At 40.8% G+C, this 144,179-nt stretch overlaps 1 protein-coding gene across 3 annotated transcripts; it reads right to left on the reverse strand.

The window, feature by feature from the left end:
• Positions 1 to 1,010: 1,010 nt before the first annotated feature.
• Positions 1,011 to 121,177, reverse strand: ETS1 (ETS proto-oncogene 1, transcription factor). Of its 3 annotated transcripts, XM_016139143.2 has the most exons (10): positions 121,117 to 121,177; positions 109,337 to 109,419; positions 96,418 to 96,562; positions 32,945 to 33,064; positions 31,168 to 31,368; positions 28,333 to 28,410; positions 27,131 to 27,379; positions 22,567 to 22,827; positions 5,745 to 5,863; positions 1,011 to 4,801 (listed from the first exon to the last, which is right to left on the reverse strand). In XM_016139143.2, exons 1-10 carry the CDS (start codon positions 121,160 to 121,162, stop codon positions 4,586 to 4,588), a joined length of 1,518 nt encoding a protein of 505 aa, XP_015994629.1. In that variant the 5' UTR covers positions 121,163 to 121,177; the 3' UTR covers positions 1,011 to 4,585. The 3 variants fall into 3 exon arrangements, with proteins under 3 accessions (XP_015994629.1, XP_015994631.1, XP_036077589.1); XM_016139145.2 differs by lacking the exons at positions 96,418 to 96,562; positions 109,337 to 109,419; positions 121,117 to 121,177 and adding an exon at positions 64,780 to 65,251; XM_036221696.1 differs by lacking the exons at positions 22,567 to 22,827; positions 96,418 to 96,562; positions 109,337 to 109,419; positions 121,117 to 121,177 and adding an exon at positions 64,780 to 65,252.
• Positions 121,178 to 144,179: the final 23,002 nt, after the last annotated feature.

Raw genomic sequence — 144,179 nt, forward strand, 5'->3', positions numbered from 1 at the left:
TTCTCTATGTATGTTTATTCGGGGGGAAAATAGCTCAGATGTGGCCTTAGGTTGGCTCAGGAGTTGTGGCTTTGCCCAGGTTCGTAGCTGAAGACTAAAAAAACACAAGGACCTCAAGCCATCCTCCCCAAGTCCCTGAGCAGTGGCAGCTTGACTGGGATGGACCCAGAACCCTCCTCGTGGCCAGCTGGGCTCCCTGACCGCTAGACCACACAGTCAGTGCTTAACATGCACTCAGCAAACCTCAAGCTCTAGGCCCGAAGAAATGGATTTTCCAAAAACAGAGCTCTCTTTGTGAACAATTCAGCAAAAATTCTCTTTCCAGCTGTGACTTGGGATTCATGTTGCAAATGCTGGCGTTAATTAAAAACATCCACTTTCTACAGTTTCAACAACAAGAGAAAAGCACCATGCAAGATGGGTTCCTAAGCTCTCCTCCTCAGAGCACTTATAAATATGATTTTATTTATGACACGGGTTTCTGGGGGATTCTGACAGATATTATCACTTGCAACTTCTAGTCCCAGTGAGAGAATAGAGGTCAAGGAGATGGATGTGACAGGTCTAAATTGGTATAGAGAGAAAATTAATATCAGAAGAAGAAACAAGAATACTGTTCCTGTCCAGAGCATCAGAAAAAAATGTCTGACTTTCTGTGCTAAGATCAGGAACTTTACCAAGTTGAAATCAGATGTTTATCTGTTAAGTCATTAAATAATTTTTCATGTGACTTTTAGTCCTTCAGACATGAAGAAAATGTGGTGTGATAAGGCCAAAGAATTCCACAAGGGATGACACTATACATTCAATAACTGGGATGTGAGGTCATATTTCCCTATATTCCATCTATAGTTCTCACTTTATTGGGAAATCTTTATCTGAAAGTGTCCAGAGCTAGTGAGATCAGCAAGCCAGAGTTACTACCCTTCTTGTGCTTGTCTCTGGTTGGTTAATTTGTCCCACTTTCATACATGAATCAGACAGGAAAGAATCAAGCCAAACCCACATCGTTATGAATGAATTTTTTTGTTTTTAATCTCACACAGTTTAAAATACAATATGAAATCAGGCTACAGTATATAAAAAACTCTCCAGCAAAATGATGTGCCAGCATCAGCTACTAAAATAAACAAACAAAAACTCCCCCATAAGAAATTTTTTTGCATTTAAAAAAAACACATAGACACTTACATCGCTACATCTCTAAGCTACCTCAGTTCTGATTTTTAAAAAGCACCTGCTTTTCCTTTTTTTCATCTTGCTTTTAAATTTTCAGCTTTTTAAAAAATATAAATTATATGAAAATACAAGTTGGAAAATAGTCAAACACAATATAACATCTGTTTTACCCTTATATTTCTCAGCTTAAAAAAAAAGTATTCTTAAAAAAGGTTCAATAACTGAGGCAGTATTCCTGATAGAGATAATTTCATTTTAATATATATATTTTATATATGTATATGTATACATATATTTCTGGTTCCTTGAAATTTCTTTGGAATGTAGTTAAGAGATCAACACATTTATATAGACCCCAACAAAGAAAGCAGCATGCACAGCATGACTAGAAGAATGAAGGCGTAATTTTCACCACAAAGATTAGGCAGGTTAATGCTCTAAAACCCAGAGTGTTCATCTCCAAAGTGAGGAAAAGCACATCTGATCTTGGAATGCTACCTCCAATCCCCATCACCACAAAACCAGGGCTCTGCTGCAGGGAAGTCCACCCTACCCCCCACCAGATGGAGAAGGGAACAAAAGTGACTCTGAACCCTACAGCCAAAACCAATGTGGGTTAAGGCATCTCCAGGAAAATAAGGGTTTCCCCCAGCTAAACCAGATTGGCCCATCCTTCCTCTGAAGCTGACATGTGTTTTTAAAAAGCATAAATGCAACAATTCTGCTGCATTTCCAGTGTATAAACCACCCACCACTCTTCCTGGGATGGTCTCTGGCCTTTGGACAGAAGGAGAAAAAGCATCTGGCCAGATCAACAAAGCTGTCTTAACTAATAAACTATCTATAAATACTGAAAATGGTGGACCTATAGAGAAAGGCATCTGAGTGAACAAGCGGCTGAGGAGCATGAGGAGGCACTTTCTTATACCTTGTCTGCTACAGAAATATTGCAGGAGTTAAGACACACTCACATAAGGGGAGTTTTCAGCATAAATGCAATAGGAAAGATGGATAAGAGTTGAGAAAGTGATTTTATGCCCGGTTGCAAACAGCAAGCCATGACTGATACCCAGCCTTGGTTCTACTTTCACCCATTACTGAAATGTGGAAAGACTTACCTAGATAACCCAGGTATTATCTTAGCTGCAGTTTTGCTTGTCTGAAAACACACACACACACACACACACACACACACACACACACACCCCTTTGCCAGTGCCCAACAAAGATCACAAAATCTAAGAAAAAAGAATGTAGTCCAACAGTTCCGCCTAACACTCCCTGAGCAGCTCTTAAAATATTTCAAGAGCTTCATTAAGGCACCTGCATTTGGAAGAAGATCAAAATATACAACTGGGCTAATTCTGCCTTTGCTTTCCAAGTGGACTCTCCAATATATCAGTATGAGGAAACTCATAAATCACAGAGCTAAGTTCCTGATAATTAGGGTCTGCAAGAAGACCTAGGAGTGAACAATCCACTTTCTTGAAGATATGCTAGAAGGTTGTTAGTACTTCCAGTTTCTCAGCTAGAGCCCAAGAAAGGCGAGCCCTGAGAAGCCCATCTTAAATGTCTTTGCCTCTCTCTCTCTGAAGTCTATAAAGCCGTCCCATTGTTGCCATCCTTTTTGAATTGGGCATCTACATGGTGGGGAGATTCTGACTGAATTAGAAACTTTTCCTCGCTAGTTAAATGTTGGTCCCCCCACCCAAACCCCATTTTCAGATTACCCTTCACAACTGCCTCAGTCAATTAAGCCTGTAGTTACATTATGAGGGAACTGAAAATATATTCAAATCTTATGGCCCGCCTTATTTTCTTCATTCAAGCTCCCTCTCTTCTTTTTCCTTTGCCCTCAAGTCATTCCTCTCTTCTGCAATTATTAACCTTCTCTTACCCTGTGGCCATGATAACAGACCCAAGCACGAGGCTCTAATAGCGGCTGCCTTATTCACTTTGCATGCAGTCTTACCTGACATCCCACTCAACTAGCTTAAGTTCTTCAAAGGAAAGCCTTTCATTTCTCCTCCCAAAGACAGTCAAGCCCCATTTTATGTATATGCTCCCTTAATTTTATTGCTCCTACAACCCAGTGAGTCTAATGGCTTTATCAGACACTCTTCAACTCATGTCATGTCTGCACCCTTGCACTCACCAATCAGAAAGCTGTACATTTCTCTACTGAATAATGGGGGTAGGGGACAATAAATGTGGGATGCTTGGAAAATAAGACACAAAGGAGAAAGTGTAGAGTGTTAGTTAGGAACGACATGCATTCAGGACTTATTTCTTAAGCCCTGAGGGGTAATGCCCATGCACACAGCTTTTATTCCAAGTCATATGTTACAAGTACAGAACCAATAAAGAACCAAGTTAATTTTTCTCCTTCGAGCGCCTTTCCATGGCTTTAACAGTGCTCCTACATTTACTGTGGTCCAAACCAGGGCTGCAAAATACATTCAGTTCAAAGACTTAATGTTTCTTAGCTCAACATTAAGTCAAAATCCCAAAAATTCACTAATGACAAAAAAGTAAAAGGGTGTGATGATAACATTTTTTTTTTAATTATAGATGAAATTCACACACATAGTTCCCTTGTACCCAAGTCAGTATTTTTTCCTTCACATGTAAGCTGCATGAATTTGGGATCCCTGATCTCAGTGACAGCACTTTGCGTTTCCAGTGGGGTCTATATAAACAGTTTTCTTTCACTGTGACAGAATCCTCAGCCAGCAAATAAACACAAACTTGTATGATACCGCAATACTGAGACCACCTTAGAGCTTAAGACGATTTTTAAGAAAAAAAAAAATACTGGCACAAAATTTAATAAAATAAATTTTAACACAAAAAGAGTTTTGGTCCCTCCCCACTGAAGTCCATCTTTGTTTTAAAAGTACAGTAAAAGGTAAATAGTCCTTGGGATTTAGTGCAACCCCCAAACAAAATGTTCTACTCCAATCCCTCTTTTTTGGCCTCCTAGACCTAAAAACAGAAGCAAATGAATTGCCTTTCATCAGTCTTATGACTCCCGATGCCTCAATTTCGTTAATAGGTCCATAACTTGAGACACATTTTTTTTTCATGGATGATTTTTTAAAATGATTGGACACATTAGTTTCTTCCTCCCTTAAGCCAGATTCTTCAAGCTTCTAAGAAGACCCTTTTCTCTCTCCTGAAAATTTGCTCAAGAATTTCTTGTCCCACCCACCCCACCAGTCCTGGCTCTCCTTTTTCCAACCACACATAATTGATTATAGCTGCAGTTCACTTAGCTCCCACCCCTGAATGTAAAAAATGAGTTCTGGAAAATTAAAAATAGAATAACAATTAAAAATTAAGAGTCCAACCGACATGGTTGTTCTTTGAAATGTCTCAGCAGAGTTCTCCAGCCCTTTGGTGTCCATCACTCATCAGCATCGGGCTTGACGTCCAGCATGGCATGGAGTTCCTCGGGCGTGTATCCCAGGAGGCTCTGCAGGTCGCACACAAAGCGGTACACGTAGCGTTTACCCGCTGTCTTGTGGATGATGTTTTTGTCATAATAGTAGCGTAGGCCACGGCTCAGTTTCTCATAATTCATCTTAGGTTTGTTTTTCCTTTTTCCCCATCTCCTGGCCACCTGAAAATAAAAAAATAAAAAAATAAATGGGTAAAATTTTATAAAATAATCCAAATCTACATGCTCACATGCCTGTACCCATTCACAGTGACTCATGATGTTCAAGTAAGCTTGTTAGAGACTCCTGTACATAGAAGGTATTTTTCTGACCTATCTCTTTTGAATTCTAATTTTCAAGGGCTGGGCAACAATAAGATAAAGTGTTGATTCTTGAAGTTGATGAAAACACAGTAACCCTGAACTTCTATGGAGTGGAGTTAAAGTATCTGATATCAAAGAAAAAAAAAAAAGCAATATTATAGACTCTCTTTCCTCTTTATATTATTAAGAGAGTCTCTGCTTTGAAAGCATGAAATCTCATGTGAGTGAGAAGAGGAGAACTGAGCTAAAATCATACCTGCCTTTCCCCAGCAGGAAGCTGCTCTGTTCTGGGGCACGATATCTTCTCATGTCTGCCAGAACAGAAATGTTGTATCTTTTGCCCATTGTTTTATTTTATTTTTTTTTTAATTCTTAAAATTAGGCATGCCGCAAAGTAACCAGTCCATAAACATTTGCTGGATGAGAAGAATAAACTAATTAACAAATTGTACCAATCTTCCAAGGCCTCTTGAATTGCCGGGTCCCTTTCAGAGTCACAGAGCCACCAGGCCAGGAAAATGCTAAGTCAGAGAAGGCAACTCATATTTACTTAGGGCTACTATGTACCTACTATTATGTATATCGCATCAGGTAATCCTAGAAAACAAATGGGCATTGTAGATATTTTCTCTTTTTACTAAATGATGAAACTAAGGCTCAGATAGGCTGAGTAAATTGATGAAGGTTACACAGTAGCAAGTGGTAGAGCTGGGATTTAAATCCTAGAAAATATCACCAGACCCACACACCCCTTTTTCAGAGTTCTCTCTAATCCAGTTCTCTCAAGTCACTCCCTTCTTACCTCATCTGGGTCAGAAAGCTTGAATTCCCAGCCATCTCCTGTCCAGCTGATAAAAGACTGACAGGATTTATCAGTGAGTAATTCCAGAAGAAACTGCCACAACTGGATCGGTCCACTGCCTGGAAACACAAAGCATGATGAATCATTACACCAAATGCTCAGCACTCTGGACAACTAATTCTAGAATACAGCACTCCCTCCTCTCTCCTCTCTCAGTCCACCCAGCCAGGAGACAAGGAAGGCAACGTAGAGTCCAAATGTTGGAAGAGGCGCTATGAGCTCAAACAGGTGAAGAATTTCATACCAAAATAAAAAAGGAAAAGCGCTTAAGACAATCTATCAACTGCCTTATTTTGATTGGCTTAAGGATTAGTCCATTTTCATTGCTAAACAAACTGTAGAAAGAAAACACTGACTCTATCCTCTCAGATATTCTAAGGCAGAATAATCTTTTGTGCCTTTAAAAACTAAGTCATTTTGTCTTAAGAAGTAATAAAAGTATTAACTAAGGAATGTGTTTGTCAGTTCCAGTCAGAAGTCCAAGGTAAAAAGCACTCCTCTATGTAGAGCCTTTGGCCCTTGATTTGCAAGTGAGAAGGTTACTACCCTAGGCTTATGTAACAAGAAATTAGTTGGGTCATAATATTCCTCTCCACCATTCTCCCGTCCTCCAGGCCACTTATAGGTGAGCACCCAAACTGAGAAAAGAAAGCATCATCACTTTGTGAGCAATTAACTTGCCACCCAGGAAATCTTCAGAGGTCAGGTGAGGACTGTCTCAAATTCTTCACGGGTTCAGTGTATTCTAAGTGACGCACGCACGCACACACACACACACACACACACACACACACGCTACTCTCTTGCGTTAGCCATCGACACTGCCAAGATCTTAGTTCTGGAAGGCCTGACGTCCTCTGATAGTAAATTTATGCTAAAAGATATGCTGTATAAGTTTCCTTTTAGGATAACTTTCTTTACAGCAATGACAATACTGCCAGTGATTCCTATCTGACTTACAAGTATGGCCAATGGGTTCAACAGTCTGTCCTATTTGTTACATGTCTGGACTGTGCCTTATAACACCATCTCAGAAGCAATCTGGACAGACCAGACTGGGAAAGATCCAGTTCATGTAGATGAAGGAAGCTGGGATACTCTAACTGGTACTGGAAAATGTGACTTTGTAAGGCTCTAATCCTTAACCTGAGTTTCAAATTTGTCTGATTCAAAGTAAACTGAGATTCAACAGAAAATCTAGCTTTAGGTTGGTTCCCTCTCAATCTAAAAAAAAAAAGAAAATGTCCTCTATAATCTATCAGGATAATCTCTTGTTCTATCTCATACATCTACAGGCATGTTTACACGCATCATGTTGTTTACTCCTAAAATCTACTGCCCATTCCTCTTTATAGACGAAGCACAAGTGGTCTGTTTCCATCCTATTAGTAAGAAAAAAGATGCTCAGGAAAGTCACATGACTTTGCTCCCAGACACAGTTATAAAGCATGGTTCTGGTTCTAGCATCCAGGTCTTCAGACTCCAAGCACAGCATGGAGCAACTTCAACAGATACGTATGAGGAAAGAGCGGCTGGCGTGCATTGTCATCTGACAGCCAAGGAAGCATTCCTTTCCAAGTGCCTCCTAATGATGGTTTCCAGCGCTCTTCCTCTGCACACCCCAAGCTAAATATGAAAAATGAAACATCGCTATCTCATCCTTCTAAGAATATGCCTTGAGCTCTTTAAAACCATTTTGTAAGAAATATCCTAAACATACTCTAGAATAAAATGATTCAGTGAATGTCTACAAAACAAATTAACATTCATAAAACAGCCCTGAATTCTACACTGGTTAAGCCTTATCCTCCTCTGTTTCCACCCCTTGTTTAAAAAAACCACGGGGTATACAATTTAGACACATTTGCAGGTTTCTTGTCAGTTGAATTAAACTCACTAGCTACTACTCTCTGCCTGGGCTCACAGGACTAACCACAACAGTATATGAAGTAACCATCAAGAAGCCATCCAGAGGGGAGGAGTAAGAAAACAAATCTCTATTAGGAAATGCTAGATAATTTCTGGTGGCAAAAAGAAAAAAGAAGAAAGAGAAGAGAAGAGAAAAGAAGAGGAAAAAAAAGGAAAAGGAAAAGCAGCTGCAAGACCCCTTGTGACATAACAGGTCTCCTGATGAAGTGCAAAACGACTATAGACCCAACAGGACCTCTGCGGGGAGACACAGGAAGAAAAATCAACAGCCCCAAAATTACATAAGTGAGTCCTCTTTTGAGTCAGGTCTATTGACTGCAGACCTAGGACAGAGAGAAGAGTTGCTTTAAGACCCCTGGTGAAGCAAAAGGCTCACAAGTGCTGTGTGATTGGTTACACGCCTACTATGCACCAGACACTGTGTTGCTGCTTTACATGTCTCATTCATTCCTCGTAATAACCTATGGGCTAGATGCAATCATGTGTGTTCCTATCATTTTGCAGCAGAGAACACTGGTACACTGCCTGACCTGGGTCCACTGGCCTTGGCCAAGCCCATTCATGTCAGAAGTGGAGTGGCTGAGACTGGAACTGAGGCAGTCTGACCCCGAATTCTTCAGCTCCATACTGACTGCATTGTTCCTACACAAGACGAACCTGGAGGCTGGCATCTGAACTGCCTGCCTGGTCACAGTAATCTGAGAGATAACAGGCTCCGGCTTTTAAAAAATTATCTTTTCTTCACCCTTCTCAGCAGCCATAGGACACTGGATGGTCAGTGGTTCTCCCAACCCTCTGACAGCTAGTGATCTCGGCATCCACCTCCACAGGTGACATTTCTAGCCCAATTAGTCAGGTCCCCTTGTGGTAGCTGTTAGGCTATGTCACTTCATTATTTCTCCCTCCCACTATTTACCTTAAAACTCTTACATTATTTATCTTAAAATCCTTTGGGGAGCATGTGACAAGTAATGTCAAGCTGAGGAAAAGGAAGGTGATGTCGGGCTTCTACACAGCAAGTCCCAGAAAGGCGAGCCCAGGAGCACAGGCTCTTGACTTTGCGACTGGGTGGCCATAATGTAGAGAAGGGGACAACAGTTGGTGTCGCTGGAACCAGCTCAAAGAGGAAGGGATCCCAGACAGAAGAATGGCTGTTGTTTTTCCTGCCAGAGCCATTTCTCAACTTTAAATGTCCAAGTCATAAGTTCCATCTGCCTGGCTCCAGCCCTTCTCTGTATATTTGACCCTTGAGGTCTGCGTATATGGGGGTTCGGGGGCAGGGGCGGGGGGAGGAGGTTGGATTAGTCCATGCACGCAGGTTTTTTTTTTTCCTCATCATGAGTTTACTTTTGTTCATAAAGAACATCAAACTGAAATTCCAGGACTGGGAGCCCAGGTCCTAGAGTGTGGTGCTCTCTAAACTCATCTCTTTGATTTATACCAAAAGGAAGAGAGAGAATAAAGTGGAAAAGCAGTTGCCTAAAGAAACCACAGGAACTGGATGGGAAGGAACGTCTCTGGTCAGCTTCACAATAAGGAAGTCAAAATAGTGGTGATGTCAGTTCAAACCTCCTTCCCTCAATTCTTGAAGAAAAATGCTGTGAGCCCACCTGGAGCTAACAAGCACACAGTGCTCTGCTCTCAGCCTGGGTTTCCTGAAAGTCACTGCTTACCCTTCAGAAAGTCCATGATGTGGTGCCAAACGAAAGGACACTATGATTCCTCCCAAAGAGTCCTTTCTAGTACCTTTGTGCTGACTCTTACACTGCCCTTGGGTTGCAGAAAGCAATAGAAATACGAAGGTCAAGGAATTCGCTCAGCAAGAATACTGGTTCAGGTCTGCCCCAACCCCCAGGGCTGCAGGGCCCCACCTCTTGCCCTTGCCGCAACATATCCTAAAACTGTAAGGCCTCTTCCTCTATTCTCCCTGCACCTCCTCTCACGCCTGGGCCCAGCCCCATCATCCACCCACCCGACCAGACTGTGGTCCCAGTGACCTCTGTCCCAGGGAGCAGAGAATGGTGCTAAGAATAGTGCCAGTCATGGGAAGAGGGAGCTCACATACTAAATGTGACTCACAATGATGTCCCTGTCTAGGGGCCCCAAAGCAGTCAACGGCGGCCTTCACCATGTTGCCCTAGGGTGTCACACATCAGGAATCCGGTGGCATCACTGGGAAACTATGCTTCTCAAGTCAAAGCTCTGAACTACAACAACAGAGGGGTCCCTGTTAGAAGGAAGTCCCTCTCCAAAGGAGTGGAGGGGGAGGGCACCACACACACTCACACCCACCCAGCTCCCTGGGCCTCCGTGCCCCTGCAGCCTGCTCCCTCTCCACCTAGCTCCCTCCCTGGCTGTCGTAGGGGGATTTCCTCTGACTGCTTGGTTATTCTCGGCTTCTGGATAAGAGGAAAATTCTGAAGACAACACTGATGATCCTGATTTGGAGAACTTGATACAACCTCAGAAGAAACATCAGGTGGCTACCTGGAAGATCCCAGGCCAGCAGAGCAAATCCTATTCCCTCCAGAGGGGACCCTCAAGAGACTTCAAAGCCAAGGTTACATTTTTTTTTTCTTTTAAGCCAAAGCTTCAAGTAAATTCCTACTCATTTTGGTTATGTTTTAAGTCCCTTCTCCTTGCTAATAACTGGAAGGCCGGTCAATCCATCTTGATGAAGTGAGCAACTTAAATAAATATATAGCAATGGGTTAGGACAAAACTTTAGTAAGATGCTCTTGATAATAATCTTTTCCATTTGGCAATTTGGCAGTATCTCCCCTCTCATTTTCTAGACTCAGGGTTTGCCTGCCTATGTCAATGAACTCACTGCTGGTGAATTTGAGGTGGGGCTTCAGTTTGTCCTTTTCATTCCAACTGCAAGTTCTCATCAGTCGTTTGTGCCCTAGTGTGAGGCTCACATAGAAGAGCCAGCCTCCATCTGATTGGAGGTCAGCTCAGGGTAGTCACTCTTAACAGGAAGCCTCCCATTGTGGTTTACTTACAAGACCAACCTGGTGGTTTTCTCCGTGTCCATCCCTCATCACTAGAACATATGCTCCGAGGGGCTGTGTTCTTTCAATGCTGGAATCCAAAGCTGAGAACGATGTTCACCAATTAACACCAACCACCAAAAAGCTATTTGCTGTTAAATGACTCCAGTTATCAGCTCCTTGCGAGCATGGACTATTCTTACTGATTTCTATTTTCTCAGCGCCAAGTATTGGGTATCGTATCTGCTCTCTGACAGGTGCTCAATAAACATTTACTGAACTGTATTACTAAAACAATCCTCTTCTGAATAAAGGTGTAAGGGTTTAAAAGCTATCCAAACTGTTTCTTTCTCTTAAAATATGTATGGGACCAAACAGCATGGGGGACTCCCAGGCTATGTTTCATCAACATGTTCCCCAAAATAAAAACGACCACACCTTCTGTCCTTTGGGGATTAATTTACTACTTTGAGAAGCTAATCTCTTTAGCTTGACTCTAAAAGTCAAATCAAATACCTCATTGTGGGTAGGACATCAAATTTATTTTAACCTATGAAACTCTCATGGTTGGTCACCCTTGCAATAGAGCTGACTCTGCCCTAATAGCACACATCTGCCAGGTGGTCCTAAAACAGAGGAACGAGACTGACTGGCCCCTCCCTTCCACCCAGGTGTCTCTACCCACAGCCAAACTATGCTGGCAAAAACAGAACACTAGAATCCAGAAATGACCCATCTGTTCATAAGTATATCTTCCTTTCACACTACTGTAGGAGTTCCCACCTCTAGAGGTAGAGTGGGTAACCCCAGGGTCTAAGCATCACCCCCTTTCTATCAATTCCCTTCTAAGTTATTGTCCACAAAAGATTCCAAAATCTATTTCCATTAAGTCATTTTAAAAAGAAGTTTAATGACGAATCAAAAAAAAACATCCTGATAGTTTCTTGCCCTGTGGGCCAAACTCAACCTGAGGCTGCACAATCTTCTGTCTGCAAATGAAAAATTAAAGAGAATATACTGCTGGATTGTTTGGCAACCAAAGCAATGGGAAAAGATTTTGAGTTTCAAGAGAAAAGGAAGGGTAGGGACTGCTTGACAGGTTAGCTTGGCATTGTGCCTATAGGTGCCTTTTCCTATTTCTTCTGAGCTGTGCCCTTCCTTTGCCTTTACCCCAACCCAATCTCATCTCATCTCTAACATGAGCCATGTATGGCACATTCTATAACAAACCAACAAGGCCTCAGTTTAACGAATCACTGTAAAGTCAACATATTCTACACATATGTTCCTTTATCAATGGCTAGTAACTCGAGGGCAGCAATTGGGGATATAAGCCTAAAAATTCAACTCAGAACTACAGAGAACATTCTAACATGTGCTTGAAAAACACATGAATGTAATGATGGATGACACCTTCATGAATTAGCATTTATTTAAATGCTGAAATAGCCAATATATAAAAATAGAAACAAGTTAGAAAACAGCTCTCCAATTAATAAAACCAGCCTTTGATGTCAAGTCCATGTTGCTGACAGGGAAGACCAAAAGAGAGAAAAAAGTATTAAAAATAATAATAAAGCATGTTAAGCAATGGAGGACTGCTGACAGCAGACAGTATCCTATAAAATCAAAATACTAACATGACTTTGTGGAAGCCCAAAATGGGGAATCATGGGTCCAGGGCTTTGATCCACTGTGATTTCTTCCTGATTTACTGTGTTATCTTAGGTAACTTATTTAACCTCTCTGGGCTTTAGTTTTCCCATCTCTAAAATGTAAATAGCAATCTCTGCTACTTTCTACCTTAAAATAAATTAAGTCCCAATCATGAGGGAAAAAATTATATATATATAGGGTGACCACAGTGGAGAACAATATAAAATACAACAATGAAATTAAAGAGAATGAAACAATAGAAACAATATTTTTGAAAGTAGACTTTTCAAAGATAAAAAAAAGATGGAATTGAAAACAGCAAAAGTACTAAATAAAATTCAATTATTCTTCCAAGAATTAAATTGGCCTTTTATTGACAACTTTGGAAAAAGAGAAAGTAGTAGGCCAAGAAAAAAAAAAAAGATTAAAATATATCAATGTTAAATGCCTTCAATATTGTAGATGAGAATAACCAGTTAAGATTTTTTTAAAGTTAGTAATAACTCTGTGAAGTTCTTGCTCTAATTCAAAGTAGGTAGGCCCAAAAAGAGCAGATGCAAGCTGCTTTGCAAGTGAAAGTATCACAGACATTTATGATTTGGGGAAATCTTCACCACAGACAGATTTAGATCCTCTTTTCCCCAATGTGCTTTTTTTCCCTAATCACTTATGCTCCTCACCAAGGACACTCTACCTAATTATTTTGGAGAGCTGACCTGGAGAGACTTCGGCAGCACTGCCCACAGATGTCAGTCATTTGGCCTAGAAGTAGACCCCATCAGCATTAACTGAAGATGAAGCAGGAAGTCTTGTCCAGCCATCAATTTCTAAGACAGGCTGGGCAGCAAGCCCAGTTGGCTGGCCACAGGCCGGCTAGGCTGCCCCACCTGGGACAGAAGTTAAGTGAGGCTCACTGGGAGTCTGCTTTGGACCTGAGAATATGACAGTTACTTTGGTGTATTGAGAAAAGACCCTTGTTCTTGCTTGGGCTCCTCACACCTGCATGTGTTCAAGTACATGTGTGTGGGGGTGGCTGCAGGAGAAAGGAGACTGTTCTTCTCTTAAAGGGACAGCCTATATTCAAATGCAGCCACCTCTTTCCTCTAAACCCAAGAACTCTGTCTAACCACGTTCAACCTACCACTCAGATGCAGACTTGGACAGCAAGCCAGTGAAGCTCAAGTCAGGAAGTGGGTTCCTTAGAGCTTTTTCCTCCTGATGTCTTCTAGGTAACTGATTCTTTTAAGAAGTCACAAGAAATGGGTTAGGTTTGGATTTGAAGGTACAGGGTGAGAATTTTGTTAGATACCAAGGAAATGCTTTTTCTAACCACTATAAATATCTAAAGAAAATGTCTTCCTAAGTATCTAGGTAACAAGAAAAAAGAAAAATGTTTTCACTGATGAGGTTTAGAAAATAGAACTTGAGAAGTGTGAAGCCAATTCCTTTTCTCAGTAGATTCTTGATGTAATCTCTGGACTTTATTTTATCTGAGGGGTGAAGTTTCCCCCTTCACCTCAAAGATGAGAGAAATGACTTGTTAAGCATCTTACTATTCTTGGAGATATGAACTAGATCCTAATAATCATATGAGCACTGAATTTTGTAAGCATTTATCCACCAAATAATCTCTGACCATCCCTTGAATGTCAGACATTAAAGCCAGATTGAGTTGGATGATAAAATAACAGAAGAAACACTTTTCTGAGCCACCTTAGTGAGAGGAGCTGAAAATGCCCTCATCTATACCTTTAAAGAAGACAGGACTGAGAATCTAGCCTCAAGGAGCCTTCACAAGAAACTGTACCCACCTCAGCTCTGAAAGTCAAACACCTCCACATAAGCTGCACCCTACGAGCACTTTTCCAGCAAAGCAAGTCCCATCCTGGCTTCAGAGTTTAAACTTTCACATTCACTCACCTTAGGAGCACTTTCACTCTTGTTATCTCTCAGGAAGAGGTGAGTCATACATAAGACAATGCAGCCGGTTAGTCATAGTCAACAATATGCTGATCTCTGAAGCCTATCATTGACCACCAAGAGCAACGGGATTGACCATGGTCTTGAGTTCTGCTGTACAACTAGCCAGACAGAAAAACTGTGCTGGCCTGTTTGACAACCCACATTTATGTCAGGTCTATGGCAGCTATGACAACATGCAGCTCAGGTCTCTTGCTGCAGGGAGCATAACTGACTGGATCCACAATTCCCCCCACCAAGGCCATGCTTCCTAGGGGCTGCTCCAGTCAAGGGTTGCGCATGATGGGACCATGAGGCCCTTCTTATGAGATATGGAGCTCCTCCACTGGGCAACCGGCCAGAGGATTCCCCATCAGCCCGGACAAAACTTCCTTGGAATTGAACTGCATTTGGAGGCTCTTCTCACCCAAATCTTCCTTCCCTCTCTCCTTTTACAGGTAACAGACCTGCAGCATGGTCTGGAGGCTCCCCTGCCCTCTCTTGCTCCGTCCCACTTTGTCCTTCACAGATGCCCCATCACAACAAATTTATTGCAAGTCCAATCATGTCTTAACATCTGCTTCTTGGCAGAACTAAACAAATACACTACTAATATCAGATATTTTCCTGTTAATTATCTCACTTTGTGAGAAATTTTGAAAGGAATTTTCTTTGTTGTTGCTGTGTGACTTTGGGCTAGAACTCTTTCCACCTCCTGAACTTTGGTTTCTTCATTTGTACAATGAGAATAACAGAATCTTCCTCATGTGGTTGTTGATGACAGGTTTAAAAAGATATGTGTGTGTGCGCACGTGAGTGTGTGTGTGGGTAATGAAAGAGTCTAGCACACAGCAGAAATTTAACACACACAGAGGTTGAGCTGAAGAGCTAAAGTGACCTACCTGATATTAACTATCTGCTGTGCCCCAAGACACCGACAGCAGTTACTGAGATTCTATAAGTAAAACATATTGTTTCCTGACCTCAAGGAATACAGAATTATTTTAGAAAGACAAGAGGTTTGGAGAATAATATAAAACAGTGGAAACTAGCACATAGAGAACACTTCCTACAGACCAGCACTATTCTGGGTGCTTTCCATACACTAATTTGTTTAATTCTCACAACAATCCTATGAGATAGGAACTACTATTATTACCATTTGCAGATGAGAAAACCAAGGCACAAGATGTTAGCTGGTCCAAACACACAGCCCATCAGTGACAAAGCCAGGACATACTCAAGCTGACTGGCTCCCGAGTCCATGCTCTTAACTCCTACATGATATAGTTAGCCCCTGAAACGTAACCAGTGGTTAGACAGCATGGGGTGACCACTCTCTCATGTGTCTAACCTGGACTGAAGGCATATCCAAGTGACAAACCAGGTGCAGATAAGCTTCCAAACAGCAGGCATCACAGGAGAGTCACTTTAGGGAGAACAGGGAGATCTATAACTTCTTTTCAAGCGAGCCCCTGTACTGAGAAACCACTGCTCATTCTGCCAAAAAGTGGAGGCCATCCAGGAAAGAGAGAGAGGTGCCAAGGGGTGAAAGCAGCAGCAATATCTGGGATACCTGGCAGGGCTATGGGGCATCTTCAAGGTGTATTGCTAAAGCCAGCAAGAACTTGTGTGGATGCCTCTATAGTATCCTGACTAAATTTTGCTCAATGGAAATATTTTATTTCAAAGACAAAAAGGTAGAGCTTCAAACTGGAGACAGAGTGGAGTTCTAGCACAGTCACCACCCAATTCCACGATTTATAATTAGATTTTGTTAAAGAAACAGTAACCACAAAGGTGTGAGCCTCAGAGGCTCCTCTAAAACAGGCTGGGGGGCTGTACTCAGAAAAGACAGGTCAACTTGCGAGATTCCTGTCACCCAAAGTCCAGGCCCCCACTCAGCCTCAAAGAATCGTAAATAGCATCAAGACTTGAGATCCAGTGTGAGGTATAAATGGGCCTCTTCCACCTCAAAGACAGCGTGCAAGGTATTACTTGTGGCCTTCAAAAGCAACAGACAGAAACAGGGAACCTCGGCTTTCCACATTTTTAAAAGATATTTTTTTAAAAAATTAGCAGTGAAGCCAAATACTCTACCATGTGACTTTTTCTACAGGTGGTAGATGATTATGCAAAACTGTCACAAAGTAAATCAGTTAGGCGGCAGAAGCAGTGAAAATGCTACCCAGGCAACAGAAAGGGGCTTTTCTTCACATCCAGCTCAAATCTTCCTGGAAGTTTACCTCCCCCACTGCTTCAAAGTGTTTTCCCATCAGTCTCATTACTGAGCAGCATGTTAACCCATTACTCGAATGGGATCCCCAAGCCGTTTCCATGCCCCACTGTAGGACCTACCATCAAATACAACACAGAGGATCTGAATCTCTTTAGTTCCTGAGATGCTGGCTGGCAGCAAATCCCTGCTTGGGCAGAGGGGGTCTTTCCGGCTTCCTGAAACCTGCTAATTAGCACCAAGGCCTCTGAGCCAGAAAGGAGAAGACACTCTCTGTTACTTTCTCATTTGTGAAGTTCTTTTCCTCTCATCCGTTCAAGTGCTGCCCCAAGGAGCTCTGCATTGAGACTGTGACGGCCTCCTGCAAGCCTTCCAGCCAGCTCTAGCTTGGCCTGGCTGGGAGACCTCAGGGCCCTTATAAAAGGCAGCTGCCGCACAAATCAGGCACCAGAGTCCTACGCTCTTGTCAACAAGCTGTTTCTTCTTGACTTTAGTCGATTCCAACTGTCTTACACAGAGAGCATCTACCTGAAAAGACTATATTCTAGAGCTTGGCTCAGGGAATAAATCTTCAAACTAAAAAGCTCCATACTATTTCTAATAACATACCCACTTGGGTTTAGAATGGTAAAAATCTTCTGTATGAATTCAGACTGCAATACTAATTTGCTTTGGTGACCCCTCCCCGCTTCCTTATCAGCACGTAGGCTCATGCCCAAAGTTTCCACAGTTGTCGTTTGTGCCTGAGTACATCGAGATTATTTTGCAAACCAGCTTTTCTTCAGAAAACTGTGATTTCAGGTAGTGCTGCCAAATCTCAGGTTTTATTCTGAATTGAAGGGCTTTAAAGCACTTCCTTTTGCAGGAAAGTTGTTTATTTTCAAGAACATGTTTTAGCAGTAGTTCTGAGTTTCTGACCCCTAAAATTCAACTAGGAGCCAGAACTAGGAACTCCCAGGTTCTGGCTTTGCAGGGACTTTCTCATTGCGTGACTTTAGACTGGCTATAGTGCCATCTACGAAATGGCAAGAAGATTTAAGGCCTGAGCAATTTGAGAGGGCCTACAGCGGAATGTATGGGGCTTCTTTTTCTACAAGACTAGTACCATTTTTCAGGATTGTTTCACTCCCAAATATCTGAAATTTAAATTCCAGACCACCCCCAATTTAGCCATTAGGAAATTGAGGAACTATTTAGTCACAAGTCTGCAAAGCATTATAAAACGTCATGGCATTACAGTTAATGAATGGCTTTGGGCTTAGCTTTGCTCAGGCTCCAGGATAAAAAAGAGACCCGAACCGACTCACTCACAATTGCAACACAAAGAGCCTGATACACCTGGATATTGACAAGAGCATTCCCACCAGGCCAGCTCAATAACAATCAGAGAAGTGATAGGAATGGAGTCCTTATCTGTGGCAAAGTCTGGCAATCAGAAATGAAGTTGGATAAAGGTGATTTACAGACCAATAACTCTGGACTGAAGCCAAAGGCTAGCCCTGGCCCCTCCTCCATTCCCCTAACTCACATAGGTACAGTGTTAATTAGTGACCAGCAGGAGACAAGGCCCCTAATCTGCTCCAGGGAAGCAACTAGATAACCAATGAGTGTTTTCATTCCTTAATATGGGGAAAGATTTCACATGCAGGTGAGACATCTGGCACTTAAAATTCAATTCCGGAGCTACTTCTGTGCAGGTCGCAATTAGGTGGCCTTGAATAAGTCATTTTTTGTGCCCCAGTATCATTATCTATAAAATGGGGCTGGAGGGACAGAGTAAAAGAGAGGATACTAACAATCTAGGTATTAGTCTCTGCCTACTAAAATTGGAAAACAAAATCAGAGATGCCAATGTTTTTCAAGGATCTGCAAAGCATTTTGCTTAGGTCTATCAAATAAATAGAAAACAGGGCCATTCGTTGTTAAATTGTTTTGTTAATTAGATAGGGTTCATAATGTATCTTCGAACAAGAGAAAATGGAGCTTTCTGATTGTATCAGTTTGATAACGGTAAGCAGTTCACAGTAAGGTAAGAAGGTACATTTTGGCGGAAGCCAACATTGCATTTGATGTATTCTTAACTCAGCTAACAGGCAGGCTTTCAAGCCATGTTATCTGCCCCCACATCTTGACCTAATTTAACAAGTTGCCATGGGAGCCCAGTGAAGGTTGATGCAATTTTCTTATCTTTGGAGGAAGAATGTAACTGTGCAAGAGAATGTGAAAATTCAGTTTCTAACTGATTTCCACACTTACAGTGCAGTAACTAAGACATCATACAAAGAAGTAAAATGTACTTCTTTGAAGGTGACATGGATGAAGACCTAGGCATCTAGTGTAATGGCAGGAAAACAGATTCTGTTACCAGCTCAGAGAATCTATACATACACCCTTCCGTTCGGGCCAAGAATTCGTGATAGAAGGGTACAAGTTCTCCTACCATGTGGCCACACACCCTCTGCAACAATCAAATTTTAAGAGAACAAACAGAAAAGGCGGGGGCAGAACTTGAGACAGAAAATAGGTGTAACTTTTACGAGCAATAAAAAATTTTGCCAACACTTATACAATAACGTCCGCTTTCCAAAGTATTCTTCAAAATTTTAGTTCATCTTTAGTTCATGTCTACATAAAGACAGCGACCCATTTGTAGGAATTCCAGTCACTGCCTGCTCCTCAGGCAGCGGAAGGGGCTGAATGAGTATAAAATGAGAAGGGGCCACAATGAGGGTACAAAGAGCAAGAAACCACCACCTAGAACAGTTTGCAGTGTGAGCAGATGTTCACTAGGCATTAAGCAGAAGAAAAAGTCATCGCAATCTGTGCTACCCCCAACATGCCTAACAAATCCTGACCTTCATTCAGACCACAGCAGTAACAAAATCCAATTCAAGTCTCAAGACAATTACGATATATTGAATTTGACAAGACAGTGAACCCTGAAAAGCAACCAGCACTTATCTGCGCTCGACATGTGCTTGGAAACATTTGCTGAAATAAATGATTGGTTACTGAGCTCTTTTTTCTCCTATGTCTAGCACAGCGTCTAGCACTCATTTGTTTAATTAATTGATTTAGTTCAATTTTCACGGATCTCCTACCACCAAGATAAGGATGAACACTTCTACTTCACTAAAAGTAAAAAAGAGTACAAGGTAAATTTGCCTAAAATCACACAGTATGTTAGAGTTGGGAGGGAGCACTGAGGACTTCTGTTTTCTGGGCTATTGTTCTCACCACCATGTGAGAGAGAAGTAAAAGTTAAATCCACCAACTGAATGGTACATTCTTAAAAATGTTTTAATTCAAATGACTATTTTAGTCTTTGAGACCTGTAATTAATAGTCACCCTCATTTTCTTCTACTCAGGAATATTTTATTCCCAGACAGAGCAGAGGGAGGGGGCGGAGAAGGAGACGGGGGGGGGGGGGCGGGAAGGAGGACAGATGAAAGGAAGGAAGGAAGGAAGGAAGGAAGGAAGGAAGGAAGGAAGGAAGGAAGGAAGGAAGGAAGGACGGACCTATTAAAAACGGTGTATCCAAATAAAGAGGCAAACATAACTCAGACCTCCAGAACATTATATATATAAACTAATACATATGCACACACATATATACTGAAAAGAACTTTTGATGCTTTTATCTGTTTCTGAACTTGGATTGCCAGAGAAGCCACACAGATACCTTTTGGTGTTGGCTATGTTGATGACCATTCATGTCCCTAATTTGTACTTGACGCTCATTCCTAGTCCTTAGAATTTACAATTCATCCCTTTCCTTCTCTCATTAAAACTGAGACACTTGGAAAGATCCCCCAACTCTCAGATAATTCTCATTGAGTTACTAAAATTATCTTAGATAAAATCCATTAAGTCACTTTTGTAGACTATTAGCTCTGTAGGCTTCTCCCATATAGAAAATCAAATTACTAAGATATGCAACACTTTTAGAAGAATTTCTGTTCGAGGTGGAAATCAAGCTTTTGCCATTCCTAGAAACCTTTGCAATGTCATCATGGATCATTAAGAGAACCTCATCCCATGAAGGTTGACCTAAATCATAAGGCTTTCGTTGGCCATAATCCAAACTTAGGATTTAAAGTCAGCTTATTTAATCTCATCATTCACAAAACTGCCCTGACTAGCAAAATTTTCAAAACACATATGAAATAAGAGAGAACGATAAAAACTGTCATGGAAAAAGAATTATGGTTGTGGATATGAATGGTAGTCATAGCGATGATGTGCCAGAGAGAACGAAGAAATATCTTTAATAAGGGGAAATAAAGTTGAAGATTTGGTACTGAAAGTTAGGGTTGAAGTTGTACTTGGCCTTAGCCTTTACACTTGGGCAAGTGGCACAGCATAGTGTTCCCTGCACCCCAAGAACAGAAACAAGCACACCCAGCTGGAGATACCTGCCACCTCCAGAGCCTACAGTCATCTCACAGCCATCTCGGCCTTTCCTTCCTATTCCCAATTAAGCAACACTTCTCCCCTCCATCAGTGTATCCAACTGGAGCCTAGTTCTTAAAATACCTGCAGCTATGCTTATAACTACAGGAGTCAGCACTCTTGCACATCTTGAATGAGTGCTTAATTTACTTTTCTTCATTTCAGATGTCATTATGGAAACGGGAGAACATTCTAATAGTCTGCTCTACAGAGATGGTAAAGCAGCCCCTTCAAAAGTAGCAAGTTCCTATATACTAGTGACGTTCAAGCGGAGACCAAGGAAGATATGGTAGAATGAACAGAGTAGGGGACCTTTAAGTTCTTCCTTTCTGACCCGTGGCTCTGTATACAGACCTTGTCGCTACCTCAAAACACAGACATAATTCCTGAGCAACTGACTATGCATGCTCTGGACTGTACTAGCAGCCATGTGGACTGCAACATAAAAGGCACACTCTACTCCTGTCTTCGAAAAAAGAGTAATTTTTCTAAGCATTTGAGTTGTTCTCAAAGGTTGGCTGCTTTTCCTAGTAAAAACCTGAGACTTCCCTGACACAAGAACAGAGATGTAGCACACTCTTCAGATAAGATAAATACCTCCACAGAAACACAGATTTCGCTGTTTATCTTCACCCACACAGAGGGTCCCCACATGGAGACATTACAATAGCATAGAGGCCTAGACCAAAGATGAGGAATCAAAGCTTAAAATAAGTTCCACTCACAACACAATTTCTACTTGTTAAAAAACACTACAATCTTACAGAAAGGATCTGATAATTAACACGATAATGCTCCCTGGATATGGCTCAGATATACTCTGCAAAGATTTCCAGGGTTAGGCAGCATATGTACTAAAGTTTATTTGGAAATGAATTGTTTTGCTCTATTACCAGACTCCCACTCAAAGCCCTAGCTCTCAGCATACATCTTTCTTCATTCACCACTACTATAATTTTTACTCCTGGAAGAACATCAATAATAAAGCTAAGTGAGGAAAAAGGTTTCCTACATAGACCAGGGTCTGACGGGATCTGAGGATGACTAAGGACACTTTACCAGCTGAACAGCCAGCCTAATGAATACTCCACTACAGAAGAGTCCAGAGTGTAGGCCATTCAGTGATGCTTCGAGAGATGCTACCGCTGATTTTATGTTTAAAAAGACCTCCCAAGAGCAGGTGAGAAAGAGTTGCTTGATGCTCAGCCACTAGGTAGAGTTTCCAGAAATACCAAGCAAATGTAGTTCCCTTCCCCAAAATGTGGGAAAAGTCCAAAATCTAAGCTTTTCCTACCACTCTTGGAAATAATCCTTTGGGACAAAAATGATACTATTTGCTTCCAATAATCAATAGCTATTCACAAACGGAGGGGCTCGAGTGACTGACCAGACCTCTTAGAGTCTACTTCTCTTGATTCACAAAAAGAAAGAGTCAGACCTCAGTCTCTGGGAATGTGTGCACAGGGCCTTCCACTGAGCCCACCCACAGCAACACACACACAGAGGCTACAGAGGTAGGTAGGGGCAGGCGCCTACCTGTGTAGCCAGCCAGGGCAGCAGCAGGAATGACAGGCTTGTCCTTGTTGAGGTCAGCACGGTCACGCACATAGTCCTTGAAGGTGCCCTTGGGCTTGTGGTTGGGCAGGGCAGCTGGATAGTCCTCGGAGTCGAAGCTGTCATAGGAGGGAACACGCTGCAGGCTGTTGAAAGATGACTGGCTGCTCCAGGACTGGGTGAGGCGGTCACAACTATCGTAGCTCTCTATGCTCTCAAAAGAGTCCTGGCCCCCGAGTTTACCTAGAGGTAAAGGGGGAGGTGGGAAGAGGGCAGGGGAGGAGGGGTTGGGAAAAGACAACTGTAAAAACCCTCTTAGTGAGGACAGGTCGCTCATCAGGTCCACAGGAGAGATGGAAGAAGGGAGAGGCCAGTGGGAATGAAAGCTCATGGTTTTCCTCTGGGGAAGAGGGTCTGTGTGTCCCGCAATCTGGGAGCCCACTGAACTGCGCTGTCATGTTCTATGGCTCCTGGGACAGAAATTCAGAGTCAAATGCTGCTCATTCCCGTCAGAGGGACACAGCAATGCCTGGGACCTCAAGAACCCTAGAGCCAGAAACCTAAAAACTAAGACTCAGACTTGTGATTGTGGGATTTCTAGCTGATGTATTAGACCCAATGAATAGATGAAGAAATCAGAGCAGTGTCAGGCTCAATTCCCTATTATGACTTAACCCAATGAGATGATTTCAAAAGGCCCAATTTGGCAAAATATTTTGGTCATAAGAAAAAAAATTCCATTAGACTAAGAGCAGACTGACCTTCCTTGACCTTGGAACTAAAGTGTTATTTTTTAGCATTTTTTTTTCCAAATACTGTTTTAAAATTAAATGCATGTACCATCTCAAATAGAGAACGAAGTTACGAGATGTTTTTTTCCAGGCGATTCAAAAAAAAATCACTCTTCTAAACAGAAATCAATACTGTTTATTCTCTCCAAGTACAATTTTGTTCTTGAAATTTATACTTCATTGGGGAAGTGTGGGCAATATAAAAAAAGGAGTTGATGAAAGAGTTAACGTCCACACCAATGTCAGAAATCCTTTACTCTTTGAGTTGCTTAAGGCATTCGTAACTGACCACAAGATCATGCAAGTTCATTAATTTCCCAAACCAGGTTATAAACAGCTGCTATCATTGCATAATAGCTCTAAGAGAAATTCCATTGGCAAATATGCCATTAAAAAGGAGGCTAACAAACAAAAATTTTGGAGGACATCTAAAGCTGAAAAGGCTCATGGGAATATTTTCTATGCTTTACTTTCAGATACTTTTTAGGTAACCTAAACTAAATCCTGGGGCACTAAATGGCCACCTCAACTCAGCACAAGTCATGAGGCAAAGGATGTGACAAACCTGTAAGTGGAAATATCTATAAATCAACTTTCAACTGTTCAAGGGTAGCTGATCTACTACAAAATTTAAATCCCAGAATAAGATTGGCCAATACTACCAGATACTAGTGTGGTTTGGGTATATTCTCCCCTTTCTTAATAGTGGCTAGAGATTGGTTAAAACAATGAAATTCAAATATTTAATATTGGTATCCAAACCAAAAGTAAATATATAATAATTAGGAAGACATGTTGCTCTCAAATTTTTAAAAATCTCAGATAAAAGGTATTTAGTTAAATATGTGATTTTTGTATAATCTGCTGTTGTAGATTTCCTGAACCCCTTATTCCTCCAATACTGCTTATAACAGAAAGGTAGTTATTTATCTGCTTCTTCTTAGTCCTTCCTCCAAAAGTCCATTCAAAGAAGGGTTATGTCCAGAAGGCAAACTGAAGAGCTTCATAGAGTTATCAGCCCTGCCTACCCAGTCCACTGCCACATTCGCAACTCTTGATTATTATTTAAAAAGTGAAGGAATTGTCCCTTCCAGAAATTCACATTACAAAACTCCAGAAAACAGCCAGAATGCAATAGCCACTTTTTAACACAACAAGACATTTTGTGGCAGCTACTTAAAAGGTATTCGCTCACACCGCGACCCATCTTGATGGTCATTCAATTTCTCTGTGGGACAAACACACCAGAAGCCTAAGAAAGAGAATTTATGTTTTCATGAAGAATACTCCACCGAGTCAACGATATTTAGGCAACATTTGCACTAAAGTCTCTCTGAAATGATTCTATCTCTATCAGCCACTTTTATGTTTGGAGGGCACCGAGACTGGAATTTCCACAAGCAGACCACCGTGCTTCCAAGGTGTCCCAAAGAGCAAGGGCACTAACCTGGGCATAACCACCCTATGGCAGCTTCTCAAACATGAGCCAAATGCAACTCCGTTGGGAGCTGTGGTCTACAGCAGTAAGCTGCTTTCGTTTTACCTCTATTTCACAATCCTGGAGCTGGGAACCTTCATTTACGGGCATTTTCTCCAAAAATGGGTCAAACCCAACTGGATTAGACATTCGGTTGTGCTACTGGGCTCATGCAGGGAAGCATGTACGCACTAAGCTGTCCCCTGTCCAGCTTTCCTGGGAAGTGTCTCAGCAAAGTCCTTCTAAAGCTATCTGACTCCACCAAGCAGACCTCAGAGCACTCGAACAGCGCATGGGGAAGCCCCCCAGCAACTGCCTGAACAGATGAGCACTAAGCAGTTCTCAGAGTCCAAGTAGGTGGGACAGAGAAGCACTCTGTGTACTATAATAAAGTATATGAACACTATTATTATTATTATTATTATTATTACTATTAGTCAGCTAACAGTAATGCTTTCATTCTAGACCAATCATACCACGTCAGAGCCGATCAGCCCTTAAGACATGTCCTGTTTGTAGCACTTCTGAATGCAAACAGCAGTGGTGACAGGACAGCCTGACCTTCAAGTTTGTGTGGTCTGAAGCTTGGTGTGAGAGTAGGAGAATGAGCCCAGAGAGAAACAACTCATGTCCCTTTGTACGGGTCACTATCTGCTCCACAGTTACTAATTTAGGGTTGAAGAGGTGGTGAGAACTAAGACCAAGAACCAAGAGAAGGAGAAGGAGAAGGAACAATTACACAAATGCAAAGCCAGATGCAATTTAAAAACATGTGACAGCAAATCTACCCAAAGTTACAACATGGCTGAGGCCCAAACCCTCAGGCTCAGCCTCATCACACAGATGATCAGAAAGCCCCATGAGAGAGAAAGTTGTTCTAATGCTCTGCCCCGCCTGAGAAAAAAAGATACACATACACACTTGTGTATGTAAATAGACACACATCCAAAAATAAATAAAAAAGAATCAGAAAGGGGAAGGCAAACTGATCCCACCCATCCCCTTCAGTTTGCAACACAAACACCCTGGGGCAAGAAGCAAAAAGATTACAGGTTCTGATTTTGCTAGGGACTTTCCCTATGCAGGGCCCGCTGGTTGTCCAGAGGCCTTCTGGGAGGAAGAGTGAACCTGAACACTCAAAGAAGATGATAAGGTATACAGCCCATGATGCCTATGGGTGACTCTTCAAAGTAAAGATGACTTTGGGCTCCCCTCCAAGAGCCTCAGAGTAAGTAACAGGGTGATCACCAAGCAGAAATCACTAGGAGGCCGGCCACGCCTGATTTCCATGAGCAAAGCCCTCTGAGCCCCTGGATGGGTTTTCTCCTGTTCCCCTTCTTGTTTGTAATTCTTTCCAATTTATCCACTGCAACAGTCATCTTTTAAGACTTCATAGAAATCAGCTAGTGCTTTCTGGATACACAAATCCCTCCTTATGATGGAATGCATTTCTCTCAGAAGCAAAACTATCTAAATACTTTAGTATGTGGACTGCCCCTCTGGGTGTTTACGTCCCGATCTTAAAACTTGGGTATATTTGACCATTGTTGATTTACAAAATCAACCAGCTCTATTTTGAAACATTTACTTCACTGTCAGTGAATATTTTATCATTGTCATAATAGTCATGTCAACAAGAGTACCTTCTTTTAGAAGCCACTGGCTACCTCTTTCCTAGGTCCTCTCACTAAACACACACTTTCACCACACTGCTGATGACTGGTTCCAAATAAACTGTTGGTTAACCCTTCTTGTATCTTCCCAAACCAAAGAAGTCACAGGAGGCTCGAGAGCCTGGACTAAGCAACAGATGTCATTAAGATACCAAGCAAGGCAGGAGGATCTGACCCAAAAATGGCTTGGGGAACATCAGGGCATGTGTGAAACTAAGAGCTTTCCAGGAGAGTCATCTGAATCATTTTTATTAGATTGTGTCCCCCTTAAGCAAAATCCTCTCAAAAAAATCAAGCATACCTTAATAAAACAAACACATTCAACTAGAGTTTTTATTTGGTAAAATGTTTTATCCAAGTACAAAATTTGACTGGTCAACCTGCCAGATTTCAATTCCACCAGGGACTTATGGTCTGTCATCTTGATGGACTTGACTACAACTTCCTGATGGAAAGTTTTTAATATCTATACATTCTAAGATGAAAAGGCTGAAACTCAGGAATATACAGGGCCAGTAGTGAGAGAAAAAAAATGGGACCTGAAAAACTCACAGATACATAATTCCTGGAAACCCAAGAGTTTCTAGAGAAGAAATCTGACCTACCACGACTGGTCCTCCCCATGCACATGTTGTCTGGTGTCACGACTTCTTGTTTGATGGCAAAGTAGTCAGTCTGCAAGGTGTCTGTCTGCAGAGGGTCCCGGAGAATGACTGAGGGGTAGTCATTCTCATACTTGAGGGAGAGGAGCTCCTCTGAGCTGATGGGATGGAGCGTCTGGTAGGACTCTGTGATGAAGCTAGGCTCCGAGAACTCCGAGGGAGGAACACACTGAGCATGCTCGATACCATAGCCTAAAAACAGAGAGTGTGTGCAATTGAAGAAAGGATAGATCTGTACCTAAAACAATTAGTTCTTCACTATTTACAATGGCTCCACAATGTGAAACAAGCTGACTACCTTGAGAGTAAAAGGAAAATATTTTAAGTGAGAAGGGCCTGTTTTTTTTTTAACTTTGCTCCACTACTTAACAGCTACGTCCCTTGACAAGATACCTCCTTTTCTGACTTAATTTCCTCATTTCTAAGATCGGTATGATTACAATATTCCTCAGAGCATTGTGATGAAAATCAAATGAGAATATATATGTAACATTTCTGGCAAACAATAAACTCTTGCTACATAGTAGCTAATATCACTGTTGTAGTTACAATAAAAACTATAATAGAGTGAAAAGATAAAACAAAAACAAATCTGCTTTAAAGTCTTTTTGGAAGCAAGACCATCAGATAAGAAGTGCCCTATACTAACGCTCTTCCTCTGGCCACCTCTCCAGTGTGGTTAAGTGTCACATACTCAAAGAGAGAAGGCTTAATATTCCATAGTAGAATTTGAAGCAGCGTGGCACTTCTTCAGAAAGCATTTCAGAGGAAATGCTGTCATATCCAATAGTAAAAGGGACAGAACAGGGGCAATGACCAGATCTCAAACCCAAACTTCTATGGCCTCTACAGCACACAGGATCCCACAAGATCAAAGCTTATGCAGCAGGATGTAGTTTCTCTGTGACTTTTACGCTGAAGATATCGGACAGAGCTCGCAGGTTAGTAAAATATGTAAATAGGTTGAAACCTTGTGCTTTGTGGGAAAAACAAAATAAATAACAAATAGTCTACATTTAAGAAAATATTGTTTTCCTTAGAATTACCATGATGGAGCCTGAGCTCAACTGGGACAGGGATCCTTTCCTAAGTTCCCATTACAGTGATGAACAAGATAAGAACAGAACAGTGGAAGGTGAACTTACTGATGAAGTAATCCGAGGTATAACGGGATTCTGGGTAGGTAGGGTTGACTCCATTAACTTGATAAGGCTTCACATCCTCTGCAACAGACAGGGTAGGGAATGAAACAGAGAGGTCAACATGCAAGTAATGCTTGGCTTAAATTGGTCTTGGATGCAAGGACCATAATGATCTCAGTCCCTCTTCTAAGAAATCTGCATGTTTGTTAACTGCGTTGTTCTGTGAGTGTACTTTGACTGGGGCCTTGTCTAGAGATGAGATCACAAAAGCATGGCTAAGTTTACTATTTCAGTAGCTGCAAAATGGGATTTAATATCTTGGAAAGAGCGCCAGTGAGTAATCTCTATGGACTGGGGATGCATTCTGCACTCCTGATGCATGGGTGGACCATAATTAACATCAAAGCCTAGAAGACATCTTGGGCAGTTACCAGAATCAGTCCCCAGTGCTCAAACTGATTAGCTCTAAAGCTACTCAGAAATATATTATAATCTTTAGGCAGGTAGATTTGATAGCCTCCATTTTTTCCAACACACGTCTGTTTTTTGTTATGTGGTTTTTCCATTGCCCTCAGATTTCAAGTTCAGGACCAGATAAGAAGCAGAACACTGGTAAGGTAACTATCTATTGGTGAAATAAGATAGGGCTCATGCAAAAACAGAGAAGAGCAACATAACCAAACTGCTACCAGGTGCCAACTTCCCCAGGAATGAGAAAGGAATGCAGATGGAGGTAACTAGAAAGGCTGCCGCTGAACTAAGGTGAGCTTTGTGGATCCTCCAGTTGCCCTGGAATCAGATTGTCTGGCCTCTGACCATTGTATGGAATAGTTTGATTCCATTTCACTGTCAGAATCAGACAAAGAGAGAATGTTGGTTTGGGTTTTTCCTCAGGTATCTGATAGCTTCTTGGGAGCAGAGGCTGCTGGGAAAACAAGTTTATGCCTGTACAGAAAAACAGTTCCCCGCTGAGATAAAATGATTAAACTTTGCTTTAGGAGCTTATCAGATTGAAACACCCCCTGCACCTTTGGCCTTCTACCCCACCCCAAACAGCTATGTTCTTTCCGTGCTGTGTTGCTTTAGTTTAATTACAGAATGAGAGCTGTAGCCTCAATACAAACATCTCGCTCAGCTCTTCAAGGATCTGAAGAGAGATGATCCTCACTGCCTCTCTCAAAAGAACATGGGTGGGATGGCATGACTTTGTTTTCGAAGGTACTCAATCATTTCCCACGTGCCTAAATTCTCTTAAATTGTCCCTTATAGGAAGGTAAGCCAAAGCTGTCTTGGGAACCAGAAACTCCCCTGTGAGTCCATATCATTATACAAAGTACACAGGGAAAGAAGTGAAATTGAAAAGACCTAGGAAATCAGTCGATAATCTAGACTATCTTCACTTTACAGATGGGGACACTCATAGTACTTGGCCCTTTTATCTCACAGAGCTGTTGTGACAATCCAAAGGGAAGATGTATTTTAAAGCACTCTGAAAATAAGAAGATGCAATAAAGATATTAATTATGACTATGTTAAGAAGCAGGCTTAGACACTCCGGAACCCCCAGCCACTCCATGATGATAGAGGGAAACAGTGTATTCGCAGAAGATATTTGGGTTGCACGGTCTGGTAGGATCCACGGCTGTGTTTATAAGCCAATGGTCACATCAGACCTGTTATGAACCTGCCATATCTTTTCCCTCTGTAAACAGGTAGCTCAGATCAACACGTATGAGTGGGTGTTTGTGCAGTTACATGGAGGACATGTCAGTGTTTGGGGAAGGCTGTGCAGCTGCCCCGCAGTCCTTGGCCAGGGCAGCCACAGCAAGAGTCACCTAGTTCTTGAATGTGTTTATTTATTTATTTTCCAGCAGAAGCTGAAGAGAAGGAAGAAAGATAACACTTCTGTGCCCAGAGAAATCTAATTTAGGTCCCTCTTGAGCACTGCAGAGTGCAAAATATCCTTAAACAAAGGAAGGTATTATATGGAATAAAGTGCTAATCCTGAGCTTTGCTCCCTGCCCCCAGTGTCTGCGCCAAGGGTTGGAGCTGGTGACCACAGAGAAAGGGTGGGCCTGGGTCAGAGAGGGCAACGGGCTTCTAGGCTTACAGTCAGCTGGAGGGCACTGCTGACTGCTGGTAACTGCAATTTATTTTAAGAAGAAATTCAGAAAAATAAGCGCAAAAACACCCAAGTTTGCCGCCTGCTGCTGTTTCTATACTCAGCCAGGACTGTGGTACATGAGTCACTTGGTCCAAAAAGGTTGGAAGAGGCTGGTAGGGAAGGCCATGTCATTACAAGGTTGCAACACAGCGTCCTGACATAACCCCAGTTTCTGCTCCAGATGAAAAAGGTATACTACACTACTGCAATTCCAATCCAGCTAGTGAGCTGAGAAGCCTGTCTTATTAATAAGCTCTGAGTAACTAAGCTTTCTAGTGGGAATGGCCAGGTACCACATTGCCATGGATCAAGGGAGTATGCATTAATTGCCAGAAAAAAAAAAATCTTGGAGCTGGCTGGGGGCACTGTTGATAGTACATGAATCTAAGATAAGGACTGGGATCAGAATTTTGCATACCAAGAAGCTTCAGGAATACGATCTTGCTAGAGGTTAAAATCTGAACCTCCAATGCATGAAAGAAAAAGGAAACTAACTTTTATTGACCACCCGTTATATGTCAGGCACTGCATTGGTATGTCCCATTAGACCATGTATGCTGTGAAAGGACACCCACAGATGATTGCATCGACGTCCTATCATTGGGTACATTCCCCTACCCACTCATGGAGCTAACCCACACAGCTCCTGCCTCACTCTATCCCCATACATTTACCTTTCTGCAGGATCTCGAGATGCTCCCACAAGATGTCCCCAACGAAGTCTGGGGCCAGCTCAAGAAAGCAGTCTTTTCCCAGTGCACAGAGAGAGGCTCCGTTCATACAGAACTTCTGGAAGTCCACACCCTTCAGGCTGAACTCATTCACAGCCCACATCACCCAATCCCGAACGTGGGTTTCTGTCCACTGCCGGGGGTCTAAGGGAAGAGATCAAATCAAGATCTGGTAGGTCAGGCTCTAAACTCATACCCAAGCCTCAGGGAGGACGCCGAAGGGTCTCAACTTAGCTGAGGATGTGCTCTGATTTACAGAACTGGCAATCACCAGGCTGTAAAAGCACATCATGGAGCACCTTCCTCTTCCCCACATTCGACCTCCCCACCTTCTCTATCTTGCCAACTAGAAGATCACTACCATCAGCCAAAAAGTAGATGAGTATTCTCTACCCTTCATTTGGACAAAGAGTTCATGAATCTCCTCTCTCACTGCCTTATTTGCATTAGACATTTTTTTAAAGCCTGGGATAAGGAACAAATGACTTCTTTAATAGCAATAATAACAAAGTCGAGTGTGTTCTAGAAGTTGCACTTACCTACCCTTAACTCGCATAATCTACTGGAGACCATTATTCTTAATTATTTTTATCTTAGTTAATTATGGTTGATAATCATCACAGCAATTAGTAATAGTCATTCAAATAGAACTTATTAATAACAACATTACTAGGCTCCTGTATTATACATTTAGAAAAGTATATACATAACAGCAGCTCTCTTCTGACTAGCACCAAAGAAGAAATACTACGTGATCTTTGCGCATGGCCTGAGATTTAACATAACTGCACTAGCCATGACAGTTAGAAAGCTCAGATGATGGCAGGTTGTGGTGCCCACATCACACCTGCTCTCAAGGTTACCCCCTTCAATCTAGCAGGTGACTTTATGAGATGTTGGTCAGAATTCACTTTATCCTTCCTTGTAATCCTAAAAGGATGTTCGGCATTTCTGATGGTGGAGGTTTGTGGTAGAGTTAGTATACTTGGGAAAAGGCGTATAGAAACATTCGTGGTATCCATCTAAGGCTTGGTTCTGACAGGGCTGGAAGATTCTCTGGGCTGGTTTAAAGACAGCATTACTCTTACTCAATAGCATAGTGTTCTTCCTCCTCTCAACTATTCAGGAAATGTTGCTTGGTGAAGGCTTAAGTGTTCTCCAGTCATTTCTCCTTTCTGACAACTCTAGTCCCCTTACATTCCTGAATAAACCCTTTCAGATGAGAACACCCAAGAATAAACACATTTTACCAAAGTACATGCAAAAAAAAAAAAAAAAAAAGAGCAATCAGTAAATTCCAAGAAATGGAGCTTACTAAGTTCATCCAATAGCAGCCCAGAATGACTCGAAAGCTGTGTTTTTTCTAAGTTGTATGTAGTTAGAAATCACCTGAGAAGCTTCAAAGATACTGATATTACTAGCAATTGTGACTAAACTGATGTGGGACATGGTCTGGGCTGGAGAATTTTTTGAAGATCCTGAATGTAATGTGCAAACAGGTTTGAGAACCACTGCCCTCAGACCAAGATGGCAGCGGCGGTCCCGGGGAATGAAGAAGCATTAGCACGTGTCAGTGGTTGTTCTAACAGACATCCACAGTGACCTGTTACTGCTGACTGAAGGGTGGTCAGTGATTACATCTATCTCACACTACAGGTAAGAAAACTAACCCTACCTCAAAGCCTGATCTTATCCTTTCTTTCCCGAGGACAAAACATACCTTTTGGAATTCCCAGTCTTTGCTGCTCTTTCGAGAAACCACTGAAAGTAGCTTTCAATGCTTGAGACATCATTTCCTTGCTACTTGGGGTTAAGAGTGGGACGTCTGCACATTCCATATCTGTGAGGAAAAAACATCATATGAATAATAAAAACTAAATAGGTAATGAGTCATTCTGCAATGTATACAAATATCAAAGCATTATGTTGTATATGCAAAATTAGTATAATATTATATGTCAATTATCTCTCAATATAATAATGAATAAATAATTAGCCAACCATAAAATATAATAGGGCACGAATGGTCTGAAGAAGGTAAGCTGAGAAATAACTGTACTAACATCTTCACCAAGGCAGGTAAAATTTGGGGGGCTTTCCACAGTGTGTTAGTCCCTGTGCAGGGCGGGGGAGGGGAGGAGGGAACAACCTGACTCTTGCCTAGAATGTCCTACATCCCTGACAAATAAAATGTGTTTATTCTTTCTTCATAGCTCTACTAATTCGTCCTTCACATTTACGGAGAGCATTAATGTTATGACATACTTCCAATTACCTATGAAAAGGAAATAACAACATTAATTCATTCAACAAATAATTATTTACCACTTGCTATGTGCAAAGAATTACAGACAGCAGTGAACAAGACAGAAATGACTCCTACCCTCGTGGAGCTGGAGATCAGATTCTGGCAAGATATAGTCATTAAAAACTATGTACACTTAAAATTAAATGTTCAAAAATGTCAATAAGATAAAATGTTAACATCTATCAGGAATTCCTACTGGTCTGGAGAAATCAGCGAAGACTTCGCTTAGAAAAGAGATGTTTGACTTCGGATCTAAAGGTTGCGCAAGAGTTTTAAAAAGAAAAATTGTCTACACCAATGATTCTCCAACTGTGGTTCCCCAGGCCAGCTGCATCAGCATCACCTGGAAATTGCTGGAAATGCAAATTCCCTGGCCCACTCTACAGCCCTCCTGAATCAGGACTTCTGGGGCAGGGGTGAATGTGGATCCCACAAATCTGTGCTTTTAACACAGGATCCAGATGATCCTGATGACCATAAAAGTGAGAGGACCATAACCCTAGATTCAGGGAATGGCATAAATGAAGGTCACGAAATGGCGGGAGGAGGGGAAACTTGGCCTGTTTTAGTATCTAAAAGATCAATACAGCTGGAGCAGTGACAAGAGAACAGTTGTGTGAGATGAGGTTGAAAAGGTAAACAAGGAGTATATTAAAGAAATCATTTTAACTTAAATAGAACAGAAAGTCATTGAGAGTTTTATGCAGAGAAATGACATGACTACATTTTGTTTTAAGATCACCTACGGTAATTCGATTTTTAATTTTTCAAAGAACTGCCCTACTGTTATCCTCAGAATGCTTTCATGATGTCACATTCCCACCAACAGTGCACAAGGTTCACATCCTTGCCAACACTTGTTGCTTTGTTTTTTGGGGAGTGGGGAACAATTTTGGATAGTAGCCAACCTAATGGATGTGAAGTGGTATCACACTGTAGCTTTTACTTGTACTTCCCTAATTATTAATGATGTTGAGCATCTTTCCATGTTCTTATTGGACATTTGTGTATCTTCTTTGGAGGAATGTCTATCCAAGTATTTTGCTCATATGTTAACAGAGTTGTCTGCATTTGTTGTTGGTATTGAGTTTTAGGAGTTCTCTATATACCCCAAAGAGTTAAAAGCAGGGTCTCGAAAGTATATTTGTAAGCTTATGTTCATAGCAGCATTATTCACAATATATAAAATACAGAGGCAACCTAAGTGTCCATCAACAGATGAATAGGTAAGCAAAAATGTAGTATATACATACAATGCGATATTACTCGGCCTTAAAAAAAAAAAGGAACTTCTGACATATATTATAATATGAATGAACCTTCACATTATGCTAAATGAAATAAGCCAGTCACAACAAAACAAATTATATGAGGAAGTTAGCACAGTCAAATTCATAGACACGGAAAGTAGAATGGTAGTTGCCGGGGCCTGGAGGAAGGGAGAGTTGTTTAATTGGAACAAAGTTTCAGTTTTACAAGATGAAAAGCGTTCTGGAGATGGATGCTAGTGGTGGTTGTACATTATGAATGTATTTAATGCCACATAACTGTGAACTGAAAAATGGTTTATATTTATTTTACCATAATAAAATTATTTAAACAAAAAAATGGGGGGAGGGAAGATCACCTTACGTGTTCTGTTTAAGAGGTAACTATGAGTAAATGTGGGTAGATTTGTCAAAAAGTTTTTGTATTAGTTGAGGTGAGAGATGATGGTAGCTTTAACTAGGAAGGCAACCAAATTTGAAGTACATATAGGAGGTAATATCTATAAAATTTGACTTATGTAGGTAGTAAAGAAGAATGAGGTATCAAAATCTACAGATTCACAGATGTGTCATCCTTTGCTATATCCACATCTATCTTTATCTCTGTTGTGTCCAATTCTGCTTATCCTAGCAGACAATATAAACATGGCTCAAGTTTAAAATCCCCTGAATTCACCTAAGGCACAATTTCCCACAAAAAGCTAATAAGCAAAGAAATGACCTGAGAATTCCTTCTAGGCATCCCGTGACCTTCGGGCAGTGATACACTTTACTGCAGTACTCTCCAGAAGCCCACTTCCTCACCTTGTACCTTCAGTGTATCATGTGAAACTGACTTACAAAATGGCTGAGGTCCAGGCATGGTTGCCAAAGAAGTTCCTTAACCAGCCACCTCTAAACCTTAACAAGTCAAAAAACTCCACGGACATGCATAATGTGTTATTGGCTGAATAAAATGGAAACATGTAAGGGAAAAGACGACAGTTGGTGACCTCTGAAAAAAGGAAGAAATACATGGCTTCTGAACAGTTAAAATGAATGGAAATGACATTACAAAAAAGAAGGGTAGGCAGCGCTTTCCCTCTAGTCTGCTTTGGGCGATGCTGTCAGGAAACTGCTTAGAGTCCAGCCTCCACGCTGGAAGCGCAGAGGAGTTCACAGCAGCTGCTCTCCCAGGCCCTGCCAGTGAGCAGGAATCTGAAGTTCTAGACAGTGGAGAGTTTGGGTTGCCCTGGGACATGCCCCCCAAAAAAAATCTAGTGGAAAAATCAACATGCCTCCAGGAAGGTTGACAAAATGATGGAAAATCCCAGATTGCTAGGGAGAGTTGGGGGAGGGGATAAAGTGTTGATTATGTAACATCCAGCCCTTTAAACAATGGAGTAATCATCAAATGAGTCACTAAGAAAGACATCAATGCCCCCCTTCATCCCCACTCTACACTCCCAAGAACAACTAAGCAGCAGGTCCAGAAATGTCTCCCCTAGAGTAGAAGTCAGTTTTACTTTGGAAAAAGAGACTGTTTAACCCAAGAGTATTACTTCTGAAAGAAGGGACCACTGCAACCTCCTTAGCTCATAGCACAGGGCAAAACACAGAAGTCAATCAACAAATGTCTACTGAATTAAATGTTTTCCAAACTTGAATCAACTTTCCTTCCCTTCACTCCCATCCAACACAAATTCATGAACTTAAACTGTGTGGGTTTTGTTTTGTGTGTTTGTTCCCTCTGTTAGATTTATGACTCGATGAAAAGAACTTTACTGATGGCAGAAACTGGCCAGGACAACACATGAGGAAAATACAGGCCAGGGCCAATGGACAAGCAACAGTTCTGCTACAAACTGAAACTGAAGGACGAGATTGGCTAAGGAGGTCCAAGGCATCTTCTAAATAGAACAGCTTGGGCAGTCTGATGCCAGGGTGATGTGAAGGCCAAGGATGACAGCAAAAAGCCTGAAACAGAGGTTTCCTGGAGTCTGCTTCCTATAACTCCACATACTCTGACCATAAGATCTGGACAGGACCACTGGGTTTATTTACAGCTCTCCATGAAGTTTTCTGCTTCCTGTCTGGGAACCGGCCTTTCCATGTCTTCACTTGTTCTCTAATGGAAGCAGCTGGAATTACTTTTGCCTATCCACCTCAATGTCATCTTCAAAAGCCTGGTGCATAAGCCGTCAGCTGCAGCTATACAGTGCCCACTGGCTCTACCCTTGGCTGAGGACTCAAAGTGTTGGTTCTCTTGGAAAAGTGCTCACAGCCCAGCTGGTGGAGGCAATCTGTATTTGGCAATGAGCATTTGACACTCAGGAGGTTTATCATTGCCCTGGGACCCAAAGGTTTCAGAAAGGAAGGTCAAAGCTTTATGTATCATGTTTATAAACTGCACAATTTTGGTTTTTAAAAAAGTAATCAATAACCTCCTATATGAGTGAATGATTATCCAAATTGTGTTTTTCAGTAGCAATGGCATTGCATTTAAATGATGATGAATAATCTCATTCAAAAGTAGATTTTAACATAGGATATTAAATCCTTATCATGTAAAATATGAATGCAAAAATTCCCTCTATGTTGCTAGTTTATGATTGTAGCAGTTCTGTTAATTATACTGATCACCAATAATAAAATTATTGCCAAGGTGGAGAATCTGAGGTAGTTTAGCCCAAGCCAGAATCTTCGTTATTATTAGCATACTTTATCTTATTACCTATTATAATATTTTTGTATTAGGTACCAAATATTTCTAATTTTAGGAACAGCATCTAGAAATTAATCGATGCCTCCATAGAAATTAACTACTTGTATTTTGCAGACAAGTACTAAAATTGCCTTTCTGTTAACCATTGTAATTGCAATATCTTTATTCAAATAACTCATGTCTCAAAATGCTGAACACCAGGCCTGGATACATACTACACCTATACCATGGAGACTCTAAATACAGTGCACTAGACATTGAAAACATAAATATATTACAAGTATACTAAAATTTTTACCACTTATTATTCCTCATGACCCTAAATCTGAGTTAATAAATTTACCAACCTGAGTTTCTGAGAGTTGTACTGAAACTAGTGAATAAATAACAGTCCCAAACTCTGTCTTACCAAGACTGCACAGTATCGAGACGGAAATGAGCAGGTAGCTTTCCTTGAATCAACAGGCGTATAATGAGCCTGAGGCATTCTGAATGGAGGGAAACATCTGCTCATTTTTCATTGCGGTGGGACCCTGAACAAAAGCTTACACACCACATGGATGTTTTAAGTCAAATGTAGAACAAGGGTTTCAATTCACTTATATGTAACACAAAATTGAAGGCTGTTCAGTGTCGAAGAAACCATCAGGGATGTTTCATGTGACTTTTCATACCATTTTTTAAAAAGTTTTTTGAAACTGAATGGCTCATATCAACAGTGTTCCATAGAATCTAAGCCTGCAGTAATGTTTGCTCTAGGAGAAGTTCGAAGCATATGGCTGGCCTTTCTGACCTGAGATGTTTCTTCTCTCACTATTTTCAAATAAACGACAGGAAAGACTAGAGCGTCTGTGGTCCAAGGGTGAAGCAATGAGGGATACAGCCAAGGACCAGGCATCCAAGGTGCACATTTCAGTCTTATGCAAACACTAGACTGGCCAAACCCTAGCAGATTACTATGTATGATGGGTATTGTCCCAATCAATGGCAGCATGAAAAAAACACCAAGGATAAATAATATGCCTTCCATCTGAAAACCACTTTACAGTACACCAAGATACTATGCCATGACACGAAACTTCCAAGGGGACTGGGAAGGTATTACAAGATCTCCATTTTACAGATGAGGGTACTGAGACTTTAAGAGAGTGGCCTAAAGTCAGGAGTTTGGCCTAACGTCACAGAGCGGTGGGACCTAGCCAGGGCTGGAACCCAATCTTTCAACTCAAATTCAAGGTCTTTCTACTCTACTCCACTGCTGCTCCAAATAGGAATTGTTCAGAGGTCCAAAAAACGAAAATGTTTACAGCAAAAAAAAAAAAAAAAAAAGAAAAAAAAGAAAACAGGACTTTTATTTCTTATTTGAAAATTAGATACATTTGAAGAAATATTAAAAATGTAAACAAAACCACTCTTGGATAGAAAAATCCAGAATTTCATAAGGCTAGCCCCAAAAAGACATAATTAAAAGCCATTTATAGAATCGACTATGGTCTTTTCTTTTCTTGGGACTAGGGGTAGTGAGGCTTCCTTCCTTTCATACAAAGTAACACAAGTTAAATGACAACCTGGCTTCCTTCCCCATCTGTGTTCACCCCTGAGTCACCCCGATAGGCAAACTATGCACATAACATAAGGTTAATTAGTTATATAAAGTCTTACTGAAATATGTTTTTAAAGTGAAGGAAAACCAAGAAGAAACCTTCTGTTTCATGAGAGGAAAATAAATAACAGTTGCAAATGTAAAGGCAGTATTTTGAAGACAAGGGAAAACACCCTGGTGGGACATGTATTGGGTGTGACGGGTTCTTATCTCAGTTTTGCCACTAATATAATCACACTGGGTAAGTATAATCACACTTAACCAATCCGTTGCTAAAAAGACGTCTGTTAATAGGTAATGCCTATATCCCTCATAAGGTTTTAAATTTTTCATTGTGGCAATTTTCAAATATACATCAAAGTAAAGAGAATAATATAATGAATCCCTATTCAAAATTCATCAACACTACTAGTTTTTTTTTTTATCTCCTCCCTACATCCTGAAGAATAGTAAAGCTAATCCCAGACAACATGTCATTTCACCCACTAATAATTTATTGTCATAGGGATATTTTTGAGAAAAGAGAGGATCAAAATACGAAAGCTTATAAGAGACAGATAAACTCATGGAGAAAAAGAATAAGGCTTCAGATTATTTTCCACGGTGCTTAAATCTAGGTCTACATTTCATCTGTTGGCCCCCTGAACCAGAGAACTTCTATTAGAGCAACACTATCATGACATGGAAAGTGAAGTTGGATCAGAGAGACGATTTCAAGTCAGGGTGGCAACGCAGTCCCTTTGATGCCCACGCCCTACAAGCAGAAGGCTGCAGGGAGACTTCTTCCTAACTGTGTGTGTCCTCAGGAACTTGCAACTAGAACTAGGAATGTGCAAGAAAAGACTGGGATTCTGGCAAGAACCCAAAAGGCAGTTGCCAAACTGCCTACAAGTCCCAGCGTAGGAAAGAAGGTGCCTTTACTCTTTCAGATTAACAGAAAATAGAGAGAGGGCTGTGGCAGGTGACTGGTGACTCCAACTCCAGAGTTGATTATCCCTGGAAAGTTGGTCTTTTAAGAAGATTTACCCATGAAGATACTAATAGCTTAGAAGAATGTGAAAAGGAATCTCAAAAAATGGTCTCTATTGCCCTGTTACTCATGGAAGGGTGGATTGGAGCTAGGAATGAAGAAACCTACTAGGATCCTTTCTCCTACACTCCTAATTCCAAATCCTGTTCCAGGCCCTAGACACTTGGCAGACAGGACTTCCAGCTGAGGGAGCTAATATAATCCAAAAGCTTCTGGCTGAGGTTAACGCAAAGAAGGGAAATAAGTGTCCCTCCTCGGTCCCATGGCTCTGCTTTCATTGACCTAATGATGTGACAGAGCAATGAGGGACAAGCAGGACTCTTGGCTCCATCAAGAACTAAGCAAGAAATGGCTCAGTGCCCTCACTGGGCCAACCAAACAGTCCATCATTATCCCAAATAATGGGACACCATGAGCCCCAAAACAGACTCCTATCGGTTGGGGAAACATGCAACTGGACTTTGCCCTTCTCTTAATACCCAGCCCTCTCAAAGTCATCAGCCAATTAAAAAAACAACAAAAACAAACAAAACAAAAACAAAAAAACAAAACAAAAAAAAACAACAACAAAAAAACCCACCCCCAAAGAGGGGAGAAAGAAGCTGCACAGAAAATCCCCAATTTACCCTCCAGTGACCTGACTGACCAAAAATACAAGCCAGTCTCCAACCACAGCAACTTGGTTCTGCTACCAATGCACATTGCCACTAGGGAACACACACTGCTTGGATACAACGTGCCAACTCAGAGGTAGATGCGTTTTCGCAGAGGGAAGCTGCCCCGGGACAAAAGAGATGATCTTCTGAGAGGCAAAGCATGCTCCAGACTGCCCCAGGAAGCCGGCCTCAGGCCCTGCAGTGAGGCCTGGGAAAGAATCCTGCAGATGGGGCTGAGCACACTAAACATCTGTAGGAAGTGACTTCAGTCCTCTCCCTTCTTCCCTTTATCCACCACCGGCCCCATCCCCCAAAAGGAGTTTTAACATATTATTCCCACTGAAGTCCTGAGGATTTGGTGACTCACCAGGCTCACACATGGTTCCAATGAGCCCTTGACCATTACATGGTAGGGGAGCAGGAAAAACAAATGAAAGCAGTTGTAATTCGGCAGCGCTAGAGTTCAGACCTGCCAGACAAAAGGGATTGCAGGCATGTTCCCAAATTCGTTCAGGCACCTGACATGCAAAAGCTATTTTTAATCACTGGATTTATTTCTTTCCTACCCCCTTCACCATCCTCCACCTCAGCAAATGTTTCGAAGTCAGAGCAAGGCCCAAATCAATTCCAGGTGTTCAGGGAAACCCAGAGAGGCTCTTCCGTTCCAGGATCTGAGCCAGAAAGCAGAACTGCCCCACAGGTCCTGTAGTTAAACTTTCTTGCTCTTTCCTTAGAACAGTTCAAATCTCCCACCCTAAACACTGGGCAAAAAGCCTGAAAGAGGAAATATCTGAATGAATGTGCCCCGCTAGGATGACTCTTAACTATGTGTTTTCTCTAGCAGCCCTGGCCAGGGAAGGTGCATGAGACAGGTCTCAGACCCACTGAGATGGAGCATACTTTCCTTCTCTAGAATTCTCTATCTGCCTTGCAGTGAGGATGAAATTAAATATGTGTGAAAATGCCAAAGCCTAATATATAATAAGTGCTCAATAAATTGTTGGTGACCAGAACAAAAACAAGTGTCTTGTAAATTATAAAGGACAAAAAAATATAATTTTATTTCCCAGTGCTTAAAGAGACAGTAACAAGAAGGGATCTGACAATCTCCCCAGGTACAGCAAAGCAAATGGAAATTAAAAAAAACTAAAAATAAAAAATGAAAACTCCGATTCTGAGAGATAAATGGAAACTGGCATCCCCTGAGTCTGGCTCTTTGTTTTACCAGAACAGACTCGTTTTTTACCTATTTGGTATCCTCCAATCTGCTAAGGGGGAAATCTTTTTTGCAGCAATAATCATCTAAAATAAGTGTTCTGTCATGAAAACACCTCCACAGCTACTGATCCACTAGATCTAAGATCTTTTGGTTTTAAAAACTTCCTAAGAGCGCCATCTTAGAGTCAATACGGCACACAACGAAATCGTAACTTTGCGCTCAGAACTCTTGTCTATGTGTGGAACCTGCCCAAACCCAAGCTATATTCTACCCTTGTCACTCATGTTCCCTCAAATGAATAAATTCTCACAACTTAAAAGACTTTTAACTGTTGAAATTAGGATTCATGCATACAAAGCCCACCTTGACAGAGCCCTTTAAAGAAAAAAGTTCTTCAATGATCATTCAAAGCCGTTTACAGAGTGCTTCATATCTTTCAAAATCATTGCTGCCCAGGCATGTTACAAGTCCTGAGTGTCCCAGAAGAGTGTGACGAAAACACAGGGCCACAGCCTCCAGATTAATCAGGAAGAAAGCGTGGATTTGGCTCTTTCCACCACGGCTTGGCAGAGGGCCACAGTGCATCCAACTTGTCCTTCCCAGATTGTCCAGCTCCGAGTGAGGGCAAGCTCCTGCCCTGCTTTCAACTAAAACACTCTCCACAGGGTCAAATGCTTTTGGTACCAGCGTGGAACAGGATAACCCCACTCAAGAAGAACATGGAAAATATCTGTCCGCCTACATCTTGCTATTATCCCAGCGCCCACTGATGCTAGTTACATGTCAGCCTTTGATGCCTCACTCTCTGAGATCCTGGAGATGGGGGTTATTGGGTTAACCAATTTATTTTCATTTCACTGGATTCCCACCTACGATTTTGCTATCTGAATAGAATTCTGTATTTTAGAAAAATGCTTTCTCCTGAATTCTAAATACGATACTGAAAACAATCAGGTTTTTAGTATTATCTCCATCACAGAGCTGGGGATGTTAAGGTTCATGAAGTTTACTTCAGTGGTTTAATTAAAATGATCAACCCAGATCCTCAGACACTAAAACCAGGTGTTTCCTACACATACCTATTAGCGGAGTTAAAAGCAGAGGAGCAGAAACAATGGACACAGAAGATTTCATTTTCTCCATCAATTTCATTACACAGAAAGTTCTTTCTGGAGAAGAAAAGCACCTCAACCCCAGGGACTCTCTGCTGACAGCAGCTGTGACACCAGAGCTTAGGGCTCTACCACACATCACACTCAGGGCCAGCCAAGTCAGGGCCCACGGGGCACTTGGTGTGGGGGTACGACAGGCGTAAAGGGGGCTCATGAGGGTCGCCAGGCAGGCTAGGCTAGTCAAGGTGGAGGATGAGGGGTTTTCTTCATGGGCAAAGGGAAAATCTGGGCAAACAAATGGAGTTGCGACCATTTATTTAGGCTGGAAGAGGTAACGTTTTTCTGCACTTTTGAACTGTTTTCTCAAGGCCTGCCTCTCCCTCCCACACAGAAAACAAACACAGAGACAGCCATCTTCCAGTGCAGGCTCCAGCAGCTGAGGCTACCCGGGAAAAGCAGAAGCAACAGGGACTGAGAACGAGAAAGGGAGTTGACAAGAGAGGGGCAGGGTCCGCAGCGGCTAGCCAAGGGGACCTCAGAGAGGAGAAAGTGGCAAGGACTGGTGGTGAGGACCAAGGAAGGATGGCAGAGCAGGAAGAACAGGGAACAGTGGGGGAAAGAAAGGAGAAATCAGAGAAAATGAACATTGGAAAATTTTAAACCAGAATAAAGAGACAGAGGGCAGAGTGGACATGGGCTGGGAAGAGCCAGCAACCTACTCCCAATTAATGGTGTTCAGAAAGCAGCATTTTTCCATAAATTTTGAAAGGAAATTCTCTCTCAACTTTCTTATTTATTTACACATTATATAAATACATTTTTAAACCAAAAAAAAAAAATGCCTTTTCCAATGGGAAAAAGCCTTGTTTAAGATGAAAGCCAGTCTTCAAAAACCCCTCAGAGGAAGCTGAAACCCCACATGTCTTGGTGCTACAGAAAGAAAAACAAAGTGGACATTCTTCCTGTGTTCTAAGGCTTTTTTATGCAGATGTGTTTTTCTTTTAATAAATAAATCTGGGCAGAGAAGGGAAAAGCATACTCACACACATTCGCACAGTGCAACTGTCTGTTCTTAACCCAGGGAAACCACAACGATAAATGAGAATATATAACTCCATTTTCCCGTACGGGGACAAATCTTCTCAACATGCCAACCGCAGGCACTGCAGCAATATGCTCTATCGACATAACTCACCCAAGTTTTCCAAATCCACAAAGGACTATCTGCTAACAGGTAATGACAAGCAGAGGTGGGGTGGGACCTGGGACACAATGGCCATATTTCCCAAAAAGGCCCGCAGAGGTCCTTGGGTGCAACTCCTCACTTAACATATTCAGTCGCTCTCTACTTCTGAACTTCACTTGTGAACTGCAATAACTATTTTACAATGATGACACACATTGAGTTAAAAATCTACCTTCTTACGAGTTATATCCATTGGCCCTACTTCTATTGGTTGAAGCTGTATAGTGCAAGCTTAATCTTTCTTCACCTACCAGCTTTTCGACTTTACTCATCCCTTTGTCACCATTTCCGTCCAGGTTTTAAAATGTGTTGGTTCCTTTAAGCAAGCATTCATGATGGCATGGTTTGGGCCGTCCCACCCCCTCCCTCAACCCCACACCTGGGAGCATTCCTGTAAGCCACTGTTCCTAAAGAGAGCCTCCCGAGCATTCACAGATAAACCCCATGCTTCTCAGAAGCGCGATGGCAACACCGCGACGGTCATTGTGCTCCATGCACTTCCGGTGGTGCAGACCAACACTGGCTTTTCTAACAGCCACTCTACAAAGGCACTCACAGTGTACTCCAGACCTTCACAGGAACTGACCCTGAGCCAGTCTGTACCCGCTGACCGAATCTTATTAACCTCAAGCAGAGCTTTACACTTACCCATATTAAGCATCACCTTGTTTTGATCCATGTTTCCATGTGTAAAGATTTTTTTTCTATCATGAATCTGTCCTCATCCTATTAGCTTCACACCATCTGCAATTTACTAAGTATGCTTTCGGCATCCTTCTCTAATCTGAGCCCCTGACAAAAATGTTGAAAAGGCAATGACCAAGTTCTGAGCCCCATAACATAACACCAGGGGCCATGCATCATTCTGACAGTGACACATTAACCAAGACCCTTTGGGTATAGTTGCTCAATGAGTTACAAATCCTCCTGACTTTACTGCCATTGGATCCGCATATCCCCATCTTGACCACAAATATATCATGGAAAGCCTAAGACAAAAGCATCACTGGAGTCAGTTGATCTACCCGTTGTGAAGCCCATTTGCCCCTTGAGTTTCTCACTAAGCTCCAGACAAGTGCAAAGGCAGCTGAGAGAAATGGTGGACCCGGGATTCTGTTCTGTGCCCAATGAGAGAAAGAGAGACTGAGTGGGAAGGGGGAGGAGGCCGAGAATGAGAGAGAGACCGCCTAACGCTCAAGTGCTACAGCCACTTTGCTTCCAGAAACAATGGGCAGTTAGAAAACAATGGCCACAGACAGTCTTGGTCTATTTATAACTGCCACTGTTGGTCCCAGACAGGAGGAACTGGAAGTCTGCCTTGTATGCATAGCTCCAAATGGACTCGAGCTGGGAGGAAGATGAAGTCACCAAGAATGTTGCCTGCTTAAGAACAGACTCCTATTTTGCTCACACAGTTTCTTCTTAGCATAAAGGATCTCTTTAGCCAAGTGAAGAAGTTTGCTTGCCTACTGCTAAAATACAGCCACCACTGAGAAGGGGTGGGTCAGAACTGTAATCGCTGCTCAGCCCAGCCCAATGCAATTAAGGCCTCTGTCTACAAAGGTCAAAGGAAAGTGGAGCTGTCAGGGAAAACTAACCAGTAGATGAAGGTCAACTCTATGGTCTCTGAAACAACAGTCCTAATGGGACCGTTGATTACACATGTTTAGGGAAACTATAAAAGAGCTTTTCCATGGGAAAGTTCCCTCCTCACTTCTTTGGAGCTAGCATAAAGAAGCCGATAGCTAAAATGTACCAATCTATAAGCCTCGTGTCTCAGGGAAGATCTCTACCTCCCCTTTATCTCAGCCCCTTTGGATCGTTCCTCCACTTTTTTTTTTTTTTTTTTTGTAAATGTCACCTTTTGCTCTAACATAACTACATAATGACAATCGATTTCAATCCTTCCCAACCGTATTACTTATATTCTTAATTCTCCCAGAGGGCCGGCAGTGGTCACAGAAGCCTGTGACAGACACCAGAGTGAAAATGAACAGAGTCTGGGCCAGGGATGAAAGCATCAGGACACAGGAGTGAGCCCTGCAGGTAGTCATCCTGCTGTATGCTTTCATTGTGAGTTTCCACCAATGGCTTTCAGTATTAATGGACAGCCAATGGAGTCAGCAACTGTACCCTGTGAATACAGTCCAACCTTACCACCTGAAGTACAAAGCAGAAATCCCCTAAAGGCAAGAAATTCAGGGCTTGCGACAGACACCCCCGAAGAGTAACTTCAGCTTTCCACACCTGCCTACAAGTACCTGACATCACCTTCCCTCCTTGCTCCTGGAAAACCAACGGTAAGTAGGTAGAAAGAAATCTATATAAGATCATTTTCCTCCTTTTCATGTAGCTAGCTTAGGATGTTTTGCTGAGCATATCCCAGGTAATGTCACCACATTCAGAGGGAAGTAGAGGCAAGCACGTAAATGTTTTATAATTTAAAAGCTGAAGCACAGAGCACGCATGTGCTGGGCATGGCTAAGGCCAATGCAACCAACGAAGGTTAAAGCCATGCACTGTGTTCCTTCCTCACCCCCACACTTTCTTCACTGACTTCAGAAGTGCAGGACCCAAGATGTTCAGGGTTCACACCATCTGTAGGGTGGTCTAATAAATTTGAATTACCAGTGTAACGGAGATAACATGAACAACGCCACGACAACCAAACACTCCTATACATCTTTTGCTCTGGGCAAACGGTGGAAACTGAAACCTTTCTGACCCCCTAAAATACAGCAAGCTGTAAAGATCCAAGGAGGGTCACGGGCCGCCTCGCCTGGTCCAGTACGTCACTGAAACACTGCTTCCTTGACTTCTCCCCATCCCCTGCTCCCAACAGTCTCAGTACTCCCTTCTTCTCCAAAGGCCCTGGTGAATCATCCTAGTGTAATTCAAGAGAGCCACGTGGGAGCCACATGGCAGGAGTAGGGAGAAGGCAGAGACACACACTGCCACCCTGAAGCGAGGCTGACATCAGAGAAGATGCAAAACTTCCCACCCAGAGTGTGTTTGGCAAGTGTCTGAGTCAGCCCTTCTCTGCTCCTATCACAGTCTTCAAAACTGCCTGCACGCCAGCTAAATGCACCAAAAACCGATGGCACTGCCCTAACATGAAACATCTGGAGGTTACAGTATTAGGCTCTATATGCTACACACTCATGGAATAAAAACTTCACTCAGTTCAGTAAATCCAAACTCATATCTCTAATGAGGAGTCAAGAATGTCATTGCTTTAAGGGACTTAGGTAATTATTCAGAGTCCCAGCTAAAGTTTCCTGAGCCATTAAGGACATACTTAGGACCCACAGAGATGGTGGTAAAGGAATTATGGGTACTTGCCCTGAACCATTAGATTTACCGCTAAACCTATCATCTGAGCCTACTCCCAGGTTTGCTACACCTAACTAATCTGTGACTTTGGCGCCTATATCACTTTGACTTTGGTCATTTTTATGGCCTTGAGCAGTAAGTATCACCCTGTGCACTCCACTTGTGTGTTCACACTTTCCCTGGTCTCTGCTCCTCTATGCTACCTCTTGCTGCTCTGTCCAGTATTTTTCTTTCCTCCACACCACTGATGTTTACTTTGTCATATCTACGCTGCTATCAAGCTCTGGATCATCACTGTGGACAAACTTTACCCCTCCCCAAGTTCGTAAGAACCACAGATGAATAACTCATTCAAAGATCTAACAAACATGACTTGGGATTTTTCAGCCCCATGATGTTATCTGTTCTCATTCCGGGTTATCAGTTTTCGATCACGGTGGTCAGCCTCCACTGTAGAAGAGGTTCCTTCGAGCGGAGAGCCCAGTGGAAAGCAGATTATAAAGCAAGCAACCTTCAATACCCAACTTAAATTGTATGACACCACTGTTTAACAGCTCTAAATTTTGAGGGTCCTCTCCTACCCACCCAGAAAGAGTGAAGGCAGCAGTAAATTTCAGTGATCTATTGACCTTCATCTGAGAAGCACTTAAAAGAGATCAGATCATCATCATGTCATTCAAAGGTTCTATAACTACCAATTTAGTCCTGCTGGTATTGCAGATAGGGCAAGAGAGACACAGTGACAGGGTTGAGGGGACAGGGTAAACCCCACTGACAAAGCCAGAACATAAAATCAGTAGCCTTGGCCTGGAAGTTGAACCTGATGCATCTAATTAATGAGGCCATATGTCCAACTCAAAAAAGCCAACTCCTGAAGCAATACAAGCAGCCCCAGTTCAAGTGCAAATGTATTTAGAATGCAAGGAACCGAGAGTCTGGGGAAAGATAGAGCTAGCTACGATCTCTTTTAGCCTCTGCAGAGTATTTTTTCTCTCCTTTCAAAATGGGCCTCCCCTAATGGCCCCAAACACCCAGAGTGTCGCCCACGCTGGCTCAGTGGCAAACCCGCAAGCCTGAGAAGTCACTAGGCAGACACAATCTCCAGATTAATGGGTGCAACAGGCCAATGGATAGAAGGCAGAGGAAAAAGTGATCGATGCAAAGGGGGGGAGAGGGGAGCAGAAGCCACTGTCCCTCTGCCTGCCTGCATCTGTTGGGAAGGGGAGAGATGAGAATGTACAGCCCTCATCCGCCCTAATAAATGGCTCTGCCTCATCAGGAACCCATTAGGAAATTGCAGCCACCACAGCCCCAAGCTCCGGACTGAAGAGTCTGCATGCAGCTGGTGAAAGCACTCATTATCTCTGCCCAGACGTACAGTAGCTCACTACACAGTGGCGCCTAACCAAGTGAGCCACCAGAATAAAGCAGAGCTGAACCTGTCAGAGAGAGGAATGGAAAAGCTCCTCAGAGACCAGGGAGATGCAGGGAGCTCCCTCGGGCATGTGCCTGGGGCAGCCGGAGGAAGGCTGGGGGTTCTCATCAGGAAACATGGGTCCGCTTTTCCACACGTCCCCTGCTTGACAGCCTCACCCACTGGCATTCCTTTAGTTAAAAAGAGCTACTGACTGCGAACAGGTGTGGGGTTTCTTCTGGCGATGACGAAAATGTCCTGACACTGTATATCAGTGATGGTTGCACAACCGTGAGAATGTACTAAACCACTGAAGTGTACACTTTAAAATGGTGAATTTTATGTTATTTGAATTATACTGCAATAAAAAAAAAAAGAGCTAGTGAGCTACCTGCCACACGCCAAGCAACGAGACTACTTCAGCGATGGGGAGACACGGACCCTTCACTTGGAGTTTCCTTTCAGTGGAGGAATCAAAGCACACAGACAATAGCCACACGCTCACACCTCATGATGAGCCAGCAGCATGCTAAGACCGGAGGCTCTGCGATGGAGTCTGAGTGGTGTGGCTGGATTCCAGAGGCAGGAGTAGGAAAGAGCCAGCTGGTGTCCTCAGTGCAGCGGGTGAGGGAGAGGAGGGGTCAGGTGTCAGGGGGAACTCCAAAGGCAGATGGATGGCACCAGCGACAGGGAAGACTGGCAGAGGATGGGACCTTTGCCTGCCACAGGGAAGCCTTGTGATACAGCAGACAGTCCACACACTGGCAACTGTAAGAGAGGCTGGTCCATTTCCAGGCCTGGTGTCTACAACTCCTGGGGCCACGGATATGGGGACTGTGCAGAGGGTCCACAGACTCCAGGAGATGAGCAGAATACTTCAAATTCTTCTCTCTCAAAGATATCCCCAGCAGAGGCTGCCCAAGCACTCATTTATAGTGACATTTGCATTTTTATATTTCTATGTTTAAAGCTTCAGGAGAAAGAAGTCTCCACCAGACCTGCTCTTTCCAGAGGTTTCTCTCCCAGCCCCTGATGGGGGAGACAAAAGAAGGGCAGATAGAACAGGGTTCCTGGCAAACACCTGGCCAGGCTCACTGGACATGAACGGAGAAAGGTACAGTCACAACACTGTGACCAAAAGGGACCTTTTGGAAAATTTTTTTCCAAGAGGGGTTATGAGTTCTGTCCCCTGGAATGCCCCGGAGCGGTTCTGATTGGCTCCTGGGCCCTGACTCAGATTGAGTGCGGCTCCACCCTCAAATGAGTAAATAAACTGACCCAAGGAATGGAGGGCGGGAGAGTGGAGGAAAGAGTGGGGGGAGGAGGAGACGGGAACCGGAGAAGGCAAGCGTTGACTCTGATTCGGGGAACAGACAAATGAAATTTCGAGGCCATTCCAGAGACGAGTGGTGTGGCAGAATTCAAGAAATTCTTCTCTGAGCCTTACACACCACTCCAGTTGGGATACAGCCCTGCCTTGGCAGCCAGCTCATTGCTGCTTTATAATATACTGAATTAGTCACCGGATTAGCAAGCACATTTACACACACTGGCACACAGTTGTTTAAAGACACAGGATCCCCTTTTTCTAGGTGCCAGATTCTGGCTGCAAATCGACCATTGCGATTATTAGCTGGCATTCTCCAGAGGTACAGTTTCTACAGACATCTTCAGTAGCAAAGCACTCTAGGGAAAGTCTGCTGGAATTGGGAAGGACTCACAGGCTTTGGCTAGGGGACAGAAGGGACAGGGGTGTGCAGAAGAAAGAAAGGACAGCGAGCTTTTTAGAGTCCCAAAACTAATTATCTTCAGGAGGTTGCCAAATGAAGTTACTGACCTGGCCCTCCACAGCATGCTGCCATGGAAGGCAGCCTGGCTTAGGAAGTGACAACTGAGAAAATGCAAGTTCCACTTCTGGTTTGCTATATTAACAGGTAGTAGAGTTTTCCTCCTAAACCTCAGATGCCCAGGTCACTCTCTGAGAGGAAAGAATTACGGGGCAAAGAGAAGAGAAGCTCAGCAATTATGGCACTATTATATCCTGCTAAGGACAATTCCAATAAAAGGCCTCGTTGGCATGGCAAGGGCAATGCTTTAGACCTGGAAATGGGACCTAAGCTCTAACTCAGGTTTGATAAGTGTGCGTGAGAGGAAGAAATGATTGTGCTGGCCACAGGGCCTCCTCTGGCCCACTTGGTTATGGGGGTGTCAAGTGGAAAATTTTCTGTAACCAGGTTAAAAGTAACCACAGTTTTAACAACCACTGAAGTAATAACAGCCCTGTCAGCAATGAACATTTGTACAAAATACGGTGCCCACAAGATAATGATAAAATACCATTTATAAAGACCCTGTGGCAGCAAAAAAGTATTTTACAGAAATTATCTGAAATCTTTACAACAGCCCTGCAAGCTCTTTACTATTTCCATCATAAGGATTAGGAAAGGGAGACTTAGCGAAGATAAGTACTTTACTTACGGACAAATTAGCAAGCAGAAATCCTGAATTCAAACTCAGGGCTATCTCACTTCCAGAGCCTACTTTTTCCAAGACACCAGGGTTCCTGCAGTGAGGGATATCTTATAACCAACACGATGAATGAGAGGTTCTGCGATTCAGGAACTAAGTTTACTTTCTATGGAGCAACCTTGATGTAAATTGCTTCCCTTTGAGGCATCATCTTACCTAGATTTTAAGAGTATGGTAAGAAACTTGCAGCCTAAATAAATCAACCAAATATAAGAACCAAGTTCCAATTACGAAAAAAAGTGAATTGCATTTAAGCTCCATTAACATGGGAATTTTTGCGAAGAATCACAAATAGATGTGTGACTGGTTTGTATGAGAGGAGCTATTCTGTTATCTTGCACCAGCTTTTAGAAATTCAAAGACTAATTTTTCAGAATTGGTTTGCCCAAGAAACCACCGAAAATATTCTCTTCTTACAAAGCAAGCTAGTTGGAGATCACTAAAGACTGGACTCATCCCTGATCCTTGCTGGCTGTATGCAGCATGCCTATGAGCAACACAGCTGATCAAATCCTGTGAATGAAGCAGAAAGTCACCAGGGCCCAATTTCACTCCAAAAATGAAGTCACTGTTCTGTTTGTCCCACATCCAATGTCCTTTGGAGACACTGCAGACGTCATGGAATTTCAAATTTCTCCCACCGGCCCATCCAGCACAGCATGGGTTAGGGCATGGAAAAGTGAAGAAGTTCCTCTACGTGAGGCCCCTTCAGAGTGTCCAGAAATAAAGAAATAAACACATGAGAAATAAATGCTTTTTTAAAAAAAGTCTCCAATCGAATCAGAGGTGAACTCCAGGTTTGCCTCCTAGACATTGATTCATTCCCCATATGTGTTTATTTTTCTATAAACATTCCTGTTGCATCAAGTGGCCTCAAGGCCTAGACTTGTATCTCTGAATATCCCCTCCCTGCAGAATTCTCAAGCTTGGGTGGAGCTCCTACTTCATTCCTTGATTTCCCAATCTGGAAAATGGGGGCCAAAGCTCCAGTACTGTATACAACATTTGTAAATTTAGTTAGCCACTTTTCATTTGTCTATTTTGAACTTAAAAATGCACAGTGGAAATTATGTGAACTATTTTTTTGTTTTTGGCTTTCTCTCTGTTACACATCCCAATGGTAGATATTTATAGATGTACTAATGTTTTCTCCCTTACCCTGATAATAATGAGAAGCCTAAAAGAGCACACCACACAGAATGTTCCAAGAATCAAGGCCTCTGATGAGAATGTCACCAAGTCTTTTCTTCAGATTCTAAGTTTGCAGGACTTTGTAATTAGAATGATCTACGTTCAAATTTGTAACTTGAAAGCTCTATAGCCTTGGGAAAATTATTTGAGCCTTTCCAAGAGAAGATTTCTTATCTTCAAAATGGGGATTAAAACACCAGTTTCATAGGGTTATTCGAAGGATGTGGTCATTTGTGTAAAGCACCTTGCAAATGCCCAGCAAATAGAAGGTACTCTATAAATAAGAGTTTCACATCTTTCACTCCTCACAGCTGAACACAGAGATATATAGAGACCAAAAACAAGCACCCAGCAATTTTGAAGAACCTTTGGTTTCCATTAGGAGGCGAGAAAGGTGTAGGATTGAACTCTTGATCTTATGTGAAATCAAGGATGCATTTCCTGTACACATGCACATGATTCACCCTTAGAGAGTTCATGTGTACTCAGAACCATCACTCTATCTCATATCTCCCACTACTTCAATAACACTCCTGGCATCGCCAGTTGACTCCAGATTACTTTTTAAACATGAACACATTAACTCTCCCACTCTCTCCCAATGAAAGGCAGCTCGCTCTCTAGGAGCGCCCTTCTTCCAGAAGAATACAAAGGTAATGCAGAGATGCGGATATAATCTAGCAGCTGCTCAGGATAAAAACAGACTCAGGTATCTTGATTCTCACTCTGGCAATAAAAGGTAAAGGATGATCTCCTAGAGGTGGCCCTGCCTAGCTGTCAGCACAGAAAATGTTCAAATTAGGAAAAGGTAGGACCAAGGACTCCAATGGGCTGTCCAAACCGAGTCACAAGTGGAAAGCACGAAGCCACAGTCCCCAGTTTGAGAAGGAGGCACATTTGCAGCTACACTAAAAATTGTTTTTTTTTTACAAGCCTAAATTTTCCTGGCAAGAATTAAAGTTAGTGCCCAGATTCAAAAACACCAAACTTAAAACTATTATCTCCATTTTTGTGGAAATCAGATATAACACCCTCTACTTCCCATTCCCACCTCCTCTTCCCCCAAAAATCCAGAGGCCCCTCCAAGAGGACTGCTAGCTATTTAGGATTATATTTGCTTCCAAGGAAACAGCAACATGCCAAGGGGACACATCTCAATGTAACAACCTGGTTGGCCTTGGAATGCTCTGGCTTCCAGAACCACCAAAACAAAGGGGGAGGGCACTTATATTTATTGCTAAGGAACAAGACGTTGTATTAGGGGGATAATCTAAACTAACTTTGTAAACTCCAAGCCCATGTTCCTGGTGCCACAGCAAATGCCCCTTTCCCAAAAAGAAACTAATGGGAAAAAACTTGCTCATCTAAGATGCCATTAATCCTTATATGCCTCTTTGGCACAATTTTTTGCCATAACATGCAGTATGAGAGCCAAAGGTTTTGGGGTTTGGGTTTTTTTTTTTCCCCTGATGTGCTCCCCCAGCTACCTGAAAGTCCGGCTAGTCATTAAAGTGGACCTAGTTAGCTTAAAAGGGTAAACTGAGGCCTGGAAGACACAAAGCCATGTGCCATATATTTCAACATAGGAAAACAGAGGTTACACAGGAATCCTTTTCAAAACTCTTTAGATTAAACAAAAATGTATTTCTCAAAGTCCAAGGTCGGTCTACCCCAGAGGGAAATTGCATATTTGTCTAGTGACCTGTGAAGCAACTCGGTTTTTTTGTTTTTTTTTTTTTACTCCTTGAGGAGGAACTAACTTGCTGTCTTACTTAAAGTTTGGCCAGTGGCTTGGCATCATGGAAAGCTGTGAAAAATTTTCCAGATCTTACATCATAGCACAATCCACTCAAAGCTCAACAACTGTCTACAGAACGAACTACATATAAAATATGCAGAAGAAATCTCTATCAAAAGAGAAGAGGGTGTGTTGTTGATACTTCTGATCTCAATAATAATGCTTATTATTATTATTATTATTATTATTAAAGTTAATATACCATGTACTCAACAAATTAAAGAATTATTTGAAATGTGGGTGACTGAATGGAAATGTCTGGGGGTTTGGAGAAACCCAGCCTCATGTTCTAACTCTGCCGCTTACCATGTAACCTCGGGAAAGACACTTAGCATCGCCTCTCTGCAGTTTCCCTGTCTGTAAAAAGTTGACGACTCAAAGGACTACCGCGAGGCTCGATGTCAAAGTATAAAATGCTACCAGATTATAGCCAAGTATTAAGAAAACTGGTTAACAATTAACACCAACAAACCTTAGTATTTGCCCAAATACAACAAACATCCAAATATTTCTGAGAATTATGAAGGCAACAGAAAGGAAACTTCAGAATTAGCTACATTTGGGCTTGAATCTCAACTCTTCCATTCACCAGCCGTGTGACCTTGGACACACTGTTTAACCTCTCAGTTTCCTCATCTGTGAAATGGGAATAATACTTAGCTGTTCAGGATGAGGGTAAAATAATGAGGTTCTTGACACCTTAATAAGTTAACATATTAATATGTTAGAATCCACATGTATAAGAAAAAAACAGGTAAAGATGAGCAGAGATGAGATATGCCTACAAAAGTACCAGGAGATAAACTCTATTATTAACGGCAGTTTTTCTTGTTTTTCCCCAAAATTGGCATGCTAATCTTTGGTCCCTGTTTCTGAAAGAAAAGGGTAACTGTGATGAACCTTTCTCAAAATATAGAATTAACATCACGAAAATGATTTCAGACAACGAATGTGTGCAAGCGAAGATGCTTTCCCACTGTTGCAAGAGCAGCCTTTGAAAAGCTTACCACATCCCAGTTTAAATTTGTAGTTTCCTGGATGCCTGGGGAAACCAAGACAGGGGTATCTTGTCTGCACCCGATTCCGTGGGCAGCCTGCATCTACTAAAGGGTCACTGGAAGCTGAGCAGACACCATTCTGCAAGCAGCCAGAGGCAAGCCGGCCTGGGACCTTCCCTCTGCACAAGCAGGAGGCAAGGACCTTGACTCGTTGGGTACATCAGGAAAGGCACTGAGATGGCTTTCAGGAGAATGCAGGAGGGGACTGTTTATGTACAGAGCAGTGCATTGAGTAGAGGCAGCTTAGATGAAATAAGCTCACTGTTCAGACCACATGCTCAGCCCTGAGGATGCAGCTGGGGCTGTCTGCTTCACCTCACGGACCCCTAACCCCCATCTCCTTCCTCCAGATCAGACCCCACACTGGAGCTGCTTTCCGCTGCAACTGTAGCAATGGCTTATGGAAAAAGGAAGCTGTTTCATGGAGGGAGACCAAAAGGAAGGTATGACTCCTGATCCAGTGTCACCTCTGAGACAATGCATCCAGTTTCTGCAACCGTAAGAGGCCCGTAACAAAGTCTAACATCTCTCTCTCTCTCTGTGAAAGGTAATCTTCACAGATGTGTCCCAAATTCCCCTAATTATTGAATACTAATTAACAGAATTTAAGGATGAGGAGAAAAACATCACCATTTTGCCTGCTGCCTGAATGACAGTCTACGCTCTCTGGAAAGTTTAATTATTTTTAATGTTACCTATAGTCACAAAATGTCAGTGTTCCAAGAAATCTTAGGCCATCTTCTCCAGTAATTTTATTGACCAATGAGGAATGTGAGGTCCAGAAAAATGAAATGATTTTCCCAAGGTCACGCAGACAAACAGTTGCAAAGCCAGGGCTAGAATCCAGGCTTCCAGGCAGTGACGCCCCCCCCCCCCCCGGCTCCCCCAGAGTGGTCACGCTATATATTTTGTACACAATGTTTACTTCTACTACACTGATAGGACTCCCCTTATGATTCATGAATTCTCATTACATTCTATGCACTCAACTGGTATTTCAATGAGAGAAAACAACCTACACAGATTGTATAAAATTAACTTAAATCTTAAGCAAAGAATATCAAACAGGAAAAATGTATAAATCCTGTAAGTGTGAAAAGTCATCACATAGAAACTTTCCCACTGAAAATCTCTTATGATGCATTTTCTGAAGGGTATTTTAAAATCAGACTCAATAAGACACCTTGATTTTAAACACGAGTGATAAGTAATGAATTACCTGAGCACAAAACTGTAAATGCACAAAAATGTCATTAATTGAGAGGAGAAGTTCCTAAATATTTCAATAATACACCAGGTGTAGGACTTCCCTTGACTGACCTAGATTCTTTATTTTCCGTTTGTATGTTGAAAATATGTACCTGATTGATTCTGTCATCATCTCTGAGGTTTAATGCTTAGTCTGATAAACTGATACAGAGGTTTTAACAACTAACAGTGTGAGTGGGAGGTAAAGTAATGCTATAAAAAAAAAATCACTTCTTTCATAAGCCTCTTAATAACACTAATTTTTAAAAATAGTAATAATAATAATAATAACATTGCCCTGTCTTTAAAACTCTCCCTACTTTCAAAAGCAAAATTCATTGAGATTCCAAACGCTCACACATAGGTGCTGGCCTCACACTTCCTTCTCTCTTCCCTTCCAACAGTCAAGGTGTTTTTCATCATATTTATGTAAGCCTTTCTTTCACTCTAGACTTTCAGCATTCTTCCCATGCTGTTCTCTACATCTAAAATAATTCTATCTCTGTTCTTACGACTCTTTCACGTGCTTCTGAAATACCCAAATTCTCCCTGAAGCTGACCCATGGAATTGTTCTAGCCTAGAACTGCTGGAAAAAAGGACCCAACCAGCATAGAAAATATAAATAATCATCGATGCACGCAATTTCCATAAATTAAAACGATCTTCCTGCACTTTCAACCATGGAAGCACCTGGAGCACAAGGAATATACTGTGTGAGCTCTCCTGACCAGTCACCCACCCATGAGGGATTAAGAGTACTCAGGAATGATTATACAAAGAGTGGGAACAATAGACCAAGATGACCCACCTGGCCACCTGAGACTGGAACCCCTATCCAAGTGTAATGCTTGACCCATAGGAGGATTTTTCCAAAAGCCCATAAAATATCACTTAAATTCTTCCATTCCATTTTTTCATGATTTCCTTTTTTCCTTTCATTAGTTCATTTACACTTTCTTACTTTTTTCCTGGTATCATTCTTTTTTCTTTCTCTTCCTTTTTAGCCAAAAGCAATGTTGCAATTGAATCCACCATTCCCTTCCTCCCCTCATAAAGAACTGGGGCGTGCTTTCTTTCTTTTAGTTTTACCCATTTTAATGATACCAAAAAAGAAACTTATTTTTTCCCCTGTTTGATCCCAATCATAAAACTTCTTATCTTGGATAAACGTTAAAATAAAACAAAAACTTTTATTGTTTTCACTTATGTAATGATGACATTTCCCACCTACTCAAAAACTCATTCTCATTCTCTCTCTCTCTCTCTCTCTCTCTCTCTCTCTCTCTCTCTCTCTCTCTCTCCGCCCCCCCCCCCCACATGTGGAAAGTTTACAGTTCCTCTGCAGAACTTTGCAAAGCAAAAATCAACAGCTTAGCATAGCTACCCAAAGTACCAAGATGTTTCAGATGCTTGTAGTAAACTTGTTTGAGGTTGACTTTTAGTTGTTTCTCAAGTACTGAGAAATATCATACTATGCATCAAAAACACATTTAAAAATGTAACCCATGCTTGGTGGAAACCGCATTGCACTTAAATTGCTTAGAACTCTTAATTTGGTCCTTGTAGCTTACTTTGGATGGTCTAAATACTAAGACTAGCAACTGAGAGAAGATATTATAAAGAATATTATCATTTAAATGTAGTGTCTAAGTACTTGACCCTTATTTGCCGGGAGAGTCCCAATTTATAACTATTGTTCTGGTGAAACTAGTAATAGCACCCATTACACTCTCAAAAGTGTCACAGTTTAGATGGTTAATTATATATTCTCCCAATCTATATATACCATCAAGAACTGATAACCAATAGCCTAAAACTTCCCAATGCTACTTTGGGTCTGAAAGCATGATCTGGGCCAGTATTTTACCATTTTCAGACTCAGAAATAAGTGCCACAAAAAAAGGACAATTGAAAAAAGTGGTTGGAGCAGTAACAAGCCACATTTTTAGTGACAGGTTTGGACCCAAGCAGCAGAAACTGGAAAGCACCTGGGAAATATAATGACATTGTCCAAATAATCAATAAATATTTATGGCTTGAACAGCAATATTTTGAGTTTGTAAGCATGGCTCCCTGCCAATGAAACTGGATCTCTGAAACCTACACTACAGACGAATTTCTTTCTGTATCTGCATGGAGACTATAAACTACACAATTAAAAGAAAAAGGCTACACTGATACTCACGGGGCTTCAGAAAAGGAGCCAAGTAGGAATAGTCTGTTTATGTAATTTGAAAAACTTCTACTGACAGTATGAAAAAAGATCTTTTACCAATTGAAAAAAGCAAAAAGTAGCAATAGACACATGACAAGATGATAGACTTGTGAACTTTCTTGGCATTCCTAACCCTGAGTTAAGAATAGCTTAACATTTCTAAGCAAAAGGGAGAGCTAGCATATCATGAACATAAAGACAAATCCCATCAGAGATTCTGTCTAAGCAAAGGAGCAGCCAAATAAAAACATGGTGACTGTATTGGTAATATACAAATTCCTCTCTGTGATGATTGTGTGGGCTCAAGGATGTTATCTGAAGAAAATGCTCCCCACCAGGCAGTGATACAGGAGCCAATCCCTTACCCTCAGACAAGTACCCAGGGCGTCTGTTTGCTTCTCTATTAGCCATCGGCTGTGGAAGGCGGGCAGGTCTGCACGTAGAATCATGGGGTTTACCGTCCCACAATGGTACCAAAACGACAATGTGCCCTGACCCAAGAAATAAACTGGAAAATTTTAGATGAGGGTGTAGGGGAACATTTTCTGTGTAGACAGAAAATAGCAAATGTAGATACCTCTGACCTTTGTATAGGCAGGAAAATCAAACTGCAACTATATTAAGAAAATGAACTCATTGCTAATCTGTGTCTTTCACCATCCAGATCGTGAGATGATATTCAGAGCAGTGTGCATGGTGAAAGGGGTAAGTAAAACAAGCAGAATCAGGAGACTCCAGGAAGGTTGTGACCTTGGAAGTGAACACAATCACCTCCCCACCTGTGAGAGAGTGAAGTACATCTGGAAGACACCAGAAAAAAACAAGCACCCTGGTTCTCTGCTTGGTGATCTGAAGCAAACATTGCCCTCACTTTCCAGCATCTTCCTAAAGCAGCGCACTTGACTGCCAGACCTGGAGACCGAGGGCATGAACAGGCCCTTTCTCCAAGCTCAGAGGAGTTGTGCAGGGTGGCTGGGAGCCCCTGCACCGCTCCAACCCCAAAAGCACCAACCATCACAGCCTTTGTGTGTGTAGCTCTTTTAATTACCAGAGTTTCTATGAATAACAGTGCTTTTACTTTAGCATAAAATGCCTGAAACAGCTCATCAGTTTGTAATTTCCTAACATTGTGCCCTTGGGCAAATTATGCATCTCTCTGAATACAATTTTCCTCCTCTGAAAATTAGATAAAATAAGACCTGCCGCCACTCCTGAGTTAGTATGGAATGTAACAGCACTATTTTATGTGAAAGTGATGAGAACATAATGCAGGTTCTATGTGTGTTTCAAGTAGACCCCTATCACTGGTGAATGCAAGAATGAATTGACCGTCAATGTAAACTCATGGAATGCCACCACAGCCATGGGTCACTCCTTCCATAAACCAGAGGTATCTTATTGTGCTGTTGATGTTGACTTAGTAGAGTTATCTGTACTCTTAGAAACAGGGAGCCTTGGTTTCCTGAAAAATCCTGACCTACACTAACCAGCTCTGGGTTTATAGAGATACTGATGGAGTCTAGAGCAAGCTGGACTCTGGGAGGTAGACCACGGCTGGTTTGTCTTGTAGAGGGAGGCGATCTCCTACAGGGTGGTCTGGTCTCTTTAAGGAAGAAAAAAAGTTACACAGACCCAAAAAAAAAAAAAAAAAAAAAGCCCCAGCAATACAAACCAACCAAAAATGCCAGGAATGCAAGCTCTGCCAACCAAATAAATAAATAAAATGTGAGATACTTTATAACTGGACATGATGCATTTCTCAACTCTGCATAATTGAAACACTCTATTTTTCCATCAACCGTGCAACTATCCCCCTGGCTCTTAATCTCCTTGGTAGCCTTTTTGCTCTGAAGTAGCACTGACAACTTCCATGACCCAAAGTAACTAACTGATCCCTGTGCCTTTAGCTCTGACCATTGGGACACCTCAAGATACTCTAACACTCAGAAAGTTACCCATCTCAGTGTTTGCTCTCTGGAGCACAGAATGGAGTGTCATCCACATGAGCTCTCCACTAAGCAAGTGAAAAAGTCATCTTTAACTTTACTCTTCTCATAAGTAAAAAGGAGCATAATACAGTGGTGGCCCCTATTAAACATTACAAGGGCCCCTGAAAATTCCATTTTTGTTGACTTATTTTCCAGTTAACTATTAAATAGAATTTATTACAGATCAAGTACAGTTTAAAGATTTTTCACACATGAATAGATTTAATTCTCCTATCGACCTATGAGTTTAAACGATTATCATACTACGGTTAATTTATAGATGCAGGAGTTGAGCACAGAGACATTAAGTAATTTGTCCAAAGTTACACAGTTAGCAAGTGGCAGGACTGGGATTCAAACCCAGACAGTCTGGCTCTGGAGTCCTGACTCTGAACCGCCAGGCAATTTCATCACTAATGGATAGTGGTCCATGAGGGTCTGTAAGCACAGTGAATGAGCGATCCTAATAGCCTGGACAGCTCTGCCCTCCTTTCTTGTCCACATTGATGAAGATACAAAGATTGACAAAAGGTTCTGGGGAGATAGAAAAAGCTTTTCCTCTCTCTAAGGGCAATACAGGTGCCGATGCATAGGCATCCTCTGCTGGGATGGGAGGGGGGCTAACCCTTTAATTCTTGTAAAAAAGCTAACATCCAGAATTAGAACTCCTGTTCTTCTTTGGGCATTATGCTCACCTCACCAGGAAGGTGGAGTGGGAAGGAAAGGAAAAATTAAGCGGCTTGGGAATGTATTTGCTTTGGCACCCAGCCTCCACCCCTTTGAAGCAAGCTCCACACTGGGAGGGAACTCCATGGACACTCAATAGCTTTGTTTGTTTTAGCCCATTTAAGATCTGAGAACCCTGCAGTCTGCATATTGTAATCAACATAGTATATCCCACTTTACACTTACAAGAAAAATTCAATTCCAATGTTATTTCAAACTACGTATATGTTAATTTGGTACTTAAAGCTGTCAAAATTCCTGTGAGGTCTCTATCTAGAATAAAGGTTCTTGATCAGGTCCAATTCACAAAGACGTGCGAATAATCCAGGACTCCCGTTTCTACACCCACCTCCCCACTGCCTCTCTTTGGCTCTCACATAATGGGGGAACAGGAGGGGGACTTGGTTTAATTATTTCAGATCCCAAACTAGTTGTCTCCACACATAAGAAACTAAACAACCCAAAGGATCATTCTGACAAATATTTAAGTCACAGCTGTGGACACAAAGCCATGCTACGAGAAGTTAAACTTTAAACACATGTCCTGTATGGTCGGATGGGCAAGGCAAATCCTCACTTAGCGAGTGTCTTCTCCCACAACAAAAGCAGGCAGCCTGGCCAATGTTTTTTCCATCCTTGCACCTGCAAGTTTAAGTCGCAACTGAAGTTTTTTCACTGAGCTTTTCAAAGGTAACTTGCAGTCTTACTCAAGGTAGCGTACACTGAGAAGCTAGAAATAGGGATTCATTTTACTTCAGTCGCTGGCCGCTAAATATTCTTAAGTAAGTGACTTACCTTCTCTGTGCCTCTATTTCCCCCTTTCCTCTCTGAGGTATAGGTATGATATTCACATATACACTACCAAACACCCAGAAAAATAATAACTAAAACTTAGTTATTATATTCTGTATATTTTTAATGTTCTCCTTTTATTTTCCCCAAGATAGTGCCAGAAATCAAATCTCATTACAAGGAATGGCAGAAGACTGCCCACTTTCTTTCTTTACCAGTTGAAATTTTATCTTATTGAAGGCTGCTTACAAAACATGATCAGTGGCTTGTAACCCTTGTTTTATAAAGAGAGGTATATAAAAGCACTTATAACTGATGTGACTGTAGCAATAGGCCTTACTCAACCCATTTTATGGATGGAAAAGCTAAGGGAAGTGACATGCCCAGGGTTTCTTTTCATCAATAACCAAAATAACAGCACAATATACTTAAAATCTCCAATATTTAACATTTAATTACCCCCTCCCAAAAAAAAAAATTGCTTCAGCTGTTTACTATGATCTAAAACATGTGTTGCCAGGGACTCTTTTTCACTCCCAGCACACAGGATCCATTGTAGGTGTGTGGACTGACATATCTACACGATATTTCCCAGATGACCCAATCTGTCTCTTCTCTATGAACACACACATAAACAAGCCATTCTGAAGGAAAAGACCTATTAGTTGGGTTTATATCTCTGCTGGGAACTATCCTTTCATTTCTTGTATATATGGTTTGAATCAGTTGTGACTAACAGAATTTATTCTGGCTGACTTAAACACCCAAATCCAACAGTCAGAGCGACATCATTCCTGAACTGTAGTTCTCTAAGTGCCTGAAATGTCTCTATGAATCTAGTGTATCTACGCATTGCTCTGACTAGCCATCCTCATCCTTATGACAACAAACAAGCTTAGCCTTCTTTGTACACTTCCCAGGCACCAATACTGAGGTTGAATATTAGGGGGTCTAAAAGAAGAGGACATGACCATGTCTTCATTAATATTTCTGAAAGACCTCCAAATGACAAAACATCGGCTTGGCTTGTGTTGAAAGTTTAAGTAGATTTAGAAAGAGTTAAAATAAGCAACTAATTATTGCAGAGGCAAAGAAGTGTTAGCCACAGGGAGCAGCAGCTTAACTTACTGAAAATCAGATACAACACAGTAGCACGTTAAAGCAATTATTTTCCAGAAAGCATCACTTTCTCTTTGTATCTCTCTATATACCTTTATCTCTAAAATCATTAACTTCTAAGGAGAGCTGGCAGTTCCCTATGCTGAAAGAAAGCATCTCTTCATATTCTGCATTTATTCCAAGAATTCTGAAGGATCAGACTCCATTAAACTACTTAACACCAAAAGTGTGCCTAAGGCAAAATAAAATTTCTTTCCTATCCCTTTCTTCCTCAAATTAAAGAGGAGGATGACACTACCAATCAAAGACCCAAAATCACATTTGGTGTTGGGATGTTTCCCTGCTTCTAACACATCTCTAGTACCAGAGGACAAATTCACAGCAGATTAGAAAGATGGATAAAGTGAGTAATCTGCATGAATAGAATTGGGATGTTTCCTTAAGTTAAGATGATCAATTATTTCAGTTCTCCTCCCATCTCCTTGTCCTCAACCCAGAAAAGAGGAGCTAGAAAGCAAAAGGACATGTGACAGAGGAGCTCAAGAAGGCAAGACATTAGAAAATGTTCTTGAAAGCCCACCAGTTAGACATCGTTTGGCTCTTACTATCCAGGGCCCTCCATCCATCTCCAGTTCTAGGGGATGTAGGGTCAGGGAAATGATGTCCTTTGCTGCGAGGTCCATCCCTACAGCGTTAAAGAATGACGCCAGAGGTTTCTTGCTCTTTGGGAGAAGTAAAGAAGCAGGAATGGGGGTCCTGGACATTCTATAATCTTTTTCCCACTCCTCACGAAAGCACAGCTGTAAAAATATATTCCACCCGCCACACAAAGGTCTCAGGCCACCAACAGTCCTCATCTTCTCTGCCTGTCTCCAGTTGCCACCAGCATCGCCCTGCTCAGGCAGAGAACTGCCTGGAAGGAAATAGCAAAAAGGGGGAGAAGCGGAGGAGACCCCAGCAGAAAGCTGGGGTGCGCGCCTCGGCAGTCACCACTCACCCGGGGAGGGGAAAAGCTCCAGATCGACTTTTTCCGTCTTGATGATGGTGAGAGTCGGTTTGAGATCGACGGCTGCCTTCATGGTGCCAGAAGTGGGGGACGGACAGGATGATAGGAAGTTTGCTGTTATTCTTGTTTTCTTTTTAATGGGGATTCGTAAAAGGGGAAAGGGGACGGGGGCAATCCGACTCTCTTCCCTAAAATCTCAAATTCCCGCTGACTGTGCCCCGAGCCCAGAAGGCGCGCCCGGCACTCTCCCGGGAAGTTGGCACTTTGCAGGAAAGTGCGCGCGCTCCGGGTCCCAGGCTCGCCTGCGCCGCGCCGCTCCCTGCTCGCCCGCACCCGCTCCTTCTCTCGGCCGCCGGCTGCCTCCGCTCGTCCCCGCTCCCCGGAGCCGCTCGCCTGCGCTCCCGCCCGCGCGCGCTCTTCCCTCCTCTTTAGGGCGTTTCTCGCTGCGCGGAGCCCCGCGCTGGGTCTGCGCGCCCCTCCGCCCCCCCACCATCCCCAGGATCTCCGCAGGGGGGAGTGCGGGCGGTGTCAGGGGCGGGGCGGCCCGGGGCGGGGGACGGGCGGGCAAGGACTTGCGGCCAATCGCTAGCGGCCGCCCAAAGCGAAAGGAAGGTGGGCGGAGCAACAGTGGAGCGGGGCGCGCAGCCGGCAGGCCCGGGGCCCAGGGCAAGGGAGCCCCGGACCCCGAGAGAGCAGGCTGCGTGCAGAGGCTCCCCAACCACTTCGGGAAAGTCCCCCTGATTCTCCACGCATTCTTGAGGGGTTGGTCACCCGATCTGGCCTCCTCCCGGTAGCAGCATAGTTTTGCTAGTGCGTGTACATCATTCATTCACAAAGACTGACACACAGGACGTGAGGCATGCGGATGAAGGGTTTGCGTGCGAGTAGGCGTAGGGGGCTCGGGAGCCAGTGTCCTCAGAGGGCTTTAAGAATATTGGACTCCAGAGAGTTAGTGAGTCAGGAATCAAGACTGTTCTTTCTGGTGAGTCTTTGGTTTTTCAGAGCCCACCCGTGGAATTGTTCAGAAAAGGCGGACCTGTCTTTGATAACCATCTAGCCCAAAGCAGCCTACCGGAGACCTCAAAACAAAAGCCCAAATTCTGCTGTATTGCTGAGAGAGTTGAGAACAGGCCTCCCAAACTAGAACCCAGTTCTGAGCTTCTATAAGCTTACATTTTACCTACAGCGGTGGTGTTGTGGAAAAGGAAGCTATTATTTTGTCCCTCTGATTATGTCACCATTGTCCAAAGCTTTGTCCTTCCTTCCACAGACTCTGCTAGATGAAACTGACAGCCCTACTAATATCACCACCAAAAAAGTGATGCAGAGGCTCCGTGGCTTTGAGTTTCTGGAGTACATCATCCCTAGTCATGACAGAACCACAGTGCACGGCCCCTGTTCCATTGGGGAATGCCAGACGCTTCAGACAGCATAGCATGCTCCTGAATAATTAATGATTTGCCATGGATACATTGGTTATTCTAAATAACGATAGTTGGTCCTAATTAACAAATCAACCAGTAGATATAGAGGCACATAATCTATACTCACATAGAGCTGAGCCAGACATTGAGATCTGTCTTTGAGTAACTAAAAGTTAAATATAATTTTTTTCCGAACAGGGGAAAGCTATTTTTAGTATTGTTTCCTGATTTCTAAGCATAGGTCGAACTCCTGCAACTTGCCTATTAACTGTCACCTCAGCCTCTAAGTTTTAACACACCTGCTTACCTTTATCTTATTCCAGCTTTTTCTCTTTGAAGCATTTGTGACTTGCAGGTTTCCCACAGCAAATGAGGGAAAGAGCCAGAAATAGAAAATCAATCTTGAGCTTCTGGTTCAAACTTCAGATTATGCCCCTCCTTCAGTAACCAGAGAAAAATATTTGCATGTGATAATTCTAATTTTTGAAAGATTGCTGTAATCCAGTGTTTCTAAAAGGTATGAGAAAACAGTGCTGGCCCCTGGATGAGAAGAGCAGTCATTTCTGATCCTGAGGAAAGCTGGGAGAAACAGCTTATGAATGAATTGTACATTCACACATCCAAATGAACAACAAAGAAAAGGATCTTGAGCCCATTCTGCCTTACCCGCTATGAATACATCAGCAGAAGAACTGAACAAATCGAATGTTGCTTTGAGGAATTTTGTTTTATTGATTTTTTTTAAAAATTTGGGTTTGTTTGTTTGTTTTTAATTCAAGTGTGAGCACTTTTTTATTTTCAAAAGCAGCTTCCTTGGAACAAGTACTTTCTCTATTCTCCAATTGGCTCCTCAGCTTTCTTCCGCAGGCTAGCCTAAACACTGCTGCTAACACTCCCCAAATTAGACACTGAAAGAGCTCTCCCTTATTAAACTGTAAACACTTTCCACTCTAGCGGTGGGGGGATTTATTCTTTCAATTCTTCAACAATGACATCTCAACTTGTCAATCATCGTTTTCTAATGGAGTTCTGAAGCACAGAAGCTCAAAGTGTTTGAAGGTCCCAATCAAGGAATGGGGTTGAGTAGAATGGCAGGGTTGGGGAGATAGCCAGAGGCTACAACAGACCTCCAAGAAAGTTACTTTTACATAAACTAATCTAAATATTGATGTTATCAGAAGTTACACCTCTACCCTCAGATCTGGTTGAAACTTCATTTGGGCCAAGGAGCATTAAGATAGACAAGTTAAAATATTGTAAAAGTATCATGCTTGATTAATCAATGTTGATAAATGAAAATTTTATTCTTTTTAGGACACAAGTAGATTTTTCTAAATGTTTTTATGGACTTTTGATGCCATTTCAGTCTTACTATATCCTAAAAAATAAAGCCCCAAAAAACAATGCCTGACACATTACAGATGCTCAATAAATAGGTGTCGAATGATAAATTATCAATTTTCCGGTCATTGTGGGCTTCTACTTTGCCAACAACTCTTTCTAATTCATAGGTTAAGTAATTTTGATATGCTATGGCTTATGAAGATGAACTGAAAAATGTCAGTGACTCTTCCTCTAAGTTGGCCCTTTGTCCTTCATGACAGAGCAGAACCACTGTTCCCCACCACTTCTGTCCACTCGGTTTCCCCACCAGCAAAACAAGATCAGCTGAGCCTTGCTTTCGGATCACTTAGGCAAGCTGTTTTTAGATTATATCTGATTTTTAAGGCATTCAAGAAAATTCAACCAAGGACATCATTCTTTGCTTTTGCTTTTAACATAGCAGTCTGCTCCTCCTCCTGCTCTTGGAAGAAAACAGAACTGCATTTTTAAACATTCCCTAGACAGAAAATTATATCCAGCAAGTGCTGAAATGCCTTAAACCAGAAATATCACATCAATAAGGGTCAAAAAAAAAAAAAGCTGCAGAAATTAGGGGACAAGGATGTGGCACTAGATGTTACTATATCAATAAAATAGCCACATTTTTAAAAGAATCTCCTCAAACACAAAGAGTATGTAAAAAACATAAACTTCCTCAGTTACACTCTTCCCTCAACTCTACACCAACTTCAGTGAAAAATATAAAAATACATCTAATTTCAAATAATCATGGAAGATAGACTTTCTCTAGAAGTGTGCTAGATAGAATAAGTTGTCTATTTCCTGAATCTTGAATTTCAAGAAACCAAAGAATCTAAGTTTCGAGCTAAAATATGCTGTATTAGAGGTAAGTTCAAAAACATTCAGACCACTAACGGCTGATCCAGAACAAGTTTATGACTCACAGATGTTGATTTACTGGTTTAAATGTAAGATTTTTTTTTTTAAGTCCTCAATTAACAACCTGTCTGAGTTTGTGGTTGTTCTTCTCTGAGAAAAAGCGAGTCCCTGTCACACACAGAAGCAGCCTTCTAAAGCTTAACTCTAAAGCAGGTGGTTTCTATGTGTCTCACTAAAGAGCACATCAGGGAAGAAAGATGTCTTGAGCTTCGATGTTCACCATGATCAAACAGCAATAAATGGAAAATCGGAGATTGAAAGGAAAGTGAAAACAACTCTCTTAACTAAACTCTAATGTCTAAAGGCCTTGAGGTCAGTTCAAGAACCCAAGTGGGGGACTCAGAACTGTGCTGTTGCTGACTGCAGGCTGGCTTTGTGACCTCACCAAAGCCACTTAACCTATTTGTGTCACAACCTCATCTCTGTTTCAGGGAATAAAATCACCCCTGGCTCTCCCTACCATGTAATACAGACTCATTAGCTATTGTTTAGATGGTACAATAAACAGTGAGCGATAAGAAGAGCTGCATTTAGGAGGGAAGCAAGAGGAGGGATAGGCTGGGAGAGGGAAGACTTTGGGGCCTCTTTGCCTGGGAAAGCTCTCCATAATAAAACCAAGATGAGAGTGAGTAGTGTAGGCTCTGGAATAAGACTCAGGTTCAAATTTTAACTGTACCAACTAAACAGCAGAATTACTACAAATAAGTCATACAACCCTGGACCTTAGTTCCTCCACATATGAATTAGGAATAATAATAACACCCACCTTTTAGAGTTGTTTGGAAGATTAAATAAGAAAATGAATACAAAGTAGTTAGCACAGTGCCTAGGTCAGAGAAAGTGCTCAATTAATATTAAATCACTGTTAATGCTATTAAGATCCAGTATAAGATAGATTATTTGAGAAATCCCGTTAAATCTCTTCTCTATGAGCAGACTCATTTGGATTCTCTATTTATATGTACTGCTGTGGGGAGAGGTAGAGAGATCATGTTTAATTTAAAAATCTTTCTGAGACCTATCCTCAGTTCCTGATTTGGGAACTTACCCAGCTTTGATCTCAATTGGGAAATTCCAGCACTACCTGATTAGAAGAGAAAACTAGAGATTTGTATTTGTTTTAAGAATCACGGAAAAGCTGTGGTTCAAATACAGAAGGAAGATCACGTTTGTGGTGGTTCTTAGGAGAGAAAGCCTTAGGTCCTGGCTTCGTCACACTTAGAATAAGATGGGAGACTCTTAGGGGGAGTCAATTCCAGCACTCCTATTTATCAGAGGGAGTGGAAAATGAGGGTGAAAAAGTAATTCATTCTGCCCAGAGCCACACAGCCTAAAAAAGGCAGTGTCAGGTCTAGAATAGGATCACCTGATTGAAGTTCTCTCCATGGCAGCTCCTTATATTTATGGATATCACATTTGCAGAAGTCACTACCATTCAGCTTGGTCTGTTACTGGACTCTTGGGACACAAAGCAGGATACAATGTACATAGGAACAGAGAGATAATTGGACTCAACTTCTAGAAATACAACCACCTTCTCTTCACTGAATGTGTTGTCTTTGTGCAAGTACATTGCAAGATAACCACACTATCATTCCCTGTAGCAGACAGCTTGGCATGGGCTGTAAGGAGAAAAGGGGTCTGGGTTGGCTCTATTATCGTCTGCAGTTTCTTTAGACTGTAATTATGAACCATTCAGCTGCATCTGCAGCCTCAACAATGTAAGATGAACTGGCCCCATCCACAGACCAAGTGACATTTTAAAATCCACCAGTTTAGACATCACATATTCCTCTTACAGCAAATCAGACTCGATCACACAGAAAGAGGCGAAGAGCTGCCAGTCAAGGCTACAGAGGTTCGAGGCTTCTTCCACACCCAGCATCAGTTTACTTCCTTGCAGTAGCCCGAGCATATTTTCTGAGAATGTGCTCTCTCCTGGACCTGGGTAATGCAGAATTCAGGCTGTCCCATGAGCCTTTGGGGATCATGTAATTTGGATTTCCAATTTAAGTTGTCCTAAATTGACCTCTTGAGGAGGTAGAGGGATGATGGCATTAGCACAAATGGCAGAAGAGCCACTGTTCCTTTAATAATATGGCAGAAGCAGAAAACCAGGCTCCTAGCAAGGAGCTCCATGCCCCTGAGAACAAGACCCCAGCACCTCTCCAGGAGGCAGATAGTTTTAGCTGCTGGAAGGCTCAGGCCCTCCTCTGACCTTACCCTGCTCTTCTCTTGGGTGACAGAAACAGCACAAGACTTCAAAACAGATGTTCTCTGCAATTCTGGTCTGAATCTTAAATTAAGATAATTTTATTGTGGCATTTCCCCCCCTCTCCTCTCCCTTTCATTTTGAAATGCCAAGTCGATTGCCCCAAAGGACTAGCATTTACCACCCTAGAGATGAAGGAATAGAGATCGGGGTGGAGAATTTCTCCATCCTGTTCTTGATACTGGAAGCAAGGCAGACATAGCAGATAGCACAGGAAAAGGGACAACAATATAGGAGAAAACAGTAGAAGGGACCTCCTCTGAGAAGAGGGGAAGGTTAAGCCGAAGGGTAGGAATGAGACATGAAGAAGTAGAGTCACAGTGATCCTATGTCTTTATCATTCTGGGCCTTAAATTCCCAAGATTCCAAAATGAAATTAAGGTCTGGTGACATATCCAGTACTTCACAGAGTACTTTACATTTTAATTTTCCTGCATGGCCACTAGTCAAGGAATGATAATAAAACAAATCAATAAGAGGTCCTCAAGCTGGAACGGTTGCAAAAGATACAGAGTAAAATGAAGATGACAGGGTCTCAGGAGGTCACAGAGGATGCAAGGGAAGGTCAAGCCAAAACTCTACAATGAACACAGAGGCTATTCCTCAGTCTTTCTCCCACAGGGACATTTGCTATACACAAAGAATTCCCCTCCCATCCTCACAAGCGGCAGCCTGAGCACACCCCTAGTGCCTATTTGAACATGCATAGCTGCCTCCTACACCACCTAAAGGGTAGCAACTAATTTCAGTCTTCATTAAAATAAAACCTAGGTGCTCAGCTCAAGACAGTAGGAGCTCAATAAACTATGTTGATTATTGAATTAATGAACATATAACTTCCTAACAACCCAAGTATCTGTCTTAGAGATCTGTCTTATTATTTTTTTTTTTTTTGTCTAATGTGAGACTCAAAGTTCCTCAAAGTTTAAGACTAAAGAGATAACCAAGTGACTCCTTTCCCACTGAGAAAGTCTTTATAAACTTTTATTGTGCTCCTCTCATCTCCTATCTTCATTTCCTTAAAGAAAAATATTGCCTAAGTTCACTATATTCATTTTACTTTTCATCTGAGTATACACGAGTATAGTTGTTTATGAAAAATGGCATTTGGCTCACCACAAGGCAAAACAGTTGTTTTGTTGTTGGCCTGAACTTTTATACAGCATACTGTTCATATTTTCGAACCGCTGCTCAGATATAGTCTTCGGGAATTTCCAAACTTTAAGGTGAATCTTTTATTTCACTGATTATCATGAAGGCAAGATGTAGTTGCTATATTGTTTTTTGTAAGATAAAAGAATACATAAAACGAACCCAATGTTTTCCATCTTTGCGAAAACGAATAGATTGTTAGATACTTTACAGAGAGCACAGAGCCTGTTACAAGTCCGCTCCACCTTCTCAAATTTACTGTAATTGATTAGGTTCCAGGAAGCATTACATTTTTGGAATCCTTTGGACATACTGCAGGAATCCCCTGCAGGGAGGAAGGGGATGCGTTCAGAGTGGGATGGGAAATGGGGAGGGCAGGCGGAGTCAGCTGAGCCACGACCACCTCAAAGGTGGTGCAGAAACACATAAAGAAAGCCTCACCTCTCTTGGTGGCTGGACTGTGGCAGCCTCTCCGTGCTTAGTTATATCTGCTAGTGGATAACGGTGATGTGGCAATGCAAAAGCTGGCTGACCTGAACTCACAGAAACCAAGGAAATAATGGGTTTGGTTAGGGGCCACCTTTGCTGCTGAGCTGTAATGAGAATCAGGAACACACATTATTTTATGTCACTTCCTCCAGATCTAGGACCATATACCGGGTCCAAGAAAACAATGGTATGTGTCATGTCGAGAACATCTCACCAGCCAGTGAATATAACACTCTTTGAGTACATCACTGCAGTTATCAAGAAACACCTTACACAGGAATCTTCCGCTCTTAAATTTAGCATTCTTCACTGTACAATGTTACTGGGTCCTAATAAATTAATACAAATCTTACCTTTGCTAATGCCGAATCTAGAGGAAGTGAGATGCAGAGCATTTTTAAAATTCCCTTGCTATTTCAAAACTCTTTTTGTATGTGTACTGTCCTAAAAAATGTGCCCAGAATCTGAGTTTCCTAAATATGCAAGAAGATAAATCCATAAAAACAACTCTAGGGAGTCCAGTGTAATTATTCATATTTAGAATTTACTGAGCACCAAATATGTCACTGATATAAAGTTGACAGTTGGAAAAACAATCTCAAAAAGGGATATTTCGACTTCTCTGGGATTACAGCTCACATTTAATTCTCTGTTCGTAAGGGCCAAAAGGAGATGAAGCCTTCTTTAATTTACAGGAAGCCAGCTGTGCTCACTCTGCATCTTGCATCACCCTTTGTGAAGGAGCTGAAATGTAGTGGATGGTCCTGGTGATGACGCATGAGGTGGAACAGGCCCCAGCTCAAATCTCGTCTATCTGAATTGGCTCCTATACAATAAAAACCTTTCTTCCTTCTAGTTGGTGAAGAGGAGAAAAGCAAATCTGACACATGTGACGTGCAAGAAGGCGCCATTTAATCAGTCAGGCCTGTGAAGCACTTTCAAATGTTCAGGGCTCAAAATCATAGGTAATGATAGGTAATGTGGAGAATGAAGAAAATAGAAAATATGGAAGTTACTTCTTTAAGGAAATGTATTTCGTCAGATTAATCAGAAACATGTGTTTTCCCCAGACTGGGAAACTATCTTGAAAGACTTCATCACAAAAAGGCCTTGGGTGGGAAGAGCCACAAGGGACCCTTTGGGGAGGGGGTGGGGGTGCAGCTGGGTGGGGAGCTGGCCACAGACTGTGGGAGGAAAACATGCACGGCAAGCAGCTCTCTTGTGGCAGGCTCCCAGGAGAGATCCCTTTCCAGGAATTAAAAATTCTAAATAATAATAAGAATTTTAAAAAATCAAAAAGATTATGGACATTTCTTTCAGGGAATTCCGCAGCATTGAGAGAGACCAGATGGCTGGCGATGACCATTCCAGATCCAAGAAAGACCCAGCATCCCCATACACACCTCGTTTTCAGTGAGCTAACATGTTCTCTTGTGGAGAGTATTTATTTTTTAATTGAAATGAATTGACTGATGTGTGGAGTAAGGAGACACTTCCAAATAAATGTCTGTGCATCCAAGCAGTCCATACAAAGACCTGCAGTTTCTTGCCAAATTGACCATCAAGCTTTAGTTTCCTAACTGTAGAGAATGCACTTCAACTCTAAAATAACTGAGGTGGCAATGTAGGAGATTGGGAAAGAGCACAAGCTTTGGCAGCAGATAGACAAGAGCTGGGATTTTAACTTGGCCATTATCCAGCTGTCAATCCTTTGGCCTCAGAAAGTCTCAATTTCTTCACCTATAGAATGGAGCCGATCACACTGTGCAGTTCACACAGTTGAACTGAACGTGGAATGAATGTGTGCCAAGTGACTTGCACTGTGTTGGATGCAGAGTACACAGTCAACAACACTTCACTGCTCTTTTTAATTTGAAAAATCATAACTGTGACTTTGGATTTAGTAGGCATAAAATTTTCATGGAAGTTCATCCAAACTGTGGTGTACAGTGCTCTCTAAAGACGTTAGGACAAGGTGGCCCCTCGGTGTGTGCCATTAAAATTGTGACATAATAATAAGAATAATTTTAAGTCTGAATATGCAAACCACACAAATCCTGACACTATCCCCGTTGGATGAAAGGATATCGATTTCTATTATATAAACATGAAATATGGTTATGGAAGTTCTAATCATACATTCACAGCTACATTACACATTAGCAGCAATGAGGGGCGTATACACCCTCTAGGATTTCTTCCAATACTGGATTCTACCCACTCAGTGATACCCATTCAGTGATTTTTGAACCACCTGAGAAAAATAAGACCTCACGCCAATAACCTCGCTATTTTAGCTCTCAAGCTAGTCAGTAATTTAGCACTGTCCAGTACACACTGTCTTACACACTGTCCAGTACATACCCTATACCGTGCTGCTGAGGCACTCCCCAAACTAGCTCTCTTTTTAGGGAGTACATCATTGCATTCACTTCATGGAATTCTTTTCTTGTGTTAGGCCACCTTACATTTTCCTTGGCTAACTCTTCTCCTGACCATTGAAAGTTTTCTAACAACTTAGCTTGAAATGTAAACCTGAAACTGTAGCAATCTCTAGTTAACCATACACATGCATTTAGTTACAGAATGCTGAACCCATTCTGTAACTCTCGCTGAGTTTGGACTGGCTACCCAGAATGCAGATGAAGTGTTTTACTTGCTGGTGTCAACTACCTGTGCTGACCAGCTGCCCAAAAGGATCCTAGGGAAACGTATCTCTCATTGCCCCTGCTGCCACCAGTCAATGCTTCAATGTTGCCCTTTAGCAACACAGATTTTGCTATTTAGAGGGCATCAGCTACATAATTTGTATTCTGGCACTACTAGCGTCTGGCACCTAGCCATCAAGGCTGGCAGCATGGAACACACATAGTCTCCACACTAGTTACTCACTCCATTTTGGCAAGATTAATGCCATATCATTGGGAAAGTAAATTTAATTGGTTTACTGGGGGTGCTTAGTTAAGTCACCCCACCTCAGCTCCAAGTTGATTGAAGTGTAGCTTTGCCCTTTCCAACAAGCATAGCAAATAAATGATGGGGAAATACTCCAAAACGCACACGGCCGTGTCCTCTCATTCTTTTTTTTTTTTTTTTCCTAGTGACTTTGGGGAGGTTTGGGCACTGATCCTGCACACACAATACTGTTCTTGTTCTTCTTTTCTCTACAGAGCAGCCTTGAATAGTGCTGTCTAAAATTATAAGCAGGGGCAGCCCTAGGCTCCAAGAGATCAGAGCCCTCATGCTGGGCCTGAACAAAGACCCTGCTTTTCCCCAACAATTAGCCCTGCAAAAAAGGACATCTATCTCCCTCTATTAAAACCACCACGTGCCTTCAAGTCAGTCCATTGTAACGTTAATTAAATAACACGCCTCTCTCCCCATGCAGGTCTCCTGATTAACTTTCCTCTGTCCAAAACCTCTGCAAAATGCCTAGAGACAATGTTCCACTTCTCATAAGTTCCCCCATGGTCAACCCGTAGCCTTTGAAAAGCCATCTTGTCAATGTTATTTCATTTGTTCATGCTCAATATCCGTCCCTAGCTCAGATATGAGTTACCTTCAGCTTCACAGAATAGATAAAATTTATATTATTTTAAAAATAAATGATATTGGAAGGAAAGATTTCTGTCACCATGTAAAAAATCTGCGGTGGGAATCTACTCGCATCACAGTCTAAAGCACTGCCATTCCCACTGGGGTAGAGCATTTAGGAAGGACTCACGACTGAGGTTTCAGAGCCTGGGAAGATGCAGTCATGGCGACCGCAGGCAGCTCTCCACTCCCTGCAGAAGTCCTCAAACCTGTGTGAAAGATGAGGCTTCACGGAAAGGTATCATATAGAAAATCAAAAATAAAAGAACACATTGCAACCAGAATCTTTTCAACATGATGTAGAAATAAAAATTTTCTTCAAAGATATCTATTGCTAACCAGATAGAATCCAATATACCCAAAAGGCTAAAATTGCCCCCTGCCCAGCTTTCAACCACGTTTCACTTTTTTCCCCACTGCAGAGAGACCCTGCTTTCTGAATATCCTGACCAGGTGGAGTCCCTTGATCACACCCTCGTACTTCACACCCCCATATGCACCTTTACAGCTCTTTCCCTTTCTGGAAAGCCCTGGTCTACTTGTCCCGATCATCTGTCAAGACATAGCAGCAAACATCACCCCTACCCCGCAGGAAGGTTTCCAGGCCCTTCCTGAATACAATCTTCCCAGTCCTCCTCTGCATTCTCACAACAAACTGTTTCAAGTCAGCACACACAGGCTCTGACTGTGATTTGGCCGTAGTAACATAGTAACTGCTTAGTAAATGCGGAAGGAATAAGCAACTGGATAAATGAATCAATGAATGGAGTACTGAATAAATGAACAAATGAATAAAACAACTATTTGATAGTCAATATGATCTGAGATAGTAAAATCAGGCCTGCTGTCAGTTTTACTACAGATGGCTTTGGTTACTTGAAAAAGGGCCTTAATATTTTATGATATGGTTCTTTCCATTTGAAATCATCCATTCTTATACACATGCACATACACACATTTTTCAGATAATTTTTTTAATAATAAAATGGAAGGAGACCACGTTAGCCATTTTCTAAATCTGTTTAATAGTTCTAGAGCTAACTTTTCAAACCAACTCCAGTGTTTGAGGCTTCTAGCTAATTTAATCATTAGTCAGTACAAACTTTCCCTTTAAAGTGTTTTTAGGAAGACCCACACATTTTCTTACACGTCTTAGACAAATGAGTAGATGACTAAATTATAAAGAAATCCCATACAATTTAAATTTCTCATGAAATACACATGGGCCACAAAATTAGCAGTGAAAAAAAAAAAAAGAAAAAGACATTAAAGCACTCAATGAAACAGAATTTGAACTCTGTCAAATTCCCAAACATTTAAAAATACCCATAGTCACTGAATGATTTCCATCCCTGAATCATAAAGCCTTGTAGCAAAAGTCACTGCCTGATGATTCTTACATAAATTCACCTCTATCCATGATGACATTTGGGGTCAGTTCTTTCCTTGCTGTTTTACCATCACAACTCAACTTTTAAAATATTTTCTAATATTTGGGGATGCTTTCATTGTAAAGAGAGAAATTTAGGCATAAAACCACAGAGGAGATTCCATGATCATGCAACAGCCATAACAGTAATAAATAATTATATTGGTGAAAGCATTCATAATTTCCAACCTGAGACCAAAGGGGAGAAAACACTGCGATTCATTTGACAGTCACTGCTCTGGCAAGCCTCTTACTTGCTAAAGTGTAACAGCCACTTTACAGTAATCCTAACGGACTGAAGTCTGTAAAATTTAATTCTGGCTCGCAGAAGCTCTTTAAACCCTCGGTTTTTACCACTACAGCGCACCTCTATTCTAATACCTTGCATTAAGGCTGACTCATCCAAGACTTCTAAGATATGTGCAAAATAGAATAATAAATGAAGACAAATACATGTGCATTTTTACATAGATCTGTTTCCTCAAGATACTGCTTGGTATGAATACAGAGCAGCCATTGAGCATTGAGCATGTAAAAATCACACTTGTTAATTCATCAAGGGCAAATCAAATAAACTACATGGCAGAAAAAACTCACAACAGAGATAAATAGAATACATGGTAGAAAGGGAAGAATAATTGGAAATGAATATAGGTGTGAATGCCATGTTAATCAAACAGAAATACCAGATGCATATAATCAATGCACTTTAGTCAGAGTGGGAATGTAAGAAACATGTATTGTTAATGTGAGTACTGTCATGGAGATGTTGGGTATGAGAGTTAAGTACATTGGGTAAACACAATTTTATTAAGGTCTTAGAAAATAGCATGCTTTATGTACGATAAAAATAGCTACTTTCTAAATCCAACTGAGGTTTTGAGCAATATTAAGAGGCATAACATAGACAAATCAAGACACATGAGAAACATCTCATCAAGAAGAGGAAGAGCTTGGAGCTGACTATATGGAGCAGCCCTGTTGGTAGTTCAGGTCAATACATTCCAATCAACAGGTTATTTAAGCAATGATTTCAGGTAAGCTGGCCATGTAATTCTGCAAATGGGACCCTTTAGAAGGATGACTGGGAGATATCCACTTCATGCTATCTTCAAAGTTTGGGTCATTTTAAATCCTTGATGTACCAAACCTCACAACAAAATGTTAGTAAGCACAGCTCCTTTCCTCTGATTGAAATAACAGCCATGCACTACCATGTCTGGTCTGGAGTTTCACAAAGCACTTCCATCAACCTCATCTTTCAGTGACTCTAAGAAATATCTAGGAGAAGGGCACACATCTCAGCCCTCAGCCCACAGTGCTGTCCAGGGTGTAGAGACTCTCCAGTGTTTTGCACAACTCTGATCCAAGTCAGCTGTGCAAAATACTGGACACACATTCACTCAACTCTTTCAAATTATTCATATATGCCAAATCACGCTCACCTGCCACTAGTAGACTTTTAAATGTGGTTTTCTCTTGCCAAGTCATTTGCCATCATTTGTTTGACTTCTCATTAGATCTTTTATCACTTATGTACCATAAACTTTCTGAGTCATTATTTTCCCACCAAGAAAGTGTATGTAGGGGGAGAAGATGGGAAGGCATGGTGGTAAAAAAGAGACTATTAATGCATTAATTCTTACCCATCTCCACTCAAAATAGGAATAAGCGAAGCTGACATTGGGAGGTGGATATAGTAGGATCCCAAGTGATGCATTTGCCTAAACTCAAAGATGGACCAGGAGAGGAATGAAATCAGGACTGGGGATTAAGGGAAAGGAAAGGAAAGACTCAGCTCTCTTCCCATGGGAACTAAGGGCCAAGGGAAACTGACACGAAGTAAACTGTGCTGTGAACAGTCAATGTCTGCCACACATCGCCCTCACAGCTGCAGCAGGAGAGCACTGGGAGGAGTTACAAGTAAGAGCAGCTGGTCACAGAACACATATTTCTATTTTTTTTCATTTATTTATGTATATTGGAATTTTATAATAACATGTTCCTTTAGAGACTTCAAGACAAGTAGGACATAGCATTCTAAATGCACAAACAACACGTGCTGGGAAACGTCTCATTGTTCTAAAGTCACATAACCCAAATTCTTCACCAAAGGCCAAGTGAGCACCTGACAAAAGGACGAGAGAGAAGAGATGAGGGAGAGAAATTGCAGAGCTGATCTGAGGTGTAATGTGTATTGACACCTCCCATCTAAGGGGGATTTCTGCTTCATCTGAATTCACAGTGGCCGCTCCTGAAAGGTGCCCTAATCGAATATATTAATTGTATTAAAAGTCTTATTTATGACAAACTCTATAGATTCAGGCTGTTTACCAGACAACTGTTAGTAACTTTCTTTGAAACCTATCAGAGATAAGACAAAAACAAAAACAAAAACTAAAACTAAAAATTAAGTGTCAATAGTAACATCCTGGGAAAACAAACTTGCATTAGATGAGATTTATGCAATTAATTTATAAAATTATGATGAAATTTTCCTAGAAAAGTCTGCTGTTTTTTTTTCTTGGAGTTAAAATACACTGAAGTAAATTAAAAATTAAAGTTTTCTTCTGTTTTAATTGTAATACAAGAGATAAGTGGAATGAATGGGTTATATGCCTATTCAGAGATGAGGAAATTGATAACCATTTGGCATAACTAGATTTTCAGGTTTTGTATTCTTCACAAATTGCACATATAATGGCTACTTTCTGTTGACCTATCCTGGTTACTATTATTTCACATAACTTGTTCAAGGCCTAGAACAGGAGTCAGGCTAACCTGACCTCAAATTCAGGGTCTGTAACTTACTAATGGCGTCACTTTTGGCAAATTACTTCAACTATGTAAAGCTCAGTTTTCTTGTGTATAAAAAGGAGCTAGTAATAACTTACAGGATTTTTTGGTACAATTCAAATAAGATAATGTATATAAACTATTTGGCAGTATATGACTCAATATAAACAATAAATGGCAATTTGGGGTGGCTTTCTCAGGTTAAAAAACAAATCACATGCCAAATCAGACCTAGAACTCAGATACCCTCAATTAAGTTCACTATACATCAAAAACTACTCATTTATCATAGTGAACGATGTTGAAGAACCACTTAGCGCAAATGATTATTTATGCCATAGATTAAGAAATCAGCTCATAAATATATATAATATCTCCATCTACAAGAGTGCCAAGACAATGAGGAAAGAATAATCTTTTTAATAGTGCTGAGACAACAAGATATACATATGCAAAAGAAATAAATTGGACCCCTTCACACTATGCACAAAAATTAACCCATAATGGATCGTAGACCTAAATATAAGAGCTAAAACTATAAAACTCTTATAAGAAAATAAGATTTATAAGAGTAAATTTTCATAATCTTAGGTTAGGCAAAGATCTATTAGATATAACAGCAAAAGCATAAAGAAATAGATAAAGTGGGCTAATCAAAACTAAAACCTTTTATGCTGCAAACTAAAACATTAAGAAAGTAAAAGACAATCCATATTAGGAGAGAAAATCACGTATCTGATAAGAAACTTGTATCCAGACTAAAAAAAGATCTCTTACAACTCAACATTAAAAAGACAACCCAATTTAAGGACAGGCGAAGATTTGAACAGACATTTCTCAAAAGAAACTATACGAATGTCCAATAAGCATATGAAAAAAATGTTCAAGATCCTCAGTCGTTAAGGAAATGGAAATCAAAACCACAATGAGACACTCCTCAATATTCATTACAAGAGCTATCAAAAAGATAGACAATGACAAGTACTGTTGTGGATATGCAGAAATTGGAACCCTCATTCATGACTGGGAGGAATGCAAAATGATGCAGCTACTTCAGAAACCAGTTTGTCAGTTCCATAAATAGTTAAACATAGAGTTACCACATGACCCACTCTTAAGTATATACTCAAGAGAAACGAAGACATCTGTCCACACAAAAACCTATATATAAATGGTCATAGCAGCATTTTTTATATTAGACACAAAGTAAAACTATGCAAATGTCCATCAAATGAGGGATAAATGAAATGTGGCATATCCATATAACGAAATATTATTTGGTGATAAAAAGGAATGAAGTACTGATATATACTACAACATGGATGAACCTTGAGAATTGTGAAGGAAGTCAGTCACGAAGTCTATATAATGTATGACTCTATCTAAAAGAGAAGTCCAGAATGGACTAATATATAAAGACAAAAATTAGACCCGTGGTTAGTAGGGCATAGGAGTGGGAGAGATGAGAGAGAATCGCACTGACTGCTAATAGGTATGGGATTTCTTTTAGGAAGAACAGAAGTGTACTAGAATTAAATTGTGGTGGTGTTTGTGCAATACTGTAAATATATTTAAAAATCTTAAATTGTACACTTTAAATGGATGAATCATATAGTATGTGAATTATATCCTAATAAAGATTATGTAAGTAAAGTTTAAAAACAAAAAACAAAAAACAAAAAACCTCTGCCTTTCAGAGGTGAAGGCAAGACAAATAAAAGAGAGAGAATTTCCTATCATCCAGTAAAGTCTGCCCAGTGGAGTCTATGAATATCATCTCAAGACAATTTGCTTAACCAAAGTTCAATGGAAAGTGTCTAACATTTCCATGACCTTCTTTTCTAAACTTCCTAAGTGGCTTAGAGAGAGGCTGCCCAGGAAACTCCAAATGGAACCTAAAAATATTATCTCCTGGCTTTATAAACATCAGGGACGCTAATGAAGTGAGGAGCAGCAGACCTAACGAATGGAACATTTCATTCAGGTTCGGAGGCATGAGCAGTCTACACTCATCTCTGAAAGGCAGGCAGGAAGGCCCAGGAGGGGCCAGATTTGGGCCAGGGAGGTGAAAATCAACACCGGGTACAGAGAGAAAGAATAACATTGAACAAGGATACATAAAGCAGAGCAAGAGTGACCACATTCTAAACATCAGTAAAATAACCTCCGTTCAAACCAAACTCTCTGTCCTCATTCTGCTAACTAAGTTTGGACAAATGAATGTCTCTCAAGGAAGACTCCCTCCACCTTCACTTTTACATAATTTGGAAAGAGGCGGTAGGAGGAACCATGTTGTATGGGTCTTTCCTTCTCACTCTCAGTCTCTTGGGGATCACCTGACTCCCCAGTATGGTTGTGTCAAGGTTATGTTGATGATCCTTGAAGCTAAGTGTGATACCTACTTCATGGCCCCAATACCATGCAGAATAAGGGCTCAATAAATATGTGTTCATTGTTGAGGGACAGAATAAAGGTGCTCTAATGTAAGCAAGACCTAAAACTAGTCAAAAACCTTAAATTACCTCTGATCTGATTGAGAATCAAGACACCAACCACCCCTCCACTAGCTATGACAAATTTGAACAACCAGGACACAGATATTTATCATATCTCCTGCTCTGTGGCAAGTATTAGCTGCATACTGGAAATACAGAAATAAACAGTAAATTTCCTTGGACTCAGAGGGAGAGGAACCAAAATATAAAGAGCTTTCTGGATGAGTTTTTGAATTTTGTTCTGAAGGATTTGTGGATTTGTCGTCATTATTGTTTTTAATTTTACTAACTTCTTAACTGATTTTAAAAGCCTGGCTAGTTATCACAATCATCCTGATGGATATGTTTAATAACCTTGGTTTGTTCATCCAACAGACCTTAACTGAGTGCCTGTGACAATTCAAGCATGCTGCTAGGTATTAAGAACATGACAAGGAGAAAGTCCTGCCCTCAGGATGCACTTGGACTAACAGGGAAGACAAAAGTCAGTGATTGCAAAAGAGTACAATGATCTCTACAACACAGGTACTCACTGGTATTGGGGTAACACAGTAGGACCTGAACTAAAGTATGACAATAGCAATAAAGAAGTTGGGATACATTCAAGAGCTATTTAGAAGATAAAGTTGACAGGACTGTAACCAACTAAATATGAGGATATAGTGATCTGCTGCTTTTATCTCCATGGTATTTTCCCCTCTTCTTCCAGTATAGAACCCCCACCTCACTTCTCTCCTACTAAAGCAAAGACCAGAGAGAGGAGGAGGATGAGGAGGGGAAGGGGAAGGAGGGGGAAAGGAGAGAGAGAGGGAGAAGGCAAGAGGAGGAGGAGGAGGAGGAGGAGGAGGAGGAGGAGGAGGAGGAGGAGGAGGAAGAGGAGGGAGAGGGAGTGGAGAAAAGAGGGACTTGACAAGATTATTTGATTTACTAGAGTTCCCCAGACTGGGTCTCCTACTGGACCTCTCAGTTCTGTGAGTCAATAAATTCCCTTTTAAACTTAAGTTAGTTGAGCCAGGTTTCTGCCGCTTGAAAACAAGAAGAGGCTTAACCAACATAAATGTTAAGGCAGAAGGGAAAGGGTTGATGATAACATCCAGTTTTCTAGCCTGGTGATTGGTAGATGACAGTGTCATTCACCAAGACAGACACAGGCAGGAGAGAAAGTGAGGAGCGCAAGTGTAACTTTTGAGATGTCTGTGTGATATCCAGGTGGACTAGTCACAGAAAAATATCCATGGAAGAGACCTCAACATCCTAACCAGTATGTAATGAGACTAAACTGCCTTTTCCCCTACTATTCTTTACAATTTTTTTTTAAACAGATAACATTATTTTTATAATGGTCACAAACAACAACAACAACAGCAGCAACAACAATCGAAACATGGCACATATTCACATGACAAAGTACTAGTACACAGCTGGAAAGAGGGACAAGATTATGTGTTTTAAAGCAATCGAAACAGCATAAATTCTCTCTTGCCTTTCCAGTAGACCTTTCACTTCCGTTAGAGGGAGGGAAGAATGACTAATTTTCACCTGCCCATTCTGCCACAGACACTGGAGAATTTGGGAAGTGAAAAGAGAAAGTGATCAATAGCAGTGGGAGAAGTCCAGAATCACACTTCAAACTCTCTGTCTTTAGCCCCCTAATCTTATTGGTCGAATTCTCCTACCAGCATGCCTCGCCCAAGTCCCCTTCTGACTCAAGCACTACAGCAGAAGTAAAAGATTATTCCCAAAGTCAATAGCTTTCTTTTTCATATCTGACCTGCTCTTTCACACTCGACCATTTCCTAAAACATTTCCTTGAAGTTCTCTTAAAAGATTTTGAAATATTTGTCTTATGTGATAGAAGCAGAAGGATATTTTTTTAAAAAATAGTTAAACTACTTCTGAAATATTCTGAAAGGTATTTGAGGGGAGAAGTAATTCACAAATTCCTTTCATAATGGATTTCAGAGTTAAATTTCACCATAGCTAATCTAAATCTCTCTTTTCCTATTTATTACATCTTTTTCTTAGTATTCAGTGGATCTGAAGAGCAGCAGACAACTCCCCAGAGATACTTTAAAAGAAGTTAAGTCTACACTGGTATTTAATCTTAATTGATTTTATACTTAGTTCCAATTCACTGCTTACCTGAAGCTCAATTTCTATGAAAGACAATGAAAACTTTGAAAACGAACAGTAAATCAAGCAAGAGAAGATGAGCAGATACTTGGTACAGCACTTACGATACAGCACCAGTAAGGTCAAATATATCCTAATTCTGGAAACCGCCCTAAACAGTCCAAGAAAGCTGTTTTCCTTGTATATTTTACAAGTTTTTAAAAAGCTCCTTTGGTATAAAAATAGGTAGAGAGCAAAACAAGTGTTCCTTCAATTCCATTAAAAACTTGTGAGATCAGGAAGGAATTTCGAAAGGGCAGATGGAAAAGTGATTGTTTACTAAAAAAAAAAAAATGTATATGGAATTTCCCTCCTCCCTAGCCCAGTCACTAGGGCTGAGAGACGCAGGCAGCCTGGGGAAATGCGGATAAATGTTCTGAGACTAAAGCCTCACCCCCTCACCCTCACCCCTTCCTTCTCCCAGTTCTGCTCAGACACATTTCAATTCCATTCTCTTTCAAGACTCTCCCTCTCCCGTCTCCAGAGCAGCAGTCCTGCATCACATTGAGTTTAAAATAAAGAAATGCTTTCCTAAAGAATTCGCACACAAATAATCTCATTACCCCAGTGCTTAGGTTTATACAGCAGACATCTTTTGCCAGGAAAAAAAAAAAAATAGCACTCTAGGCTCACTCATATGGAACAGCTGTGAGGAAAGAAATGGTATTTAAATCATTGTGAAATATTCAACAATGGCTGCACTGCACTTTTAAAAGCCTTTTGATAGTAAAACCCACAGAGAACAGCCCATCCTGTGTGCTGAAAAGCAGCTTCCCCACAATTAGTCTCCCTATTCAGAGGTCTGAGAAGTCTGTGTAAACTTCAGCACGTGCTGTGTACACTGTGGATAGCTTCAAGGGTATAACCTTTCAGAAACTTCTAAGGGTTTACTCTTGCTCAGCGACTCTGCCTAAAGAGCTGGTTGGTGGAAGAGGAGTAAAGGGGCAGAGGGGGTGCAGTGCTCAGGTGACAGACCCCAAGCGAAAGCCCAGCAGAGGAGACGCCATTCTCTGAAGCAGCCTTGCAGAATTCTGTGTTCCTTCATGCACTTAAATAACCAACGTTAGACCAAAAAAAAAAAAGAACCACCACCACCACCACCAACAAAAACCAGAGAGAAGGTCCAAAATGAATCAGGCCACAGCAGCTCATTTTCCCTATTCCGTCTCTGTAAGATTTCCATGGCTCTCTGGTTTGTGAAACAGCTAGGAAAGCTTATATCCCCTTATCCTAGAGGTGGGCATTAGCCATCAGGGATGCAACAACAATGAAGACTTTAAAAAGTGTTTGGAGCAGAAGGTGAAGTTTGTATAATAATTAGGAGCATGGGCTTTGGAGTAAACCTCGATTTAACTGAACCTCCCTTACCTCCGAGAATCACAGTCAGACTTCCATGGGGAAGTAACTTTACCTCTCTGAGCCTCATTGACCTCATCTGTAAAATGGGAATGACATCACTCTCGTAGGAATATTGTAAGAGTAAAAGGAAACACCTGTGTGTGATCCTCAGCATATGGAAAGTATTCAATGAAGGGCAACTCTACCTCAAGCAGTTTGGGAAGGACAGGCCTTCTTTTGGACTTTCTACAATAAGATTATTTAAAACTGAAGAAGAGTGGGACCTGAACTGTTTTTACTTTTGTTGTTGTTGTGGTTGTTATTGATCAGTAGAGAAGCAATATAGAAAAAAAGATAAATACTGTTATCTAACTGGAAATGTAGAGGGATCAAAACCATGTTAATGAAAAAAGAAAACACTAAAGCCAAACAAACTTGGCATCATGATAGGATGGTTTTGTTCAGAAACTCTACACTCAGATTTTTTCAAAGCATTGATGAAATGCCTGAGTATTTCCAGTCTTTATTCAACTCTCCAGAAACAGCCTACAGTCATCTTAGCCAGTTTCATTATAAAAGCCATCATTCAACCTGTGAGCATTTGTCATGATGCAAACCCTTAGCTCTGAGAAAGTCCATCTGTATTGACCAAAGAAAGTGATGCTAAGAGGCCCTAGGGCAGTTCAAAGTAGCTGACGCTGACGCAGGGTGGGGTAATCTCTCGCACTAGATTTGAGACTTCTGGAAATGCTCTCCTCTTGTCTAAGTTAGTTTGTGGTAGAAGATATAACAGACAATGGTTCCAAGAAAAGCCGAAGATCAGAAATGAGGCCAAGGCTCTGAAGGGTAGCCCAGAGTCAGAGGCATCGGCTAGGAGAATCGCAGTATCGCGAGGTTTCTGTGCCATCTTTGCTTCTGTACCTGTTGCTGGAGGAGGCGTTAGCTCTGGATTTCTGCCTCCTTTGGAGGCACTGTTTCTACCACTCATTTTTTTTCACCTGCGTAATACAGAGTTGCTCAGGACAAGCTTTCCCTCACTGGAAAGTCTGTGAGAAGCAGAGTACAAAGTGACTCTCCGTGCTCCGCCCCATCCTCACCTCCACCTCACGGTAGAGAGACCACAGGTTTATATCACCTTCACAAATGTTTGTGGAAATCACTCCATGGAGCACGAAATAAAAGGAGATGTAGAAAAAAGACTTCAGGCAAGGTTCAACGCCCAATGTCTCTGAGACAATGGGATGGAAATAGCTTCCAGATTTAAATGACCAAAGTGGTGAGAAGGGGCTGATGAGAGGGAAGCTTATACCAGCGAATTCAATCCAGTTTCACAGATATGTTTAGTGTCCTAAGTATAATAAGCTAAGTATTACAGGGGGCACTAAGGTACCTTTTCGCTCGAGGCAATAGGTCTTAACCTCTTGTGGGTCTCAGATCACTTTCAGAGTCAAGGGAAAGCTAAAAACCCTTTTAAAAAAATTCTTGCACACAATATCAGAGGGACCACACATTTCTAAAATTCATCTGGGCCAAGCACCCCTGCTTTATGAGAATCTGCAGGTCTAAGACCTAGCAGAAAGTTGTCAGGGTTGATATATTTTTTTTAAAAAAAAGTATGAAGCAAGTAAGAATTCAAGTGATAACTGCAAAGGCAACTAGAGCCTGGCTCTATGGATATTTAAATCACTGATATTTCTGTTTCTTTAGCACCACTTCAGCAGGTCTCAGGTGGTATGGAAAAGACTGTTAAAATAACTTCCAGAATTGGTAGCTTCGTTTTTTTGACTTTTTAAAATGACAACTGAAAGAGTGAACAGAAGTTCCAAAACTCTGTGTTCTTAAAAAGCAAGAAAGTCCAAAGGAGTAAAACATTTCTTTGAAGGTCATGCATGAATCTAACTGTGATGTTCAGGAACCAAGTGGGGAGAGCATAGTCCTAGGTTTTAAAAAACTGTTTTTTGAGGGCAAGTTGGTCAAAAGACTAGCTCACGGTTTGGGGCAGGGTCTGAAGCGAAAGCTGATGGGCCACTCGCACCGGCAGTGTCAGAAAGAGCCAAAGGTTGCCCTATACATCAGTGAAAAGGTCATTTCTCTCAGAGTGCAATTAGGTCTCCTGTTTGACCTATGACCTGTGGCCCATGAGATATTTATGCTCTCCAGACAGGCAGCTAGGGAGCAAATGAGTGAAGATTGAAGCTGAGGGCATGTAATACAGAAAGAAAAAAATAAAAGGAAAGGAAGAATGGAGGGAGGGAGGAAGAGGAGGAAGGAAGGAAGGAAGGAAGGAAGGAAGGAAGGAAGGAAGGAAGGAAGGAAAGAAGGAAAGAAGGAAGGAAGGAAGATGAAGGGGGAGAAAAAAGGGAGTGGGGAAACTGATCAATTTAAAGTAATATATAAAATCATGAATTCAGAGCCATGTTTTGGTGCATTTCCATCTTCAATGAGTGGGCTTTTCCTTCCTCACCACTAGTTCTGTGAGGTAGGCACTATTATCTTACAAACGAGGAAACTGAGGCTCAGAAGGGGTAGGTAATTTGGTCATGGTTGCAGAGGTGGTAGGTGGCAGGGCTAAAAGCTTGGCCCAAATCAGTCCCACTGAACTCTCTTGCTCATTTCCACACAGTAGCAATCCACGCATGTGCTCTGGGTAGAGCGTAGCTCTCTTACCTATCTTTATCTCCTCCACTATCTAGAACTCCCTCCGACCTCTTGCAAAACCGAATCTAAGTCCAGAATCTCTTCTGTTCCAATCGTCTCTTTCTAAAGCCCAGCTGGGGACAGACTTGCTAGCACAGACATGAGAGAAGGCATTCAGGCCAGGCCGAAGCAGCCTCTCTTCCGCTGCCAGGATCTGGATTTGAAGCCCTGGTCCTCTGCCACCCGAGCTCCGGCGTGCGGTGCTGGCAGTGCCGGGGTTAACCCGCCGGCCCTGAGCCCGAAGATTTCTGCTTTATTTCAGCAAAGGAAGTGTGTGCCTGCCTGATTAGCCTGATGGTTTCCTCTTTTCCCATAACCTCCAGACCCCCGTGGCCCAAGTGTTTACTCTCTGAAATAAAAAATCTGCTGGTGTTTTTCTTTTTGTGTGCTCGTGTATTTTGGGAGGCTTGCAGGGGAGGAGGGCGGGGTAGGGGTTAGGGACGCAGAGGCGGGGGAGGGAGCCAGACGCCTCGCAGGCCCCTCCCCCGCGAGCCTCCTCCAGCTGCAGCCCCGCTGAGACCCCTGGCTGCAGCGCAAGAAGGAAACTTAGTAATGAGGCAGTTGGGTCTCCGGCTTCGGCAGCTATAAACACAGCGAACATCTGGAGAGAGAGTAAGAGTCTCTCCACGTCCAGACACCGAGAAAAACAGACTGTCTCTGCGCATCCGCCCCCACCCTGCCCGCCTTCACACAGCCCTCCTCTCGGCCTGCCGGACTCCATCCAGCTCCCACATCACTCCCCCCACCCTCAGATTTCCATTCACAGAGCTCAGCCAAGCGGGGGCTGACGCCAGGCCCTGGCCCATGTCCCCAGCCCCCGCTCTAGGACTTCCAGAAGAAGGGTCAAACTGCTTGAATCAAATAGGAACTCGATGCCCCAGGGACCTTTTCCCAACTCGGCCCAAATATTTGTGGTTTGAAAAAGTTAAGAGAACTTTTTTCTCCCCAGGCCCCTGGGATTTCTAGTGCAATGCTGTTACTTCCTAGGATTTTTGAGAAGCAACAAATCAGAGGACAGCCAGCAGAATGCTTGCACTTGAATTGTAACTCACTCAACTAACCGTGACCTCCAGTGTCATCCTCTAGGTTACCTTCCTTCCCAGGGACTTACAGAGGTGATTGGTACTTGTAAAGGACTTGCAGTCCTTACGGCCCTGGGCCACTAGTGACTCTAGAGAGACATAGCTCTGTGGTCCCTAGTGGGCTGTGCTTCTTTCTGGTCCTCACCAGGCTCCCTTGTCTATGCCCTAGGAAAATGAGAAAGCGAAGTATAAAGTTGGCAGGTGTCAGAAAAATAGCCTTGGGCAGGATGAAGGCAGGCAAGACTTCTTAGAGAAAAGTGGGACTTCTGGTTTCTTTGGTTCACTTAAATTCACACTCAAAATGTGCTGTAAGGAGGAAGGAAAGTACCATTTATTAATGACATGCTATAGCCATGACCTTTTCAGTATGTCATCCCACTTAAGGGACACAAGAACTCTTTGAATAAGTGTAAGTATCCCACCTGTTAAAGGTGAGGGAACGAGATCCCAGGCGCGTTCTTGCTCTTTCCACCACCACACTAAACGCTTTGCTTGGATTCAGTGCCTTTCGGTTTATGCTCAAAAACTTATACCAAAAGCTCTGGTAAACTGAGTATGAAATAGCACAGGCTGGAAAGCTACCAGGAGAGCCGGGGATGGAAATAGAAAGGATGGGGCAGTGTAACATTGGTAAATAGGAGCAATTCCAGTCCATAGCCAGAGAAATATCCTTCACTTATGGAGAACAGGGGTCAGGCATTCGTAGAAGTCTCATCAGAAGAACAAAATGATAGAGCAAGTGTGGGGGATGGTTTTTTTTACATACAGGTTCTCTTCCTAATGTACTATTACTTCGGCGAGACTGGTCTGCCTCTCTGTCCTCTAGCATTTCCTCGTTGAAACCCTTGGGCCTCTCAGAGATGGGATACTGGTGGGGAAAGGATGTTCTTGCATCAGCATTCCCTCAGCACTTTTCCCTGGAAGTAGCTTGTGACGTCAGCTAAGCCCCAAGTGTCATCTTCTGTGAAACAGTTACAGGGTTACAGCTATCTTCTTCCCAAACACCACAACTATCAAGTCAGATTGTGAGGTCGAAATTTTCCCTGAGAGGAACAGTCCACATGACAACATTCCAGAACTGCACAAACAGGATCAGAACTGTTTTTGAAGAACAAAGAACCTGAAACAGGTCCTCTAGTAAAGGAAACACACACCCTGAATGAGGAGAGAACAAGTATGTGCTGCAGTTAGCGTTTAAGATACCATTTTTTAAAACCAAAGAGCCATCTGAGATGGTTGGTTGAAAGAACAAACCTGCTATGAGAATAAACATTTGACAGCAAGGTGAATCTCCATTTAACGAGTCTCTCTGGCATCCCCTCAATGTTCTCAACACTTAAAAGCCAAATTGGAGGCATTTGTTTTTCCTGCTGAAACTTCCCACCTGGTTGTCGATAGCCCTTTCCAAACACTGGCCCAGGTTTGATCTCTCCCAGCCGCCTGGCAGTCTGAGAAAGCCCCAGGAGAGACCATGAACTCAGATTCTCAGTATATCTCCCACTTGAACTTCCAAAGTTTATTTGGGAAAGACATTCTTTAGTCCTAACATTTGCTAGAAAATTTATTCTAGAAATTTTAAATAGTAAGATCCGAAGTCGCACACTTAAATTCCCAACTTTTATCTCATAAATAGGTGTAATATTTCATAGGGGAACCATTTCTTCTATCATGTAAATGTACCCTATCATACACACTTGAATAAAACTTGCTCAGAGACAAGGAATAGGTCTTTCTCTTTTCCCATATATCTGCTCAGTTTCCAGTATGCGACACTGGCCACGAAAAGTGTTCTACCCGTCACTTTCTGACTCAATGATATTTAGACACGTTTAGACAATAGCAAACATTCATATCAGGCTTGCTAAGTGATAGCGCTGTTTTAACCACCACCAGCAGCAGCAGCAGCAGCAGCGCCTAAGAACTGGTGAGAAATGCAAATCCCTGAGACCCACTGAATCAGAAACCCTGAGGCTAGAACTCCACAACCTATATTTTAGTAAGCCCTCCAGGTGATTCTGAGAACCCCTGGTTTAGATGAGGAAACTGAAGTATGGAGATTGAGTTGCCTAAGTCACACAGGGCGAGCTGGTGTGCAAGAAATACAAACTGCCAGTTATAAATATAGTCACAGGGATGCAAAGTAGAGTACAGGGAATATAGTCAATAATATTGTAACAACTACATATGGTGTCAAATAGATATTAGATTTACCAGGGTGATCACTTTGTAAGGTATTTATATGTAAATGTCTAAACATTATGTTGTACACCTGAAACTAATATAATATTATATTTCAATTGTAATTAAAGAACAAATTTAAAGAAAAAACTCAAGCAATCTGGTTCTAGAGTCTGGATTTTTGTTACTCTTATACAATATATACTTCCTCTCTCATGGAGAATGAGAGTGGAAGTAGGATGTGAATGTGGGTAGATGAGGTTTTTCCTATGTTCAATGACCTAAAACATACAAAGTTGCATTATACAAGAAGAAAAAAAGTTTTGTCTTGTTACTGAAATCCAGGACATGGTAACGAGACCGGGGTTCGTTCCCTGAGGGTAAGTTGGGTTTACTGTGGTCTATAACTGCAGACTGCTTTCCCCCCTCTAAGCAACTATTTTGCAAAAGTGAGCTCAGGCCACAACATCACTTCTATAACTTTGGCTGATTCAAAACAAATCTATCCCTGAAATGAAAAATATTTTGATAGTGTATCACTCTGGAAAGGTGATTCATGATCATTCATGAATCAGAACTATGAAGTTATAATCCACTATAGACAGTTATCAGTTGATGGGGTGGACTGAGGTCTTGTGCCCCACGAGCTTAGTTGGCCTCTGATGTCAGTCTTCCAGCTCCCAGTGGAAAATAGGCATTGAATGACTCCAGCTGGGTCTGGGCACCATTCTAAACTCACCGCCTCTATCTAAAAATGACTTGTCATCTACTCCATCCTTTCAACAGGGTTGTGGATAGAAACTCGTCATAATATTCAATGGCAGTGAAATGTTAGTGAGTTCTTAGAGATGAAGAGCAAGAGATTGATTTTTAAAAAGAATCTTGCTATGACAATTGCGAGAAAGGGCTGAGGTTGGGGGACGAAATAGAGGAAAGGAACAGAGAAAAGGGTAGGGTCAGTGGGCACCACTCTAGTCAGACTATAAACAGTAACAGACATTTCAGCCATGTCTTGTGTGAGGGGCTCCATTGATTCACAAGACTCCCCGACAGAGAGATGACGAGAAGCTAAGACAGAAAGGGCCCATTCATTCATGCGGAACACCAGCTCTCCATCCCCATTGGCTCTCACTAATGGCTCCAGGCTGATAGGGAGAAGGGGGGAGAGGCAGACGGGGGAGGCAGAAATGAAAGAAAATGATGACTACAAGATTGTCATGAAGAAATGAACAGCTGCACAGGCAATTGCATGCAAATGTGGCTTCCCTTTTTAGCTGTATAGTTAATGTCCTCAGATTCATCTATTTTTCTCTTTCATGTCATCTTCCCCTCCCCTTCTTGCCTTGTCTTTTTCTGGGGTCCTCTTCTTTTCCCCTTCCCATTCATCTTTCATTTTCTCTTCCCAATATTCTCTACCTCTCTACTAATATCCACCTTTATTTTCCATCCATTTCCACACATCTCTTTTTTCCTCCTCAGGACTCTACTGTCTATTCTGTCTAACCGAGTCTTGACTCATCTCAGTTACTGAGTATTCTCTTCCATTCACCTGGGAAGGCTCTCCCCCATCTGTATTCTCTCAGCTTTTTCTCTCCCTTGCTACCCACTCTCCCCACCCTCTCCTTCTCAGCCTCTGCCTGTTTGTGAATATGAGCAACATTCAGAGGAAGGGGCCTAATCCTTCCTCAATGGCCCCTCCTGCCGGGTGTTCCAGTCACTGACAGATGTGTAGTCCTTGGAAAAGAAGTTCATTCATCCCTTCTGAGAGCACAAAACGTGAGAGACGGAGCAGGGGGTGGGGAGTGGCCATGAGACAGAGGATGGGAAGGAAACAAGTTATAAATAGGATAAAAGAAGATGAAAAAAAAATGTAGAGTATTTTTTTCCTTCTTTCTTCTTACTCAACACAACTCCAAGGAAATATGCTGCAGCTGGAGAAATCATTGGTTGGTCCGCGTCTTCATCTCCCTTCCCTAAAACCCCACAATCTCCTTCCAAAGGACACCCATCACTGAGGAGGGCTGGACCACAGCCCAGAAATAATCAGTGCAACTTCTTCATCTGGACAGCGCAAAAGGCAAAGGAGGGGCTGAAAAAGCTCAGGGTTCTTGCCAGATAATTCCATCAAAGGAAGCCTAAGACAGAGAGATCTACAGACAACACATTTGCCACTGAGGCACCACTCCCCATATGAAGGCTTTCTAACATTTCTGAGCTATAGCTGATGGCAACCAAGGTCATTTAAAGGCTGGTTATTATGTGTCCCCATCTTCCCACCCTTCTCAGAGCCACTAATCTGGGTGCCCCCACCTTCCTTCTTCTTGCAACAATAAAGGAGAATATGGGAAGACTATATAATACTGCTCTAAATCTTTATATTTTAAAGCATCTTCATCCTGAGAAGTTCTACATAGACACTGTCTCATTGTCTCTGATATAAAAAAGTCTTTTACCTTTGGAAACCTTGACAAGGGGGAGAATGAAAAATCAGCTTCACTTGGGAATTTATGTACTTCTCACATAAGAAAGAGAAGGACCATCTTTTTTGGTATGAAGAACAGATATTCTGATGCTAAGGCTATGGGCAAGTGACATGGTTGAAGCTACTAATAAAATGTAACCCATAGCAAGCAGAAGCACCATCTCAAGCTAAAAGTGTTAAGGCAGAGTAACTTTGATCATTCTTGCATTAGAAGATGTAAGATTTAAGCCTGGTGATATTAATAGGATTCGAGAATTATATTAACGTAGACACAACCATTTTGATTTTTATTTTACACAAATCAAAATTAAATCTATTTTGTTTAGAATTTCAAAGGATCTTTTTTTTTATCTCTTAAAATTTTAAATACTTAAGTGTAGCCTGTGAACAGGTGCAAAATCCTCCCTGTTGCCACTTGAAATGCATTGATCACTGAGATGTCTATATCTATGCTTGGAGGAACTGAGACACCAAGCAGAAAGTGACATGAATGTCATCATGTCTGAGATCCAGAGTGGTCCAAAGAATATCTCAAAGATCAATGTGTAATGAGTCAAGAGAACATATAACACAGAAGCTGGTTACATTCTGCCCTGGGGAAGAACCAGGCAATTGGAAATCAACCCCCATGACTTCCTCCCAACCCCTGCCAAATGCCACAGCATTTTGCTCTGTGCCTCTCTGGGTATTCGTGGTGAAAGATAAGGCATGGACAACGAACAAACATATATTTTATATTTCCATCATTATAAAAGTATTTTTTTACCATACAGTTTTGTAGAGTTAAGAGATGCCGAACAACAACAACAAAATTGTACTTAAGTTTATTTCTGGTGGCTTTCCCCCTTTGTAATTCCTCAGAATTACATATTTTCAATATGTAAGAGAGTAATAATTTCTTATATGAAGAATTCGCCCTGGGAGAAAACACAGATTTTAAATGGCATTTTTGATATTTGGGTTATTTATCATACCGTGCTCTTATGAAAAATTGAAATTAATATCTGAATCAATTATTTCAGAATTCTCAAATTCAAGTTTTACATTTCATATTAAAAATGAACCAAAAAAAATGGCAGGTAAACAAAGACAAATGTGACTGGTAAGAAATGCAAAGTGTCCTGCAAAATAGAATCTGGATAAGGCCTTTGAACTTCTCAGGTCCTGGGGGAGAGTGGATCCATTCCTGGAGGAATGTGACTCCTGTTCACCAGAGGGCAGCACTGTGACCAAGTCCAGAGTGAATGGAATGCTGAGAGGAAAAGAGGAGCTTCTGTAAAGAATTGGGGGGAGAGAGAAAGTGGGAGGAGGAAGAAGCCAGATACAAATGGTCATGGCCAGAGAGGTAGGGTATGATGGAAAGAGAAGACGAATGAGAGAAGTTATGTTCTATAAGAAGATGATTTATCTGGTTAACACTTTATGACTGCAAAACTTCTAGGCCCTTTGTCAATAGCTGGGCTGAAACGGATAAGTCACAGGAAATGCACAGGAGACAGAACTTTTTATAAAATGAAGACCTAAAGCAACCCCTCCTCTCTTGGGTCCATTCATAGAGTTTAGTTTTCCTGTCATTGGAGAATAAAATAACTTAAAATTATTTAAAAGGGGGCTTTCCAATAGAAAACAATAGCATCCGTACCCACATAAGATATGGTAGCTGTTATTTCAGAGAACGCAGCCCTCATGAAATTTCTATTGTCTTTCAACTCTTTCCTCATTCTCAGCCTTTTTTTATGTTCCTACCTGAGCCACAATGTTCAAGGCCAGTAGGTACTTCCTGAGTGGCCATTTCTTCCCAGAAGGGATAGCAAGTTCTTTGTGGGTGGTAATTAGACTGGAAACCACAGGCCATTCGAGGATCTTCATAAGAGTTGATAAGTCCCTGCCTCTGCAACCAGAAAAAAAAATAAAGGAAATATATTAAGAGGAAAGTTTCTGTAGTTTAGCCCTAATGGGACAATAACATCATATCGTCCATGTAAACAGGAATCATCCATAGATAATAACAGACTAGAACCAACTATTGATCACATGCACCCCCCCCCCACCAAAGGAAAAAAAAAGACACAGAATAGGAAATGTTTCTGACTTAGACTATGTGTACATATTTATTTCTAACCATTCCTTCAAGCATTTGAGGACTACCTTCTCTAATTTTCAAATAAAAACCCATGGTGAAGAGCAAGAAAGAATCTTGGTCCTCTTTATACCCTCCTCCTTTTGGTCTTCTATATTTTCTTACTCTGTGAAAACACCATGAAAGGATATTCTTATAAGACTTATTCCAATATCATAGAATCGATAGGTGATAAATGCCGAAGGAAAAACAAAAAATATACCACATAATAAAAATCACTCATTTTTCAGTTAAATAATGTACATAGGTTTTAATGGTATTGATTGCTAGATAGGAATTTGCCATTTCTCCCAACATTTGGGGAATTGTGCCACTCCCTTATCAACTATCCGCCTAGTACTCTTTAAGGAAGACAAATGTGCTATGTGGGAGGCCATATTTTGTGGTATTGAAGACTCTGTTCTTCGAAGCCATATATGCATGGATTCACAGCCTGTCTCACCATTTACTACGTGGGGGCCTGGGACTGTTTCTTTACCTAAACCTCGGTTTACTCAATTGTGAGATGGGAATGATAATACCTACCTCATAAAGTAGAAGGAATAAATGAAATGACATGTGTTATAAAATTATATGTAAAGTAAAATAAAATGTGAAATGCATGTAATAAATAGTATATTAGAAGCCTAGTATAAAGCAGGTATTCTTTTAATCCAAGAGACCTTTAACATTCCTGGGATTGGGCAAGAAGTTTAAAAATTAAGACACGAAAGAAGCAGCAGCAGATTCATGAAGAAGACTCTCTGAGACTAGAGACTAATCTACACTGACACATCCTCAACTTTCTTCTCTTATGGTCCCTCTGTCTCTATAAAAACTCCACTAAGAAAATCAAACATTCCTAGAATTTGATGTGTTTAAATCTATTGATGTTAAGGTGAAAATTAAAGAATGTAACTTCTCAGGCGGTAGTCTCATCTCTAAAGAGTAGCTTGCTAACCTTCAGCTAGACCCTTTGATTGAGAGCGTCCTGTACCCTGTCTCCTGTTGAGCTGCAGCACAAGAACTCAGCCCTATTACATTAGATTTGATCATTCACTATGTACACTCTCTTCTCCATTTCTTAATTGTCCATTCACTTAACCTCAGTAAAAATAACAGAACAGAGTAATTGCAGAGAGAAAAATGACAATCAAACCCAAAATACAGAAGGAGGTCTTGTGCATATTATGTTGGACCATATTTTTAAAAATATTTATTAAATCATTCAAACTAGGGCTGAATGAAGTGTATCTTGGGGCTCTTCATCTGCAAACTGTACTAAAGATGCTAAGAAAGTAACAACATTCTTGTAATTGAATGGAATTGCCTTGAATTGTACATCAGAAGCTAAGGTCCTCAGCCTTCTGCTACCAGGAGACTCCGGTGAAAACCACAGAATATAAATGAAGCAATGACAGTTCTGCTAAATCTTTGTGTTTGGGATCAAGAGATTTAGGGAAATTACCAACAAGAATACTCTATTGATCTTCAGTCAGACACATTTCCTTAATTCTTAAAACTGTTTTTGCTAACATTGTATTTTAATATTGTAAGTTCCTAAAGCAACTACATTAAGATTTTATTTTAAATTCCCAAAGATTAGTAGTTCTCCAACAGTACTTTGCAATAAACCGATCTGAAACACATTTTCTAGACTAGCCGTGTGCTCTTGATATCTAGCCCCATCTTTTTCTATTTCTCTAGAGCCTTTCTCAAAACTCAATGTCAAGTATCAGAATTACAGGAATAGGGTCTTAAGGGAAGAAACTTGGATTCTAAGTGGTATAAAGGAAAATTCTAAGTTGCCAAGCCATGTCTCCTTTTGAGACAGTGTGGCCATGCTTTGCCTAAACCAGAGAAGATCCTTGTAAAATGGAAGTAGGTGGTACAAGCAGGATCTGAGTAGATAGGTGGTAGGTAATGGTCACAGGCTCTGCTTAGGGTGATGGGAACCTGAGGAAAATTTGAATTCAGGTTTAAAAGTTTAGACTTTCTCTGCTAAGGAAAGGCCACTGGAGGCAAGGTGTAGTGTGCAGAAGTGTTGAAGGAAATGAGCTAGATGCAGTATGCAGGGAGATAGAAGACAGAAGAGTTAGTGGTTAGGAACAAAGTAGTGAAGTTGTAGAGCCGAGCAAAGGCAGCATGGCTGTGTAGTGAGTCAACTCACAGCCTTCGACTAACAACCACGTGCAGCACCAGGCTGAGTTTTCATGGTCAGCTTTTTTCATATAGCTCCTCCTGTTTTCAAACCCGGCTCTTTGTTGTCAGTGATAGTTCGTATATTATTTTATAAATGGAAATTATTTTTAAGACATATTTCCTCTTTAGTTGTTCTCAGTGGAGCCAGAGAACCCTATTTTTAAGAACAAGAAGGAGCTAATGTATCAAGCCTATCATGAACCACAAACATCTTTGCTTATGAATGCTCCTGGGGGCATCCTGACTCTTGTCATCTAGACACCTGCCTATTTGTTAGACATTTCACAAACTGACCTAATACTTATTTCATAGAGTGTGAAATGACGTTTTTACTCAAGAGAACCACATAGCCAGTTCCAATTCATTACGAAACTGTCTCAGTTGAGGAGAAAGAAGCAAGTTATCAACCGGCCAGAAATTTGTGCAGCACAGCTCCCACCTCATTGCTTTAAAAAGGCACCACCCCAAATAAATTCTAACTCTTTGTGGACACCTTCCTTTCCTGGCTACAACTGGAAGGGACTTCATTAGATGCAAACAAAACCCCCAGTTCCTGTCACAGCTTTAAGGAAACCATCTGACAGGTCCTCGCTCATTCATCCCACAGGTGACCTCTGAAAAAAAATGACATCCATCCATCCCACACCTGCCCTATGCAAGTTGGTGTGCTAAGCATTGTGCAATAGTCACATTTAATCCTCACCACAATTGTGTAAGATTAGTATTTTCATCTTCATTTTACAGAAGAACAAACTGAGGCTTTAAGAGGGCAAGTAAATTTCCGAAGCCCACACAGCTTATAAAATCATGAAGATAGTATTCTAACTCGAACCTATTTGATTTCAGACTCTTTTCTCCTACCCGTGCAACATGAAGCTTGTGTGTCTCTAGTACAGATTGCTCAAGTAGAGTGACTGCCATCCCGTAATAGGTAGTAGATGAATGGAAGCAGTGTGTGCTCATGGAACAAATTCATATCATGTCAAGTATTATGTTATATGATAAGAACACAATATGAACAAGAAACGAACTTTACCCTGAGGAGACTACAGACAAGTAAACAGGAAATTACAGTGAGGGGATATGACAAGTTAAGTACTGATGTGTAAGGGGAGGGGAGTGGTAGCAGGTAAGACTTCCTAGAGGAAGCAGAATAAGGTAATAAGTGAAAGACTGAGTAATATCTAGAGTAGAACATTTGGCAAAGAGCCTGGAGAGCAAAAGAAGAAGATGACATGCCTAACGGTGAAAAGGAACATATACAATTATGTAAGGAAGAATAAGAAAGATTCAAATAGTTGAGGTAGAGAGATAAAGACTGAGTTGTTTGATGGTGATAAGCATGAGGGAAAGCTGTGCTCTGGGGCAATGAGGATGCTCATAAAAGAGGGTAATTAGTAAGGATTAAAGCTGGAGGGGCAGGGAAAGATCACAGTGCTGAGGGCCGTGAATACCAGACAGGAATTTGGCTTCAGGGGTAAGGCACTGGAGGTGTATTAGAAGTATGGATATGGCGAATCCATGTGCTCCAGATAGATAGCCGTGTTTGATGCACCAGGCAAGAGCAGAGGGTGGGAAAGCTGACCCAAACGGTAGTAGCGCCCTGCAGAGCCATACCAGAGACTGAGGCAACAAAGAAACATCAGCCCAACTAATCTGAACTTCAATTAACTTTTTATTTGTTATAATAATTTTTGTAAATGTTGCATTCAGACACTATTTAGCTTCAAAACTGATTGGCGGCACCCCTTAAGTTTTGCCCCATCTGAGTGCTTCGCTTGTCTCAGACTAGTTCCAGAGCTGAGCAGCAGTCCAGTTACGAGGAGAGAGTCGCAGTACAGTCATGCATATAGAGATGAAGAGGAAACAAGAAATCCAAGATAATATCCAGATTGCTTGCTTCTATGCTAGTGAAAATGGTGTGTTTAGGTACATAAATAAGAAGGGTGGAGACCGTTCTACTTTGGGTTGTGTTTGGATGGAGTGATGGAAGACAGAGCACCTTGGTGGAGGGATCCCTAAGGTGGTCACATGCTAAGAGAAGCCAGGAAAGAGTAAAGTTAGATTTAGGCAGCATAAGGAGCCAGTTTAGACTACAGAGTCAAAGAAAATGGCAGTTAAAATAAAAGGAGAAAAGATCAAAAAAGGGTCTTTAAATTTGCCTATAATTAAGAATGAGCAATTGGGGAAAAACAATAAAGAAGGACCAGATAAAGACATAGGAAGGAATACGAGTACGTGCACAGTGTCACGGAAGCCAAGGGCAGCTTCAGACCCAGAGGTGGTTAGCAAGTGGCTGTGAAGAACAGGATGGGAGCCAGGTAGCCTTGGAGCCCAGGCAGCTCAGGAAATCATGTGTCCTTGCTCTGCTCCATCACGCACGCACGGTGCTGAGCTACCTAAGCTATCAGAGGATAAGAGCCCACAGCCTAACCCTTCCTCTTTCTGACCCTGGAAATGAACAAAATGAAGCCCCAGAAGTCTGGAAACTACCAGGACAATGGACACAAGGTTATCCTCATCTCTGCTCTAAAAGGGAGCCAGTTCTAACAGTACTACCACAGCGGACCACCTCCACTCCTCCTCCAGTTAAGGTCTCGTCTATTTCTTAGCTCCACTTCTCAGTGCTTCAGCATCAGAGACCTCGAGCTTCTCTTCTTCACCCTTCACGGCCATCTCTTTATGACAACTCTTTACCTTTTCCCACCCCTGCTCTGCGAAACCTCACAGCCATTGCTTTGCTTACAGTTTTAGTTCTCTCTGCCCCCAAAAGACTCCCAAATTGTAAAGAGAGACAAGGGGAATACTTTTACAACGCTGAATTGCAAACGTTTGGAATCTGCCTGCCTATGAGTATGCATGATCCATTCTTCAAGTTTGTTTCTCTCTTTAGCCAAACAGCCTTACATGTTCAGGTGTGTGCTTCTTAACTCCATCCTTACTATTCTGCTGTATGTGCTACTCAGTGTGCAAACTCTGTGGAAGCAAATCTGTCTTCTCTCTGATCAACTTCAGAATCCTAGGGTTTAGCCATATGCAGGGCCACAAACATACAAGACAGAAAAATATTTCTAGAAGTTGCTCTTTCAAAAAAAAAAAGTTAACCCAGAGGCAGAGCTGAGTTAACTCTGAATGGATGGGCCCAGGGGTTTGCCATCCACAGGGAGAACTCTGTATTATTCTGGGAATGTCACAAATGTTCATATGCTCTGTAGGGAGACAAAAGATTGGAAGTCAGGAAGCCTGGATTCAAGTCCTGCTCTGCCCTAAGGAGCTACAAAACCTCCAGCCTGTCTCTTAACCTCTTTAAGTTTTTGCTTCCTGAGGAGGCTGGCCTTAATGATCTCCAAGTTCCTTTCCAACTGCAAGCCTTCTTTTTTGCTGATCTGTCCACATTCTTTCTCCTGACCTTGTGACTGACAGCCTCCATTTGATGTAGAATAACTTCAGGGTGGAGAAACCTATGGAGCCAAAAGTTGTCATAATCATAATTTGGATTCATGAGGTACAGTATCCCCTTAAAGTGTATTATGGTCTTCATTTTTGTTTGTCTTTATTCTTCTGTAAAACCATGCTCAAATACCGTATTGACACCACATTCCCCACTTTTCATTGCACAACGGTGAAGCTTAGCAAGTTTCTAGCTATTGAACAGTTGTAGGGGCTCTCACACAGTAGATGCTCAATAAAAGTTTACACAATAAGTGGACAATTTCTCAGTTTAAAACCTTCCACCCCACAGCATGCAATTATCTCTCCACATTGAGCTGAACAACTCTACAGACTTCTAACCAAAGCTGGGCATCCTCACTCCCAGAAGATGCTAGGTGAGCTAGCACCTCCTTTTACAGATTGTCCAACACATCACAGAGAAACTTCATGAGCAACGCCGAAGAGTTTAGGGCACAGCATCTCTGGTCATCAGAAAGACACCGAGCACATCTGCTGCAGGTGGGAACACTTTTCCTCCTCTCTTGAGAGACAGAATGGAAAGAGGCAAAAGAGAAATGCTTCTTAACCTAGTGCTCAGCCCTCCTTAGTACTCAGCTTGAGTACTCTAGCAAGGCGTGGGGGGCGGGCATGGGTGGTGCAGCTACCAGGAGAGGCAGGAACAGACAAAATAGGAAACTCTCAAAGGGCAATTTAATTTTAGACTCAAGGCCAGGAAATTCTTTTTAAAACAATAAGAGTGATGGTCTTGGGCCTTGGTGAAAGGGCAGGCCTGACATACTGCAAGTTTCTGAGAGAGAAGAAAAATCTGAAGCACAGAGAGAATGCTATAGACGAAGAAGATCGAATCCTGCTCTTAAATGAAAAAGCCGGACTTGGTTTCTATGTGGACCACAGCTGAGGAGATCCCAAGACACCTCCTGGCCCTGGGGCAGCACACCAAACTGAGGGCAGTGTCACCAACACCACCGCTCTTCTCGTCATCCTGAGACCATAAGCCCCTTCTCTTGCAGCAGGCACTAGTGATGTTCGAGGCTGGCAGTGCGAAGAGCCTCTGAACCTCAGACCATGCTGGGTGCCTGGACTTGGCACTCCCTTGCTGAGTGAGACCTGGGTGAGATCGTGTGACTTGTCAGCTCCTCTTCACCTGGCATGGAGCCTTCAGACTCCCAGTGACTCCAGGGGTGACAGCATAATGCACGCCATAGTGTGGAGATGGAAGATGAGGTTCTGAGTCTTGTTATTGGATGTGAGTGAGAAAACTCACCATGGCTAAAAGATTGGGCAGTAATTTCAAAATGGAGTTTGGGTTCTTTCACAAATCAGAGAAGACAAAATCACAATAAATAGGACGTAAAGATGCACGAATCAAAGTCTGTTCTAAGTTATTATGTATCACCATATACCTAAAAAATGATTAGGATGAATTAGGTAGTTGGTATGTCCTATCCCAGGAGTCAGAAAATCTGGACTACACTTCACCTCTCACCCACTCTGTAAATTCAGGCAATTTATTTAACCTCTTAGATTTTAATTTCCTGATACTGGAAGATCGTCTCCATGTCGTGGTTTGGCCCTGAACTTGCACCCGGTATCTTAGAAAAGTCCCACTTTCTAAGATGCTGGGAAAATATACATTATCACTTTCCTTTTCTTCAAATTTTCTAACTACCATGAAGTTATGCCTATAAATAGTTTCCTTAAACATTATGCCCAGCAATCTCCCAGGGGTAAAACTATTGCCATCCCACGCAACAAGAAAAAATTTTTTTTCAGTTTCCATTTACATCCCAAATTTCTCTTTGTGCATTCCCACTTCCCTGATACTTTGCCCACTGCTCTCCAGGGTTCCCGGAAAGAAGGAAAGGGCATTTGTGCTAACCTTCATAGTGACAGGCATAAGCCCTTCCCAAGTAGTGCAGGGACAGCACCAACTGCTCTGTGGACATTCAAAACTTAAATCCTGAGGCATGTGTCTGAACAGTCTTGGGTAAAAAAGTGAGTTGCTTCCCAAGGAGGCCCAATTAAACTGCAATTACTCAAGATAAGAGAACCAGGTCTGTTTACACAATGGGGTTGTAAACCACCAGCCCATTACAAGAGAACTTTAATCTGGCAGCAAGGGAGCTGTTTCTAATGCAGGGTAGTGATGAAGCAAGCGGGTTTCTCAATAAGAATGTCTCCATTGTCCCCTAGTAGCCTTTTCTTGTTCTGGCAACCCACACACTTGTATGGATAATACGTGGAATCGCCTCCACTCCTCCCTCCATGTGTCCACCTAACACAATCACAAAGTCCAGAGAAAAACAGAGAAGACATGGTGACCATAATGAAATGGAAGTAACTGAAGTCACTTTTGTAGCAGACACTGGGCAAGCATTTTCTCATTTAACCATTACAATGACCTCACATCTACCTGTTTTACACTGAGGTTCAGAGAGGTTAAGTAATTTGTCCAAAGACACATGACTAGGGCATAACAGACCAGATTTTAATCCAGGTCTGTCTGACTCCAAAGCCTAAGTGTTATCCATGATAGCTGGCCAGGCTGCATTGCACAGCTGCCTGGCCCAAGACTGAAGGCTCTAATCCCTGGTGCAGAGGCAGGAACAAGGAAGGTCTCTCTTCTTCCTCAACAGAATGTCAGAAGGTGGATATAGAGTTATGAGTCCATCAATCCATCCATCAACAATGGAAAAAAGAAAGAAAATATACAAAAGGTAATTTGCTCAGACCATGAAGTGATTGGCAAGATCCACAGTCAGTCTCAAAGGCCTCTGTGACAGGAAGCCGTGTCTGAGGGCAGTGGTTTGGAGCTTACTTTTGCAATGCACTTAGCTAAGCCATGTGGCCAGGCTAATCCCCTCTGCCAGCACCACACTAGATTCAGAAGGCCCACCAGTCCCTCAGATCCCACTGGAACAGCACAGGAAGGCTGAAGGCCAATGCATAAGCCTGTCGAAAGCTGTCAGCCTCCCATTTGCCCCCTCCAGTCTGGCATCCAGCATGTACTCATATGTATTTCCACTCCTTATTCACATCCAGTGATCATTTGTCTGAAATAGCCATGATTTCATGTCATGTTACTCTGCACAATCAAAGCAACTAAGTATCTAATGTGTGTGATCTTATTTACACAATTCGGAAATCTTTCATATAAAAAATTCACAAGTCAATTTATAAGAGAAGAGCATTTGATCTAGAAAGAAAGGCAAGTTTTCAATGTAATTACCCCACCTCAAACTACAAGGGATGTTTTCTAAACCCAGAGTCTCATCCTAGGAAATTCTGGCATTTTGGAATATTTGTTTTACCCCTCGGACATCAGTGCCTTCTGTGTGGTCTAGCACTCGGGGCTGCCACTCTTGCCATGACATATTCCTGTATCCCTAAGGGCGTGAGCTCTGAAGTCATGAGTGCACAGTGCTGTCCTTTTCCTCCAAACAGTTCAAGGTGCTTCCTCAATGGCCCAGGGGTCATTAACCCCTGAGGACCTCCTCCACACGTCCTCTTTGCTTACAAGGTAACCAAGGACTGGGACATGTTTGGTCAAACTAGGGATGGCCCATCCCTCCCATTCCTGCCCTCCCCCAGCTCTGCTGGTTCAATGGCATGAAGAAGAGGATGACGCATGAGAGGACAAGGGGCCAGCACTGTGAGAGACTTCCAGGGCTCTCTATAGGCTTGCTGAGGTAGCATAACAGGAAGGAGCACTTCCTCCCCTTGGATGAAAGGGTCCCTGATACACAATCCATATAAGTACCTGAACATGTCACCCCCTCCCACGCAATGGCCAGACAACTTCCAAAAGTGTTGTTTCTCTACCTCCTCTCATTGTGACATCACTTCATTTACTGCAATCTCCCAAAGGGCTGGCCTTACAAGAGGGAAAACATATGGCCTGGTTTTGACAAGCTGACCCTGAGGCAGACAATGTGAGTTCTGTGTGAAATGGCTGTTACCTGATGGTAACATTGATTTTACAACTTGAGACTCTTTTGTTTTGTTGCTGAGACCCTTTTAAGCATTTTTCTGGTACAGTAAATGAACAAATAATGTTAACACTACCTCTAATTTACAAATAAGGAATCTGAGATTTAGCAATCTTCAAAGACTAGAAAATATTTCTACCGTAATTTAAAAGATTATTTCTTAGACAACTAAAGCAGTAGGCTCAGCAATGCCCTTCATAACATGAATACATTCTCATTTCTTCTTCTTTAAGATTTCTCTTTCTAAAGCAATAACTTACAAGTAATAAAGACCTGGCTTGATGGTACTGTTCGAAGGCAGTACCATCCTGCCTTCGAACTTGTTCTATAGCTACTCAGCCTAGACGCCACCAACATTTAGGGCTGGATAATTCTCTGTTGTGAGGAACTGCACTATATATTGTGGGATGTTTAGCTGTATCCCTGGCCTCTACCCTCTAGATAACAATAGCAACTTCATCTCTCAAGTTTTGGCAGCCAAAAATATGTCATGGAGCAAAATTACTCAGCTGAAAACCCACTACCCTTATATTTTTTCTTCCACCCTCAAACTCTCATACCTGGGACTGAGTTCCTTATCTTGGTGGCCCAATCTAACTAAATCAGAAACAAGGGCACCAGGGAGGAGGACTCGGATTCTTGGATTAATCACCATTGGTTGTGCTCTAGACAGAGAGGCTCCAGCAGAATGAGAAGAAGACTCAGCACGTGGGACTTTAACTTCGTTGTCTGGGAAAGTTAGTGAAGCTGTGCTCACTCTTCCACAAAATCTTATATCGAGATTGAAAGTGTGCAATTTGCCAGCTTTTTTAATGCCAATGTCCCAAAAGGTTATATCCTGTTGACAATTTAGAGATCTTTGACTGTTTTTTATATCTCAGTCTAAAGTTGAAGGTTATCTGTAGGAACCGGTTTATGGAACTTGAGTTTGTACTCGATACATGTTAGTTATTTATTGTTATTAGAGAGAATGTATGTGAAGAAGTTAAAGGACTTTTCTGCTTGCTCTATGTTCTGAAAGGTTGCTTAACTAGGCCCAGTGATGGAGAAACGGAGGCCCAGAGAGAAGTTATGAGTGACAGTGCTGGAACAATAACTTAGCAGTTTTCTTACCCAACCTTCTACTTTTACCCAAGCAACTTTGAAATTTGTAGCAGAAAGGATCCCATATGCTGGTAATGCTTTTCAGATATGGTTATTGAGGTGGGGGTAAATGGGTTCTTTGTTTTGAAACCAGTGGATATCATTCAAAATGAATCAAAAATATTCAGTGTTTTCAGTTGGGTGAGGGAACTTAAGTTAAAAATATTCATTCTGAGTATTTGTTTTTTGGTTTTTTAATCTCATATAATTTCCAGATTATTTAATATTATGCTTGCAACTTGTATGCTTACAATAAAATTTTTTTATTTCAGTATCTAAAATAAATACAAATATGTGTGGCATTTTTTTAGACAAGTTATTAACCTTTTATAATTTGATTGCAATATTGGTAAAAAGAATTAACACAGGCTAGCTTTTCGTTCTTCTTTTCCAAGTCAATGATACATTTTGCCCTGAAATCTCTATATTCTTATTTATTTAAAAAAATCTCTACAATATCATCTTAAAGAAAAGTTTAGTGTAATTTTTGTTGACCTTAGGCAATAACCTCTGTGTGAGAAGCTGGGGGAGTCATCCCCAGCAACTTCTCTAGCCTCTTTTGTGACCGTAATGTATACTTCCCTTGGCAATTTCTACTAAGCAAAATTAACTGACTCCTGGCTTGGACTGTGTGTATGTGTGTGCGTGTGTGTTTTAAAATATATTTCTGATGCAAATCGTGTAGTCAAAATCTTTTCCTGATTCTAATTTTTTTAAATAGTGCATGATGTTTATATGAAAACGGAGGCCATTTTGAAAAGAAAAAATGTGTAACAGAACAGCCAGTAAAGAGAGATGTGTTAATCACCCCTTAAACATAGACTAGCTTTTGAGTAATTAATTTTTCAGTATTACAGAAAATAATTTCAAACACATCAGATCTTTCAATATGCAATGACAGTAAGAGGTCATGGTTAACTTAAGGGTACTGGTGTTAAAAAGTCTGAAGAATCTCAGGTAGGACATTCAAAGATTGGAGTTAGAGCTGCGGTCGATTGAAGGATTAACAATAAACTCATCTGTCCATTTCCAGAGTAAGGTAAAAAAGTTCAACATTTATGATGTTTATACAAATAAATACAGAATTTAGAATAGTTAATTACATATCTGCTAATATGAAAGGTTATTTTAACACTGGAATTGATGAATAAAAAATTATAGTACCTCTCAGACAGTAAGTCTATAAGAAATTTATCTAAACATTCTAACTGATCGGCACATAGTTTGGGTGAGAGTCTTCTTCTCTAAGGGCAGGAAACTTCATCTGTCCTATTTTAAAGTTCCTTTTACCCTCCTTATTCTATGATTCATGAAGTTTTCCTATAAATTTATTGTCACATTTCATTTACAGTTTCAAGTACTGTGATTAGAAAGCTTGTGTTATTTAACTTCTATATATGAGGCCAAAAATAAGTTAAATTATGCTAAGAATAAGTCTTAGGTATATCAATATGTAAAAAATCTTCACCAAATGAACTGAGCAGTAAAAAAATCACCTGGCTTTATCTGATAATCATGTTTTGAGTCATATTCTCTGAGACACAAACATACTAAAAATCTCTTTCAGCCAATCCATCAGTCTTAGATTTTTACTTTATATGCTGATAAAAAGACAGATAATTTCACATATTTATTCCACCAAAAGATTCAAAGCCAGTTTCAACTTTGGAGCTGGATCCCTGCCTCCTCTGTTTGGCAGAGGTCAGGGGAGGCGAGAAGGCGGGGTGGGCAAGAGGACGGCCAGGAAGACCTCACTTACCTCCACTGCAGGACGTGCTGCTGAATAAGAGGCAAGGCCGCTCACTGCAGAATCTGAGAAGTAGCTCATCTTGCTTTCAGCACCTGCATGGGAGAAAGGGTTCACTGAGCCGCTGGACGCACCAATGTGTGGACTAGAAATCACGGGAGGGCTCAAATCTTAGAACTGGAGTCTCCTTAGGAGTTCACCTCTTTTCGTTACAGAGAAGAAAAGCAAAACTCAGAAAGATCAAATGTCAGCCCCTGGCACCCGAGGCAGGCAGACCCCAGGCAGAGCCAGTCCCCTGATGGCAAGGTAGCATGGAGAATGGATAGCCTCTGCATGCTGCAGACTATAAGGAGTGAAAGAATACACAAAAGACCCTTTTTTTTAGGGTTTCTGGACAGAGACTATGTCTTGTGTGTCTTTTTCAGTAACATCTCCATCCATATATTACCCTCCCTCCGCCCAACCAGGCCTGGTATGTAGCTGGACTCAGTACACAGTTGTGGCATAAATTAATTGATACAAGAATAAATAGAAAAAGGACTGGAGAGAAGAAGGATGGAAAAGCTCTACTGAAGAGACATACTAACCAGGACCCCAAGACACAGAGAAACAGAGAGAAGCCCTGGAAAAATGAGTCAACATTATTCATCTTATTTAAAAAAAAAAAGAAAGAAAGAAAAGAAAAGGCTATTAAATAACTTGTTGAAAGCTATTATCTACATTGAAAGTCTGAATGACAAGAATGCTTGGGGACTGTCCTGCTTGAAGGGATTTTCCAGCTAGCTTTGTGTCATCAGGAAAAACATTCATATATCAAACATTTCTGTTGCTCTAAATGCTTTCTAAGTGCATTAGTTCACATACTCTCATGAATTCAATATTATACACTTTTAAAAAACATCTTTCTTGAATAATTTAGAAGATTAAATTTCTAGGCGTATCTTTAGAAACCAAATTCATATTGTTACGAAGTGACATTTTAGTTTCAACATAACTGCTTTCCGGTTTGTATTTGTCTGTCCTTTTCCTATATTCTTGCTAACATTTAAAACCCTGACACAGTTCAAAAAAAAAAAAAAATCAAGAGTGGTGTGTCTTATATTCAATTTGAAGTTTCTCTTTACCATCTCAATACAGTATGACAGCCAATGAACAAATCTTCTTGCATGTAAAATATATTCAAATGATAGAGTTAAACAGTCTCAGCAACATAAAATTATACTGACTAAGGACTAAAATCACAGAGCCACTGGAATACAGTTGAGAAAAGAAAGCTTAAAACTTTGGAGACATAATTTAGCCCAGAAATGTGCTTACTGTTTTTAACTAAAACTTTACCTTTTTATGATGCCTTTTTTTCCCCAAAAAGTAAGATTTTCTCCCAAAAGTAGTCAGAGAAACATGAACTAAAAAAATAAAATGATTAAAGGTTGTTAAGCTATGTGAATCAAGATTTTGTGCTCTAGTTTTTCAGAGAATTGATCTCTGCTGCTGCAAAATAGCATCGTTAACATCTGTATCAGTGGTCACCTATTCTAAAAATAGTGAATAGCCACTGCATATCAGACTCTGTGCTGGGCACTGAGCATGAAATGGGAGTGAGGTGCATATGACATAAGTCAGCATGGACTCTAGTCTCAGTGAGCTCCGTGTTCCCATCTACCAAAGCATTCCTTATTTTTAATCTTAAAATCAAATTATAAAGTCCCAATGAATCATCATCAATCCAAACACTCCCACTTCAATATTTTTGATCTAGTTATGTATGAGACTTAAAGGTTAACAATGCAGATTGCATCGTATTGAGAATGGCTTAACTATGACCAGATTCCTTAGGGAAAAGTTGGTCCTCCCTCCAGGGCCCTGCAGGGCAACCTGGACCTTTGGGAAATGTGCAGGGATGGGGGAGTGCTGTTTCCTGCAACCCATTCGGCCCCTGATTTCCTTCTCCAAAGCCCCATGAATCCCCTGGGTCATTATAGACCTCAACCATACATGTTAATGGCCTCCTTTGTTAGGAACTTATTTATTGGTTCAGTAAATAACTACTATGTGCCTGCGATGTTCCAGGCACTGTTCCGGGCACTGGAGACACACTACTAAACAAAGATCTCTGACCTCATGGTCCTTACCTTCTATCAGCTGAGAAAGACAGAGTCTCTGTTTTCAGGCACTGGAGAAGACAGACTCACATACAACTACAATATCATGTGATGAGTAGTTTGCCAACAATATGGAGGAAAATAGTGATCAGTTCTGCTCGGTGTGGGGAAGAAGAATCATGGAAGATGGCACAGTGCAAGGTGTGACCGGATGACCTTCTGAATCACTCCTAGACTCCCACGAGCGGCAAGACCTTTACCGTTCTGAATTCCTGGCTTATTTATATATTTGTAAGACAAAGGACTTTTGGAATTGGCAGCCTTGTCCTGAAGCCCAGCTCAAAGGCACCAAGAGTTTTGGCCTGCCAGCCAGCCTCCTCTTCACAGCCACTCTCCACGTAGACTGAAAAAGGATTCTGTGAATATAGTTTTCTCTTACCCATTGACAGTAGGGGAGGAAACCAGCGGCCCCACATATGGTGCATTCTGTGCTGGGCTGTATTCTTAAAGCTCTGTGCTATGTGAAGGACACTTCCCTTGGGGAAAAGCCCTTCGCCCAGGGAGGAAACTGGAAAAAGGGAGTTGCCAGGGCTCTCATCTCAGGAAATAACTCTGGGACAGAAATGGATTACTGCTTTATTATTTTTTGGAGTAAGAAAAAAAGAACCCGCCCTTTTCCCACTTGTAGATTGTGACACAAAACAGCTGCTGTAGACGTAAACCCTTTCAGAAAATGCAAAAGGGTTTTTTTTTTTTTTTTTTGGACTCGTTAGCCAAAGAGAATTCCCTCCCACATGACAGCTATTTGAACATCAGCTGGACCAACGTTTTTGTCTTGGTATTATAAACGTTTAGTACCTAAATACAAAACAACTAGTGTGATCTAAGATTAACTCCCCGGCCCAGAAGCATCCACAGGCTTGTCTGAAAGTAGAAGTGATTTGAACACTTGGTAATAGAGTCATAAAGAGCTGAGTTCATTTTTCTTTTATGGGACCAGCAAGACCTGAGTAGCAGAATAAAGGCACCTGAAATGTCTTTGCCTGTTGGGGCCTCCAAGATCTGTGCTCCCACCTCTGTCTGCCCCTCACCACACACATCAGTGCAAACTCTGCTCCTGTAACATGGAATTAGGTTGTTCCCATAAGCACCCAGCGCTGTTTCTCACTTCCCTGCCCTTCTCACAGGATCTCATTTAATAGAAAGGCCTGGCTACCCTGCTGCACCTCGGTACTGACTAATTCCTTTTCCTCGAGCTTTTGGGCTCATCTCAGTTTTCGCTGCCAGGAATCCTGACTGAAATGCCCTTCAGCCCCGCCAGGGCTAGCTGCCCCTTCTTTGTGCTCCCCACATGTATTTCAATCATTGCGCCTAACTTACGGTTTTGTAAATACCTGTTTCTATTTGCCTCTCCCACTTAACTCTGTGAAAGTAGGTACCATGCCTTTTTCATCTTCGTATTTCCAGAATTTAAGAGAGTATAGAGCATAATAAAGTTCATATTTTTTTTAATTAGTGAGTGAATGAGTGAATGAATGAATTGGTCTCATAAGACTAAGAATGTAAGAGGTGGATCAGATGCAAATAGCATTTGATTTTTAAACCAGAGAATCTGAATAGATTTAGTCTGTTTAAAAATCCACTTGAAATAATAGGTTTGTTTTCTGATACATTTCTAAGCGAAACTGCTTCCCTTTACTCACTACCTCTTTAATGTCACTTACCAAAGAAGCCTTTGCCATCACCCCAAATAAATAGCAGCACCCCACTCCCCACTCTGACACTTAGCTGCTTAGTATTGTCTCCCCACCTCCACCTTATTAGAATTTAAATTTCTTCACCCTACATTCTTAGATCCTCGACCAATGTTGGCACACAGGAGTGTAAGTTAAAAATTATATCCTTTAACTCCCTTAAGCCCCCTATTTTACAGATGAGGAGAAAGACTTGCAAGGCTATTAACTGGACAAGCTGAGACCTGATTTTAGGTCTTCAGCTACCTTCCCTTGTGCTTCCCTGTCCTCGCTATCTTGAATTTTCAAGACAAAATGGTCGACCTCTTCAGAGGATCAAAAAAAGGTAACAATTTGGTTTATGTGGCTGCCTCACATTTAATAAAGCACACTGAACTAGTTTTCTGTGCAAGAGCTTCTAGAGCTTTCTGCCCTCTGTGGGCCAGGATCTGGAGGCTGACACTTCCTTCACCCAGGTCTCCCCAAGGGCAGTTTGAAAGATGCCCAGTTGCTGGAGACTAGGGACCCCGTTTGGCTATGGAGAGAGGATGGGAAGTTAGGGGGCATTCAGGCCCAGTTCTCATCAACTCTGACCTGTGTGGCTGCATTTCTAGATGATAACTGTAACATCAGTTAAGGTTTTGTTTTTTGCATTATGTGCTCTTCAAGGAAAGACCACGCCTTTAGGAAAATAACCCAGTAAACTATACTTAAAAGTTTTTTCTTCTGAAAATAATTGTTTTTGCCAAAATAATAAATTTATTAAAAAATTACAATAAAACTACAGAAAATTCTGAAGTGAATGCCAAAATCACTTGAATTTTCAATGTCGAGAGATAACTGTACTAATAGTTTATTCAGCATTCTTCTGGGTATTTTAAATTCATCTATGTAAATATAAATATAACATATACATATGATCACAGTTTTATTCCCTACATGCTGTTTTACAATCTGATGTTTTCATTGATGTTCGATATAATGCTGTAGACATTTTTCTATGTCAATAAATATAGCTCTACATCCCAAAGTATGGCTGCCAAGTTCTGTATATATACATTATTCTTTTCGTAATGAGCCTCTTATTGTAAAATTCATTTGTCCCTAATTCCTTGTCATTAGGAAAGTTTCTAAAATATTTTCTATTCTCATTAAATGACTAATAGTGGTACTGTTGGGACAAAAAAAAATGTGTATATTCCATAGTTGAATACATATTGACATGCTGTCTTCTATAACAGAGAAGACGAAACCACACTGCCACCAAAGGCATTGTGTTTTAATGTTACCCTCTAGTCATCATGTTAGCTTCATAGGTCAGAAATTATGGCTACAATGTATCCTGGGTATGAAAATTCCCCATGGGGAATAGAAAAGTGCAACACATATATGAAAGAAATGTAGATAATGTAGTTGTTTTCTCTTTGAAAGTTAAGCAAAGTTTAAATAGACTTGCAATTAGTATTTCTCCTAATATCAACAAATTAGGATTCTCATCAATACATACAAAAAGGATATCCTTTTGGCCTGGAATGCCAGAGAAAAAGAATTTGGCCTTTGAAAGGATTATTTAAAGGAGACTTGCTCCAAAAGCCAGCACTTTTGCCAAATTAATACTGCCACCCGTGTTATCAAGGCGATATCTTTAATGTGTAACGGAGAGCTTTAACTTCATCTTTCCAAATAAATTCTATATAAACCTGTTTTTAAAAACCCAGACGATGACCACAAAACAAGCTCAGAGTAGTCCTATCCTGTTTCTAACAAGATGCTGAGTTGCCTTGTAAAGACAACAGACCAAAACTGCAAGTCACGCAGCCGAAGCATGCGCAGAGTAGAGACCTTTGACCTCCAGCTGCACTGGAACCAAAAGACCGGGATATAACCCGGAATGTGACAACTGGAACACTTTGAGAAACAAAGTGTCCTTTGTCCAGGAAGATTCCCTGCAGAAGCCCCTTATCATAATTGGCGAAGTCCCAAAGCCCTTGTCGCACCAAAGCCGAAGCTTGTCTCACCAGCGCTTCTGCATACTCGTTCCTGCAAGCCCTGTACAGCCCCTTTGTAAGCCATCAACGAGTTCTGGTTTTTAAGTGGTGACTTTCCATTCCCCTTGCATGGTGCCTTGCAGTAAAATGACTCTAATCCCTCCACTGCAATTCTTGATGTTTAGTGTTTGGCTCTGCTGTACTCCAGGCAGAGGACCACTCTCTTCCTGTTCCGTTACAAGACCTGAGTATCATCTCCTTCAGGAAGCTTCCCCTGAACCTCCTACCTAGGCAATTAGATGGGCATCCCTGATTCTCCTCCTTGGTATTTATTCTTACCAGGTACCTACCAAAGTTCATCATACTTCCTGTGTATGTACATATTTATGTCTGTTTCTGCTCCTGAATTATGAGTTGCTTGAGACTAGGGACTGTATCTTCTCAGATGGCACACAGTAGACATGTAACACTAAACACTGTTCACAAAATGAAAGAAACTGTACATTAAGCAGAGTTAGTATGTGCAAGAGTTATGTCTCAATGCCTGAGTATACCCAGGAGAGTGAAGATATCTCTGGGACAAAAAAAAAAGAGAGTCATTACCTGTAATGACGTGTTCATACGCAAGCTGAGGTTAGACTTCTTTACTGTTAACTACAGAAAGGACCATGTTTTTTCTTTAAACTAATGGAAGTACTAGATTGAAAAGTTTGTCTGTTCTTTCTCATGATTTACTTTGTAATTCTCATGAGTAGTACATTTATATTTTAGTAGATTGCTCCCCTGACCTGGCAGTGTAACAAAAGCTACCAAGTCCAATTCTCCAAAAACTCCAACTTAAGCATTTAGATCAAGTTAGCATCAAATTTAGATAACTAAACATTCCTCACTCCCCCAAGGACACTTTGTGGTTACAATAACTAGAAAAGAAAAATGGTTAGAGGAGTGGAAGATGGTTTCTCCATCTCATTCCTAAATCTACAAGAACCTCACTTCCTTGACTGAGTATTCCAATATTGCGGTAATAAACATTCCTTCTTATTTTAAGTAGCCAATGCTGACCAATAAAGGTGATGTTCAGATTTACATGCTATTGGCCTCTGTGTCTAAAACTAAACTCATCAACTTTTTCACTAAGTTCACAAAGCAGCAATTCACAGTATAGTTATGAACATCTCAGTTGTGTTTCTCCCTGACTACACTGGTAATTAATCCCCCACATTTACTTGAATAGAGGCCTGAAAATGACTCATATCCATCTCCTGTTTCTCTAAACAATGTCCATCTCTTAATTAAGCATAACAATTTCAAGTTTGTGTAAATTGTCATAGCTCAACTGATCTTTCTTGGAATACTAAAAATGGACTCAAGTTATTATAATATTACAAGAGTATATTGTTTTGCCCTTCCTCAAGGAATAACTCACTAATATCTCCTGAAAAAGAGAGAGAATATAAAATGGTTTTAGTCTGCCGTACCATCTCAGTTAGGAAACGAGGTGTGCCTCATAGACCATTTTATATTTCCTCCTCATGGAAACAAACCCCTCACCATCACACTGCTGGAACGGTATTGTCAACAATGGGTTGAATGGTGCTGCTGCTCATAAACCTCGAGGCAATATCTTACAACCTGCCTGCTCTCATACACCCAGGAATGTTACAAGCACAGTGTCAATGCTAGCCTCTGAAATTTTGCAAAAACTAACACTCTACTTTTTCTAGTGTGGGAGCATCCTATATAATAGGTGTCCCCAACCTCAAGGCAGTGGACTGGTGCTGGTCCATGGCCTATTAGGAACAGGGCCACATAGCAGGAGGTGTGCAGTGGGCAAGCAAGCAAAGTTTCATCTGTATTTGCAGCTTCTCCCCAGCACTAGCATCACCGCCTCAGCTCCACCTCAGATCGTCAGGCATTAGATTCTCATAGGAGCACCAGTCCCTGGTGCCCAAAAGGTTGAGGACTGCTGCTCTAGAAGACTAAAGGGAATGAACATTCAATAAACTGTTTTACAGTAGCAATGCCTTTGTCTTCAAATGCTATATATAAGCATGCAATTCAGCAAATGATCATAGTTGGCCATCAGATGTACTCCAGCAGGTACTCCATAAATAACTGAGTAAATAACCTAGGATGGCTTTTACTAAGAAACTAGAAACAAAAAGGAGTAAGCTGGAGAAAAAATGTTAAGTACTATTTGCCTCGCCACAGCGGATGCAGCAGAGCTCATGTTATATGAGATTCTTGGCCAAATCGAATCCAAAGAAGGGCAGCAGTACTAAAGATGTCAACTCTAACCCAATGGCTACTGTCAAAGAAATCCCTAAAGAGCCTAAAATTTTAAATAATTACTTTTCAACTTATAGCGTGTGGAGTATGTCAGATATAATCTAGAATTTAGATATGGTTCATGCTTTTAAGAAAGTCTCAACAAAACCAAGAGACACTATAAATACAGATACGGAGAGAACCATGAATAGGGACAGAAGAGTTTGAAAAACGCCCTTTTAAAATTGAACTAAAGGACACCAGCTGCCTCAGATCTCTCAAATCCAGCAGACAACTTCTTGAACTATGTCTGATTGTGATTTTCATGAAAGAGTTTCATTTGTTTTATTGCCTAAATTATAAGGTTCAAATTTCTCAGTATAATATTAATCAGCTTGTTGGCATTCTTATAGAAAGAGGAATTTTGAAAATTCAATGAACTTTGGAGTTGGAAAAGTTCATCAAATCAGCCCATTTGTTTTTAATTTAAATAAACTGAGCTCAGAGAGGTTAAGCAGAGTGATTAAAAGCTCTGGAGTTAAAACACGTTATGGGCTGACCTGGAACTCTTTACTGCACGTATGGGTCATGGGCAAATTTCTTAACCTCACGAAGTCTTAGTTACCTCAACTTTAAAATGGAGATAATAAAATCAACTCTTTTAGGATTATTGAGGATTTTATAAAACAAAAATGTTTAGCAGAGTACTTTACAGATGATAAAATGGTTAATAACTAATGATTGTATTGTTGCTATTTTATCACAGTGCCAAGCATTAGGAAGCATTCACTAATCAATAGCAATAGTGGTTTTGTTAATATTTTTACTGCCCAAGATGGCAAAGGTTATTTATTCAAGTAATTAAGCGAAAACCCAGGGGGCCTAAATCTTTATCTCTTTTTCTAAAGGACTTTCATTTAAATTATCAAAAAAAAAAAAAAAAAAGCATCCTCTTTTATAATCATAGATTGAGGAGCATTAGTCAAGAATTTCACAGGAGAAAAGAGCCACAATTTCTATTGAATGTAGTCTGTTTGCATAAAACCAAGAAGTAAGCATTTTTCTTGCAGTGGGGAACAAACTCATTGAAAGATTGCATAGCACAAATGGGGAAATATTGCAGCTTCCTGAGTTAAACCAACATCTTTTTGATATAAATTTCAATCTTTTATGGAGTAATACTTTAGCAACTAGATATAAATATAAGGAAGTAGCTAGCTGCTAGGCAAAATATTGCAAAAGGTTTTGTTTCTTCATTTTCTGTTTTTGTTTTTTCTTTACAGCAGTGCCGCCCCAGCTGATATGCCTAGGACTCACCTGGGAAGCGTGTTACAATGCAGAAGAGCCAACTCAGCAGGTCTGAGGTCCTGCCTGACAGTCTGCATTTCGAACAAGATCGGACATGATGCTTACTGATGCAGATAGTCACAAGAACTCACTTTGAGTATTCTGGACTAACTTGGTTAAATTCATAAGTAATTATAAAAAGGCTAGTGTTTAGGAGGCAAAGCTTCCTAAAGACATGTGTGCCACAGGCTGAGCAGAATTTTGATTTTTATCTTTGCTGCAATCCAAGCCCAGTAAGGGATAATATACGGCTTAGAACCAGTCTGTGCCTCTCAAGCTGTGTACTGGTTGATGTCCACATCTGACAAAACTTCTTGCCTTTCCTAAGAAGCTGTGATTTTAGTTAGTTAGCCTCTAATGTTAAGAAATTGGCTCTCCCTCCTTGGACAAGAATATGTTTGAATTAAGAATCACCTGAGGCACCAAAAGATGATTGAGAGTAATTCGCATTACAGTTTTCACAATTTTCTAGTACTTAAATCTTTTGGAAACTCGGTGTACTGTTTTGCAACTTTAAATGCATCTGAAATTATTTCAAAATGAAGTTAAAATTCTCTTTAAAATGGGAAAAAAAGACTAAAATTCTGCAGTTTTCTACTTTTCTACATTTCTCAAAAAATGTGCACGTTTCATTTTCTTGACATCAGCACTAAAAGTTTGCTACTTGCTTGACTCTTCATTCTAGTAAATACTATCTAAACTGATTCTTTTAATTTTTTGAGTCAGCACCAGCACTTGGTCAACTGAAATATCAAATCTACCCCCTTCTTTGAGAATCAAAATTAATCATAAACACCATTCTTTCACTGCTCTAGACATCTTTTTTTTTTCTGATCTCCCAAAGCACTGATAGACTGTAGCACATAGCTTAACCATTATATTATCTTTTATTTTTAACTTTTTTTAAGGTAAAATCTTGTCTCCTAAAATAAAATACATAAACTTAAAAAGTAGAGTTTACGTATTGCTCCTTCCGTATTCATCAGGGTACCCAACACAAGGCCAGGCACAGAGTAGAAATTCATTCTATATTTGTCACAAGAGGAATTGAGGGGAGATTTACTGATCTTGTATACTAGCCCTTTTAGCCTGTCTTTAGAGTCAGTATCTCCCTAACAGTAAATAATTAACCCACGGATTCCCCTTTGGAATATAGGCCAAAACCACAGTACTCTACCAGATAAAAGCAAATCATAGTTCTAAGTAGAAAAATCCAGCTTAAACTTATATAAGTGTCTCAAAGCCACTCGAAGTTTCCTGTAAAATAGCTATACTCTAGCCACAAGCTTTGGACTCGCATTCCTTTTGTTCTAATCAGGTCTTTCCACTAAATTGGTCATGTCACCAAGCCTCAGAGTTCTCATCTGTTAAATGGGGATGATGAGCGTGCCCACCTTAACTTCATTGTGGATTAAATGACATAGTCTGTGCAAAGCACCTAGCACGGGCTCTGGAATCTAGCAAGTGCTCAGTAAACATGAGGGAGTGTTATTTTCCTTTGGGTGAAATGGAGGAAGCCAGATATTATATGCAGACAATCATCCAGATTTAAAAAATGAACTCCCTAAAGCTACATTTTCAGTAGAGCAGAGACAAAATAAAAGAAGAGGCTAAAAATGAGTCTTCATACTTAAGTTTACCCAGGATTAAAGAAACTCACAAGATTTGCCTCAAATGGTACTAAATTGCTGCACACATTTATTTTGCTTGAACGCTAAATACTTTTAATTTCCATAAAGGAGAAGGGGAAGGGGAAGAAGGGAAAGAGAGGGAAGGCGGGAGGGAGGGAAGGATGGAGGGAAGACTGAGGCCCCAGCTTCTAGATGTAACCCTTCCTTCTGCTGTTTGATGTAGAAACGGGAATTTTAAATAGTAATTAGGAAAGGAGAGTTTCTGTGGCATATGGATCTGTTGAGCAATAAATAAAACCATGAGTACAGCGGAACTTGAATGATCAGTAAGAAATTTGGCCACGCATACACTGAGGCTGTCTGTGCAACCAGAAGAGAAACGTCAGAGCAGATTAATCTTTCCTGAGCATGTGTTTGTCTTCTGCCTGGCCCTCCCCTAGAAACTGGCACCCACATACCCAGCTTGTTACAATATTACTGCAGACTGTCTCTCCACCTTGTTGGCACTTTTATTCGTCAATGCTCTATGTTATTTACTTTCATTCTCTCATCTGTGAAATAGGTGGGGTGCAAATCATTATTAACAATTTAGGAATGAAATAAGGCACAGTCACATTAAATAACTTGTTCTTAGGTACAAAAGCAGCCTCTAATAGAACCCAAGTGCACATCCACTTTCCTGACTCCAAAGCCAGTGCTGGTGCCAATTCTGACTCTACTCACCTTTGAACTCCATTATATTCAGAGCAGACAGTTGACCCAGGTCCATGCCCTCAACCTTTTCCCCAAGGTCATAGATACCAGAAATTGAAGGATTATATCCTGCTACCCACCTCCCCCCAGGCTCTACCCTTGGACCTCCTGGCACCTCTAACAACTAGCACCTCAGTGCAAGGAGTCTGTAGAACAAAGATGCCTCCTCTGTAATCAGACTCGCACTTCCTACATCCTCAGCAGCGGGACCGGGACGGAAGAGGCTGCAGTGCCTGCGTGCACTGTTTGTTTTTTCATTACTGAGTTGGCAAGGATGGAAGTTGTTGATTTACAATTAGAATCAGCATGCTTCTTCAAATATTAATATTAATAACTACAATGCTAAACACTTGAAAAGGTCTTTTCATCTTCAAAGCACTCTGCAGACATTAACTCATTAGCTCTCCCTTCCCTCCATTCAGAAACAACAGGTAAAATAAGACTCTCAATAGCACTGGTGACCACCAGTAACCCTCCAAGCATAGGTAGCCTGTGCTTACAGAAGCAAAAGGGTTGATCTTTAGATAAAAAGGAGGCGATGCAATCCAGAACCACAACTAATGAAGAGTCAAAGTGCCAGTCATTTTACAATTCAAATGGAGCTGCCAGAGTTATCATTTTAGAATCTGTATTTTCTGTTGCTTAACAAATATCTGTCTTTTCAGTTGCACAGTGGTGGTATGAGGTAGGAAGAATGGTCTTGAGATTAAAAATTTTTTTTACCCAAGAGATAATAAAGAAAACCTACAATTGAATGCCTTGATCATAGTAACCTAGTATCTTTTTCAAAAGTTCACCCACATAAAATGCTACTTTAAAAAGGGGTAGCAGAAGCGTTTTAATGGTAGGTAAGAAGCCACAAAGTGGAATTGCGAGATAAAACTCACGAAATGGCAGGGAATGGCCGTCCACACCCCCCTTTTCTGTGGCAGGGTCCCTCAAGTCTAGCTCTGCCATGGATGGGAGACATGCCCCCTGACTCGGAGACCCCCATGTCAATGACAGTCCAAAGGACAGGGAGAATCTTGGAGAACTGTGACTCACAAGCCGGAGAAAAACACCAAAAAGGCTAGTTTGGCTTGTGATATTCAAACCTGAAGCAGCAATTTCCTCTCTATAAAAGCAACTCATTAAGCAGCTAGGAAAAAAAGAAAAAGATGTAAAACAATAGGCTCTCTAGGAGCGAAAGAGATAAAAATGAAATAAATGTCAACGTTTAACTACAGCTTTAGTTCTTTGGAAGTGTGCTAATATGCAAAGAAAATTCAAAGTTTCTGACAAGTAATCTGTGAGTATCTAAAACATGCGTGATTTTGCTTTTATAAAGCAAGACAAAGAGTGAAACATAGTCTTGATTTCAGACTATTCAAACAAGATTAGGAAGTACTTTTGAAAATTGTTATTAAACAATTAAATGGAAAATACAGAAAAATGTGAAAAGAGAAAGAAAAAAAACAGCTCATATCCTAAAAGTCCCCATCAATTTACCATTTAATTACACAGAATTAAAAAAAAAATGGAAAAGGAAAATGGACTGCAAAGTTTTAGACAGAAACTCACACCTCACTTACTACTTTGCTGGAGAGACTGGGTGAAGAATGGGGTCTTGAGTGAGCTTCCCTCAATGTCTGTGGTCTCTTTCCAACTACCTGCGGGAATCCCAGGCTCGTGGCTAGAGGATGCAAAGACCATAATGTTTCTAATAGAGCTGCCTCCTTAAATTCGGGGGTGTGGTCAAATCCGGGAAAGCTGGGGAAAAGGCAGGGTTCCGCTAGCCCCAGACGCCATAGAAGAAGCCACTAGGACAGGCTTTTCTGTCTAGGTGGAAAAGCAAATAATGTTACTGGCTGAGATAACGCCAAATCACACCTTATTTTCTATCCTTTAAATTATCCTTCAATTAAATATAACTCAGCCTTTGGGAGTAATTGGGAGGGAGATGAGTAAAAGGCAACTAGCTCTGAGCATAAAACCTGGCTCTCAGCCTTTGCTGATGCATTAGATTTACCCTCTACTGAATATGTGAATATTCATGATTCACATTTCTTGACTCTCAGTGGAGCCTCAATTAAGCTAGGCAAGGGGTCAGGAGAGGGAGAGGACTGTGGCAGAATCAGGTCAGGAAAGGCTGTCAGAAAGAGAATGTGGGACCGCCCAGTCACCGGCTCAGGCTTATTTTTTAATCTCTATTAACCTGATGTGAAATGTGGCATTTCTTAAGGAAAAGAATATAATTCTATGGAAGAAAGCTGACCAAATAGGGAGTTGCAATTTCTGAAAAGTAACACTAAAACACACTCTTCACATAAACCTGGTTTTAGGTGATCTTTAGAATAGGTTAGTTTTTAGTGGCCCTGATTCATAGTTTATGGTGCAGGAATAAAAGGGTAGAAATAATCATATATTCCTTATTTAGAGAAAAATGTAAACAACGTGAAAATGTTGCATCTTCTTTAGGTTAAAACATACAGCATTTTTTATTCGCGTATTCAGATGGGGTGAGAATGTTGTTCATATCATTTCTATGAATGGGGTTATTTCATTACAGAAACTTTTGTATGTCACTGTTTGGCTGCCTAATATAAGACATTTTTTCTGAAAGATTCCATTTTCCTTGAGTAATAGATGGGAGTTAAAATTTGTCGTGGTTGGCTCCTTTTCCTTTCTAATGAAGACACAATGCTCAATGTCGAAAGTCTATGAAAATCTAATAAATGTCATCTAGAGCAACATCATCATCCTTCATTGTAAAAAGCTAGCAATGCAGTTAAGATGGTGTAATTAAAACAAGATTTTACTGCTCACGTTGGCCTTTGCAAATTAACATGGCTGAAAAACAAAGAAGAGATAGTGAGTGCTATTGGTTCAGTTTAGTTTAATAAATGTCTATGCCAAGCACTGAGCTAGGCACTAGGAATATAACAAGTTCACACTGTAGTGAAAAGACAGACGCATAAATCAACCATCTCAATGAAGTCCACGTGCAATGAAAGAACTCTGTGAAGAGAGCTACGGGAGCTTCTGCCTGTCCCCTATACGTCACTCAGTTCCACTTAAAGAGCCCAGATCAATTAAACCCATCACAACTAATTATAATTGTATTGCTCACTATGTTTGCAAAAGAGTTGAAAAAAGTAGAGAAGACTTGAATTTTTGCCCTACAAGGGTGTACAGTGTGATTATTGAGGAGCTCTGGCATCTGGAGTTGTCTACAGAGAGTTCGTATGCACGGAGATCCTTTAGGACCTTAACTCTGTTCTCTACCACTACCTATAATGGTGTGAAAAAACATAAGCTAGAAATCTTGATGGTGCAAAATAAGCCACCTCTGTCATAAATTGCCTAGAGCATGCCACGAAAGCAGTAAGTTTTGTTTTAAACAGTATCTTCAAAAATATACCATTACATGTGTATCCATATGCAAAGGATTAAGTTGGACCCTTACTTTACACCATATACAAAAATTAATTCAAAATGGACCAAAGAGTTAAATATAAGAGCTAAAGCCATAACATCTGTAAAAGAAAACATAGGAGGAAACTTCATGACACTGGATTTGGCAATAATTTCTTGGATATGACACCAAATTCATGGGCAACAAAAGAAAAAGTAGATAAGCTGGACTTTATCAAAATTAAAAACTTTTGTACATAAAAGGACACTATTAAGAAAGTTAAAAGGGAACAAAGCGAATGGAAGAAAATATTTGCAAATCATATAACTGATAGAGATTAATATTCAGAAAAAGAATCTTACAACTTGACAACAAAAATACCCTAATTAAAAAATGAGCAAAGAACATAAATAGACATTTCTCCAAAAATATGCAAATGGTCAATAAGCACACAAAAAGATGGTCAACATCAGTAATCATTAAGAGAAAACTAATCAAACTCACAATGAGATACTACTTTGCACGTATTGGGGTGGCCATTAACCAAAAACAAAATAACGAGTGTTGGTGAGGATGTGAAGAAATTAGAACCCTTCCACATTGCTGGCAAAAATGTAAAATGGTGCAGCCACTATGGAAAACAGTATGGAAGTTCCTCATAAACTTAAACATGGAATTCCCATATGATCCAGCAATTCCACTTCTAGGTATATATTCAAAAGAGTTGAAAGCAGGCATTCAAACAGATATCTGTACATCAATGTTTATAGCAGCATTATTCACAGTAGCCAAAAGGTAGAAACAACCCAAATGTTCAGCGACAGGTGAGTGGATAAACAAAATGTTATGCTTCAAACAATGAAATATTTTTTAGCTTTAAAAAAGAATGAAATTCTGATAGGTGCTATAACATGAATGACCTTGAGGATAGTATACTAAATGAAATAACATAAGCCAGGCACGAAAGGACAAATAGTGTACAATTCTAATATGAGATACCTAAAATAGTCAAATTCATAGAAATGGAATGTAGACTAAAGATCATTGGGGCCTTGGAGCAGGGTGGATGGGGGGTGGAATTAGTGTCTATTAGGGACAGTGTTTCAGTTTGGGATAATGAAAATGTTACAGAGATGGATGGTGGTGATAGTTCCTTAATGCCACTGAACCGTACAGTTAAAAATTATTAAAATGGTAAACTTAGTTATGTGTATTTTACCAAAAAAAGAAAAACATGTCTTGAAGAAAAAAAAACTGTATAGCATTAGGGTTAAGTAGACCATCTACAGGAGGAACTCTTTCTGATGCGCGCGGATAGTACAGGGAGGGCAAAGGAAAATAATCCTTCAGAAGATGAAGGTATGAACTCACAGGAAGGAGCACAGGACCTGTCTCCATTACCCACAGCCCTTAGTCTGTCAAAGAATGGATAATAATGGTGGCTTACTTCACAAGTTTGCTGAGATTACTGTATAATTGGAAGATTGTATAAATAGTCAACTGAAAAGGCAATATTGGTTGTTTCTTTCCATGCTCTGCAATGTTAAATTCTATGGGGAAAGACCTCAGGAGAAATAACTACATACATTAAGACCTTCGAGAAAAAATTCATGTCTCCTAGGAGACATGAATACATTTTGGCCCCCATGTAAAAGAGTTATGTTAAGAGTAGTTTGCTCCTCTGAAGGAGTATCTCCATAACCTAACGTAAGGAATGGTAGTTTCAATATAGTTTAGACACATTAGGAATAGGACCTGAATTAATTTCTAGAATAATTGCCACCAAGCCATTTGCTATTTTTACTGTGAAGAAATCATTTTCCTTTTCTCAGCATAACAAACTATATTACAAATTAGTGTCTCCTAAGAGAGAAAATGGGGAAGATTAAATTCCCAGAATCTTAGCCCAAGAGTGCTGAACCCTTCCATCATCAACTTCCCTCACTTCTACCTCAAACCCCCAAAATTTAGTAATCACCTTCAGAGAGACCTATAATGATTCTTTAAACGACTGTCAGCGCAGTGTTAAGAATTATGTTTGAACTGAACAATGACATCAAATTTAAGGCAAAATATCAGCCACTCATTGCATTTCACATTTCTCTCTGCTGATGCTTCAGAAGACTCCATATATGCAGGAAAGCAGCATCTAAACAAATTATCAAACTGAATGAGGTTAAAATCCAGATACTGTTATGAGTGCAGTCATCACCAAATGTTGAAGAGGCCCAGAAGATAAGATGAAAGGAAAGCAAGGAGCGAAGAACCTTTGTCTATTCACGCTCCAGCTCTGGAACTTCTTATCCTGTTCTTTGTAATGAATCTATCTCCTTTCCATGATCAAAAGCTAAGCCTTTGTCTTGAGCCACAGATGGATCAGCAGTGGCACACGTATGTGAGCATGCACATCTGGCACCCAGGTGCTGGTCCTCTGTGTGCCAGAGAGCCTATAGAGAAGCTAGAATTTTAGGCAGAGTCCTCCCTGGCCCCCACAGTTTGTTGCCCCATTATTGCTTGCACCAACTTGCTGTTGTTTCCTTCCTCTCTACAGTGTAAGATGGTCTGGGGATAGAGCCCCATATGGACACCCTGCAAAGTAGTTTAGATAGGCTTGGTAAAACCACTTCTTCATCCTGATTCTCTTGGACCTGCTGAACACCCTTTAGAGTCCATAAATTCAAAGCATTCCAACAGAGCAGGTGAGTGTGGGATTACAGCCCATTGAAAACCCATCTCTAATCACCGCTTTAACTCTATTTCTTTCTCTTTTTGTCCCTCTGTCAGTTTCCTGCTTCCTGAGAATACCTCTACTTTTTCCTCTCTTTCAATCTAACTCCTACAAAGTCATTTTTAAATCTCGATTTTGATTACAAAATTAATATGTAGTTGTAGCACATTCAAATATATAGAAGAGTTTGAATTAAAAACCGAAATCGCCACCTCTGCCCGCTTTCACCCAAACTCTCACCAAAAAGTTAATGCTGTTTATAGTCTCATATGTAGCCCTTCAACTTTTTCCTATGCCTTTTTCATTGGATTATGTTACACGTATTGTTCTGCGTCTTACTATCCAGCATTCGGCTGTACACACCGATGTCTTCTTCCCATGTCGGACTCCATCAAAGCAACTTCATTCTTTTCAGCAACCAAGCCATGATCCTCTGTCATATCTCATATATTCCAGCTTGAGTCCTTTTTTCTCTGTGTCTCCCCAAACTTCCCAGTCTACTTTTCTTGCACTTTTTCGTATAGTCACCTTCTTGTTCATATGTGTCACAATACACTATTTAAGTTTTCATATCTCCTTGCCATATCCTTCCTGCTGTATCTTCCTCTGTGCTTTTCATGTCACCAATAGCCACAGAAAGTACCTCCCCAGCATACTCCCAGAACATAATGCACACATTAATATGGTCTGCATAAGTATAAAAAATTATGGCTTATCAGGTCAAATACAATACGTACAGAATGACACCATTTCTTTGAACTCTAAAAATATAAACCACAGTATTGAGTGGTCATTTCTGTTGGTAGGGAAGATTTTTTGTTTTATTCTCATTATGTTCGTGTTTTTCAATTTTCATACAATGTTATATTCCATCTACAATTTTTTTAAAAAAGTAAATTTTATTTTTAAATGTGTAATTTTCTTGGACTGATTAAGATCACAGTAGAGCACAATGTTATAGCACAGACTCCGAGGTTAAACAGCCCCAATTTAAATCTCATCTCTGCTTCTTTTTATGTTACCATGGGCATTTTATTTAAGATTTCAGATCTTGAGTGTCCTCATATGTGAAAAAGGGTCAATGATACTATACACCTCAGGAAATATTGTGAGGATTAAAGAGGTGGTGAGTGGCGAATACTTAATGCATTGAGTTTGGATTCAATGTTAATCATTGTCCTCGATGGCAGGGCCAGAGCGAGACACACGGCTTCTATTTCTCATCCCAGTGTCACTGCACCACAACACTTGAATCCTCGGAGGAGAAAAACTCAGAGGCCGATCCCCGCCCCAGCTGGAGTGCTGGTTTCCTGATCGGGAAAGAGACTGATGCAGCACCCAGTAATTGAATTAGGACATGCTTGCTGAGAGAAGGGGTCTTGCTGAGTCTGGAGAAGAACAGCTGCAGCTGTGTCTCAGTGGCTCACACCAAGTAACATTGACTTCATTAATTTTGCCTTTTGAAGCAGTCCACTGATTATAGATTGAATCTAGTCTTAGAGTCAGGGCTTTCTCCTCAAAATTATGACAGGACCAATCCTTTGAATTTCTCCAAGCACATTCTCTCACTCCACTTTAGAAGACAACTCACTTTCAGTGGAGGAACACTGAGACCATTAATATATTTCCTAATCTGTACTAGACAAAGTGACCCTACACTTCCGTCCTTTATGGGAGGCTGTCAGGGCTTCTGGGAGATATCCGAGCTATACTTTCTCCAAGGAGATCAAGAAGTCACTGCCTCAGCTCCAGCTGTACACTCCATACCTCCGCTATCCCCCTACCTCTGCCCTATGCCTGGACTAACTTGGGAGCATCTTCTCAGACAAGATATGCTTCTCCGGGCAGACTCATCAGGACTCACAATTCTAGCAGCCATGAGTTTTTGAGCTGGGCAGAATCTTTAGAAATTCTGCAATCTCATCACCTTTCAGATGAGTAACCAGAATCAGAAAGATTAATCTCTTACTTAAGGAAAAGCTGGTAAACAAATTTGCCACGTCACTTCAAAGCTAATGGTAACCTATCTGTAGGAACCTATCAGCTCCCTATTCAGCTCCCAAATGAGTCCAGAGGCCTATGTTTGGAGCTAGGGTAACCAGTACTAAAGAAAAATTCAGATTAATTGAACTGTTGGCAGAGTAATTCCTCCATTTTCACACCAAATGTCTGGGGACTCAGTCGATAACTCAGTAGACCAGGGAAAGGAAAGAGCCATCCAATGGACCATGAAAGATCATCATGGATTCACTGTTTCAAAATGTGCTTAGGACTAGAAGTCCAGTAACCACAATCAGCTGCAGCCATGAACGCATTGAGAGGTTTATAGAAAGCCACATTTATTAGTTGTTAATGTACTCTTTATTTTGGCCTAGTGCTAATGAATGATTAGAAGTAGATTAGTTTGTTTTGAGCCTTTCTGAAACACCATTTCAATAAATGCCAGATTTCCTCCTAACATTTTTATCCTGGACTCTTCCCTTTCTTCCTCAACATAGCCAAGACTATTTCTGATCTAAAGGACCCGGAAGACAACTAAGAAGATCAAGATGTCTCAGACATTTATACACATCTGGTTTCTACTTGAATTCTACCTCCGCAAGTAGGCTTTCTCTGTCTACCCTCTTCTCTCTTCTCTCACTAGATTATGTCTTCTCATTATATGTTTTAGTAGTGTGATACTTTCTCTTTTTTAGAAAGAATTATACTGTAATTATTCATATAATATTTGTTGCCTATGTTTATTATAAAATTATTGGGGGCAAAAAATAGATTAATCTCATTTAACATTGTTCCTACAATTCTTACCATTGTGCCTGAAATCTAAAGTAAAGGCTAAATAAATATCTAATGGATGGATGAATAAGTGGATGGATGGATGGATGGATAGATGGATGGATGGATGGATGGATGGATGGATGTATGGATGGATGGACAGTGAGCAGATAGATGGTAGAATGACTACAGAGATGGAAAGGTGGATATTTGAATGCTAGCTATATGCTATCTAATTTACCTATAATTTCTTAACTTTGGTTCTTTGATCCTTAATCCATCTCCCATCTATGGTGCTGTTGTCACATGACACAGTATCAAATTCTGGCACCCAATTTTGTCCCTAGAGTACACATCACACACTGTTTTAGCATAAAGCTTTTTCCAATTGACACAAAAATAAACCTGTCGGGAGAACAATTTATCTTTTACATAGCACAAAGTGAAGTGAAGAGCTGACGATTAACCAGAAAATTCAGGCTGTGTAAACAGATGGAATGAGTCACCACTTCACACCAGATTTCTTTTTGTCTGTTATCTGGGTAATTCAGTCTACATCTGGTATGTTTTTCCTTTTCCTTCTGAGTAGTGGCCTCAATACATCCTTCATCTTATTTTCTCTTAAGGTAAAATAGAAGCAATTGACTTGTGATTCCTAGATTTACACTAGACTTCTGGGTTTTATTTTCCTCCTAGCTTTCTCTCCTGGAGTTTCAGGTCCAAGAAGCCCCTGAAATACATCACTCATTCTTATCAATAGCTATTGGCCATGGAACACCCTTCACTGTATACAGGTTTGTAGAAATGACATCCCCGTAGTATTTTGGAGTAGGATGAGCAGAGTGTGGAAACACTTCGGTTGTATAACCCAGTATTTTAACTCTTAATAAATGTGTAAATCAATTACTTACAACACCATTTTTTTAAAAGCCACATAAAGAGATGACATAAGCTTGAGTTCAGCCTTTGCACCAACCAGATGGTATCTGGAATAACCAAATATGCTGACCTTGCTCCAAGGGAGAGGCTCGTGACCATAGAGAATCTGGCTCATTATCTAATAAAATTGAACTTCTAATTAGGGCTGTCTCTTGCACTTGTATCATAGCTCATCCCTGGCCAAAGTATAATATGATACAGTCCAACACTTTTTACCTTATTTTGGTGGCATTTCAAAAATGAATTTTTAGAAATTCTTGGTATTCGGATAATAAATATTTCTAAAGAGCACCAAAAGAAACAAAAAGACTAATAGTAAAAATAGCAGTGTTGCTCCTGGCTAGAGTAGGGCAAAATCTTCAGATGGATCAGAGGTACAGGAGGGTTGATACTTATTCAGATTATAGAGAAGGTCAGCTCTAAATTGAAGGAAGCTTAAAGTGAAGATTTTACAATGAAATCATGCTTTCCTCTAAAATCACTTTCCACTATTGAAATTCAAGGACTTTAATCTTAAATCCAACAACCATTCTGCTTTTTATTTCTTTTCCAAATAGTCATTATTTCAATCAAAAAGTAATACATTTATTGTTTAAAATGTGGGAAATATGGAAAAAGTAAAAACAGAAGATTAAATTAATCTATAATACCTCATCCAGAGGTAGTCAGTGACAACATTTCAATAGTTTCTTTCCAATCTTTTTATGTAGATGGGTATTTCTTATTTTATATAAAATAAAACACATCATATATCACATAGTATTTTGACCTATTTTTTTCTTATAAATCTTAACCTCCTTTTAATGCCATTAAATGATTGCTTTCTATAGTATTTTTTTTAAGTTGTGTGATACGCTTACATGTATTCCCAAAAAGTCTAGAAATTTAGCATAGGACCAAACTTTTATTTTATACTGACTCTTTTATTAATAAAAAGAATTATGAGACCTGGATTCAATTCCTAGTTCTAGTCACTAGTTGTATGTTTTGGGGCAAGGCCTCTGGGCATTGGCTTTCTCATCTATGAAGTAAAGACTACATAATTGGTTTCTAGAAAGTCCAAGAGGAAGACTTCTGATACATAAATCATATAATGCACAGTTTCTTTATTATTTCACTTTGCCTCCACTATGTATCCTCCATATGAGAGGGATTTCCCCTTTCCCTTCATCCTTTGATTTGTTTTCCTTTTCTTTTTCCATTTCCTTTCCCTTGAAACAATGAAATGTGATGCCTTTGATCTGCTCAAGGGTGGTTGGCTTCTTCCATGCTTCTGCAAACTTGGCACCACTCTCCTGCTGTGAACTGCGAGGTCTGTTTTGAGCCCCAAACACAAAGCAGGTACTTCCATGTGCTTTCCTGCCATCAGGCGCATCTCAGGTCCACACCCCTGGTGTAGAAAATTGACTCCTGGAACTTTAAGTAAGTCTCTGCCTTCTTGAAGTCTCCAGCCAAGGAGGAACTATGAGAAAATGTAAAAGGCACATTCATTTTCTTTGGACCAGAAACAGAAACATTAATCTCTTCCTCTTTTAAAGGGGCCAATAAGGATTTTGTGTTCGACATCAAAGAGAAGCTAGGAAGAGAAAATGTTTTTCCACTGTAGCCTATGAAAATGAGTGGGGTACTCAATTTGCCCATCACTTGGAATCTAAAGGAATTCCTGAGATCTGATGCAGTAGTTCATAGAAAGATTTGCTAGGTCTCCTAAAACTTCTACATGCCATCCTGCACAATGAAGTTCTCAAGGTGTTTTTCATGCTCATTGCCTGAAAGGAAGGATGTCCTCATCCCTGCTTTCTGCCCCTCAGGTCTAACAAAGTTACTCAAGTAATTGGCTCAAGACTAACAAACATCAAGAGATTAAGTAAAGATTTGAATTTTATCTCTGCATATTTCTGGAACCTGTCAATTTGGGTATCTCTCAAGTAGAGCCAATATCTCTCTAGAGTTTTCTGTAGCATAGCCATTGGAATGATACGAAGAAGCTTCTGATATTTTGCATTTATCGTGAATCCTATTGATTCCGGAGACTTGTAATTCTGGTGTGAACCGGGAGGAGAGTGAGGAATAGCCCTGGCACATTTCATTATCTCAGGAGGCGCTGATATTCCCACGTATCAGCGAGCAGGATTCCAAGGAATGGTGATATCAGATCACTAAGCACTTTCCGAGATATCTTCTTCTTGATTGTTTCTCTCTCATCTGTATTGGTGTTACTGAACACAGCAATAATATTCATTGAACTAGGCACTAATCCCTATGCTCCTAGCAGGTCCTTTCTTATTGAGATGCTGAAAAATTAAATAAGATAATAGAGAAAATGTTTTGAAAGTAAAGTTCTTTGCATATGAAAGGGATTAGAGATTTTGTTTATGATAGCTCAGATGAATTCCCCGTCTGTCTCATTGCAGCAGTCTTATAATATTTCATTGTTAAAACTGCATTTGCCTCATAATAGGCAAGTGTCACAGAACTTGAATCACTAGATAAACACTACAGGGAAGCATATTTCAGACCAAAATGATGACGTGCTTTTGAATATTTAGAGCCATTCAAAAAAAATAAAATGAGTGCCTGGAAAGACTGCAGTGGAGCTGCAGGGCCAACCAGCAGGGATGCTGTCAAACAGTTTCTTGCATTGGACCAGACAACAGTTAAGGTTCCATCCAGCTCAAAGAATTTGTGAATACACTATTGTGTGATCACTATTTATTTATTTATTTATTTATTTATTTATTGTTTTTGCCTACAGCACCTGGTCTTCCTAGGTGGTCTCCCATCCAAGTACTAAGCAGGTCCAACCCTGCTTAGCTTCTGAGATCAGACTGGATCGGGTTTGTTCAGGGTGGCAGACTCTCTAACCACTATACTATGGGACCACGTCCTACTACTGATATTGTTAAATATGTAAATGACTTTAATGCAGAAGAGGATGTGTTTTATTTCAAAAGCATCAAACTAGACATAGTTGAATAGACATTACAGAAAGGTAAGCTTTAGCACAACAGAGGAACAATATTCAAACATTTAGAAATGTTATATAATTAATCGTTTCAAACTTGAGCAGACATATCTATGGAAGAATAACCTGACCAAAGTTAACCCACCAGTGTTAGATCTCAAACTTCCATTTTTTAGATTCTTAATCCAGTTCTGCGTTCTCTGCCTCATGTACCACCTTCAATCCAAGGCTGCACATACTTGAAAAATTCGTATTTTAAAAATGAGAGGGAAGCTATGTGTTAGCGACCATTTCCTGAGAGTCTTCTTCTAGTCCTTCTGCCTTATAATCCTTTCCTTTCCTAGACTCTCTCTCTTTCTCTGGGGAAGAATTAAGTTAATAGGCTTGGGCTTCTCTCAGACCTGCAGAAACTATATTAAATCGAATGAAAATTCTTGGCAGGAATTTTCTATTTGTTGTTGGATGTTGGATGTGGTTACTACCATCTGGATGCCTCCACCTTGCCCCCGTAGCAAAATCTTACTCAATCTTCATCTCCTCTCCTCTCTGGACCTTCCCTGCCTGAATTTTCCCTCTTTCAGAACGAGCAACAGCATCACTGTGGGATCAGGTATTCATATTACCCATTCACATTTCCATTTATCTTGTACATAAACCTAATAAACATTTGCTGCCTTACACACTAGTTACTTGTTTACATTCAGGATAAAGACGATTCATTTATATTTGTATCCCCAGTATCTCACTTGGTGCCTGGCCCTTAGAAGATTCTCAGTATAGGGTAATTTAACTGAAAATATGCATAGGTTTTAATGGTTTTTTTTTTAGAGTCTAAAAGTTTAGTTGCAAATGGATCTTGTGACAGCCTCCAATGCAACAAAGCATGAGTATCTTGAAATTTTTAAACCTAATTAAAAATCTTCCCAAATGTCTTCTTGAATTACTATGTAAAATTATCAGAGAGCAAGGTAACTCCTACCTCAGTGCCTTTGCATTTGCTCTTCCTGATGCAGTGCTACACAGTTCTCTTTCTCACTTCGTCACATGAAGATGCTGACTTATCATTGAGGTCTTACCTGACTATTCTATATAAAATATAGAATATTTTTTATATTCTATCCACCTTGCTCTGCCTTATTTTTCTCCATAACACTTGTCACCATATGATATACTATGTGTCTATGTGTTCATTTTATTGTTTGTTTCCTCTCTCATTAAGAGGAAAGATACTTTGTAGGTTTTGTTCATTCATTTCTGTGTCCCCTAACAGAGTGCCTGGAATATAAAAAGAGTTTATTAAACACTTACTAAACAAGTGAATGATGAATGAATTAATGAATTGTTGGAAATAAAAAAAAATTTGTAAGTCAAAGAAGTCTGTTGGAACAAAGAGCAAAAACGTAAGGTCACAAAATATCAAATAATATAAATTAAGAGACATAGAGGGTCAATTCAGAGTGTCTGACATTCACCCTTATGAGGGTTCGCAAAGAGAAGAGAGAAAATATAGGGAAAGGAAAAAAAAATCAGAAGAAAATTTATGAGAACTGAAGAAAATTACCAATCTTAAAATTGAAATTTCATCAAAGATAAAAGAAGAAAGAAAAGCTTTTAGAAAGAAGGAGGAAAGTTATCTACAAAAGAATTGGAATAAGATTGGCATAAGTCTTTGCATTAGCAGCAATGGATGCTAAGGGATAATAAAGTAATGTCTTAAAATTTTTAAAGAAAAGTTATTTTGAACCTAAAATTCTATACCTAAGCTATCAATAAAATATAACAACAAAAAAAAAAGTTTCAGGCACACAAAGAATGTGAAAGTTTACCTCTCTTAAAGCCTTTCTGGAGAAATAAGATGTGCTCTAGCAAAATGAAAATAGAAACAAAGAAAGAGAAGAAAATAAGATCCAAGAAACAGTGGACCTTATTGAGGAGGTAGATGTATAGTAGGTATAAAAAGCAACCATAGAACAAGAAAGTGTCTTTAAAATAAAGTTGATTCTCTTTTAACATATAATTATTAAAGTGGATGATAGGTGAAAATATAAACTGCTTTAATTAATAAGAAAAAAAAAATCAGAAACACCAGCAGGATAAAACTATATAAGAAAGTCATATGATAAAAAATAGAATGTGATCTGATTTTAACCAATTCATGGAATATAAAAAAAAATTGTTTAATCTTAAAACTTGGAATATTTTTCATTGACACACATGTTTGGTGACAGAATTATACCTCATTCTATAAAGTCTAATTATATAATTTGATTCTGTGGTGAACTATCTTAATTTGAATACTTAATTATCTTAATACAAATGGGATTTCAATTTTTAGAATCAATCTATAGGCAAAGCATGAATGGTTTAATTAGGGTTACAAAACTGAATGCAAATATTATAACTTTGATATCAGAAGGTGGAGGGTATCTAAAAAGGTGGAGAGAAACATAGAAGTGCTAATTCCTCATTTCACATGGTATAAGATGAGATGTTCAAAGATGATAAATTAGGAAATAAAAATTTGAGGTGTATTACTCAAAGTTTTAATGATAACTAAAATAAAAATTGAAAAATCAAAGATTAGGAAACTGATGGGATTGGGTGTAGTGTAAGTGAGCTATAGATTTTATGTTTTCTATTTGGTCAGTAGATATGATTTAAGTGATTAAATCAAGAGGTAACAGTAGAAGTGTATTACATATAATATAGAATTAATTAAATTACCAAAAAACTAAAAATGGAAATAATTTAAGTGGTTGCCTTTTGGTAGTGTGATTGACTGTAAGGTGGGATTGATGACTTTCATCTTTCATTTCATAATATTCTGTTCTATTTGACTTTTCATTACCATATGAATATATTATTCCTATACTTTTTTTTAAATCTCTATTTTTAAAAGATGAGACCATTTGTATTGGAAGATTCTGGCCTATTTCACTTCCTTTATGACATGTCAGTATAGATAAATCTGATGAAGAAAAATATGAAAATGAAAACTTGGCTTTATTTTTCTGATATAGTTTACAAGGAAGCTCTGAAGACCTGTGGTGGAAAGACTATAGAATTTGGAATCAAAAGAAACAGTAACACAATCCAATATATATATGCCTTGCTGTTAAATTGCACACCTGAAACTTAGGGGATTTCGTTAACCAACGTCACCATAAACAGACAAACAAACAAACATAAGAAACAGAATCTTAGACAAATCTTTTAATACATTTCTATGCTTCAACCTTTCTACCTTTCAATGGGGTCCTTGCCTGCAACGTTTTACTCCTTTATTCAGAGTCCCGAGGAGCAGAGAAGTTCAAATGCTAAGTTATAGGAAACTGTGGCAGTGGTTGTTTTCCGCCTATATGAATCGGGACTTGCAGGGAAGAGCGGAGCAGTTTTTATGGAGATTTTGCATGCAAATGAATGTGCCAAATGTCGTTTGAATTACTCAGTATGATTTCTAAGTCAGCAGCCCTGATTCTCCCTCAGAAGATCTTCATGCAGAATCAAATTTCTGCATGAAGATCTTCTGAGGAAACCACTGACTTACTGAACACTCTGCAGCTACAGCCACCCACACAGCTCACAGCACACTTCGAAAACACACAGGTGGAGCAGGGTGAAGAACCTCCTTCACAGAGACCTGCAATCAGCCTCTTCCTCCTATCTCAAAGACCTGGATTTTAGTCATTTGTCAACAGATTTTGGGTAACCACCCACTCTATTGCACTGGGTTCCGAGAGGACAGTGGAAAGTGTCCTACAGACTTCTCTCTCTCACTTACAAGCCTGGCTCCCCTGGATTCTAAACAAAGGGCTCTCCAGTTCCTCTCCCCAGAGCGATGGTGTTTCCATGGGGGCCTTGGGTTTGGGGTGGGGGTGGACAGGAAATATACAGTAAATAGAAAACAAAAATGATTTGTGCAAATCCTCATCTGGAAAGCCTGCATTCCCGGTTGCCTGCATTTATAATATTAAGGGGGGAAATTACAAATAAGGCAGTCAATGAGTTACCATGAATCAGGTCTTTGTTCTTTGGCAAACCCTGCCTGGAAAGCTGAGTTCAGGCTACTCATTGACTTGCAGCATCGATTTTATAGAAATGACTTTAAAATGTGCCCAACGCCCTTTCTCCTCCCGCCAGGCCAGAAAGAGTAAGAAAGGGTGACCACACAGTTATATACCCTGTGGTCGTGCTTATGAAAGAGGCAAAGTCTATGCAGTGTCTGTGTACTCCCCCAAAATTGGAAAGGAGGTGAGAAAATTGTCCCATGGAGAGACCTTGGAGCAGAGAAAGGGAGCCAGCGAGAGTAATAATTCTCCTGGCTCTGTTATATGCCACCCACATCCATGGGCTAGCTACTCTCTCTGAATGCCAAACCTGCCCTTCCTTGTCACCCTGCTGCCAAAATGTAGCTTGAGAAGACAGCCAGAAAATTCAACAGTCCAGGCAAAAGAGTTTGCCTGGAGGCAAGATCATGGAGTTGGGAAAGAGGGAAGTAAAGCATTTTATCCAACTGTATATTCTTTTCTAAGTTCAGAACGCTTGTACTTTTAATTCATTTGTCTTCCAGATAAATCTGGGGAGCAAACTGTATTTTCTACAATTAATAAATAATGAAAGCAAAGCTCAGATTTGATTGGGGTCATAGCCAAATTGCTATGGACCAATACGACCATATCAATAGAACCAATATCAATAGGACCAATGTTCAATAGGATTACATTCTATTCCCTGGTCTTCTTATTTTATGGTCTTCCCCAGACCACATTACCAGTAGATGTCATTATCTGCCCAGCAGACAAATGCTTGACAGTAGAAATTCTAACCACTTTGCTGAAAATTAAGATTCAGGGGAAACTTTGCTAGAGCAGGAGGGACTTGAGGCCTCTCTTCCTTAACAGAACTGGAAGACTAGATCTCATACTACCCTGACGTTAAAGCTACTTCTTGTTTTACAGACATTCAATGATGCCTCACTGGCATTCAGATCTTCTATCTCATTCAAGCCCTGCCCTCTACCCCCCAAAAAGATACTGGAGATGTTGGACTATATGTTTTCTCTACAAATCTAAAATATGATTCCAAGGGGTTTATTTTTATATTATTATTATTGCTTTTGTTGTTGTTGTTGTTGTTGTTGTTGTTATTATTATTATTATTATTATTATTATTATTATTATTTTGTGCTTTGTTATTTATCTCCCCTGGTCATGAGTCTCCTGCACATCCAAGGAGAGATGGGTTCAAATATTTCTCATCTAATTTTAATTCCTATATGAACAAAATAAGCATGATGGCCTCAGATCACATTTCCCTGTGTGGATGGAAATGAAAATTCAGCATTTCTCTCACTGGACAGCTTGCTGTTTTGATGCTCCTGCCATTATTAACATGGCAGCTGTCACAGCAGTTAGCCATGGAAAGACCCATTACCTCATCTGACCTTGTCTCCCTGCCAGGACGGGATATGGGCCCTAAAAATGCTTCCTGGTCTAACCACCGTTTCAGGGTTTATTAATCCTAGGTTACAGCAAACATGGCTTTAAAAAACAGGAAATAGAGTCTCATCTTAGTTAATTATGATACCAGTTATAACAATGTAGTTAATGGAGGCTTTCTGGGAGCGAAGCTTGCATTTCCATACAAGGCTGTAGTGGAAGTTCATCTATTATCAGGGATTTGAGGTGTGCAGCTATGATACCTTTAATAGGACCTTGAGAGTATTGTGTATTTTTACATGCACTTTCCATTGGACAATCAGAAATAAAGAAAATTATACCAGTTTGTGGAATTCTTAAATTGGTCTTAATTCACTGAGCTCCTTATGGATAAATGAAGTGTCTCCTTTGCCTTCAGTTGTGGCCGGCACTTAAGAAACGCTCAATAAAAATTTAATTAATTTTTAAATTAAATTTAAATTTAAATTTAATTTAATTAAAGCCCAAGTTTATTAGGGAGGGGCTAAAAGAGACTCTGGCTTCCTTCGTATGTGAGGAGCCTGGGTGCATAATGTCTCAGCTCAAGTTTAAGAAGCAACTCTCCTACTAATAATGACATTATTAATAAGAATAGAACCAAAAATAACTACATACTTATACTTGTCCTGTTGACATACATCATCTCATTTAACAACTTAAGAGAGTTGGTATTATCATTCTCATTTTGCTGAGAGGAAAAAACATGAGGCTATAAGAAGTTAAATAATTTGTCTAAAGAAATATATGCGTAAATCTGAATTCAGATTCCAGTTAGTCTGACTATTAGTCCCATAGAATTGACCACAGTATTATATTGCCTTTCTGCTCTTGGTTTATTTTTGGAGAACAAATGCTTTCAGAGAAGAGAAGTGAGAGACAATATCATCGCTGCTGTCAGATAATTTTAACTCTACCCTCATTACTGAGACCGTTGTTTGCCTTTCCCACCCTCCGTGGTCCCCCTCACCGGGTCTTCCCGTGCTCCACTCTCCCACTTCCTCTTCGTATCCTCTTTCCTATGACACCCTCAATGATGGGCGAACTAGGAAACACGGCCACAGTCAATGACCTCAGATAACTCCACTTTCCGTCCATCTCTGCCTCAAGCTGAGGAGAAGAAATAATCTTACAGGTGCTAATTTCCACGAACCAGCAACAACTAATGTGTACAGTTCATCCAGCACCTTCACCCTCAGAGACTTAACTGATGTGCAGGCAACCATATAAATTAAGCCAGGCAGGATTATTAACCTATTTTACAGATAACAAAATCGAAGTTCAGAAATCAAATACAATTGGGATTTGAGTCAAATCTGATTTCAAATCTCATCTGTTTTCCACAAAATTACAACAACCTCTAATGAAAGTCAGATCCTGCCTATTCACACCATCTGCTTCATCTGAGATTTCAAGATCCACCTCCTGCAGCACCGACATCTTTCATGCAGGGGAAGTTCGCTTGGTGAACAGAGGCATTCTACAGGATCATGTGTTTATGTTGTGTATAAGATAGTTCTTCTCCTTGCATGTAAACCACATTATTTTTATTTTTTTAAAGTCATTTCTGCATTGCTTTAAACATTATCATGATAAAAAGGGAAATATATGAGGTTTTAGGTATCAATGTAACTTTTATCAACAAGTCTAAACAGACATATGCATCTATAAATACAGTATACAAAGCAGGGAAATGTGAGTCAAAAGACCTGAATTCTAGCCCAGATCTCCCAATGAATTATAAGAAGCCTTGGGAGAGTCTCCTCTCTCCAAGCCTCAGTTTTTGCAAAGGAAACAACAGCGATGTCATAGAAGATTCCTGTGGAGGCCAGCATTAAAAACTCAGTGTTTTTAGGATTCTTGGCTATGCTGACCCTGGTTTGAGAAGGGCAGGCATACTTGTTCTGAGTAATTACTATTGTAGGAAACTAGTGTTTTCTTCCTAGGATGACCAGGCAAAAGGTGTAGATAAGAAGATGTGCAAGGAACAGAAGGTGTGTGGTAGGGCCGAGTAAGAGCAAGCTGATCTACTGGAGAAAGAACAGCAGTGCTGAGAAACGATCACTGTCACTGAGGAAAAAGTTCTTTGAGCCCAGCTGATGATGCTGATGACTCTCCATGGGTGGTCTTCAGGCTTCCTTTCTTCTAAGAAACCTATTACAAAATGGGCTCTGCAGGATTAACTCATCCAAATAACATATAATAAGCCTTTCTGTGTTTCAGATATTTGATAAGAACTGAAAATAAAAGATAATGCAAGATCTGTTTTTAGCTCTTGTAGTTTATCAGAGGAACAAGTAACAAGAAGATGTAAAATTTTAGTGGAGACTTTATTAGTAAAGAGTTAGATGAGGGAAGAGTTAGAGAAACAAAATCTGATTATCTCTGAGGAGCCTCTCATCTCCAAAATTTGTATAATTGTTCTTTGCATTTGAACATCACATTAAGTAAGCCCATTCGTTTTTTTTCAGATTAAATTCTCATTCGCCGCCTCAGGACTTGGAACACTGTCCCTAAAATTCTACTATTCCTTCCCTTGTGGTTTGTTAGGACATGTTATTTTCTATCAACTCATAATATTCTTCAACTATTTGATGCGTGGTAAGTCCTAGTTCCATAACTACATAAAAAGCTCCTTGGGGGCAGAATCAGGACTCATGTTTATTTTGTTTATTCGACAATACCTAACTGAATATTAGTACAACATATTTGTTTACAATAGATTGTACTTCCTCCCCAATCTGGGCACATGGTAGAATCTCACTTCCCTGCGTCCTTGAAATTGGGAGTGGCCTCGCTTTCACTGGTGAAATTAAAGCACTTCTGGCAGAAGCTTGGAGAACCAGCAGATAGTTTCAACCATTCTGTTTTTCTCTCTGGCATGTGTCAGGTGACAGCTGCTTATCAGCCTAGGGCCCAGAGTAACTCAGATACCATGGAACAAAGTCTCCTGTCAACCTGAGATGTTCTTGTTAACATGAGTAAGAAGTATTGTCTCAAGCCACTAAGGTTTAGCACTTGTCACCACAGCATAACCTAGCCCGGCCTGACTGGTACAGAAGTGTTCAACGAATATTTGCTAAGCTCTGTCCCAGTGACTCAGTTGCAACAGATAAGCAAAAGGTCAATAAATTGGGTTGGCAATGGCCTGGGTAAAGACTACCTTTATTCACTGGAAAATACTCTGCTAGCTCTCTCTAATATTCTCTTGTTTCTGTTTCTAAACAAGTACCACGCAAAGCCACTGACATTCCATTGTTGTCAGCATTTCTTTCACTTCAAGGCCACTTTACTTCAGCAGGGAATGTCTCTCTATCTTTGCCTGCAGAATTTAATAGTCAGAATAAGAAGTGCTATGAAGTGTCTTCAAAAGGGGAAGAGAACTTTGGGGAAAGTTAGTAATAGAGATTGTCTAAATGAATGTACAAATATCAGAAAGGAAAGGTTCCACTGAGAGCTTTGGACCTCAGTCGAGATCCAATGGGAAATTGAAATCGATAGTAAAGGCTTTGGAAACTTGGCCTCTGGTGTCAGCCAATCCTGAGCTTGAATTTCAGCATTTCATTCTCTCACTGGGTAGCTCTGAGCAAATTGACTCAACCTCTCTAACCAATCCAGTTTCTCAATCTGGAAAAAGAAGGTAAGAATAGAACTCCGTTCTTAGAGTTATTGAAGACAAAAGAAATAATATTGCTTTATAATAAGAAAGCATTTTAATATGATATGCTTACATATAAGTGAGGGCATTTTCTAGTGCACTTAGCAAAGTAACTACAACACAGTAAGTTAAAAAAAAAAGATAGCTCTAAAAAAAAAAAAAAAGGATATGGAAACTTCATTAAAGGGCCATGGAACATAAAAGGGAGCTCAGCCTGGGTTCAGCATCCAGGAAACCCTGAAACTCTTGCCCAAAGCACAGTGGTCATTGGCCCTCCCACAAATGACAATGATTCTTTCTCCAGATATCAGAACTTACTTAAACCTCAGCCAGTTAAAAGGGCTCTCTGGAAAGTGTCCGATAAGGGCTCGAGAAAGCAGGGAGACCGTGATAAGTGAGGGTCAAACAAAGTGAGAACTTCATATTTCCTGGGCTGAGTTCCCAGACTTTCCAGAAAGTTGGAGGTGATTGGCCTTTGTTCTAGTCACCTGACTTTGAGACATTGGCCAGAAGCCTCGGGACAAGTGAGAACATGGAAGGTCATTTGTCCGCCTTCATCTGAAGCGGCCACACTTGTCCTCCTATTCCAGTCGAATGTGATTCCAGAGAAATAAAGGAAGAGACGTTTGATTTGCGTTCCCCACCTCCCTTTTTCATACCTTGACCCTAACAGGGGATCTTATGCTTTCTTAGAGCTCTACCCCCTTTCAATATTAGTCTCCCTAGTAGAGTGGAGAAAACAAAAGATTTAGAGTTAAATATCCAAATCTGAATTCTCTTACATCAGCTTTTTAACTTATTGTCCCAAAGCCTCAGTTTCCTTAAAATAATAATAACCACCTCAAAATGTAATAATTATGTTATTATAGTAGCATCAGATTTGGGTTCGATTTGAACAGCAAAGACAAAAAAAAAGTTAATTTTTATTCCTATAAATGAAGTAAAATCTTTTCAACTAGATAAAATTCCCTAATCTGCTCACTCCATTTATTTTTCCATCAATCTCTTCACTCAATAAACATTTATTCTGTGGTTATTATCATACTAAAGTGCTAGATAATGAGCACAAGAAGGTAATTACGACCGGGTCCCCAATCTCA

This window comes from Rousettus aegyptiacus, unplaced genomic scaffold, assembly GCF_014176215.1.
Source record: "Rousettus aegyptiacus isolate mRouAeg1 unplaced genomic scaffold, mRouAeg1.p scaffold_m13_p_5, whole genome shotgun sequence".
Taxonomy (NCBI): Eukaryota; Metazoa; Chordata; class Mammalia; order Chiroptera; family Pteropodidae; genus Rousettus; species Rousettus aegyptiacus.

Excerpts from the sequence above, each read along its gene's own strand:
- ETS1 (XM_016139143.2), bottom strand. The coding sequence starts at position 121,162 with ATGGACCTGGGTCAACTGTCTGCTCTGAATATAATGGAGTTCAAAG. Across the intron at positions 22,828-27,130 it reads CATGGGGAGGACCAGTCGTG|GTAAACTCGGGGGCCAGGAC; the intron begins GTAGGTCAGATT and ends CTTTACCTCTAG. Across the intron at positions 4,802-5,744 it reads AGCTTTCTGACCCAGATGAG|GTGGCCAGGAGATGGGGAAA; the intron begins GTAAGAAGGGAG and ends TTTTATTTTCAG.